This window comes from Leptinotarsa decemlineata, unplaced genomic scaffold (assembly GCF_025532065.1).
Source record: "Leptinotarsa decemlineata unplaced genomic scaffold, Ldec_3_MD MMD2_P_RNA_scaffold_2, whole genome shotgun sequence".
Taxonomy (NCBI): Eukaryota; Metazoa; Arthropoda; class Insecta; order Coleoptera; family Chrysomelidae; genus Leptinotarsa; species Leptinotarsa decemlineata.
Genome location: NW_027412529.1, coordinates 20,394,869 through 20,539,047, shown reverse-complemented (window position 1 = coordinate 20,539,047; position 144,179 = coordinate 20,394,869). Strand labels below are relative to the sequence as shown.

Here is a 144,179-nt window from a genome sequence, read left to right as displayed (position 1 = left end):
AGTGAAATAAAACTACATAAGTTTACGTATCAACTTCACTCTCAACATTTATTAATTTTTTTCATTTCAGGTATTTCAATAAACTCCTACCTATCGTCAGAAAGTATCAATTTTCAAAAGGGGGGCCAATAATAGCATTCCAAATAGAGAACGAATATGGATATACGGGTTATGGAAATTTTGCTCCTTCCAAGATATATCTGAGAGCCCTTCGTCAGTTATATTTGGATAATGATATTGTGGAACTCTTAGTTACTTCCGATAATGCAATCGCTAGGGGAGACTCTGGAACACTTCCTGGAGTATTATTTCAGACGGTTAATTTTGGAGATTCGCCAGAAAATTACTTGGGGAGATTGAACGAACTGCAACCCAATAAGTAAGTGTTTTACGCAGTAAACATATTTTGAAGAATTATTCATTAATTTCGTATCGAATGATGAAAGAAACTGCTAATATTTTAAAATTTTAAAAGTAACTTTTAGTGAAGAGAAATTTTAAAAATGAAATTAAGTATTGGTTAACAAGTTTAGTGATCCAATAATTTTTCTGAAGATAGGTTGGTTGGGAAACATGATCAATTTTTCTTAAAAAAACAATTGTTTCATTGCCAACGTTTCGAATTCAATTAAATTCTTTTTCAGGTCTCGAAAAGTAGTTTCTCCGTGTTGATAATATAACTATTTTGAAAACCATCAGACATATCGGATACAGAATAAAAAATAAAAAACATTGCAACAACCAAATTTTCGAGAAAACCAGACAAAAGTACATGTCGACATGAAGAAGAATTTAATTGAATTCGAAACGTCGGCAAGAAAACAATTGTTCACTTCAAAAAAATTGATTCTGTTACCCAACCAATCTTTTTCCCTGAGTATATTCATAAATGAAAAAGTTTCATTTTTATCGCTTGAACAAGGCGTTGATGTTTTGTGACTGATTTTGACACAAATTCGAAGATGAATTTATCAAAATTTAGATGATTGGGACATGTGGAGATTATATTTGGTTCTTATGGAGCTAATCCCTAACACTGTTCACAAAATGCCACCTCATATGTTCAGTAAACGAAACAAATCCTGCAAGCGAAATCAGTGAAATCTAAAATATTTTTGTTATTTTGAATAGGCCCCTAATGGTAATGGAATTTTGGATTGGATGGTTTGATCATTGGACAGATAATCATCAAACTAGAAGTACTTCTGATATGAGAGACGTTTACGAACGAATCCTCAAATATCCCGCATCAGTGAATATTTATATGTTTCACGGAGGATGTAACTTTGCTTTTGGTAATGGAGCCCATCTCAGTGAGTATTGAAAAACATATTTTTGTGTGGATATAAAATGTTGGATGGCGAAGAGATTGGTCTAGATTTAGAAGAAATATCAAATAAAATGAAGTAGAAATTTATTTATCGGATGGAAAATAAATGAAACAAAATATACACACAGTGTGTAAAAGCCAAATGGAATAAATTCATTATTTCGGTTACTGTACATATTTAAAAAAAATCCCGAAACACGTGAAATGAATATTATAATCTGACATTCTTCAACGTAATAATGCCACCCCTACCTTCAACCCATTTCGAATGACAGGTACAACCCTCAATATTTTTAATAGGAAGTATAGGTTTGTGATATATCGTTTGAAAGGTCTCTTCATTCTCTATTCGAAAATGTTATCGCTTCGAAGTGTATTGCAACAACTAAAATAAAATAAATTAAAATCATGTGGTTATCGAAATTCGATAAAATACACTCAAAAACTAAAATATAATGCAAAACGTAATGAAATGTAGAATACGAAAAAGAACTATGGTTGTTAACGAAGTAGATTTCCAAAATGTTCACCGCAAACGCTTAGCAACATTCTAATCTCAAATAAAACTCTCTTCTAACATTATTTAACATATTAGGAGTCACCCATCCAATCGCAGACGTTATTCGTTCTTTTGACTCATTCAAATCTGAAGGTTTAGTTTTGTACCCATTGCTCTTTACATATCCTCATAAAAAAATCCAATGATGAATGATCACGTGATCGCGTTAGCCATTCAATCGATCCTTGCCTTCCTATCCACCGATTGGGAAATGTATCGAGGTATTGCCGGACATTAACTTGGTAATGTGGTGGTGCTCCATCCTGCTGAAATCATATCGTATTCACTGGAATTTGAGGGTTTCCTGGATCAGGATATAAACTTGGAATGACACCATTTTCAAGTAGTGCCAAATAATTATCGCCATTCGTTGCCCTCAATGAAAAAGGGACCAATGATATGGTTTTCTACAATCCCTTTCCAAAAATTACCCTTTTGAGGATATTACGTGTGTTCTTCTTTCGTCCAGTGAGGATTTTCCGTTGAACAGTAGCGGCAATTTTGCCGATTAGCATGACCGTTAAGAGACAAAGTACCCTCATCAGAAAACATAACATCTTGTTTGAATTGAAAGGGTTATATTTTTAGGAGTGATTAATTGGATGATATTGTTATCCAACATGTCCATTATTTGCTCACAAATAAGTTAGATCGAATTGTCTTCCATAAGCTCCTGAGTACGTTTTATTTTAAAAAGATGCATTTTATTTTTTTTAATGTGTTTACTATCGATGTATGGCTAACGTTGAATGTAGTGGATTCCTGTCTACGCGATGTATATGGGTGTTCCTCAAACTCAAGCATCACATCTAATTTGAGTTCATCACTCATTGCATTGGCAGCTGCTTTTTTTATCTGCCCCACATGACCAGATATGGGCGGTAAATTAAGGAAATTTCTCATGAAATAGGCGAGCTACTTTACGTTATGTTCGGGTTTCATCTCCGTAACCAATCATTTGTAAAACTGTTATTTCATGCATTTCCGTTTATCGAACCATTTGTCAGACTTGAAGTCAAAACAATTAAAATACTGACAACTAATGTTGTAACATACAAAACAAGTTGACAAGGCGTTTTAAACTACAGTTTTTTAAAGGATACCATTTAAAAAGAACATTGCCATGGTTTTTGCTTACTTTCTTATTATCAATACCTCAACATTAAATAAGTTTTGAGTATATTGCAATAAGTTTTGGGTGTATTTTATCGCATTTCAGTAACCATATGATTTCAATTCAATTTATCTTATTTGTTGCAATCAATTCGAAAGCGATATCATTTTTGAATAGATATATATCGAACGATATATCACAAGCCTATGCTTTCCATTTAAAAAATTTGGGGTTATACCTGTCATTCGACAAGGATTAAAGGTAGGGATAGCATTTTTCTGTTGAAAAAATTATAAATCGAATATGACGTGTTTCGGGATTTTGTTAAAATATGCGTACCGTAACCGAAATAATGAATTTATTCCATTTGGCTTTTACACATTATTTACGAGAGTAATTAAACGAATCTGTCGAATAGTCATCGTTGATTACGGTTGGTTATCTCGAAGAAACAAGAAAAGTGAATCAAATATAGTATTTTCGGATCTGTGAAGATTATATAAAGTACAATGAAATCGAATTCACCTTCCAGAGTATTGGTTCCACGTGGGGTCCGCAGGTAATCCTTCAGATTGTTCCTCGCGTAGACTTTTGCCTTTACAGTTGATATTTCATCCATTGTGGTTTGATGGACCCATTTGGTTGATATTATTTCGACATGACTTAACAAAATCGAAAAGATTATTGTATGTCATTCACTTTGTTTTCAACCTCAAAAATCTCACCTCTGGAAGAGAAGGAAGTTTCTCGGAAAGTAAACTCCATAAAGCACTAATAGTGCTATCGAAGATACCTACTCATAAGCGGCTGGTTTGCTCAAACTCCACATCCCAAGCCAATGCACTCGCCAAAAAAACAGCATGCACAGTGGTTCAGGCAATGAAAGATGAACAAGGACAGCCAACCCGCCAGATTTAACCTTTCTCTTTTATTGGAGAGGAGTGGCGTGCATAACTAGTGGTATTCTAGGTTCCATTCGACCATGGCCTTCTAACTCGGAATTTGTTCTCTTCAATAACGGCTTAACGCATTGGATAGGAAAACCAATGGTGGGAAATAGTTATATTTTGTTATATTGCAGCAAATAAATGAAAAACCGAATTCAAGTTCATTGACCCACAACAATTGAAACTTCAGATTTCAAAAATTTTCAATTCTTTTTCAGATTGTGGAAGATGAAAAAACCCACAAAAAGTCGATGGAACCTTCATTTCTTCTACGAAAATATAACTTGGTTCATCATTAGTAATAATAATAATAATACATTATCAAAATTATTTTGATATTCCGGGCGGAGACAAATTCTATTTTTTTAGTCCATTACTTTTTTTTTTCAGATAACGACTTGTTAGACAACTCAGCCTTTTTACCTACAACTACTAGTTACGACTATGATGCACCCCTCAATGAAGCTGGTGACTATACAGAAAAGTATTATGCAGTTAAAGAACTCCTGGAAAAATACAACGTCGTGAAAACGTTCATACCCGATCCTCCAGAATTGATTCCGAGAATATCCTATTCATCTGTGGTAATAGATAAACAAATCAAATTATTCGAGATAATAAACAATTTCCCACCATATTTATTGAAAAGTAAGCAAGTAATTGCGATGGAAAACCTCAAAATCAACAATGGATCTGGCCAAAGTTACGGTTATATTGTTTACAGAAAAGAAAATATCGATCTGGAAGCTGGATCTATTCTGAAAATTGTAGGTCATGTTTGTGATACAGTCATGGTATTGGTAAATGGCGAACTAGTATCACCTTTTCTAGAAAACTCCAGTGACTTGAATAATTTTGGTTATTGGCGGATGAAGGATTCAACCCTGAAATTAAACGAGGTTAAGTTGTTTAATGCGACAGTTGATATCATTGTTGAAGAGTGGGGCAGGATGCACGGAGGGAATATATTGCAGTACAATCAAACGTTCAAAGGACTATGGCAAGGTGAGTGAAAAACTATTGATGTTTCTGATATAGAATGAAATCCTTGAAATCACTTCAATGTAGTTAATAGGCTCCAATTTCTCTCTTTCGAAATTCAGCCGGAAAGACAACCACCTGGAAATCCAGAGTTCCTGAATGGATACAAGAAAATTTTGAATTGAACAAACCGCAGTATAGGTTATTCGCAACAAGTCAATTCAACATAAACCGGGCTCAATCATCTGCTGAGGTGAAACATGTGTGAAATAACACACTCAACGTTATTCTCAACGCATAATCTACCAATTTCTGTGTTGAGAACAACAACAATTCGAGCACTTTGACCGTGATATCATGACTTTTGATCATGTCTTTTGCAGTAGTAGTCGAAACGTTAAGCATAGAAACACGCAGATCACGACCAAAAAATAGCTTTGGCACATCTTCGGCCATGAAAGTTTACACACATTCTTTATTGCTTCATAGACAACAGTGACAGCTGGTTAACGGAAAAACATATTTTGGTATATAGGGTGCTCGATAAAACCGGTCAAATTTTATTCATTTTCAAACAGTCATAATTCAACTTTTCCAAATGGAACACACTGTATTTTTTCATCTTATTGAAATGTTTCAACAATTCACCACATCTTTTATCAGGAGTATACTATACGAAAAACTGATATTTCACAAATTAAACCAAGTTTGGTAAGTGTTGTAACAAAAAAAAAATGTATTTTCTTACGTTCACTTACTCAAAGTTTTTCGAATATTCAAACTAATCGCCAGTACATTAGCATTTTTCAGACCATCTCGTGATAGTTATCAGGGGTTTCAACGATGAGAAATACGTAAAAAACCTAAAGAATATTTATACTGCTTTTTTTCTTTCAAAACCCAGTTATCCTTGACTGACATCAAAAAATTATTCTTGGAATTTGCCAATAACGCCATGTGTTGAAGTTTCTTTCGCGTGTAGTTTGAATCATTTCTATTATGAATTATGTATTGTAAGATATGGTGCAAACGGTCTATGCTTTAGAGAAAAGTGACGAAAACTGTCTCCTTGAATCTAGGATTCATAAAGAGAAGTTTCCCGAAAGAAGACAACCCGAGACCTGAGCAGGGAATTAGGATTTTCTCAAACCAGCGTGTCTCGAATGAAATGAGCAAGCAAATTTCCTTTTTTCCTTACCACATGCAATTGTTGCAAGAGTTGAGAGGAAGAGATTTTGAAAAACGTGTTCAATTTTGCCGATGAGGCTTAGAAAAGATCAATAATGAAAATGATTTTTTGATTTCGTGTTATTTTCTGATGAAGCGACTTTCCATAAAAATGGAAGTGTGAATCGGCATAACATGCATTATTATGAAAAGGAAAACCCCCATTTTGTTCGTTGCCTGAACCATCAAAAGCGTTGGTCACTTGATGTTTGGGTTGGAATTCTCGGAAGAAGAGTTATCGGTCCGTATCTTTTAGATGGGCATCTCACTGGAAGAAAATATGTAAGGTTTCTTCGGCATGAGTTTTCGAATTTATTGGACAAGTTTCCATATGGAACAACACCTAGAATGTTGTTACAACAAGGCGATGCAACACCACATTTTGAAACTGAGGTACGGAAATACCGCAACGATCATTCCAATCAAAAATGTATAGGCCTGTGGCCTATGGGCCTGTGGCTTATGGGCCTGTGGCGTGGGCACCCAGATCACCTGACCTGACCAAAATGGATTTTTTATGGGGGTATATCAAATGGATTGTCTACCAAATTCCTTCAACATCTAGAGAATACATGAAACGAAGAATCACTAGAGCTTTCAGGGAAATCCCAGAGGATATGCTGGAACGTGTAGAGGCAAAAAATGGTCGCCATTTTGAACATCTTTTGGATTTTTCTATCCAATAAAAAATTCAGGCGTTATTGTTCATATTGAAACAAATTTGAGTGAACGTAAATAAATGAATTTTTGTGGTTACAGTTTAATTTGTAAAATATCTGTTTTTCATATAGTATACCTCCGATAAAAAATATTGTGAAATGTTGAAACTTTTCAAACAAATGAAAAAATACAGGATGTTACATTTGAAAATGAATGAAACTTGAGCACCCTATATATTGTTTCCGAAAGTTAGGATTCCCGAAATTATCATAGTGATGTTGACTGACTGTTCCTGAAAAAATCCACTTGATTGCTATAGACATGCGGGTGGTGAATTAAACAAATAGGTTTTTCTGGAATAACTTGGCAATGCCGCAATGGAAATTCGAAAACTAAAATTCCTTAGATAGCTCTAAAAAAATTGGGGATCGAATGACGTATTCACATACTGGTTGTTCTGTTCAAAAAAATTACTTTGGTTGGCCACGCTCGGCTGAATCAACCAGTATGCGAGAAGATAATTTTGAAAGGTAGTATTTGTCGATATGACTGCAAAAAATGAACAGTTTGAAAAATTGTTTCCTCTGATAGCAATGGACCGAGGGAATCTTGTTGACTCATCCTGTATATTTTAGGTAATGGAAACTCCAACAACTTCATTATATTGCCGGGTTGTTTCTATGCAGGATGATTATTAAACACGCGGCAAAAATTCAAGGGACTATTCCTTGGACTATTCTAAGGATATTTCGTCTTCTGATGATTTTTGTTAGGGCGCTTTGTTTCGAAGATACGGGGCGAAAAAGTATTTCGGCAATAACAATTTTGTTAATTTAAAAATTATTAACGTAGTCGTAATAAAAGTATAGCATACTACACTGGATCTACCAAGTGATAAACAACAATTCCGTTGGTACTTATCAACTACATTCCGATTACAGTGGGAGATTCGAGAATCGTGTGATTGCTAGGTGTAACCTGGTGTTTTTGAAAGAGTCCTGGAGTCGATGAGGAGAAGATTAGATTATTGCATCTGAGCGGGGGTGGGAGTAGTCATTTTCAAAAGTTCTTGTAGGTTAGGAAACATTACATGTAATTTTGGGTAATAATTTGTTATTGTCGAAATTTCTTTCGTTCCGTATCTTCGAAACAAAGCGCCCTATCAAAAATCATCAAGGGACAAAATATCCTTAGAATAATCCAAGGAATAGTCCGTCAAATTTTTGGCGCTTGTTTAGTAAACACCCTGTATATTTATTCGGGATGTAAAACATTTAATTTCTCTTACAGATAAAGCAGTAACCCAAAATTGTCTCTCATATGTTGTTTAAATCGTCTTTGTTTTGGGTTGTTGGAACGAATTGATATTATATGTTGAAAGTTCACCCAACGGGAACCTTCAAATGTTGTATACACATGGTATATTGACATCAGAAAAATATGATGTTGAAGCTGAGTACATGCGGGGAAAGAGGTCAGGGTTCGCTTTCATCTCTAATGAAACTAAAAGCTTCCATTTTGACTTATGGTCTCAGAGTTATCAGAAATTTTGGGATAATTTTTTACCTGATGTTACTTTGGAAATGATTCATCACACATGATATATTGCCATTCAAAAAAGTTGAGAGAAGCTACGAATGGCAAGTGAGTGCTTTGAAAAACCTTCAAATATGAGTCTTGCGTTTCGGTCTCCTGAAGTTTTTCACGGTGTGAGTGTTTTTTAACATTACATAATGTCCTGATGAACGGCAGTCGGATTTTTTTTTCAACACCTCCTTCCGTTATATGATAACTACATGAGCAAATAGTTTATCCCATCTATTCTTATATTTTTGACTCTAGCACCTTCATATTGAAAAAAGGTCCATGTTACAGTTTATATTTTTCTACTCGACAAAGATAAAGTTTGATTATTTCAATTTCAAGTAGTCAGAATCATATTTTTTCTGGAAAATGAACAATCTTTTTATTCACAGAACAAGTTTACATCAACGATGTCGAAATTGCTGACTGGACAATCATTCCACTCGAATTCAAGAAGCAATGGATAAATTCTCTGGAGGTTCAGGATAAGCAATCTTCATACGATGGGCCTTGCATGTATCAAGCCACATTACTGATCCACGATGAACCGAAAGATTCCTATATAGATATGAGGAGATGGTCTAAAGGTTTGGTGATAGTGAATGGATTCCCGCTAGGCAAATACTTCAAACTTGGACCACAACAGGCACTTTATTTACCGGCTCCTTTGCTGAGACGAGGAAGTAATAGTATAATGGTTTTTGAGCATTTTAAAGCTTCAAACGAAATAAGTTTTGTAACTGACCAAATTTGGAGCAACCAATAATAGTATATTTTGTAATGATGGTTATTAATACACGAGCATTAACCGGGATACGAAACGAGCTGAAGTCGAGTTTCGTGTGGTTTATGCTGCAAGTGTAACAATAACATTTCTACACTCGATAAATAATGAAGAACTGTGAATATTATATTTATATGTGTGTTGAACACAATAACAGTAATTACTTATATTTCTTTAAAAAATTCTACAAAATTGTAATTGATAGTATTACTTCGTGTATTACTATGAATATAAAAAAACTATAAACATTCTATTTATATTTATATTGAACGAAATAATTGTGTTCAATCCGATTTCTCAAAAATATTAAGATTATTTAGTGTGCACTTTGAAATTTCATTCCAGGTCCGACTTATCTGAAAGTGGAAGGAATATTTACATTTTGAATTTCATTAGTTCGGACTTTCATTGTCTAATATTATATAAGATGATTTGAAATCCCTAAAAAAACCAATATAAATTGAAAATCAAAAAGAATAGCTGAAAGTAATAAAAAAACCCTGAAATGAAATTACGGTGAAATGAAATACAAGTAAAAAATATAACAAATAAACTTAGAGATTTCAAGCCAAGTTACTCTATGATGTTTCGATTGTTAGTACCCACAATCGTCGTCTGGTGATACCTGGACTAATTCCTTCGAGAAATAACTGACTATTTTTGAAGGAATCAGTCCAGTCATCACCCGAAGACGATTGTGAGTACTAACAATCGAAACTTCGTGAGGTAACTTGGCTTGACTTGGCTTGGAATTTTTGTTCAGTTGTTCTATTTTTTACTTGTATTTTATTTCACTATAATTTCATTTCAGGGTTTTTTGTGCTTAATATAATTTGTATTTTTAGCTATTGTTTTGAATCTTTGGTGCTGTCAGGGATTTCAAATCATTTTATGTAATATTGGTCAATGGAAGTCCGAACTGATAAAATTCATCATGAAACAAATATTTACATTTATTTCATTATTGCTAGTCTCAATAGGGTTAAAAATTGTATTGAAATGCTGATTTTACTCTGAACTGAATTTTCTGTGTAGCCTTTCACCACTGAATTGGATTTCCAGCCATCATGACGTTTCAATGCAGTTATATCACCACCGGCATCAACTAATACGATTGCAGATGTCCTTCGAAAACAATGGCCCAAGCATATATTTTCTACTAATTTCATAGTATTTGCCGGTAATTGTGAATGCTCGTTGTACTTTTGTTTTAGTTTCCATCACATTGAAAATTAAGATTCCACCCATATCTTACTAAGCAATCGAAATATTTTCGGATAATGTCGAAATATTATATATATTTTCACCTACTGCATTTTCTGCTTTTTCCGATATGTGAGGAGAAGTCGATGGTAATTCTTTTATTTCGCTGATATCAGATATTTTGATAATATATTTATCGAAGTTTACCTTCAATCCAGGACAAACGTCAAATGCACAGCATGCTTGTTCGAAAAATTATGGCTTTCTAGTGACTTCCAAACTCTTTCAAAAACACCAGGATGGTTTCTGATTGTGTTACACTCAGTAATAATCCAATTTCTCAAGTATTCCACATCTTCCACTGTAATCGAAATGTTAGATTTTTTATTACTTGGTTGGTCCAGTGTAATACGCTATACTTTCATTTCGACTACGTTAATAATTTTTAAATTACCAAAACTACTATTGTCGAAATCCTTTTTTGACTTTTGTCTTCTTAAGATATTCGAGAAAAAATTTTACGTTCGGCAACCGACTGGAAGTACAAACTCCAGAAAACTCTCGAAAAAATGCTACTGAGAAAGTAGTCATAGTCCGGGAAATACATACTTCCCAGAGTCTGCCGAGAAGAATCATATCATTGTTGCCATTGTTAATATGAAAATCTTGGTAGGTATGATTTTGATAAATGCAGTTGATCATTATCATAGTAGGGAAATTACGACTGACAGCTACTTGACATATAATTAGTTGACATTTAGATTTTTGTGATTTTGCATGGTTTTTGTTCAAAATCGCAATGAAGTATGGAAAGCAGCAGCGATACTGAGTTTCTTACGAAATTTCCAATGTTGCAGCTGTTGCTATAGTACAATTATTGCTTGGAAAATCAAAGTTCAGGTACGGAAACGTTAATAATTTGTTTTGGAAATGGATGAATATGAAGAAATGCAAAACTATTAAAACTGTCACATTATCTACCTTGTGGAGCGTGTACTCTTTGTTGAAAAGAACCATTCTAGTGGACGAAAATGTAAACCACTTTTTCGAAGGTTATCGCATTTCTTAAAGAGAAAAAACAGAATAGAGGATAGAGTATTCAGACGTCTTTAACAGCGAGCAGATCAACAAATTCATTAGAGAAGCAAATAATGAAACATATCTAATACTGAAGGTAATTTTAACAAAGGAAGACATGTTGCTTGTGAAAATACCAGATTTCAAACCAAATATTGAGATAACTTTTTTGTAATTGGGAGAGAAAACCTGCTGATGTATAGGCAATATTTATATTCTCAACGATCCCACACTCCTCATAACAGATTATTCGTGAATTACAAAAAAGCAAAATGTTTGATTCAACCTGTTGGTATCCCCAGTTTTGGGAATCTTGAGTCGAGAATCGCAGAATATAGAAATTTACCAATTTAAGAAATTGCACAGGCCATTAGCATTCAATGTTATTTGCTGATAATGGTGGAAACTTCACAAATTTGGCTGAAAGTCTACCAATGTCGCTGTGGGATATACTGACAATCATGTTACAAACAATATTATAATCGCGAAGATCATTCTGAAATCATCAGAAGAAGACATTCAATGAGAAACGGAAACTTTACCTTCTTGTTCTGACTCCAACGAAATAGTAGCCATTGCTTGAATTTTCATAAAAATATTGTTACCAATAAGAATTAGAATGTTTCTGTTAGTACCTTCTGTTCGAATTTCAAAATTTATTTCAAATTAAAATGTTCGAAATTTTGTTCCACAAATGAAAATAATGGAGAAATGCGTCTCATTGTTTTGTTATTCTACATGGTTGCCAAAAATAGTGTACGCAACACGTCCAAAAACAGTATTTTCCATAAATTTTCGTTTGACATTGATTATTTTTGTGTCTTTTTCCATTTGTCACTTTGCCTGTGCCTTTGTGGGTGCTTAAAAATGGTTCGATTGATTGGGGTTCGGTTTCCACTAATTTGTGGTGAGCTCCTTTTGGCACCCAGTGTTTGATTTATTTCAGTCCGTTCATAAATGAAAAATGTTATGAGAATTTGAAAAATGACTTCAATAGAAATAATATTAAAAATAATATTCAGTTGATTTTGCTGAAACTTTGGTTGACTCTGCCTGAATGGGTGATTATGAAAAGATTGTTTCGCCGAAACAAACTTCAGTGTGTATGAATCGAAAACATATTTGAGTTCATTGGCCCACGACAAATAAAACTTCAGTTGAAGAGGTTGAGTAAATTGAATTTGATGAACAAAAACAAGTCGTCCTTCAATAATATTGGTTTTGAAGTTTATTAGGTTTTTAATCGGCTTATGTCTGTTCACGAGTTACATACCTCTGTTGATAATTGTTCAAATAAACCTGTCTGTATTATCTGAATGATGACCGGAACTGTTCAGAAATTATCTTCGAGATAGTAGTCAGTGGAATCTTGTCATTTTTATGTAAATAATAAAATGCTGTGAATATCTCACGAGTTTATTTGTCGATAAGTATGTAAAATGTAATTAATTTCTTCAGTTCTCAATTGATAGGCAAATTTGGATCAGTAAGTCTTTCATATTTTTAAAGAACAATATAAAATTGACACTGATACATCATACCTCAAAAAATATGCTCAATGTTAAAATTTCAAGGGCTACGTACATTCGATTAACGATTTTTTTATACTGGTACACTAGTTTGAAAATATTTCACAATTTCAGCTCTTCAGCGCATGTTTAGTTTAGTTATAAATGTTTTGCATGTTTTGCGATTTTTTTCTATCGAATAAAATGCATAAAATAATTTGCATCAAATTTTGTGTTAAAATAGAATTGAGTGCTGCCCTGGACGCCCCACCACATCAACAACCAATGAAAATGTTGAGAAAGCTAAGACAATAATTGTTATGGAGAATCGTCGAATTACTATTGGAGAAGTTGGTGAGGGTATGTTGGCACATGCCATGCCATCTTTTCAGAAATTTTGGACATGAAGGGTGGGGCAGCAAAGTTCGTTTCAAAGGTGTTGAAAATAACGATTTGGTGTTGGGAAAAAACTCCAGTAATATTCATTACTACACCAAAGGTTCCAAACAGTGCATCATAAATGAGACACTTATTACAAAATCAAAATGACATCCTCTCTCTCTCTAAACCGACATGGGGGCTAGTACAAATCCAAATTGACTCACGATAGTATACTGGGTTCTGGGCTCCCTCTCTGGTACGGTGTCCGTGTGAAATACAACTACGTTGTAAGTGCCACCAAATGCTACACCACAATTAATTCATTGACCGCAATTTACCGTAATTCCACTATCGCAAAATCCCTTTTCGCAAAATCCCTTTCCGCAACTATCTGCCGCAACTGACTTTCGCGACCTTCTTTCGCAACTGTCCGATCGCCAACACGTCAATTAACCGACTTCCTCGTATTCTCAAGTCTGAAAAACTGTTCCTAATACTCCTCCCTTGTACCGTCCCCTGATTGGTCTGATTTTTATTTAATATTCCCGAATTTTTCCATAACCCTTCCTACTCAAGACCGATATCTTCTTTTCATCGAAATCATTGGTCAGTTTTTATTTTAAATAAATTTTCGTGCCCACCTATTCAGATATGGCCGAACTTCCTGTCCACGGAGCTGAAATGCAAACTCTTAGTTTGCATTTTTACGTTCCCAGTATTATAACTTATCAACAGGATACGTTTGTTTAGTCTAGCCGAAAGAAACATAATCTTCATGATGCCGATAAGGTTCAACAATTGTAAATTAAATTCAACGCTTACTCTGTTGGAAAAGTATTGATACCTAAAAACCAAGTGACTGACCCCGATCTTTACGAATGAAATTATATTTTTCGTTAACTATCACAATGGCAGTTATTACACTCATGAAAGGATAACTTTTTGTGGAGATATAAACCGAATCGCTGGGAGAGTTCAATGATATATCAAAAAGTATACAACCATTGCGTAATCGCAAACACACACAAACAAATACGCACACACGGATTTATATACACACTGTTCATGATTATCAATAACTTCAGATTTTTATTGAATAGACAGTTTCACAAAACAATTTAATAAAAAAAAAGTCATTTGCTACGTGTCAAAAGCTAAATTACGGTATTTTTTTCTTGGATCCTTTTGTAGGTTTCTGAGAGTTTCATCGAAACTTTTTCGGCTGCCACCCTTAAATAAATAGGTAAGTGTTTTTGAGTTTTCTGTACCAGTCTTTCTATTACAGAACTTTGTAACATTTTTTTGGACTTTCTTCTTTCTCTGGTGGTTACTTTTTTATCATCCAGGTGCAGTAAATGAGGGAACAAGGATATGCACAACAATCTGAAAAAAATCTTGAGTAAATTCAGAAATATGACCATGGACGGTGATGAAAAATAAAAAGCAGAATATCAGTCACAAATTATTCTGTGGAAAATAATCGATGACTTCGGAAAATTACACTTGGATTTTGGAATGTTGAAAAGCACGAAAGTAGACAGTTAAACTGCCCTCCACCACCCAAGGATCGACATCCGGCAGTTTCCCCTTTTCAAAACGATGATTATACGGGTTATATTGAAGAAATTGAGATATCTGTCGATTATATTTGAAATGACTGAAAGCAATCATTGTTAAAGATGTTAAGGTGTCTCAACAGGTCTGCCAAGATGTCCCCTGAACTGATTTGCATTCTGTTTTATTGATTCCATTGGAATCTGCGAACGTAATTTTTTAAAGTTTTTCAAAGATAATATTTTGGGAGATGTTGGTGGAGAAGGAAAGATTTTTTCTCGAATGTTTTGAAATAGACTGAAAGTATCGAATATAGTTAAAAAAACAACTTTGTGTATCTCAAAAAGTTATATAAAAATGTCATAACTATGATTGTACGAGAAAATTTGATAAAATTTCTACGCTTGTTATCTACTCAAAAACCGCGGAAAATATGAAAATGTTTGAGTATTTTTCAATTTGACAATGTGATCATAGTATTATTGGTTTTCGATTGTAGTTTGAAAATTAACAATTTTTGAAATATGTACCTTTTTCCATCAATTTTCGAAGTGGGCTTCTTGATTTTTTTCCCCAAGTGTAACAGCAGCATTTTCTTCAATTGCGTATTACTGGAGTTTTATTCCAACACCAAACCGTTATTTTAACACCTCGACACGTGTTTTGATCACCAAGTGATTATCTTCAAGAGGAAGATTAATATTTCAATCTTTCTTCAAGAGGAAGATTATTCCTTTAATCTTCCTCTCGACGATGATCACTTGGTGATCGAAACACGTATCGAGGTGTTTAAATAACGGTTTGGTGTTGGGATAAAACTCAAGTAATATTCATTACTATACCAAAGGTTCCAAACAGTGCATCACAAGTGCATATGAAGAGTCAAAGCGCCTAATACAACTAAAAACTCTTCATTTATTCGTTTCTAAATGAAATTCGATGGCAGTAGTATAAGAATGAGCTCAGTATGATTACACGAAAACAAAACAGTCATTTTCAGTAAAAGTATCAACAATTCAGAAAAACGTGAGGACCCCTCGATTTTTGATTGAACTAGGACATACTTTTCTGGTTGTTTCGATTCGTTACTTCCATCCCCAAGTGAAGGTAAAAATCACCACAATAATTTTAAGAGGTATGAGTGATCAAGTGAGATGTTGTCTTGAAGTGATTAAAATTCCTGTTAGAGCAATCTGTGAATTTTAAAGTTACACCCAATAGTTCGGAATTTGTTGAGATGGTTATTCGCACTTAGTTGATGGATGTTCAAACTGATGACCAGCTGTGTTTATATGATAATGAAGATTCTGTTCGAAATATTCACGTACATTTCGAAGCATTTCTAGAGTTTTTCAATATCACTCGTCGGCAATTTCTTAACGTAAATCTTCTGAAGTTTTACATACCTAATAAAATAAGGGGCTTGCAAATGTGGTAACCGTGAAAATGTTCGTCTTTGCAATGCCGAAAAATGAACGCTCAATGCAGAGAAACACTTTCCTGTTGTAATATCGAACGATTGATATGAATCGATATCTTCCACAGCATTACTTAATTACTTAGTATATTATACTAATTCCAAAAGAGTAGGCACTACATTCTCAGAAATGACTACGTTTTTGCCTTAATCTGTCTCTTGCAGTGGCTTACGGAAATTATACTAAAAAGATGAGAAAAAATGATGATAAAATATATAGAATCACAACCTTGACAACAATGTTTCGGTTTTGATGCGATAATATTTCTGAAAATTTAGTACTATTCTGGAATTGTACTATGAATGAAAACAGCAAGGGATTGAGAAAAGTATAGTGTGGCATACCGCAGCATTTATTTTGTTCACCACTGGAAAATGATCAAATCGAACCAGCTGTATTCGATTTATCAAATTATATACCTCACTGTCTTCTGTATGGAACCTATCCAGTGTTTTATTGTTGTGGTCATATTATTATTGTTGAAGTCGCATAAATAATATAACCTCCAAAGGACAATAGATACATATTATTTCTCATGAAAGCTGTTCTCAGAATGAGTTCTTACCTATATTCGCTATTGTCTTGGATACCGACATCGTTCAAGTTTGAAGAAGACATAGGATTCTGCATCAATGAGAGGTATTTCAAACTGGGACAAGACTCTTGCAATTTCAGTATCCATGGAAATATTTTTTCAATCTGAAATAATTACGTTTGATATTAATTGAAGCTTCAGTAAGTAATATTTTTATTTTATGAAACAATATTCCCATGAATACAAAATAGGGAAATACATGAGAACTTTTCACTACTAGCAAGCAAGCAACAATTGAAAATTAGAATGAAAATAATTCAGGCCAAGTTTCTTCATGACGTTTCGATTGCTAGTATCCACATTTGACTCCATCACGTGAAGACGTTTGTGTATGACTATCTGGCAAGCAGATGTCAACAGGTAAGTCAATATAAGTAACTTTTTTTAAGGACAAAACACAAGCCCAACAGGAAAATCTTTAAGGAGTTCTTAGAGCGATGTCTGGGCGAAAATAGTGATTCACATTGAATTTCAATCGATGGGGATCAAATAATACATTTGAAAAAACGTTCTCGGGAAGTTTATTCCACCTGAGCGCAGTTCTCCAAATGAAAGAGTTCTCAGACAGTGAAGTTCGAGGTGTACTGAGTTGAACTTCAAAACGATGAGCAGCCACAGTCCGTCGCGTATTTCTGATGTGTACCGCTCTTGGTGGAATCAAATGTCACTTGAACACTCCCCGTGAAAGTATCTATAGAAGAGAGACAAATCTCCATTCTTTCTTCGATGTTCCAGACTATCAAGGTTGCAAGTTCGCGTCTCCAATAACGCAATTGTCTCTCTTCTGGATGGAATCCAACAGCTTCAGGATATGTTTGGAGGCGGAGCACCATACATGTGAACAATACTTCAAAGAAGGTCTAATCTGAGCTTTACAAAGCATCAAATGTTGCTGAAGTGTGTACAGCTTTCTGGTTCGGAACAGTATTCCAAGCTTTCGAGAAGCAGCCTTTGCAATTCCAGCGACATGATTGTGCCAAGTAATATTGGTGGTCATTTTAACCCCTAACAAACTTATCGAAGCAGAAAGCATAACTGTTTGACCTAACAGTATTATATCTGGTTCGGAGACATTTATCGTTTTGGAGAAAACTGAATTGGCACTGAATTGACCTGGTAACCTTCACCCCAATTCGGAATGACTTTAGATTCTCATTAAGATATGCACCCTCCTGCTGCCGGTGAAGATGTGCATCCGCAACCGATGTCCTGGAATCCATGTAATGACGGGACAAATGTGCCGTCGTCAGAAACGCAATATATTGGATTTTTATTTTTTTCCAATAAGTCGTTGATATACAATAAAAAGAGGGTTGGAGACAATATAGATTTATGGGGAACACCAGCGTTGATGGTAAAAGAATTCGAGAGACATCCATCGACGGTCACTCGCAGGAAGCTGAAGAGCCTTACAGAAAAATGATCCGATAAGCCATAAGCCATAGCATCGAAGTTTGGTCAGCAAACTCTCATACTCGGTCAATAGCCTTAGAAATATCAAGCGCCACAGCTCGAGACTTAGTAAAATATTTTAATTACAAAATCAATCGTATGTGGTTGCCTGCAAACAAACGTACATGAAATATGAAGCTATGAAGCTATGAAGTTTTGGAATTGGTGCTATTTGATAGGCGCGAGAGAAAGTAGAGCATCCGAGATCCGTTAAATGTATCCTAGTGCGCATGCTTGTGTATCTACATGTGAGTGAGACAGACAGCATTTGTTTATACACTCGACAGTAATGTTGAACTCTAATTTATTATACTGATTTCGACTACATTTTTTGTATTATTTCTTATTATATATACTTACAGCTGTAAAATAATAAAAAATAAATGATTTAATTTATTGATAAAAAAATAATCCAAGAATGTTTTTAAATTCAGAAGCTGACTTATAAAATTTTAAAATTATATAAAAATCTGTATTCTCTATTCAAAATTGAATAAAGAATAATTTATTTATTATTTTTAATTGAATGAATGCCGTAAAGCGGGAAAATATAAGTATTACTTATGAATCGTCATCGGAATCATCGGACACTAAATAATGATGGGAAAGAAACTTTTTGGCTTTCTTCTACTCCATCTTGATAAAGAAATATGGGAATCTTTCAGAGAAAGGAAGGAAGCGATCAATTCCAAAAGAAGTAATTCTATACATAGATGCGTAGATCATGCAAAGGAGTAACTTTCAGACTCTCCCAAAAATTAATCACTCCTGAAAATATAACCCTTTCAATCTAAATAATAATCTTCGGATCATTCAATATCAAAGAACGTATTTTGAAATAACTTTCATCAGTCGATAAGGAAGAGAAGCCATCATAATCAGATGATTATCGGAAAGGATAAGAAGAACTAGTTCCAAATACAACATCAGAACCTGCTTCAGATCCGGAAAGACTATCCGTAGCAGGCTCACGAAAACCAGGCCACCAAACGCAGACTGCGATTCCAAGAATTGCATTTACCGGTTACCCTGTGAGTGCGAAAATCCTATATTGGTGAAATGTTCGTATTGCGGAGCACAAGAAACACACACAGCGAGGGGAAACCAGCAAATCAGGAATATCAGAGCATGTTAACATCGAGTGGTCCCAAGCTGAGATTATATACAGATAGGAACATCGGTTTAGGAGGAAATTCAAAGAAGCCGCATACATGTTGTCCGACAACGTATTCAGCCAAGTTGCGTAGAGATACGCAACAAATGGAAAGCCATCATCAAGTGAAAAATGGCCACCTCCCGCCAAACGGTCATCTCCCATTAAACCAGTGAAGCGTCAAATGGAAAGCGGGGATAAGTGAAAGTACTCAAAGACCCATAAATAGTCATCTCTCGGAGAAATCAGTTCAGTCATCACCCGAAGACGATTGTGGATACTAACAATTGAAACGTCGTGAAGTAACTTGGCTTGGAATCTCTTGAATTTTTTTTTGTTCAATTTTATTTTCACTTGTTTTTTTTCATTTCAGGTTTTTTTGCGTAATATAATTGTTATTTTCACGTATTCATGTTTAATTTTTTTTTTAGTTCTTTCAGGGATTTCAAATCATTTTATATAATATCAGACAATGGAAGTCCGAACTAATGATATTTATCGTGAAACATTGACAATCACTATTTGAATTGAAGGGGTTATATTTTTTAGGAGTGATTAATTTTTGGGAAAGAAAGTTTTTGGCTTTCTACTACTTCATCTTGATACAAAAAAAAGAAGGATGAGGGAGTCTTCCAAAGAAAGTAAGGAAGTATCAAGATGGAGTAGTAGAAAGCCAAAAACTTTCTTTCCCAAAAATTGTCAATCACCTTCAAACAAACATTTTAATTTCTTAATTATGATATCAATTTCTTGACTTACCTGTTCACATTTGCTTGGCATGCACAGAAATAAGTAGGCAAGCCTACTTAGGCATATTCTGTGTGTTAAATGCTATCAGTTGAGATTCGGTAATGTGAAGAATGAAGGTGATGATAGAAAATTGAATAAAATTAATTCAATTGAAAATAGCTATATGACCTTTTCGATAGGCAAATTATCATAGGCATTTTTTAAAAGAATTATATTTGAGAAAAAATATTATCATCTGATTGTGATTATCTGATGGATGAAGGTCGATCTTCCCCCGGATCTTAGATTCATTGTTTTTATATTTGAAAGCAGATGTAATTTATATCACTTACAAGAAAATCACATCTTTTCATCATGACTCAATTGGATAATCATCTCACCTTACAATGGTTCATCCAAAGTAACTCTAACTTAGGAAGATATGGAATATCAGTTCTAGTGGTTATCTCGTTGTGGTCGCAAATGAAATTGGTGAGTTGCGTAAACTCTTTTAAAAAATCCAATTTTCTGAAAATTAGTATGCATTATTTAATGACTGAAATTATATTGACATCATGAAATGTGACTCACTCGAATTCATTGTGACTGATATCCAAAATCTTCACATGTGATGACATTTCGTCCAAAAATATCTTGGGCATCGAATGGAGCCTTTCGTGTGCTAAGGATAGCCTTTGCAACGAGGAATCTTCATCGTCATCTGCATTGATCGATTCATCTAAAAAATTATTGTATTTAAGTAAAAAATCTTCTGGAAGGTATGTTGTCATGTAGATGACTGGAAAAAATATAAAATACAAAGTAACACAAATGATTGCATGCTTTCGAAATGGAAAGGAACAAAGAATCAGTTTTTCGAATGTGTAAAATACAGTCCGTTTCAGTCCGGAATTCAGAAAGCTTCTCCTAGATCAGCGTTCGTCAAAAGACACTGAGAGTGAGAGATGAAAGAGAGGAAGATTTCTCAAGTCTCTTCTTAGATTTGACAAGCTGTACTCAAATCGCCTTATTCCGAACATTCAAATGTTTAGACGATCAGAAAGAATTTTGGGAGATTGTGGTGCATTTGATAGAAATAAAACTAGAAAATGTGTTGTAACTGGATTTGTAAGGAACCAAACACATGTTTTGAATAAGCAAATATCACCTGATAAAAGCTGTTTTTGTTCAATTCTGGATTGGCCAGCTACACATCATTCTAATCAAGATAATTCTTTTCGAAAAATTGCCCACAATCATTAAAAATGATATTTTTAACGGTTGTCAAGAGTATTGAAAATGTTGTTTACAAAGTATCGTGTTGAAAGTATTTACAACACGATTTTTTTTTCTACCAAATAGTAATAAATAAAACATAATCATTCAATTTTCAAAGAAGTTTTATTATGAATAATAGATATAGATACAATAAAATTCTGTTACAAATCTATACATTAAACACCAGCAAGAACTTTAAATGTGACTTTAAATAAAACTTTTGAGCTGTAAACAATACTGTTTGTTGGGAACCAAGTGATTCGGCATCACCTGACACGGCCACTTCACAGCAAAGGCGAAAACATGAAAATAATTACCTGACAAGAAATGTCAAAATGTGTTTTTTATAGAAATATTAAATTTATCTATTTCATTATGAAAACAGGACAGTTATACAACAAACTTTGTATGATATTTGTTTTAAAAGTAAGTTTTATTTTGTTCGTGAAATTGCTCAATCGCTACGCTGGTTTCGCAAATTTTTTCACTCACAAACCTTACTTTTAACACTCGTGTCATGAATAACTATTGAAGAGAACAAACACAAATTATAGGTAGAATAATACAAACATATAATAGTAATAAGTATAGTATAATAATAATAATAATAGGCGCCCGAGACGCCCGAGACCCTAATGCACTTGCTATCAGCATGTCCAGCATATGCGGTCTCGGCCTATATCCATCGACATAACGCGGCTCTAAGAGTGCTATATTACCATATACGGCACTCTTACGGTATTGACGACACACCGGTGTTGCCCTACGCTCCGAGGGATATTGAATCCGTTGTGGGGAACGAGAAGTGCCGAATTTATTGGAACTATTCGTTCCCCACCCTGATGTAGTCCTTCACGACCACCAAACCAAAACGATATTTGTCGTAGAGTTTTCAGCTCTTGGCGAGACGAATATCGTCAGAAAAGAGGAGGAAAAACGGATAAAATATCGAGATTTTCTCTTCGAACTCCGCAGACTCTATCCAGATCACTCTGTCAAGATGGTCGTTCTGATTGTTGGAGTCCTTGGTGGAATGATGTCTTCTATACTCTCGAATCTCAAAATCATACCGGCTTGCCGCACTAAGGCAGAAATCTTAGCCGCACAGATGCAGAAGGCTGTCATTCTTGGCTCACTGCGTTTGCTCAGGGCACATGATTCTCGGACCCAATGATCACTTACCCCACGGTGTGGGGAGTGGTCATTGGTTGATTATGCTGGCGCGCCCTCCCGAATGTATCGGGGCTTCGGGGGATAAGGCCTGACCAGCGCACACTACGGTGAAAAAAAATAGTAATAGTAACATATAAGTAATAAGAAAGGTTCGGAATAAATGTTTGGTTGAGTATTTTAGGATTTAACATACTAGGTATGTCCTTTCACGATCAAAAATTCAACGGCGAATTGTATAAACATTTTTTATCCAATGAGTTGTGCGGCTACTTAGATAAATTGCCACTGAACATCTGTTGTGAATTACAATATTTCCAACAAAACGGTGCCCTTCCCATGAAACGGTAGGGGAACATTCAGATGCAATATTGCCAAAAAATGGATTGGAAACAATGGAGCAATTGCCTGGCCAGCTCGATCCCCAGACCTTATTCCTTCAGATATTTTGTACATAAAGGATAAAGTTTTTTGACAGATATCGACCATCTCAAACAAAAAATTAGAGATATATGTTGAAGCACAACACCCATCATGCTAGAAAATTGCCACAGAAATTATATGGACATACAATTCATGTGCATTCAACGAAAAGGCCGTTAATTGAAGCATCCAATGTAATTTGACATTTTGTATTGGTTTTGTTCTCCTCAAAAAACGTAATATGAAATAAATTGCTATTTTGTTTGATTGTCGTCACGCTGACACGCTTTGAAAATATTAAGTTTGATGTATCACTGAATTGTGATTTCATTGCTTAATCAATATTTGTAATGGAAGAGATAGGTCAGTATCTGACAAAATTGAGTTGATGGTGGCCGTGATGAAACGAAACTTTCATTCAACGATTTATTGTTACACCGTTATAGTACATTCAGAATACAATAAAACTTTCTATTTCATTTCTTTATATTTTCTGAAATAACAATTGTATTCTTGAAAATCCAAAAACAGCAATTTTAGGGTCGATATACGTACAAAGAGTGTCGAAAAAAGTTTATTTCGTTGGTAATATCGTATTCTTAATATTGCTGTATTATGAGGAGGGGCACAGTCTTGGTGAAATATTGTATTTCACGGCGGATGTTTAGTTGCAATTCATCTAAATAGCCATCAAACTCATTGGATAAAGCATGTACAATTCACCATTCAAATGTGCATCGTAAAAGAAAGGAACTAGTATGAATATTTTCAAAATTCCCAACCAACCATTCATTCCGAACCTTTTCAGGGAAATTCTTTTCTTCTTATACAGTAATTGTTCATTTGTATTATTCTACCTAGAAGAATGTTATTGTTAATCCAACCATTGTTGGTGAATATTGAATCGTTCATCTCTATTTCTACGTTTTAACCATTTGCAAATCGTAATTACTTTCTTTCCGTAATCCCTTTAATTAGGGTGATGAACTTTGCTTGTCATGTAGCATTTGTTTTGTCCTTCTTTAAAACCTTCCAGGTATATTTTACAGAAACCCCTAGTTTGTAGGTAATTTTTCGTAGAAAACAATCCTGAATTGAAAAAAAGGTATTTTTTTCATTTTGACAATCTTTATGCGGTAATATTCGCTTACCCGAAAGATTTATTTGGTTCCTCACATTTCCATTAACAAGGCTTTTTCTACATCTATTTTTGTCAAATTTCTTTCTAATCCTCTAGCATTCAAATAATGGGAAAACGATTATTCGGGTATAGCTCATGATACATGTTTCTTGCCAAAAGAAGATTTCTATTTGCATAGACGTTTGACAGTTCTCAACAAATATAAACAACTCTTTTCTTTTTCCGCCATAGAAACGAAGCAAAGCCTACGTGTTGAAAAATGGTAAATGAAGTGATATGTTATTTAATTGAACCAAATTGAACAACAATCATATTTTGATCAAAACCTAATATTTTCGTTACTCACAGAATTGAGAATAATAAAAATATTTCCCATAAAAATTGATTCAAGAGAAATCAGTCAGTCAAAAGTGAAGAATACGAATGTTGGTCAATAGTTTTAAAGAAATCGAAACAATTTACAAAAGAACTAATGACAGGGGACAGTAACTGAAAATTGTTTTCACTGATGTCACTCTATTTATTTTAAATGAAACGCTATAAAAATATCAACTGAGATATACCACTGAATTGTGATTTCATCGCTCTATCTATTCTTGTAATAAAAGAGACAGGATCGTATTAAAAAAAAATTTATGGTAGCCGAGTTGAGACTAATCGTTCAATCAAAGATAACTCGAGACTGATTATAGCCCTAAATATATATTTTTTTGCGCATTGTAATGTTTCATATCGTACTAGCTTTTCATCATCTGTCCTTAACAGCTTCGTAACTTCAATTATGAAATTTGTTTCAAGAGTGTGCTTTAGTTTCAACTGGCAACATTTTTGACGTTCAATCCTTCTCGTTCGTTGTAGTTTGGTGAATTTTCCAGACTGATTTATTCTAAGCGGTCAATTTAAGATAACTATCATTTATTTGTACTTCGGGAATTCTCGTTAATAATCATTTGAATGTTTACAGGATATTATAGAGTTACTGTAGGACTGAAAGATCTAAGCTCAACGAGGATGTCCATCTCTCCCCGAAATATATTTTATTGACTCCCAGATGAGATCCAAAAAGTATTCGCCTCTCAGCACAAGTTTTCATTGTAGAAAATTCCAAATATAATTACGCTGTTACATCCGTTTTTTCTTCGAGATAATACGTGGTGTCAGAGATGTGATATTCCTATCCTATTCTCGAGGTATCTATAGATCGTCATTTGAGAAGGTATTGAAAGATATTACAACATCCTCTTTGATAAACTTCAAGTGTTTAGTGGATAATTATATTCAAAATTCAAACGTAGTGACAATTCAGAACACATTCAGTTAAGTCCTAGTCTCACATATATCCAATAATTCAATTCCAAGCAAAAGCCTTATGGCGATTCGACATCTTACCGATGATAACCGAAATTCAAACCAGTGTGGGGTTTGAATATTGATGTCTTGCACATTAGAATATTAGACCACAATTCCATGCTAACTTTTTAGCAGGTCATTTGATACTGCTTGAAGATGAATTATATATGTCTTGACGGAAGAAAATCTTGAAAAATTGAAAAGAACCAAAGTGCAGGGTTATTTTGCTAGAATTTTTTGTATGGCTTCCTCTCCATAATAAATGGGAAACATAATGGAGAGGTCATCAGATATTGATTGAAAATACTTTGAAACGAATGAATATACTATGATCCTATGAATTTGACAAAAGATATTCTTTACGTTTTAGTGCATATTTATGCCGATTCAATGAATTTTTATCACAAATATAGGCCGTTTTTATAGCTGATTCCACTATTGCTATTTCGGAAACGGTTGTCAGATCGAGGATATCATTGTTTTTTTTGAAATATTCGCCAAAAACTAGAATTGTTGAATTTCGATTTTTGGCTCTCCCGCTCCCTTTTCGAATGATATAAAAAATATAGAGAAACTTTCAATACTGTTTCACATTCGTTATGATCTGATATTAACCTGTTTGCAATGCGACGTTTCGTTCATTTGATTTCATCATCAACTTTATTTTTTTATCAGACCTCTAGTTTTTTCATCGATTTTTGCCGCCACCGCAATAACAAATTCATTTATGTCTCGGAATACAGGCCCGTATTTGAAAAAAATATGTTGATGATGATTTCTAATGAACGAAATATCGCATTGCAAATTGGTTCATATCAGATAATGAAAATAATGAAGTTGTATTGAAATTCCCTCTTTTCTTCATTTCATTCGAAATGGAGGCGGCAGAGCCAAAAAACAAAATTCGACAATTCTAGTTTTTGGCGAATATTTTAAAAGCAACCACTGATATTCTCGACCTGGAAAGGAATTATTTCAGTTCTCCAATATAGGAAACTTCTGTCCAATTCAACTGGCCTTGTTGGTCTTACCGTTTTCGAGATAGCAATAATGGGGTTAGCTAAAATAAACAGCATATAAAGAAATCAAACGAAAGTTAATTCTCTTTTTTCTTGTTTTTTGATAACTGAAAATTATGAATTATTATTTAACATACAATTTGATGAAAAATAATTGATAACAATTACTATAGAAAGCGATGAAATGAAAAAGAAACTAAATGTCAAAATATTGTTTTATTATTGCTCGAATTTAGTAAATGGTAGGGAATCTGATACTAGAAAAGGTAAAAAATCTAAAATGTAATTATCAATGCAAAAATATGTTTGAAATTGCAACTACTATTAAAACTTCTTCAAAGTTGGTCTAAATTAAAAATGATCTCTGCCTGTTCGATGCAAAATTGCTTTATGATTGATAAGAAAGAAATATTTCTAGGTGTTCATAGTTCAGAAGCAATTTGTGAAATATCGAAAGCTATCAAAAAACCATGAATATTTCACCCTATTCATTACGAACGGATTTAGTGAAAGTGAACGTTCATATCAGCGCTTCTGAATTTCATCATTTTCTTCGATATATGGCAATATACATATGCATATTGTGGTAATGGTACTTACCTATATGTAAAAATCTTTCAAGAGAAGTCACATCCAGAGCGTTTATTTCATCTTCAACTGGGAAGTTTTTTCGTAAATTTGATATACTGACCACTTGTACAATATCATCATAACTATGTCTGCAATGAAAACCACATTCATGGAAGGTATAAATACGATACCACCCACCTTCAGAGAACACTTACGTTTTAAAGTAATCACCCATTTTGGTTTCGTCTACAACACATCGAGTACTGAATGGAATCGTTCGATGTTATTTATTTATGAATGCAGAGTTAACTTCTTATCGTCTGGGTTAATTGTTTTGTTAGGATATATTCGATAATCAGATTAAGAACTTCTTTATTCTGCAATTGGGATAAGAGGGAGAGAGTTATAAAATATTGAAATGAATCGATTCAAGACATCATAGGCGGACGTTTAGGTTTGAATTTTTGACTAGGGATGAATCAATACAATTAAATAACTACCCCGAAAATAAAAGTTATTCAGTAGATAATGTTGAAATAAAAAAAAGATTGCCATTTTGCATTAGCTGATCAATAAAGATATACAAATATTTATCTAAAATTTGAAAATCAGATCTGGAGAGCTATTTTTCCTTTGAAAGATATTTTTCGCGAAAAAGTCCGTGTTTCTTGCTGTTTATTCGGTATTTCAACTTATAAAAAACGAAAAAACAAGCTGAACCAATAAAGAATCTGCTGAAATGTAGTATAAGCCAAACTGAGAAGTTTACTCAACAAAGTTATTGTGTAATATAAATCACTGAAGGGTCAATAACTTGTATGACGAGAGGTTTGAAACGGAAATGTCAACCTCGACTGAATTTTCGGACAATTTTCAACGTATGGTTTCATCTGAAGTTCTTTTCATAAGTGGATTTTTGGTTTTCGAGAATGGAATAGAGTTACTTTCAGAAACGTTAGTCATTTTGAAAAAAGTGAGTAGTAGTAGATTGCAGCCGATTTAGGACCTCCCTCCATCACGCCACCTTGACCTTGAATGATGTCAACCGTGTACCTCGAGCTATGTTCGAGGACTAGTCGAATAGTTGATGAGTATTCGTGACGAGGTCAGCAGCGAGTATCCACTAATCCAAAAAGTGAACATCACTTGTCACGGAGGTGAATATATTTTATATCTTTTGAACCGTAGTTTCACTATATTTTGAGAAAATAGATAATTTGAAATTTGACATTGAAAATAATAATTTAGCTATAATTCAATAAAGTCAAGCTTCAGAGCAGTGACCTTATAACATTTTTGGTTATTAATGAATATTATAAAATTGAAAAAATGTTAATGCATTCCACACCATATGTTAAATTTATTCAACAAGTTTTATTGGACGAGAAAAATATTACTTGGTTTGAATCATAGCTCCCGAAATGTGTCGCAGATCAATTCACAGAAGACATAATTCGTGAAGTGGATTCATCCGAAGGCAAATTCATGATTACTTATGTGTGTCAAAGTTCACAGGATTATTCTGGTACCAGTACCCGTTGATTGGTCAAATTCAATGTGTTATATTGAATGTTTTAAGTATACCTCTAATCTTTTGTGGAAATATTATGGAAATATATAGAATATGTATCACCTCATTGGCTTCAAACATGTCAAATTATTTCAAGTGATAATTTTCCCACATCATTTCCAAACTAATGAATGCAATTTGTGTATTTTCAGAGTTCTTTCTCCTAGAAATATGTGGATGCATTGAGTTTTGATGTCATACATTCATCAAACTATGATACGAGTGTATATTTCGATGCTGAAAAGGTGCGGAAACTTTTAGAGCTCAATGAGAAGTATGAACTTGGTGTGGCACTATGTCATGAATATTCGTATGGAAGCAGACATTTAGATGAGTTCTGCGAGATTATGATTGATGCAGACTTGAACTTTTCCTTTTCAACATATACCCCTATCAACCGCCGAATACCAGAGAAAAATATTGATTGCAATCATGGAGTTCCAAATCTCAGGAATTAGAAGATGTGGATGAGGGCGTATGTGTAGCTTCAGATAATTGTTTTAGATTAATATTTTAAATATGTTGTATGAGTTATAATCGGAATCATGTTTCAATTCGTATCTGTGTATATTTAACAGTTTGGTGAATCAAAGAATGGAAAACAGAAAAAATTGTTGAGTATTTCATTTATGATTTTCGAATATTCCATGGTGAGTTACATATCACTCAATCAATCATAATTCATTCTGAACAGATCAATTGGTGGATAAGGGCATATAATTTGGTGTTTGCTAGAAGCTTCACCTTGGGTTGCTGAGAGCAGTCAATAATCGACTCACTCATAGCTTCATCATAATAGTTGTGTTTGAAATTTTCATAAGCATAGTAGGCTGATGAGTTCGACTCTCATATGGGTATACTTCAGAGTTTAGAGATAGTCGAATATCATTGATATTCGCATATACGAATTTCTTTACATCTCTTGATATATTTTCAGATAAGTTGGTTTTTCGGAAACCAGTGACGATGTATCAAAGTCTTTCGAGACTGTTGGTTTTCTTCATAACCCATTTATCTGGGGCTGTATCACGAAGGGTGAGTAATTCATAAAGGTCCCACATATGATAAGCCACCTTTATTGTGGCATTATTACCACTTTTATTGATGAGGTTCAATAGTTTCAGTTTCTAACGATTTTCTGGCACAGGATGTCTGATTCTGATTCAATGAATTAATTTTTGTATGGACGTGCTATAATCAGAATTAGCTCTTGCTTCAAATTCAATATTCTCGTATTTAAATCCTCAGCAAAACTCATGAAATATTTCAAGGGTGATTTACCGCTGAATACATTGGAGACGGAACCCAATATACCTTGTTTGTTCACATCAAGGCCCCATCCTATCGGTAGTAGTGAATTCGAATGTGTTTGTGCGAATAATATCACAATTTTCATTGTGGTGATTATACCGGGTTTCCAAACAACAGGTAGCTGCTCGTCACCCATTTCATAGCGAATGCCATCCAAGAAAAAGACGACGGCGGTATTGGATAGGTTGAAACGATATTGATTGAAATTTACCTGAAGCTAGCTCACAAGGATGGACCACGAAAGGGCAGGTGCATGCTTTCCCATTGTTGGGAATTCTTGAATCAGGCCAAGGAATAACATTTTCAATATCGTTGATATAATATAATTCAATACATTTGGGAATGTGTAAATGAGAAAATAAATCTTGAGTTCTGAATACTTCTATTCATACGTATGGGAAGGAGTATTCCTTATAGTGACTCAAATATATTCCAAAATTCACTTATATAGCAAGGAAAACTAATTATTCTCGAAGTTCCAGCCCGAGATATCATTAAGTGATCATCACATAGGCAAATCATTATGATTTGTAATCTTTTGGTAGACAAAGCGGAAAGTAAGTAAAAGTAGATTTTTTTTAAAGAAACATTTTCACTCCTCTGTTGAATTCTGATCCAGCGTCAGGCTTCGTGGAAGTTCCTCAGTTGATCTGTTCTTCTGCCAAATTTAAACAATATCTTCCATGTCGTATCGGTGAGTCAAGAATTTTTTTCCAATGCAAAAACAAACAGCCTGCTGTATACGAGATGGAGTCACTCTAACTTGTTCGATATTTCAAATCTGATGTGTAAGGTGAGATTTGCCTAAGATAATTGATGAGTATGTATAAAAGCGAATCCCTCCTATAAAAGACTAACAACCCGCACCGGCTCCGCATGGGTGCAATGCAATGCTGATACTGAATATAAATTCACCCACCGGAAATTTAAGGGCATGGAGAAACAGTGATGAAGAGATAATTTTGTTTCATGGACACACTAGTTGGAATACTCAAAAATCCTTTCTTACTGCATATCTCTAATATAAAAGGAACCTACATATAAAATCACAGCCTACGATAATATACCGGTATGGAGAACGCGACTTTTTCCTTTGTAGTTGTTCATTCATTCTTCAGATGAATCAGTTCAAGAATGTTCATATGATCACTCATATTCTGAAAATCGTTCACCTGTTATCATTTTGAAATTATACGGCAACAAAATCCCATCATTAATTGATTCGGGGACATAGTTGGGCCATTGTTCCACACCTAACTTGCACTGGCATAAGAGTGAATATGTTTACCGTATTAAATTGAGAAACTCGACAGAATTTTCCATAAAACCATACCCTATCCAGTTAGTACATCGAGGAAAAGTAGATAAAACTATACAGGATATGGAGTATATGAGGATATAAGTATTCATTTGTTTGAAGGTGATTGACAATGTTTCGTGATGAATTTCACTAGTTCGGACTTCCATTGTCTACTATATAAAATGATTTGAAATCCCTGAAACAAGTAAAAAAGAATAATTAAAAAAGAATAGTTGAAAATAAAAATTATATTAAGCAACAATAAACCTGAAATGAAATGATAGTGAAATAACCTACAAGTAAAATTATAATAAATGAATAAATAAAAATTAAAGGAATGAAAAAAGAAAATAATAAAAATAAAAAAGTGTAGAGATTCCAAGTCACGTTAGTTCACGACGTTTCGATTGTTGGTATCTACAATCGTCTTCGGGTGATGACTGGACTGATTCCTCCGAGAGATGACTATTTTATAGGTCGTTGAAATACTTTCACTTTCTCTACTTTCCATTTTCCGCTTCACTGATTCCGTGAGAGATGACCGTTTTGGCGGGAGTTGGTCATTTTTCGTTTGATGATGGGTTTCCATATGTTTCGTATATCTACGCTGGCCTGGCTGAATACGTTGTTGGACAACATGTATGCGGCTTCCTTAAATTTTCTCCTGAACCAATGTTCCTCTCTGTGCAAGATCTCAGCTTGGGACCACTCGATGTTGTGTTGATGGGTCCAAACATGGTCTGCTATTCCTGATTTGCTGGTTTCTTCTAGCTGTGTGTGCTTCTTGTGCTCGGCAATGCGAACATTCAATGGCTTCTTAGTTTCACCAATATAGGATTTTCCGCACTCACAGGGTATCCGGTAAATGCAATTCTTGGAATCGCAGTCCGCAGGCCCCCAGTCCGCAGGCCCCCAAACGCTTATATAGCAAGGAAAACTAATTATTCTCAAAGTTCCAGCCCGAGATATCATTAAGTGATCATCACATAGGCAAATTATTATGATTTGTAATCTTTTGGTAGACAAAGCGGAAAGTAAGTAAAAGTAGATTTTTTTTAAAGAAACATTTTCACTCCTCTGTTGAATTCTGATCCAGCGTCAGGCTTCGTGGAAGTTCCTCAGTTGATCTGTTCTTCTGCCAAATTTAAACAATATCTTCCATGTCGTATCGGTGAGTCAAGAATTTTTTTCCAATGCAAAAACAAACAGCCTGCTGTATACGAGATGGAGTCACTCTAACTTGTTCGATATTTCAAATCTGATGTGTAAGGTGAGATTTGCGTAAGATAATTGGTGAGTATGTATAAAAGCCAATCCCTCCTATAAAAGACTAACAACCCGCACCGGCTCCGCATGGGTGCAATGCAATGCTGATACTGAATATAAATTCACCCACCGGAAATTTAAGGGCATGGAGAAACAGTGATGAAGAGATAATTTTGTTTCATGGACACACTAGTTGGAATACTCAAAAATCCTTTCTTATTGCATATCTCTAATATAAAAGGAACCTACATATAAAATTACAGCCTACGATAATATACCGGTATGGAGAACGCGACTTTTTCCTTTGGGAAAGCAAGTTTTTGGCTCCATCTTGATACGAAAAAATGTGGGAATCTTACCTACAGAAAAAGGAAGAAAGCAATCAATTTTGAAAGAAGTAACTCTATACATAGATGTGTACATCATGCAGAGAAGTAACTTTCACACACAAACTGAAAGAAAAAGAAAAAGCCCTTCTGAATCGAATACGTGAATGAATGTCATTACGATGTCATCGATGACATAAGTAGATCAAACTTATTCTTTGACATGAAAAATTGTAATTTATCAATGAATTGTGTGGTTTTTCTTATAATATTATCTAAATTGGTACTGAAGAGCCCTAAGGCAAGTGTCTTATGGCGAAACATTGATGTCTACCAGTGAGGATTACAGTGTTTCATGTAAGTGAAATTTGTACATTTCATTCAGTATGCTGTGTAGAAATCCTGTGAATGATATCTGATTTAATTCCAAAACCTATGTTTGGAATACAAAGTGAGTAGAGAAATGTTTTTTTGTATAATTCAGTGTTCATATGAAAATATTTGTTCCTGAAGAATTTTTCTTTCGTGTGATTCAATTATATGAAAGTAACTGTTTCAGGAGGGCTTTTTCTTCCAGTTTGTGTCTGAAAGTTACTTCTTTGCATGATCTACACATCTTTATACAGAGTTACCTCTTTTAAAACTGATTGCTTTCCCATGTTTTTTTTTGGAAGATCTTTTTTGTATTAAGATGGGGTAGTGCCAAAAGCTTTCTTTCCTCGAAAATCCTGTCTTATTGCACATATACAACAAAAAATAAAAATGTTTGAAAGTGATAGCCGAGAAATAAAAGCAGCCTTCTGCAAAGAAAGCAAAATCACACTGACACACTATCAAGTCATCAGTAAGTTATTTATACAGGGTGGGGCACTCCATACGACACGGTCCCTGTAAACCAAACCATTACTTTTTTCGTGAATTTCTCTATTTTTTTATTTGTCTATTGATTGAGACTACAGAAGAAAATTATTTTAGAGTCAACAGGGGGACTCAAAAAAATGTGACATATCAAAGTTGTGTTTTTTGAATGATACACCCTGTATTTTGTTACACTTTTGAATGAGTCAGACAAAAATAATATGACATTGTGAAAGGTACTATGTACCTAACTATAATCATTTTCGAGTTATTGCTTTTTTATAAAAATGCTAGGTACGATTATTGGAAACTAAAAAACATATAGAAATCGTACCTTTGCATTTTGATCAAGCATAAAATAGGTTTAGGGCTATCAATTTCGTTGAAACCCGATTCTCAATATAATAATGATAATAATAAATTGTCTTTATTGGAACTGAATGGAAAACGGAACAAATATGTTTTACATTCATTTACATTTAATTGCTGACCTAAAAGGCAAAGTTCAGTAGCCCACTACGTATAACCTAGTAAGGTCCTGCTCTACCACTCAACCTTCTGCTCTACCACTTAACCTTCTCTACCACGTAACCTTCAAAAATCATTGTCAATTTTGTATGATTTCGGACATAGATAACTTTGTTATTTCAATTAGAACACCCTGTATATTTTTTGGTCTGAATAATATAAAATTCAATTATGCTTCATATCATTTTGGGGTCCGCTATATCTGACCTAAATAGTTTTTTAGATATTGGCTTTGTGTTGAAAATGAAGGTTTATTCCATTCAAGAGCGGATAGATATGATTTGAGCGATTGGTGGCGTCGAGGGTGTATGCCCAAAAATATCCAGACCGAAGTCATTCAAACAAGTTGGTTTTCAAACGATTGCTTCATGAATTTCGTAGGACTGGAAGTGTAGCGTATAAAGGCAAATAGATCAAAACCTATTATTGGAAATGAGAAAAATGAATTTCTTATTATGGGATCAATCATAAAACATCCTCATAAGAGTCAACGTAAGATTGAGAAAGATACAGGGTTTAGTGAAGATGAACATTTTTGGAATTCCATTTTATTTTCTGATGAATCTACTTTTCATAATAATTACTTAGTGAACAGACACGACTTCCATCATCATAGTGATATAAATCCTCATTTTTCCGCACTCTGGATCACCAGAATAGACGATCTGTTAACGCATGGGGAGATATTATAGGTACACGAGTTATAGGACCATACTTTTTTTATGGAAACATGAATGGTCAAAAAAAGCGAGTGTGCTTCAGGCCACACAACTGAAGTGAAACTCCTTCAGCTCCATCTATAGCCATTGTCTTAGCGACTGGAGTAAAATGGATTAACGTGGTCTCTAAGTGAAATCATCAAAATGAAAACTCTGCTCTACTATGCCAAGCTTTCGCTTCTAATGGGAAGCTTCTTCAGGGCAGTAAAAATGAATGGAAAACAATGAGTTGAAGATATGAATTGATGAAAGAAAGACACAAGTATTTAAGTATGAAAATTAGAAAGATATCTAAAGAAAAGGGCATCATTTGTTGTTCCATCTCTTGTGATAGGCTCATTTCGGTTATTATTCATTTGTAGTTCTAGTTTATCTTGTAGGAAGTTTATCACTAACTTATACCTACCTTTCAACTTCCATTCGCCTCACCCGATCACACTTTTCGTAACGCTCTCGTCACGCATTCACCGACTCACTCTCCAAGTCAAGCGCAGGTAGAGAAGTTTCACTTCAAAAATTTTCACGAGATGATCTGCCTAAGCTTCTGGAAAATATGCCGCTGAATATTAGACAACGGATGTGTTTACAGCTGGATGGAGCTCCGACACATTTCAAATACAGTGTTAGAGAGTTTTTGAATATGTGCTTTCCGAATTAATGGTATCGATCACAAAATTGGCGAGAGAGATCACCAGATTTGACTTGCTTCGATTTACCTCAGTTACTTTGGCAATAAAGTTCAGCAATATTTCGTATTTTCTATTCTCTTTCCCGAAACAGTGAAAAATGTATTTTGAAGGCATCATGAATATTTGAAATGACGGACACTATAGAAAATAGTGAAAACTGAACGAAAAATCCGAGCAGGGGGCGGTATACTTCTGTCAACATTTTAATCAGACACCCTGCCACCTTCATATTTTGTTATAGTGTTGACAAAAGGAAACGAAGAAATATAGCAGTGACGAAATCAAAAAACCGGCCGTCGGGGGCGGTACAGATCCAGCAATATTTTTATTAGAGACTCTGCCACTTTCATATTTTGGAATGGTGTTAAGAAATGGAAATAAAGATATATGGCCGAGGTGAAATAAAAAAAACCAGCCGTCAGGGGCGGTACAGATCCAGCAATATTTTTATTAGAGACTCTGCCACCTTCATATTTTGGTATAGTGTTAAGAAATGGAAATGAAGAAATATGTCAGGTGTGAAATCAAAAAACCGGCCGTCGGGGGCGGTACAGATCCAGCAATATTTTTATTAGAGAACCTGCCACCTTCATATTTTGGTATGGTTTTAAGAAATGGAAATAAAGATATATGGCCGAGGTGAAATCAAAAAACCGGCCGTCGGGGGCGGTACAGGTCCAGCAATATTTTTATTAGAGAACCTGCCACCTTCATATTTTGGTATGGTGTTAAGAAATGGAAATTAAGATATATGGCCGAGGTGAAATCAAAAAACCGGCCGTCGTGAGCGGTACAGATCCAGCAATATTTTCATTAGAGACCCTGCCACCTCCATATTTTGGTATAGTAGTCACAGCTGGACATAAAGAAATATGGCCGAGGTGAAATCAAAAACCGTTCGTCGGCGGTGGTACAGATCCAGCAATACTTTCGTTAGAGCCCCAATCACTTTCATATTTTGTTGTAGTTTATTGATTAAGTATAAAGAGAAATGGCAGATAGGAAATTAAAACCGGCACATGCTTTATAAATACAAAATTGTAAACAATGAATGGCAATGCAAACTGAAATATATTACTTATTAAAATCTCAAAAAAAAACAAAACGTAAATCATATCCTAAAAAATGCAATTATATCATAAATGAAAGTCAACGCAAACTAAATTTTACAACAAAACAATCTCAAAACACAAAATATCTCAAAAATCTATATCTAAAGCCATTTGACATACACATCAAAAAAAACATAATAAATCAATAACAATACAAACTGAACTCTATATCACAATATAATATCAAAAAATTAATATGAATAAAATTCAACTCGGGCGCCTATTGGTAAAATAATACAAATTTATAATGAATAGGAGACACTGCGTACTGAATTCTACAGTGCTTTTCCTTGATGTTTTTCCCTTTTATTTTTTGAATGAATCATTTATCACTATTTTCACCTACTACAAAATGGCGGCACATTCAATAATTACTTGAATACATCGATGTTCAACTTCATAAATTGACGAAATAAGCTGACTTCACTTGAGAAAATGTTCGAAACGGTTGTCTTGATCTTTTTGACATAAGTACAACCTAATCGATATTTCACGTCCAATTTTTTCTAAAACTGTAACATCCATATTTCTACAAATATTCATTATTCTCTGCCGTATATCTGATATCGAAGCAGATTTAGTTTCGTACAATTTTGCACTTGAAACAGCCCCATAAAAACTCCAAAGGTGTCAAATCTGGCGGTTTTTTGATTTCTCACCTGAGATATTTCTTCATTTCCATTTCTTAACACTATACCAAAATATGAAGGTGGCAGGGTCTCTAATAAAAATATTGCTGGATCTGTACCGCCCCTGACGGCCGGTTTTTTGATTTCACACCTGACATATTTCTTCATTTCCATTTCTTAGCACTATAGCAAAATATGAAGGTGGCAGGGTCTCTAATAAAAATATTGCTGGATTTGTACCGCTCCCGACAGCCGGTTTTTTGATTTCACCTCGACCATATATCTTCATTTCCATTTCTTAACACTATACCAAAATATGAAGGTGGCAGGGTCTCTAATAAAAATATTGCTGGATCTGTACCGCCCCCGACGGCCGGTTTTTTGATTTCACACCTGACATATATCTTCATTTCCATTTCTTAACACTGTACCAAAATATTAAGGTGGCAGAGTCTCTAATAAAAATATTGCTGGATCTGTACCGCCCCCGACGGCCGGTTTTCTTATTTCACCTTGGCCATATATCTTTATTTCCATTTCTTAACACCATACCAAAATATGAAGGTGGCAGGGTCTCTAATAAAAATATTTCTGGATCTGTACCGCCCCCGACAGCCGGTTTTTTGATTTCACACCTGACATATTTCTTCATTTCCATTTCTTAACACTATACCAGAATATGAAGGTGGCAGAATCTCTAATAAAAATATTGCTGGATCTGTACCGCCCCCGACGGCCGGTTTTTTGATTTCACCTCGGCCATATATCTTTATTTCCATTTCTTAACACTATACCAAAACATGAAGGTGGCAGGGTCTCTAATAAAAATATTGCTGGATCTGTACCGCTCCCGACAGCCGGTTTTTTGATTTCACCTCTAACATAGTTCTTTATTTCTATTTCTTAACATTGTACCAAAATATGAAGGTGGCAGAGTCTCTAATAAAAATATTGCTGGATCTGTACCGCCCCCGACGGCCGGTTTTTTCATTTCATTTCTGACATATTCTTTTATTTCCAGTTGTCACCACTATAACAAAATATGAAGGTGGCAGATTGTCTGATTAAAATCAGACAGACAGACAGATAGACAGTATACCGCCCCCTGCTCGGATTTTTCGTTTAGTTTTCACTATTTTCTATAGTTTCCGTCATTTCAAATATTCATGATGCCTTCAAAATACATTTTTCACTGTTTTGGGAAAGAGAATAGAAAATACGAAATATTGCTGAACTTTATTGCCAAAGTAACCGAGGTCTTCGATTTTATTCTAATTTCGAACACCTACTTTGAATCAAATACAAAAAATTCTTGATATTTTATTTTAAGATTATGTGATATCAGTATCAATCGTAATTTGTTTTTCTATAAATATTACTTGCACAAAATGATTTCGATGTTTCACATCTGCCAGGCGTCCCATGACGGCTCACAATTTTTTTAAAATTTTTTTAAATTCGATTTGTCATGAAGGTATTAGTGAACTGATTTTAGCATAATTTTTTAGTATATTTGGTAGACATGAGAAAATATTCAAACGAAGATCTCCTGAACTTGTTGGTTTTGCCACTTCAAGCAGAATACTCCGATCGATATTTTTCATATCGATCGATATTTTCGCAAGAATGTAAAATTTCATGACCGGAAACATTATCGAAACTGATAAGGCTATAAGAATCATTTCCTCAGACTTCTGTCGGCAGTAACAAAGGAAGATCGGAAACTTTGAGTCTTAAATCTATCAAACCGCTTTATATAACCTTCTACTCATAGTTGGTAGCAATTTCATTGACAATTGTGTGATGAAATGAGAAACGCTATAATCCATAAGAAAAGTAACAATATTAAACACCTTCACTTCGAGGCAATTATATCATTTCTCGCTCCAAGGAAGTAAAAGGTGAAAACACAATATTATGAAAACACTACCAAATAACTTTATTCATAACTTATATAATATATATTTGAGTCATAGCAGATATTCACGAAATAATTTCGGGAGTTTTCCTGTCCTTTTATTGTTATGTCTGGATATGGTTTGTGAACATTTATTTTCAGTAACACCCATAACTTATGCAGTTGATGTCCTGGGCATATTTTGAGCTTCTTTGAAGTTACTTATCTGTAACAGAAAATACAATTCTTTAAAATAATTAGAAGGTATATGTAACCATTGATATTTGAAGAAGTTCAAATGCAGTTAGAAGCATTTCTTAGTCGAACTCATTGAAATCATAGCTGGATTGATACAAATTAGCTTTTCTGTATAAAAAATGAATCTTGATGTCAACAGAAAATTTAAAAACATATATATCCTTATATATTTTTGCTGAATATTATTCTTATTGATCTTGGTGCGTTTAACAAACAATGGACAAAGTATTCCATCTGTTGTCCTAACTACTAATGTATATTTATAAAATAGGTTTATGATTGCCTGTCATTCCATTGAGTTCCTTTTTCAATGTTCATTTCATAGTATTCCTTTCCGTCTCTCCATTTTGGTTCAGCACATCTTCGCGCCTAATCAAAGGGCTGGTTCTCCAGGAGAACTGGAAAAATCAAATAATGCCCGTACAGTTTTCGAAATAGGAAATCCGTAGATTGGGCTGGGCTACTTGAGAGTGAGCATTACGAAGTAACAACTTTTCTCTGAATTCACTTTCTGTAGTTGTCATTCATTCTTCAGATGAATCAGTTCAAGAATGTCCATATGATCACTCATATTCTGGAAATCGTTCACCTGTTATCATTTTGAAATTATACGGCAACAAAATCCCATCATTAATTGATTCGGGGACATAGTTGGGCCATTGTTCCACACCTAACTTGCACTGGCATAAGAGTGAATATGTTTACCGTATTGAATTGAGAAACTCGACAGAATTTTCCATAAAACCAAACCCTATCCAGTTAGTACATCGAGGAAAAGTAGATAAAACTATACAGGATATGGAGTATATGAGGATATAAGTATTCATCATCGTTAATGACTACTTTCAAAAATAATAACTCGGTAAGAGTTTGTCTGGAGGCTCGAAGACTGAACAAGGTCATTGAATCAGACTATGAAATGTCAAAGTCAATCAGTGAAATCAACAAACTCGTGGCTGTTGAAAAAGTTATGAGCTCGTCGAATTTCACTCATGGGTACTGGCAAGTGCCCATACACGGAAATGACCAACAGTATCTGGGATTCAATATAGGAACTGAAAGGTATACGTTTTGTATTATTTCTTTTGGACTATAAATTGCTTCTAGCACGTTTACCCTTCGAATCAACTGGTAATGAGCAGAAGCACATCTTCAACACTTATACCTTGTGGTGCGGAGAATGAATGTCATATTTGGGCTACATTCTTGAACCTAACGGACAAATAATCCAAGCGCTAGTGGATTACTCAAAACCCAAAAATAAAAAAGAATTTTTCTGGGATTCTGCTAGTTGACAGGATTTTTGTGCTTCAGTTTTTTGATCTAGTAGACCCTTACTGTACTATTTTGAAAAAAAAAATACATTGGAAATGGGACGAAGCTCGATAAACCACTTTCCAACTAATGAAGAAAAGAGAATTGAAACTTTCTATGTTTTCACCACTTTTATATATAACTAACGTTACTACAGTTTCGTCCAATAAGGCCATTTTCGAACTTATATGTTGATGATTAATGTATAAGTTTCAATTCTCTTTTCTTCATTATGATTTTCTACCACGTAGTAATGGCTACATCGATCAATTTACTTTCCAACTAGTCGAGGATGAATGGCAGTTCCACTCTATCATCGCAAGTGGAAGTGTGAATGACATTTACAGTCGAATGATAGTGGCACTGAAATTGTAGGAGTCATACTCGTATTTCAAGTGGTGGACAATGATCGTCATCTTGTAGCACATGCCTCCAGGTTGTTTCTGGAACGAGAACGTAGGTACAGCAGTACTTAGCTTGAAGTACTAGCAGCTCTGTGGTGCATTCAGAAGTGGCGCCTATATTTGTTGGGCAACAAATTGATACTTCATACCAATTGTCGAGCTCTTGTGTATATCAACACTTGTATATTACTACCTCCATGAGTAACTCGGTGGGGCTGGCTCTTCAGGAGTTCTTCTTTGACATGCAGTTCGTACCAAGAAAAAAAAATAGGAGCTGATATCTCGATATGCGTGCAAACGACTTCCAGTGCCAAGCGACAAAACATTTCCGATTTTTTCGTTCACAATGTTCTTGGATTCATTGAACCCATCCAAAGAACCCTGAGATTTTGAATCTTTCTTTATGTTGGTTCAGCATAAATGTATAAATCAAGCAAGAGGTTCAAAAATTACACATACAATGAACAATGAACGGGTTCTTCAGAAAAGATCACCAAGTTGTGGTAAGATATTTTCTCATCATGAGATACAAGTCATCCGTATGTTTTTAGTGAAAATGGTTGAATCAGAGTATCTGTATCTGATTCTCCTTTACCTTCCGGAAGACTGGAATGGGAATGAAGACAGGAACGAAGACACCACCAATGGAATAAAAGCGGAGACCCAAACCAGTATCATAATATTTGCTTTGAGGACAACCGGAAGTAACAATTCAATCACTTCGACTTTGGAATAATTTCTTTATTTCTCATTTCATGGAAGTCAAAGATGGAAGCACACATAATGTGTCCTACTTTCCATGAATTCTCCCTCATATTTCTGTAGTTCATAATACAATTCCGAACATATTTGGTACGTTGGTGTTATATGTAAAATTCCTTCAAAAATGCCCAAGTGGAAATTATTATTCTCGTAGATGTACTGTGTGATAATAGGGTCTTTCATTAGAGAAAAGTGGAAATAAATCCAACTGTTTTCAAATTTGAATTGAGCATCTCCAAGAACTTCCTCGTATGAAATAATTTTGAAAGAACCCGTCATCTTTTTTCATACTATGGATGAAAATGTATCCGGCATGACAATGGAAAATTAAAATTAAACATGTTAAGTGATTTCCATTATAGTCATTGGTAGGAATCGGAGATTTCAACAAAAATATGTAATATGGATTTCATTGAAAAAATAGCCGATCTGAAAGTCATAAATACTGTCATTTGTGAAAGAAACAATTTTCAACAAAAATATTAACCGTTATTAACATACGGGACTTGATACCAGTATCACACATACAGTTCGCGACATATGGAAGATTTTTTAATATTAGATATAATGAAAATTTGACAACGTAGTTACTTTGTGCTTGAAAAATGAGTTGAAAACAGCCTCTCTTCTTTTGTCATATGCTACTCTGAGTTCATTGATTTTATAATTTTATAATTTTGATGAATACGAGACTTCGATGTCATTATTTGCCCAGAAAATACCCGCATTGGCATTTTCCAGGAAAAGAAATAAATACACCTCCAGAAATTCTTCTTTGTTGTTGCAAAGTTCATCTAGTTTTTTCATTTCATTCTTATCACACTCGTAGGTATTCCTTTTTTCGATAGATTTTTATCCAGTTTGATTATTTTTCTGACCAATAATTTAGTTATAAACTAACCCGAAATGTCATATTTCTCTGTAAAGTAAACATTGACCTACAGTTTCATAATTATTCAACTTTTGTTCTAGCGATTCAACTTTCGTTCTAGCGATTTATACTAAACATGATATACAATTTCGTGTTTTTAAACATTACAAAACTAATGCAACATGTTGGGAAGTGAAATAGTAGGTACTGATCAAATTGAAATAAAATTTTCCTTTAGTATGCTTTTGAAACAAGTATTCAATTTTGGTTAGGGGAAGGCGGGGTAATACCGCGCGGTGAGGTGATATCCTCAAGCCGAAAAACTAACAACCGGTCGCGTAGTACGAGGTGTAATCACATGTATAGTGTTAGAAAGACCTGGCAACAATGCAGACAAGGTCTGCTGTCCGCTCGAAGCACTCAGTTGCACGTGTTAGATGAAAGTGTTACGTTGTTAGTTTTCCTTATAATTTTTTGCCGTTTTAAAATAAGGAAGGTAAGTGGTAATTGTAGAACTAACTAAGATTCGTAACTACAGATTTTTGCTTCAATTCTTGAGTGATATTCGTCTATATTTGGTTTTTAATTTGAAATTTAATTATTGAAGTTATGGTTAGAAAACCAAATCAAAGTCGATAGGGGGTAATATTCCGCAAAAATGCGCGGTATTGCCCCTCACTTGTTTCAATGAAAACTTTTTGTCAACGTTTACTTTTCATTTCAGATGGTCAGAAACTAAAAAAGATAGACTTAACGACAATCCTGGTCAAATGACCAACTTAATAATGCTATTGCTGCAATTATTACAGGTGCTAAAATATGTACAGCAGCTAGAAATTTTAATATTCCGGAGTCAAAACTACGTGATCATTTGAAGTCAAGAGGTATTGAAAATCTAGCTCTGGCTGTGATTGACTGCATGGGAAGGAAACCAGTTTTCACAAAACAACATGAGGTAGAGTTAGCAGATCACGTAGTAAAATTGGGAAATTTGTTTTATGGAGTTATACCGTGGAAGTTGAGACGAATAGCTTTCGATTTTGCAGAAGGTAATCACTTGAAACACAAATTCAACACAGACAAGAAACTAGCCGGCAAAGATTGGCTAAGAGGATTTCTGAAGCTGTTGGAATTTTTTTTTTAAATCTTGATGACGTTATGAAAAAGTTCAAATTTAGAGGCGACAGGATCTTTAATGTGGACGAGTCCGGTATAACTACCGTTCAGAAAAAGTCAGGAAAAGTTTATGCTAAGAGAGGACAAAAACCAGTGGGTGTTGCCACTTGTGCCGAGCCTGAATTATTCTATCTCGTAATTCATGATACCATGTATTGTAAATATAAGTGTTATTTCTAATATAGTGGAAACAAACAATTGATGTGCCTCCCACTCTCATGTGTGTGAACCAGACGCTGACGCGGGGAAAAGGGAATACGTCTAGGGTACGATTGTGTCGGGGTCGATCAGTACCTGCCGATACGTTAAGAAGGGCAGTGTAATGCCGAAACACTATTATGTCAGTGCAACGAGTTATAATTAACAAGTTTTGTTAATTAATGGATGTGGATGGTGAAGAGTCTACAGATATTTCTAGTGGGTGAAAATTGCAAACAACACTTCTGTGAGAAGTTGTCCAAGGTAGGATCTTTACAATTACTTTATCCTCATTCGCATTGGTTGTGCTATTCGCCGAATGCAAGGGAAAAAGAGTGTGAACTGGTTATTTACTTCGAAACACCGGGCACAATTCCGGGAATTCTTCATTATCGCGCAGTGCGTAGCTGTAGACTTGAACTCCGCTCGGAATCGAACATTTTAGTTAAGATTAGGATTAGGGTGTTAATTTTTGTCATATTCATTGTTGCATTTTCCTAGTTATGGAAATGGCGTTTTCATTTAGGGTCATGACCTTTTGATTTTGCATGCTAATAGTTAGATTAAAGTTAAACCAACAAAGTAAGCCAACACTATTGTTTTTATTTGAATTACCAATCACCTACGAACCTTTAATTAATAAATTTTATACCCTGAGATTAAGAGGCTTGGTGTACACTTCAGCCGAACGTGGACAGACAAACACCATCTTATGTGCTGTTAGTGCATCTGGATCCTACATCCCTCCAATGATCATTTATCCTAGGAAACGATTATCCCCACAGTTAGAGAGGGATGGTCCAATAGGATATATAAATGCATGTTCAGACAACGGGTGGTCAAATGATTTGTTGTTCTTTAAATGGCTTAAGCATTTCCAGATCTATGTAAAGTCAACTGAGGCCGATCCAGTTTTGCTGGTATTAGATAACCATTCTAGTCATATATCATTAGAAATTTATAATTTTGCCAAAGAGAATTATATTGTTCTTCTCACAATACCACCACATACTTCAAACCATCTTCAGCCTTTGGATTTGGTATTTTTGGTCCTCTTAAAAAAGCTCTCTTTGCCGTTTATGATTCGCATATGGTTTCGACTGCTCATGAGAAGATCACGGTGTATGATCTAGCTTGCTTATTCAATCAAGCATATACAGGGCTTTTCATGATGAGCGTTAATTACCCGTTACTGGCAAACTATTCAACGGATCAATCTGAAAATTCCACAGTATGCAAAAGTCAATATTACCTACACGCCTAAAATATTTTAGAGGGAGCGGCGTTGTCGCTTCTACTATAAAGTAGCGGCTTCTTTGATTTTTCAAATGGAACACCCCGTATATAATATCATATTTTGATTCAGCATCACTTTGTCAACAAATTCATATACTATTTCCCTATACCTATCTATTACCGTTTAGAAGATATAAATTAATTTCGATATTTTTTTTACCAAACATGAACTTTTATAAATGCTGATAATCTTGAACTCTCCTGCACTAAAACGAACAAATTTGAAATGGAGTGGAGTGATACTATGAGGATCTTTACTCCGATTCATATTTTCATTTGCCTCATACAGGGTCTTCAAAAAATGCAGTGGAAAAATGAAAAAATGAGTGGAACTCAATTTTTTCGAATGAAACACCCTGTATATTTCAATATTTTTGAGCTCTAGATCCAATTTTAGATTAACTTAACGGAAGAAGACTTTGCACCAGCCGAACAGTTTAGAGAACTTGTTTTAGTTACGGAACAAGAAGAACATGAAAAGAACTTAAACATTACATCTCCTCAAGTATCGTCAACATGCATAGCCACAGAACCAATATTATCAACATCAAGAGCTACTGCGGAACAGACACCATCAACATCCACAACAGAACCTGAACCTTCACCTTCATGTTCAGGTTTCATTGAAGTATCAGATATAGCTCTTATTCCAAAGAAAGTATCCAAAAAGTCTACCAAAAAAACGACGGTAAGGAAACAACAATCAGAAATTTGGACTGCTACACCAGTGAAGGCTATTCTCCTGGAAAAACAAGCTGAGCGAGATGCAAAAACTGAGAATCAAGCTAAGAGAGAACAGAATTGTGATATAAAGAAAAAATGCAAACAAAAAGTTAATATTACTAACAAAAAACATCAGGATATTACAGCTCCGATGAAGAAACGCCGTATTGAGGAGCATACGTCGGAAGATGATTCAGAATCATCTCTAGAAATGAGTCTGTCAGAAGGTAGCGATTCAGATCTCAGTGAAATCGCACAATGTCACGCTCCTCCTGTAGCCAATGAAGTATACATCGTATGCGATGAATTTGCAAAAAACAAATAACTCTGGTATCGCTGTGTTGGATGTGCGGCATGGGATCATGCAGCTTATAGTGGTTGGGAGTCAGCAGAAGGTTTTCAATGCGATGAGTGCAAAAAAAATATCAAGAAAGTAGAAGTATCAAAACGACGTTTATTTCGATATAATATTTGAAAACGTATTGTATTGCTAATGTTTAAGTTTTTCAGTTTGCTTATTACAAGTTTCTTTGATAATTTTTATTTTTACCGAGGTAGGTAGGTAAGGTACCTACTTCATAAGCTCAAATAACATGCACGATATTGCCCTACTAGCAAAGCGATATTACCCCACTGGGTGGGGCAATACCGCGAAAAGCACGTGTTGCGTAGTTTCAAAATAATTTAATGACACACTTTTTCTTTTTCCAATATTTTTTATAACCTCTTATATCTAACATATTTGTGCAGAATTCACCAGTTTGTCAACTGTTTATTGTGTAAAATATAAATTTCTGGAATGTTTCCGCTTAGGTGCGCGAAATTACCCCGCCTCCTCTTAATGTTCAATTATTTTATTTAATGAATAGAGTTTCTTTGTATACAGATTTTCGTACATTTATAATTCACAAACAAGTTTTATGTACAATATTATCCACACAAAACAAAGTGGAAATCTGGTTGAAGCTGGAATGATTCTGCAACCGTGTTAGAACAAGTTTCTCAACTTCTGAGAGTTGTTCGTATGGGGGCGACAGCTGATTAACGGAAAACATATTTTAAAACATATTTTTTCTTTAATGTCATGAGAATGTGCCACATCAAGATGTTGCTTGTATTTTCAATCACCGACATCCAGGAAAACAAATTTACTTTAGTACCGTGTTAAGGATATTGAAAACATTTAAAGAAACTGGCTCTGTAGACAATCGTTTCAAGAAACCGCATAATTCAATAAAGTATACTGAAGAAGATCAACTCAATGTTTGAGCGATGTTGAAAACAGTAAAACCAATATTAGGAGTACTATTGAAGATACAGGGGTTGGCAGAGAAACTGTCAGAAAAATTTTTTACGAAAATAAATTCCATCCCTATAAGCTAAGATATAAGTTCATATACACTCTTGAAGAAAGAGTCTTGAAGAAAGAGATTTCGATATTCGAGAAGGATTTTCATTTTAGTTCCAAGGTGAGAGAGAAAATGATATTGCATTTCCCTACAGGATTTTATGGACCGACGAAGCAACTTCCACTTCGAATGGAATAGTTGGCTTCCAAAATTATCGCTGGTGATCCAACAATAATCCAAATTTTGTAATAGAATGCCGTGACGAATATTCATTCAATACAAAAGTGTGGTGTGGGTTATTACATAACCAAATAATTGGACCATATTTTTTTTAGAATACAGAAATTTGAATACAGACATGTACAGAAATTTCATTATGAATCAGTTGTCTGAAATTTTGGATAATCTGTCTCCAAGTGTCAGACGAAATTTGTGGTATCAGCTTGACGTGGCATCGATCCACCAAACGGTAGAAGAGAAACAGTGTGTCAGTCAGATGTTTAGGGGCAAAGTGATAGGACGAGATTTGGAAGATTATTGGCAACCAAGATCACTAGACTTATCTCAAATGGACTTTTTTCTATGGGGTTGTCTGAAATAAAAATTGTATAAGCACAGACCATTTGCAAACGAAGAACAAAATTTATGAATGCGGAAATGTATTAACTAAATGTTCATATCAGGCAGTAACTTTTTGGGGTGAACTTTTCAGTTTGCCTTTATTAAACTTTAGCAGATTCTATATTAATTCAGCTTTGTTTATTTTTCAGATTGTGAAAAGTTGAACAACCAAAATACAATAAGAAACATTGAGTCCTCAAAAAAAATATTTTGAAGATAATTTTCAAAAAATTCGGCTACTCACCCATTGGGCGATGATTGCAGAAAGTTGTCCCATTTTTGGCGGATTTCGTATTTGAAGTTGATTGGATCTAAATGGGCCCCATGCAGAAGGTAAGATATATTCAGGTTTCTCAAAATTATTAGACGCATTCAGTAATCCTGGATTTCTTTTTCCTATTCCACCATAGCAGGAGTGACCGAAACTTCTACATCCACCTATAATGAAATAAATAATGAGATCATCTACGAATTCAATTTGATGCAAAACCTCCTCATCCCCAGCACACCCTACTTCAGAATTTTCAATGGGACTACTATACTAATGATAAGTACATCATTTTGAACGGAATTCAATACCAAATACATGTTGTTGAAGTTGCAGTTTTAATGAAAACTAAATTTTATCAAAATATAAATTGATGGATGTTACTACGTGGTAAGAAATCATTATGGAGAAAAGTCAGAGGAATCGGGCAAATTCAGGATATGCAGTTGGTTAGTATCTCGTCCACTAGATGGAGTGACATTTTGTTGTTTCGCTCCAACTTAGAAAGAGGAATGGAATACTCTGAAAGAATTCCGATTTCCAATTATGGAATATCATTGACTTTAGGTCGATGATGGCCACAATCTTGCACTGATGAGTGGCTAATGAGCCCGAAACCGGTCTGCAAGTGTGCACGTTCCAAAATTGAAAGTCGACTCTTTCAGTTGTATTGCCAATTGTATATGCAGGAAATTTTCCGTGAAGATTCCTGCACTGACGCCTGTCGGATATAATCCAACGCCCTTCGTCGTATTAGCCAGGGGGGTAGTTGTTTTCTGATTGGCGTCAGTCCATTCAACCTACTGTGTAGGTATATCTGAGACTGGCTTGAACGTTTAAAGTTCATTTCTTTAGATTCAATGTATAAGTTTGAAAGTGTCCTCATAGGACAAAACTGCAGTGACGTTATTTACAAATAGAATTTTCTTTTATCAAGATATTTTTATTTTCCATCATCTTAAATGTTATCATCGTAAGAAAGGTTCACTGTAGGTACGCCATTGTTTTGGAAAATAATATGCTTTCAGGAATAATAGTTTAAAAGGTGAGACGTTATTATGAAAAAATAATTGTCGCCATGTGTTTCTGTATAAGCATATATTTGTTTATGCCTTGGTATATTGATGTATTCGATTCAATTCATTCAATAATTTGAAAACTTTCGAAAAACAAGAGAGAATATCCATTGTAGCTAGAGCTACGGTTGGAATTTTCAATTAAATTCATTTCGAAAAAATCATACCATATCAGTACGTGTTTCAATTGATGGATAAGTTCATGGAGTCGGGATTAGAGTATAAAAAACATGAACGATAAATGAAGGGGCCGTTGTTGCAGTTGTAGGATATGCAGGGATGGACAACATTCAATCTTTAAAACAACGTCAGCAAGAAATTCCAAAAATTCACGGCCATCAAACCCGAAGAACATTCACATTTTTTATCGACCTTTTTTTGGGTAATGGTTACCTTCCACAATCTGAAAAAATATAAAAATTATAATGGAGAACTTTATACAAGTGTAGAAGGGCAAACTTTTTAGTTTACCCCGATAAGTTACTGCGTAAAAATCAAAGTATTTTTCACAAAGAAAAATCTTCTATTTATCAGTAACTTGTCGTATTTCACAATTTTGCCTATCAAAAAAATGACTTTCGTTGAACATTCACATGTTTCGTCAATCTGAAAAAATTTTAGATCATCGGCATACATAAGTTTGAGTCAATCTTTCCATTATGACATCATTTACAGAAACGATAAATAACAAAGATTCCAAGTTTGATTTTCCAGTATTCAACATACTGTTTATTCTCAAATATTTACGACGTAAGTATTGTTGAAAGACACTTTTTTGTGTTTTTTTTGGGTATATAACCATTCATAATCTGAAAAATTAACAAATTTAAATCAATAGACAATCTACTGAGCACTATACCATGCTGAAGTAGCCTCCAGACTGAGACATGACATATGTATGTAGGGTAACTCGACTTCGATATCAAATGTATTCGTTGCGCAGAAGTATATTTTGAGAATGAATGCCAAAGCCTCAGAAAGGGCCTCTTGCAGAAGTTTATTTAGACAATTTAACATTTTAACTCTTTTCAGCATGTATATATTCGAGTTGTCAATTTTTATCTTTGAAAACAATTATAAGTTTATCACCAATGAAATCATACATAGTAGGAATACTCGTCAAAAATATAACTTCCACATTGTATTGTATTGTAAATATAAGGTTACTTCTAATTCACCTCATGTGATGGGCCCAAATATCTTCAATAAGTTACCAGAAGAAATTAAGGAGCTCAATAAAATTAACGAATTTACCCGAAATCTGAAAAAGTATTTGACTGATAGTTGTTTTTATAACCTAGACGAATTATTATATATATATATATATATATATATATATATATGTTAACTCGAAGATTCTCACGGATAAAGTATGATGAGCTGTTTTCTCGGGTTTCGCTCCGTGTTCTGTGTATTTTCTCCCCATAAGGATTATTTTCACAACGTTTCGGCAAAGTCTCATTTGCCATCTTCTGGTGATGTCTGGTTTTTTCAACTAGACTGATTAATTCGAACTCTGTGTCTCAATTTATAGGGATGGATGTTTCCCTTTACCTGCGTTGCTGCCACTACCTGTGTTTGCTCGACTACCTGTTTAGGGCTTATTACCTGAGCTGCCTCTCCTGTCTCTGTTATTGTACCTGTATTGTCATGTACCGAGTTTTGTCTCTGGAGTTGAGCAGTCTGATTGCTTGTGCGAAGTGATAAAACGGATCTCCATGTTGATGGTAATCTTTGCGCATCATCCCTCTTGTTCATATTATTAGGTCGTTTTTCAATTTCGATTGCCTCTCTGATTGTTCGTGAGTAAAAGTTTTCGTTGCTTGCTAGCATTTTTGTGTTGTCGAAATTGATGTTATGTCCTGTTTGAAGTACGTGTTGGAAGAGAGAAGACGTGGTGACTTTTCCCTTCACTGCTAGTTTGTGTTCATCTTTGCGAATGTTGATTCGTCTGTTGGTCTGGCCGATGTAAGTCCTGTCACAATCATGGCATGGTACTTCATACACTCCTTGTGATTCCAATGGTATCTGATCCTTGGGATTACGAAGCATGGACCTTATTGTTCGTTCTGGTACGAACGAAGTTGATATGTTATGTCGGTGAAGAATTCTGCTGATTTTATCTGTTGTTCCTGCAATATATGGTAGTGTGGTTGTTATGACCGGTGTATCTCGAGTTTTTTGTTGTTTTCGTGTGGTCTTGGCAGCCGCTTTTATACTTCTTTCTGAGTAGTTATTCATTTGTAGAGTTGTTTCGATGGTGTTCAACTCTTGTTGTCTGTGATCGTTGTCTGCCAGCCTCCTCGAACGTGTAATGAGTGTTTTTGCCACCGCGTGAATTTGTTTTGGGTGGTGGTGTGAATTTGCGTTTAGGTACCTGTTCGTGTGTGTTGGCTTTCGATATACCGTGTGACCTAATGTTCCGTCTGGCTTTTTCATAATCAGTACATCGAGAAATGCGAGCTGGTTGCCTTCTTCAACTTCTTTCGTAAATTTAATGCGTGGATGGATTTCATTCAAATGATTAAAAAACCTGGAAAGTTCCTGGTGACCATGAGACCAAATCACGAAGATGAGTTTAGGTTTCAAGGGTGACGTTGCTATTGCTTCGGTTTCGATTTCAAAAACTGCCATCAATAATTCTCCTATCGACGACGAAATCAAATGACATCTGATTCCAAGAGAGAAATCATCCAAGTGCCCTAAACTTTATGGACTCCCCAAAGTCCAAAGTCCACATGTGGCCTAAGTGCGTGGGCTTACACTCACCCTCCCTACTCTACAGATACAGATACAGATCACACAGTACCTTTTCAGTTTGCTCTTTACTACACTTCATCAGATTCTTTATTGATTCAACTTTATATATCTCAGATTATGAGGTTATATACTCAAAAAATCAGTAAGAAATATGGCTGGAACATCTTCACTAATTTTTCACAGAGGGAATAAAAACATGTCAATTTGTTCAAACTCAAAAATAAAAGTATATCACATCCACCTGACACCTTTCTTCAAATACTTCGGAAACATACTGGCATAGGCAAGAAATGTTTGTTATACAAGATTTCCTATCTAAAAAAGCATGGTGTCCATCAGATATCACGTTTTTGTTGAATTATAAATACATTCGTATGAAATAATCTCAAATATGCTTCTTGTGTCGCTTTCTTCAGAATAATATGAGTTATCTTCCAATCATTGGGAAATGTACTGTTTATTAGAATAAGGTTAAATGTATGTTTCAAAGGTTGAAGTAAAACAGAAATGCAATGCCCAATCAAAAAGCTGGGAATCTGATCAGACCTAAAAAACAGTTCATTTTTTGAGTCGGGAAAAGACACCTTCTAGTTTACACTTCTAGTTTGTTACAGGGCTCGGTATTTGATGTAATCTATACAAAAGCGAAATGAAAGCTGAAATCATTACCAATATCCTGCAGCTTTGTATAAGATACCTCCCCATTTTTATTTTTCATTCCACCCGGTATAATACTGTTACCATTTTAATTCCTGAGGAAGTTTCAGAAATGGAGATTTCTTGAGAACTATTATCTTCAGCGTCATTAACAAATTTATTGCGATCATTATTGATAACGCTTTTTATTTCTGTTCTTGATGTACAAAACTCGTTGAAATTAAATTGTGTATTGAATGATCTATTGTTTTCGAATGTCCGTTCCTTCTCACATATAGTTTTATAGTTTCACTACTGACGATTACTATCCACAGCTCAAAAGTGCTCCAAACGAAATTACTCCAGAAATTCATTGAGTGGGATATGAATTTTCTAAACAAACTTCATCATTTTCCGGATGTGAATGAGGAACATTTTGAACATTCATTGGAATGGACTAAAATAAGTTTTGAATACCGTTTTTTTGAAACTATGATATTTGTCTTTTGTTTGAAGAGCTTCAAAACGAATATAAAACTACTAACCACTCAACGGTTGACCCGACCCAAAAAAAATTATTATGAATAGAGAACTGAAATACCTATTGAACGAAGTATAACAAAACTCCCCTTCTTATTAAAAAAATGGTTGCGCACTCTCGAAGACGAGTGATGCGACACTACTGTCTTTCTCATCAAAACGTATTGAAAATGATACATATTTGGGTAAACTTATGTGAGACTCCAATATTTGGTCTTCTTCAGAAGGGGACAGGACTATTTCCTTCCGCTCTGTATTCAATGGTCTCACCAGTATTTTCCCCTGATGGAATTGGGAACTAGAGCAATATATGAAAAACGAATTTTGAAAGGAGTCTGGAAGAATATCGAATGCCTTTATTTCTATTTGATGCAAACCGTAGAATCATAATTGTAAAGGTTTTCCTGATACTCGTTTTGACTATACTTTCTTGGCATTATAAGCCCTCTTGTTACTTTCTATTATTTTCACAATTATAAACGACAAATTAGTTGAATATTCAATGTCTCAATTTATTTCCTCTCAGGTTGATTTGAATTTAATTTGGACATAATTCAATTGTGTTATTATTCCTTGGAGTAAACCGTTTCTCAAATATTTGTATTTGTTAGGGACAGTTTGAATCCACTCATCCATTGTGTCCTTCGTAGTTTTGGGTGATGACACTTATCTTTATATCCCCATCAGCACCATCTTGGATAAATAAACAAAACTTAGCACTCCTTGCTATCATAAAATTACGACTTCGCTTGTTACGTTGTCAGTTCGTTGAAATTTCCATTATATTCATACCGTTAGTTGATTCATTTCCAGCTATAGGAATTGTCTTCAGATTTGAAAGGGATTTTTTCAGAAGAGATTAGATTTTTCAGAAGAGCTTTCGGCTTTTCATTTCAACGTTATACTATAAACGTTAACTAACCTGAATGAATTTAATTCCAATAATGATAAAATAATAATGATTTACCAAAACATTGTGTGGAATTGGCTGCGGTGGTAGTGTGCCCGACTCACGATATATATATATATATATATATATATATATATATATATATATATATATATATATTATTAGTTATTATGATTATTATTTTTGTTGTTCTCAAAATGAAAATTTTGATTTGGCTAGACTCTTATGTTGAGTTCAAATCCTACAACTCAGTGTATAGAGATTTTTCTCAACACCTCAGGTTGATTCAGGCACAAACACAACGATTACTTACGCAAATTGACTTTAACTGTGAATGAATTTGAAAAAGACACAACTGAATTCAGAAAATGTAGAACAATTTCAATTAAGAAATGTAAAAATGTTGAATTCAAAATATATATATATAAATTATCAAAAGAGAAAATTAACTAATTCTAAAAATGTTCTAAACCTACACCGAACTGATTTAGTATGAATATCGGAACGCACTCTTTGTCTGTAAAATGTCAGTTAATAATTCAGGGTCACTGTAACTTATTTGGTTTGCAAACGAAATATCTGGATTCAAAATTTAATTCAATTGTCCGGATTTTTGTTCTTGGACAATTTCTTTCATATATGCATATATTTAACTTGAAGTTGAATAGGTAAATACCTGATTTTCCTCCAATGTTTTTGTGTGTGGTGTGAGTTTTCTAACCTTCGTAACTGGAACTTGGACTGGAACTTGCTTTATCAGGTTGGTTATCACTATATTTATTTTTAATTATTACTATACTATACAATACAATCCTATTCAATTTTTAACTTTTCTTTATAAAATTTTTCAATTTCTGGAGACAAAAATGTTCTTGGCATTCACCTTCGTCGCCTTGAGGAGAATCCCCTTGTTGATAAAAAAGTTGAAAATCTCTTACTTTCCTTAGTTACCACCTCTCATTACTTCAAAATTTCAACTTCAATATCACAAAAACTGTCTATTCTATGATTTTCATATTTGTTCCTAAATTTAAATATATCGTTACTTAACAATTATGTACAGAAATGGTAAACCTCACTTATGTCTGATTATAAATATTCTTCAAAAGCATTACTTGGTGTCCGTATCTAAGAAAATGGTTTACAACAATAATATTCGAATTTTTTATTATTCCTAAATTTAAGTACTTTTCTTGGTTTTTTACATTTTGTTTTCAATCGAGGACCGCCTGCCCGGTACTGACGATGCCCAATAGGCTGAAACAGCTGTCTACCGGTGGCTCTTAGACTGAAATCAATGTGAGAATGATCTGAATGGTACTTATTTATTTATCTTTTGATTTTCATGGAATTATTTTCCAGCAGCTTGACTGTATTAACCTTTCTCGATTTCATATCATTTCTAGAAACATGTGGATTCGTTTTTCGATGACATTTCAGATCAGCTTACGAAATGTCTGCCAACGCAGTTGTCGGTTGATTGATCAATTCACCAACACTGACATAAAAACTTGGCAAGTTGACTTGGGTGTCACACCAATAGGTGGTTCCATTTATGTCTCGCTTGCGTTCACGCAGTTATTTATATTAAGTACTTTTCTTGGTTTTTCACATTTTGTCCATTAGTCAGGCAAGCTATGGGTTATACTGTAGACGACCCCTCCCGATACAGAAGGTCCCGACACTCTGTCGAATGAGGCCCCTATATCTTCCGTTGAAAGATGAACAACGTTTTCATCCAATTCACCCCAGCCAGGCAGGGGTACACCGTGAAGGGCGGTACTGATGTCTGAGGACATTCATGCCGCCATACCATCAACACCCACCATCAGTCATGACCCGTTTGTCCTTCTGGCAAACATCAGTTCAAATGGTAAGTGAGCCAGGCTCCAACCTGTCTAAATTCAAGATGATTTTATACCACATTTTGTCTTCAATGGAGAATGTACTGACGATACTCAACATGCTGAAACAGCTGCCTGCCTATCGGTGGCTCTTAAATTGAAATCAATATGGAAATGATCAGAATAGTACTTATCTATCTTTAGTTTTTCATGGAATTATTTTCCAGCAGCTTGATTGCTTAATCTTTCTTGATTATTATATATAAAACTTGAAATGCACAGTTCTGGTGTAAGTGAGATCAGTGACATCTGCTGTAGCAAAATTTAAATTAGTTGTGTGGCAAGAAACTCAAGAAAAATATTAACGATGAATGGCATTAATCTGGAAGTAATACCCAATTAAAAAGGGGCAAAAATATTTTGTGAAGGATGGAAATTCAATTCAACAAATTTTGTACATCACACGGTTTTTGTTCAATCCCAAGCTGGCTCAAGTTACAAAAAGCATTATACATTTGAATTTTGTTTCTACGCCATGAAATAAGATTAAATAAAAAGTATTTCCATCAAACTCAATAGAGCATGATGAAGGTATCCAGATTGGTGAAAATATTTTTCAGTGAAGGGAATAAAAGGGAGAGTCGGACTTGGATTAACCCGTGAGGAATGAAATTGATTGATCCAATTTGACACCTGTGTAGTTTCCACAATCTCTGTCGTAAATGGTGTAGGCATCCTTTCAATACCTTTCGTTTTTTGGATGAATTACATTTTATCCATTAGGCATGGAGAAATAGCTGCAGGACACATGTCAACCACGTGTCCAGTAAATTCATTTTCTGAAATACATTTATGTAATTTTCATGTAATAAAGTCAATTAAAAGATGATGAAACAGAAATTCGATCCGTCCAGGAAATAATACATATCACCACTTGAAATATCAATTCATGTAGATATTTATCTAATTATTATTGTAAATGTTTACAGGAGAGAAAGATTAGTGATTTGTTTTGTCTGAATACAGTCGAGTTGTTTTTTTTTAAAGAAGAATTTGGACTTTCATAAGTACAATTGCAATTGAAAATAAAAATGGAGGGTTAGTAAGGATAGTTTTCCAAAGAGGCAACAGTTGTTACAAGGCTACATATACATGGCTATTCAAATTCATGTCTATGCATAGGGATCTCATATACAGTGAGAGTTTGTTGAATTATTTCAAAGTTACATACTTTCGGATAATAACAAATTATGTCGAAACATTGACTATTGCTATTTTGGTTCTGACCCCTTTCGAACGCTTCTTGGTTCAACAAATATTGCGGGGGAGCTGTCGCCTCCAAAAAACTCGCCTACTGGCAGTGGCGCAAAAATCCCAGTGCCGAAAATAGAACTAGGTTTGTTAATGCTCGCAACATCTGCAAAATTAGAACAAATGAAAGACAAGAGTTTCACAATCAGAGAATTAGGAATAAACTGCTTGCTAATCACAACGGGTCTAGATCCTTCTGGTCGATAGCTGAAGCTGTTAATCAGAACTTTACAAAATCCACAATTCTACCACTAACAATAGCGGATGGTTCAATTGCAACAACAGCCATAGAAAAAGCAAATCTGCTATCTGAACAATTTACGTCTCAATCCACAGTCGGTTTTCTGGAGAAGGCACCACCCACTATTCCCACAGTAGAATCTACAATGCCATAAATTACTTTTCGACAGCGTCTACTCAGACGAATTTTGAAACAGCTTGATATTAACAAGGCGTCTGGTCCTGATGAAGTGCCCGTGATCGTATTTGAGAAGCGAGAAGGAAGGGGTTTTTCCTTCTTTTTGGAGTATTGCTGGCGTTCAGCCTATTCCCGAAAAGGGAAAATGAGTCTTCCAAATAAGTATAGACCAGTCGTTTTGCTATAAGTGATATCAAAATTCATGGAGAGAGCCGTAAATCACCATATCCTTGAATATTCGGAAGGCTTCAACATCTTGAGCGATCATCAATATGGCTTTCGGAAACAAAGATCAACAGGCAATCTTCTATCGTATGTCACCCATAATTGGAATAACGCAATCGAGAAACAAGAGAGTAAAGAGATGTTGCGCTTGATATTTCTAAGGCCTTTGATCCTGTATGGCGTGAGGATTTGCTGACCGAACTTCGATGCTACGGATTTTCGGATCATTTTTATGTATGTCTCTCCAGCTTTCTGAAAGAACGTTTCCTGCAAGTGTCCATCGATGGATATCTCTCGAATACTTTTACCACCAACGATGGTGTTCCCAGGGGATCCATATTGTCTCCATCCAATACATTACTTGTCTCGTCATTCCATTCAGATTCCAGGACGTCGGCTACAGATGCACATCTTCACCGGGAGCAGGATGTTGCATATCTTGATGACGATCTAGAGGTGATTTCGAGTTGGGTTGAAAGTAAACAGGTTCAATTTGATGTCACAAAAACCCCGACATCGTTCTCCTCCAAAAAAGATGAATGTCTCCGAACCGGATATAATAATGTCAGGACATCATACGTTAAAAGGTAAGACCTCGTTAGTCCTTAGCTCGCACAAGATTCTCAACTTCTGAGAGTTGTCTTTTGTATGAGGGCGACAGCTGGTTAACGGAAAAACAGATTTTGAACAGATTTTTCAAACAGACAATTCTGCTGTCTGCAGTTGTTGGGGGTTAAAATGTGGTGGCACAATCATGTCGATGGAATTGCAAAGGCTGCTTTTCAAAAGCTTGGAATACTGTTCCGAACCATCAGAAAAGTGTACAAACCCCAGCACCTTTTGATGCTTTATAAAGCTCAGATCAGACCTTCTTTGGAGTATTGTTCACATGTATGGAGCTCCGCCCCTAAGCATACCCCGAAGCTGCTGGATTCCATCCAGAATAGATCCGCCTGATAGGGGACTCGAACACTTCTCGCAACTTCGAATAAAGGTTGGATATTTGTCTCTCTTCTATAGATACTTTCACGGGAGACGTTCGAGTGACTTGGCATATTTGTTCTCACCAAGAGCGGTGCATATCAGAAATACGTGACGGACTGTGACTGCTCATCGTTTTTAGGTTCAACTCGAACTTGCTCCAAAACTCTTTCATTTAGAGAACTGTGAATATGTGGAATAATCTTCTTGAGAACGTTTTTCCAAATGAATTCAATCTCCAGCGATTCAAATCCAACGTGAATCGCTACTTTCTCAAAGGCACCGCTTTTAGAGCGCCTTGAGGATTCTCCTGTAGTGCATAAACGCAAGTTACTACAACGAAATAGTTATAAAAATATATTATTTTTGCTGTAGGATGTATATATACATTATTCAGCCTTTCGTTACAGCTTCATTGATCACATGGGACAAATTATTGTTGACTAACGCCGAGTGTTATTTTCCAAATCGTATCTAGTAGAAAGTTTGACTATAACCACTCAACCATTCTTCCTCAATAATGATGAGATTCGAATCTGTTGTGGTGCTCGATAATTTCATCATCAAACTTCCAGTCTACAGCTTGTTTCATATGAGTTTCTGAGACTCTTCTCTCCAGAAATTCCTACTTTGAATCTAGTTAGTCATTGATGGAGGTATCATCATCTTCAACTTTATGAAAAAGATTGTAAAAACGTTCCTGTTCATATTAACTTCGAAATTTATAGACATCCGATCAGAGATGAAAAAGTACTCGCGCGGATGCTGTCTAAGCAAAAGTACTCAAAAACGGTATAACCATTTTCGCACAACTCATTGAATCACTGAAATATTCATAATTAAGATTGCTCGGTCTGTGAAACTCGGCGCGAGTAGTAAAAGGTTAACAAAGCTTATCGTCTTTTCAATTCAAAAAACCCTTCATGGAACTGAATTTCTTTTAATTTCATTTCCGATCTCTTCTCATTTATTCATTTATTTACGAGCAATCCCATTCAAAGTATAAATAACAATGAATTACTAATACAAATTCCAACTAAGAATAACTTGAAAGGGGTGAATTTAAAGCTTAAAAAGGGGTTAATTTTAGAGTATAAAAAAACAAGAAACAGTGTCCAATTTTGTCCAAATATGTTAACTGCTATATTGTGCTAACTTATTGTAAATATTGTTGAAATTATTATTATCATCTTTTCCATACTGTGAATAAAGTACAGAAAGGTTTCGGCTTCAACTTCTCCATCTCTTTACAAAAAATATGGGAATCTTCCAAAGAGATGTCAGTGAAACTGGGCGCGAGTAGTGGAAAGGTGTCACCTTTTCAATTGAAAAAACCCTTCATAAATCTGACTTTTTATTCTCGAATACTCATTTCTGATTTTTTTTTCATTTGAATTTTTCCTGAATATGGTAACTGTTAAATATACTCCTTTCAATTCGAACAGGATTCCTATGCATGAGATTTAATCAAAGGAGCGAATGAATATCATCGATGATATGAGTAGATCAAACCCATTCCATAACATAAAGTCGTAATTTTATGAATGATTTGATTGCTTCCTTCCATAATGTTTTCCAGATATAGTAGTGAAGAGCTGATAAGGAAAGTGTCTTACGTCGAAATATCGTATTTCCACCAGTGAGGATGACAGTGTTCCATGTAAGTGAAATTTTAATGCTTCATTTATTATATTGCCTAGGAATTCTGTGAATTATATCTGATTCGATTTCACACGAATATTTGGAATACAAACTGAATAGAGAAACGTGTCTTTCGTATAATTGAGCGTTCATATGAAAGTATTTTTTTTTGTGTAATTCAATGTTTATATGAAAATAGCTGTTTCGAAAAGGCTTTTTTTTTCAGTTTGTGTCTGAAAGTTACTTTTTTGCATGATTTACATATCTTTTTTTCGAATACATTTTTTAAATTAATTGGCTCCCTCCCTTTCTCTGGAAGATTCCCAATTTTTTTATATAGATAGAGAAGTAGAACGCCAAAAGCTATCTCTCTCAAAAAAAATCTCTTCTAAAAATATACCCCTTTCAAATCAAGTGAGGAAGTTGTTCACCCCCCAAATTAGTGAGTTATAATAGCAGAGTGAACAATTTCTTATCATTTAATCATAATGGGATCAGCAACGTAACAAAACTTCAAATATGTTATGTAACTGTTGATACTGAGAGACGGAATGATGATGAACGCTTGTTCATCCTTGTCCAGACTGCAGACTCAAGTTTTCAAAAGCCCTGCTCATGATATCCACAAAACTGTCTTTCACGGTACTCAAAACAACTCTCTTTATCAAAGAAAAGTTGGAATTATGTGAAAACTTTCATGAAGTGAGAGTTTTGATTTGGTTGGACGTTGGTTCGTTGTGTTCTTCGATGGGGTAGTCTAAGATACTCAATCTTCTTGTGTTACTGAATCTTTCTAGGGTTCTTGATCCTTTACTTCAGTGGTCTTCAGTGGTGGTGGTCTTTATGATTCCATATTGTTCAAAGAAGTGATTCCTATAACGATCAATTTTTTTAACTTTTTAGTCATTTGCACTGTTGATTTGCAATATTCGGGTAGCTTATTTGGAAAGCTAGGTTTCACGGATAGTATTTTGTTCATCGAGAACCTTTGAAAAAGATAATAATAATAATAATGATTGAATAGCGCTGAAATAATTTTACAGAAAGTGCATCTAGGAAATACAAATTAATATAAAACAAGCGCTTGTATGTGATAAAAAACTCATGCCTGATTATAAAATATAAAATACTAGTGGACCCGGCAAACGTCGTTTTTCCTGACAGTCAATGAATGAGCAGATTTAGGATTTTAAAATTGATACAAAATTATTAAGTGTAATAAAATAAATGGTATTGGTATTTATTAAAATAAATGGTTTGGTTGGATGGAAGAGCAAGGTCTGCTCATGTTGCGATTTCTCCGTAGCATGGTCAGAAATTGACCATTTGATAGGATTTTTGTTTATATATATATTTTTTTTTCTTTGTATTTTGTTCCTATCAATAAAATCTATTATTATTATTATTAATTGGTAGTAAGACTTTACTCTTCAGTGAGCTGTCAGATGCGTTTTATTATTATTATTTTTATATTGATGAAATATCACGTTTTGATATTTATTATTCTATTCCCGACGAAAACAAATTCAAAAACCCAAAAATAATGAAAATTCGTCCAGCCGTTCTTGGGTTTTTTTATTATTATTATTATTTTCATTGATGAAATATCATATTTCAATACTTATCTTTCTATTCCCGATGAAGACAAATCCAAAAACACAAAAATCATAAAAACTGATGAAATATTACATTATACTTATTATTTTATTCCCGAAGAAGACAAATCCTAAAACACAAAAATCATAAAATCTGGTCCAGCTGTTCTTGAGTTCTTCAATTACCTATTAACTTTATCATTTTTATTGATGGAATATCATTTTTGATACTTATTATTTCATTTTCGACGAAGACAAATCCAAAAACATAAAAAATTTTAAAAATTGGTACATCTGCTCTTGAGTTCTTTTATTATTATTATTATCATTATTTTTATTGATGATATATCATATTTCAATACTTATTATCCTATTCCCGATGAAGACAAATCCAAAAACACAAAAATCATAAGAATTGGTCCAGCTGTTCTTGAATTCCATTATTTTTATCATTATTTTTTTTTATATTTACCTTTCAAACCTTTCCTGGACTTTCCCGAATAATTCAAAACCAAAATTAGTCAAATCAGTCCCAGCCGCTCTCGAGTTTTAGCAAGATCCACGAACAGCAATTCATTTTTATTCAGCGTGAATCACGGTCGATGGTAGGTAAGACGTTTCTGGAAAACGCAAAGCATGATTTTTCTGAAAATTTCACCTCTCACATTTCCTCACCTATTCTATCGATCTAAAATATTTTCAGCATTGCGGCGTTGCCACTTCCATCAAAAAGTCCTAGCAACTTTATTTTTTTAAATGGAATACCCCGTATATTAATACATTTTTGGAATCGCTCTGGTATTTTGATACTTTTTTTTGATAATATCCTATAACTATCTCTATTTGTTTTCGAGATAAAAAATAAATTGTGCTAAATATGGTCCAAAACATAGCCTTAATTGAAATTAAGTACATCAGTACTCTCAATTCATGAAAAGTTGATATTTTGATGATAGTTTGGACAAACTCGAAATATTCAAATAACACCAAGAAATCGACTCCATATCATACAGGGCGTGCTAAAATTACTATTATTTCCATTGTGCATAAAAGTAGTCAAAAGTTCAATTTTTCAAATGAAACCCCCTGTATATTACTTGATAAATTGAGATGGTGAAAAATGCTTCAAGATGATATATCATATCCCTATACCTGAATCGTGAGGTTTTCTCAATAAACTCGCTTCTTCTAGAAACATTATTTTTTTTAGAATTTGGATCTAGGTAGCAGTGGAATTATCAAGCTTATAGCAGTTCGGTTACATTTATAAGTAATTTACAAAGAGTTATCGACGGTGTTTCGAATCATCTTCCAAAATGAATATCGATTATTCAAACGAAGTTCTTATGAAATTATTTATTATACACATGAACAAAGTGATCATTTTCAGAACGTGTAAAAAATTCAACCAAATGTATCCTGAAGTAACACCAATGAACGAGAGGAAGTTTGTTAGATAACAAAATAATTTCCTTAACTATGGCTCAAAGTCTCCAGGGAACAACTGTACCAAAAATCAGTCATTTCTAGGTAAAAAGTGAGATTTTGTGGGCTAAAACATGTGAAAGTACAGACAATAACAGAATAGGATGATTCAAAATAACAAAATTGTAAACAAAATATCACATTTTCACAATAAATGCTGAAAATGTTGTCCATTACATTCTAAACACTTCGAAATGTTTTTTTGTACGCGACTTGTGATTGCTTTTTCAATTTCCTGGGGATCCAGATCTTCAATACTCCGCACTATTCACCGTCGCAATTCTTCTTTGATAGGCACTGGAGTACTGTATACCCTTTATTTTAAAACACCCCATAAAAAAAGTCAAGTGGCGTGAGATCGGGTGATCTCGGTGGCCAATCCCACGGCCCTAAACGTCTAAACCAACGATCGTCGAAGAGTTCGTCAAGTTTCCTGGAATCTTCCTGGGTGGAATGAGCTGGCGTTCCGTCCAGTTGAAACTACGAATTTCTATATTCATCTTAAGGCAAATTTTCAAGAAAATCGGTTACAGTCGTCCTCAATATTTGGAGATATCTCTCTGCATTCATTGTGTCTTTAAAATATAAAAGTTAATTTTATTTTTCTTCAGAATACAGAAAACATTCAGGTCAATTTTTTCTTGAAAACCCATTTCTTTTGTAACATGAGGATTATGATCAACCCAAAAATGTTTATTCCTTCTATTGAAAATACCATTCCTCGTAAATTTTGATTCGTCGCTCCAAATTATTTTTGACAAAAATTCCCGATCTTCTTGTATATGAATCAAAAGGGATTCACATAAATGCATTCTACATTCGAAGTCTTCTGCTTTTAGAGCTTGAACTTTGGTAAATTTATACGGATGCATTCCGTGATTTTTCAAAATTTGTTGTACTGAAGCATGTGATACACCTAAATCTTTTTGGGAAAGAAAGTTTTTGGCTTTCTACTACTCCATCTGATACAAAAAAAAAAGGGATGAGAGAATCTTCCAAAGAAAGGAAGGAAGTAATCAATTTGAAACTCTATACATGAATGTGTAGATCATGCAAAGAAGTAACTTTCAGACACAAACTGAAAGAAAGTCCTCCTGAAACAGCTACTTTCATATAAACATTGAATTACACGAAAGAAAATAATTCTTTCGGAACGAATACTTCTATATGAACACTGAATTATACAGAAGATACTTTCCTCTACTCAGTGTGTATTTCAAACATTTGTTGTGGAATAAGAATCAGATATCATTCACACATAATGTTATCCAATTTGGTACTGAAGAGCCTTAGGGCAAGTGTCTTAAGGCGAAACATCGGTGTATACCAGTGAGGGTGACAGTGTTCTATGTGAGTACAATTTATTACCATTCATTCAAAGTAGAACTCATGTGAATGATATCTGATTCTGATTCCACATCAAATGTTTGAAATAAACACTGAGAAGAGAAAAGTATCTTCTGTATAATTCAGTGTTCATATAGAAGTATTTGTTTTGAAAGAATTATTTTCTTTCGTGTAATTCAATGTTTATATGAAAGTAGCTGTTTCAGGAGGACTTTCTTTCAGTTTGTGTCTGAAAGTTACTTCTCTGCATGATCTACACATTCATGTATAGAGTTTCAAATTGATTACTTCCTTCCTTTCTTTGGAAGATTCTCTCATCCCTTTTTTTTTGTATCACATGGAGTAGTAGAAAGCCAAAAACTTTCTTTCCCAAAAAAATTAATCAGTCCTAAAAATATAACCCCTTCAATTCACCTAAATCTTTTTCTGCACTGCGAATGGAAGCTTCTGGATATGCATAAAAATATGCCAAAACGTTAACAGTATTGTCCTCATTTGAAGTAATAGGTTTTGGTAATGTTGAAGGCGCTTTTAACATAGAGCCATAGTTAAGGAAATTATTTTGTAATCTTACAAACTTCCTCTCGTTCATTGGTGTTGATTCAGGACACATTTGGTTGAATTTTCTACAAGTTCTGGCAATAATTTGATCACACTGTCCGTGTATAATAAATAATTTCATAAGAACTTCGTTTGAATAATTAATATTTCCATTCATTTTTGGCGATTTTTTGAAACACCGTCAATAACCATTTATCAATCACTTATAAAAGTAACCGAACTACTATAAGCTTGATAATTCCACTGCTATGATCCAAATTCTAAAAAAAATAATGTTCCTAGAAGAAGCGACTTTATTGAGAAAATTTGACGATTTTGGTATAGGAATATGGTACATCATTTTGAAGCATTTTCACCATCTTTCAATTTACCAAGTAATATACAGGGGGTTTCATTTGAAAAAATGAACTTTTGACTACTTTTATGCACAATGGAAATAATAGTAATTTTAGCACGCCCTGTATGATATGGAGTCGATTTCTTGGTGTTATTTGAATATTTCGAGTTTGTCCAAACTATCATCAAAATATCAACTTTTCATGAATTGAGAGTACTGATGTACTTAATTTCAATTAAGGCTATGTTTTGGACCATATTTAGCACAATTTATTTTTTATCTCGAAAACAGATAGAGATAGGTATAGGACATTATCGAAAAAAAATATTAAAATACCAGAGCGATTCCAAAAATGTATTAATATACGGGGTGTTCTATTTAAAAAAATAAAGTTACTAGGACTTTTTGATGGAAGTGGCAACGCCGCAATGCTGAAAATATTTTAGATCGATTAAACAGGTGAGGAAATGTGAGAGGTGGAATTTTCAGAAAAATCATGCTTGGCGTTTTCTAGAAACGTCTAACTTACCATCGACCGTGAGTCACGCTGTATATTAGATGAAGTATATTCAACATCGGAAATATTAAATGAAATTTGTAAATCTAAAATATGAATAAATAAAATCTAATATTGAAAATGTGAATTATCCATTTGATATTTCAACATTGAGCATACTTCAATTATCAAAAATACAGGGCTATTCAAATTCGTTTCTGTACATGGGGATCTAGTAAACGTTAAGAGATAGAGAGTCCGTTGAATTGTGGCAAAGTTGCATATTTTAGAGACCTATTCAATGATGTAAAGAAATCGAATAAAGCTCTTTTGGTTCTAGATATATACAGGAAAAAACAAAAAATCCCAAATAATTTTTGTGTCTATATCTTCAATATTCGCTGACATATTGAAAATCTGTCCACATTTTGCTATTGCCACCCACATCTTTGAAATTTTAAATACAGACCTGTAATTTCACTTCATATTGATAAATTAAATTAAATTTTGTATTTCGGGATTTTTCGGTAATATTCGATTAAAATTGTGTGATTTATCCCTATTTGAATTACGGCCCTGGAAATTGGTTGACTGAGTTGAATAAAAACACAATAGCAACTTTCACGTCTCCCTATGTACCGTAGAGTTTTTAAAGAGCTTTTTTTTCATTTTTAGGTACCTATTCATATTTTTTCCATTGCTCTGAGCGTTTTCTACAATGAACTTCGAATAAGAAAACCTTTTATGATTATCTGAAACATATCTACTACAAAAATATATTATATGTGTTTTGATGAGCAGAAAAAAAAATGGTAGCAATAATAACATTCGAAACGAACACTATAATTATAATGAAAATTGAAATGAAGTAAGTAATTTATATACACAAAAAAATTAATTGTGCAATAAATGTTCGAATTGGAGTCCTTCCATTTCGAGACAAATAATGGTACAATAAGATGGTCTGCAAGATAACCAGATCTTACTATTTTGAACTATTTTCTATGGGGGACTTTGAAAAATAGGATTTACGCTGGCAGAGAGAAAATGTGGAAGACTCGAGATTGAGGATTTAGAATGATTTCGCAACAATGCAGCAAATAAGTGTATTAAGAGCAATAAATAATATGGAAAACCCAGTTTAAAAATGTCTCGAAATGGAAGGACTCCAATTCGAAAATTTATTGTACCAAAATTTTTTTTTGAGTACCTATATAAATTACTTCATTTCAATTTTCTTTACAAATATAGTGTTTGTTTCGGATGTTATTGTTGCTATCATTTCTTTTTCTGCTCATTAAAACACATATAATATATTTTTGATGTAGATATGTTTCAAATAATCATAAAAGGTTTTCTTATTCAAAGTTCATTGTAGAAAACGCTTAGAGCAATGGAAAAAATATGAATAGGTACCTAGAAATGGAAAAAAACTCTTAAAAAAACTCTACGGTACATAGGGAGACGTGAAAGTTACTATTGTGTTCTTATTCAACTCAGTCAACCAATTTCCAGGGCCGTAATTTAAAAGGGAATAATTCACACAATTATAATCAAATATTATCGGAAAATCCCGAAATATAATATTGAATTCAATTTCTCAGTATGAAGTGAACGTCTACGATCCAAAAACTTCAACAAAAAATACAGGTCCGTATTTAAAAATTCATAGATGGGGGTGGCCCAAGTCAGATGACACCCTGTATAAAAGATTCCTGTATATATTCTGATAGACCACATCAAGTGCCAATAGCAAAATGTGGACAGATTTTCAATATGTCTGCGAATGAAGAAGATATAGGCAAAAAAACAATTTGTGATTTTTTGGTTTTTCTTGTATATCTCCAGAACCAAAAGAGCTATTTTCGATTTCTTCACATCATTGAATAGGTCTCTGAAATACACAACTTTTCTACAATTTAACCGACACTCTATCTCTTTTCGTTTACGAGATCCCCATGTACAGAAACGAATTTGAACAGCCGTGTATAACAAGGTTACGTTTATAATATGAGTGTTTGGTAAATAGTTTGTCGAAAATTCTTCGGTGTGCATATTAATGAAATCAAGTAGATGAAATTAAACAATGCAATAGTTCTAATACGTAGTCGAATGTCCCAAAAATAGAGTACGAAATATTTTGCATTCTGCGTTGATTTTAGTCACGGACACACCACATGTCAAGGATAAAATAAATATACAATGAGCTTTTTTAAAATATAACCTTGTAGTGAAATGAATCTCATTATGTTACTCTGTATGTTCAAGAAGTACTTCAGCGACCACGATCAAAAACTGTATTCATTTTTTCTCGTGTTAGACTAAAAATAAAGTGTGCCAGGTCTTTTATCATGATTGGAAATGATTTACAGTTTTTTATGTTATACATTTAGGAGTTGTAGATAATCAGTTTTCCCCAGCTTTTCATACACTATCAATTTGGAATTATCCAAATTTTGAAGGGAGTGTATCGTCGTATCGCGTAGGGATATATAACGCTAGTTGTATACTGGACGGCCAGTATAAAATCGGCCGATATTTTATTGGTAGCGGGTGCTTGCACACTCACCGGAATTTTATCGGTCAAACAATCAGTTGCTTTGTTGTCGTAATTAGCACGCACTACCTAAACGAAGTTAATGTGTAGTAACTACAATTTCACCGAGCATTCGAGACTAGTATGGTCGATAAAAAACCGGTGAGTATGCAAGAGTGTATTTAGTCACGTACGCCACTACTTACCGGTACTGCCGGCGATACAGTGGCAGTGGACGGCTGCTCAGCGGTATTTTACCGGCGACGATCACCGGTCGGCGTGTGTGCCAGGTCCCGTTCCCACATGTGGTTCACTATTGGAATTTGGACGACCGGTACAAAGTCGGCCGTCCAAAATCGGTGTGTGTGCAACTAGCGTAACGAAGACATTAACTACAGCAAAGGATTAGAGACACTTTGTCATGACTTTTGCGAATGTCACTCACTCACTGACTAATAGTGAACATGGCATTTATACTACATGAGAAGTCTCGGGCATAACACATAACCTTTAAAAAAGCTTTTACGTATAGTCAGTGAGCATACTTGAAGACTGGCTATAAATCAAATCATCTAAAAGAACAATTCGTTCAGGCCAGTCTCAACACCCCACACAGTAGGTTAATGGACTGACACCTATCAGAAAACAACTACTCCCCTGGCTAATACCACGAAGGGCGTTGGATTATATCCGACAGGTGTCAGAGCAGGATTCTTCACTGAAGTTATTCCTGCATATGCTGTTGGCGATACAACTGCCGCAATAGATTTTCAATTATTGGAACACATTTGCAGACCGGTTTCGGGCTGTTTGGCCACTCGTCAGTGCAAGGTAGTGTATATCATCAACACAAAGTCGATGATTTCCGATAATTGAACATCGAATTCCGTCAGAGTATCATTCCTCGAACAGGTTTGCCGTCGCCCCATCTGCCTGTGAACGAGGTAACCAACTGCCTCAAAACAGTTTTTGTCATAAAACAAAACAGTTTACTCATTACAGAGAACCTATAGGACCAGCTGAACGACTAGCTGTAACACTTAGTAAGTAACTAACGAAATAATTATTTTCAAAACATAATTTTTATTTGTTGAACAAGTAAATAACGAAATAAGTATCTACCTAATTGAGTATTGCACATGTTTTAAATGTTGGACGGGAATTTCGTTAGTGAAGTTCCAAATCTTTCATACCAATCTACAGAAGATTCACTGTCGTGAAAATTGGATTCTGATGATCCCGGACTGTCCAGAGAAGAAGAATTTTCAGAAATATGCACCACAGGATTGGAGTAAGCCTCAGGTTGTGGAAAAACGTACGAGTTTGTAGACCTGCGTCGCTCTTCCTCATCCAGATGCTCCAATTCTTGCTCCATTAGTAGTTGTGATATTTTAAATTTAATGATAGCCTGTCTTCTTTTTGAAAATTTTTTTACAGTCTTAACATATCCTTTGAATATATCATCAATGTCATCACATGCACTTTCTGCAGTTTTCCTATCAAAATAAGAAATAACTTGCTCTACAGATGATGAAGATGATTGGTGTTTTGCTGGCTGATTTTGCCGTTGGCTTAACTGAGTTGCTGGTGCTTTGCTGAATTCATGTTGTTTGTTCTTTTTTGCTGTTGGCTGATTTGTACCAATTGGCTGACGGTTAGTATTTGTTTGCTGCATGTCAGAAAGTGATTGGGTACTTTCACTAGGTGTCTGTGATTCAACCGAAGGGTCATTTTTATCTGCTGTTTCCTGACATTGGACTTGATTGTGGCCTTCTTCAGTAAGTTCAGATGATGGTGGTTGTCGTACTGACATTACGTTTGAATGTGTTTTGGCAAATGCCAAGGAAGGTCGCAAAAATTCCATTTGTTGAGCCCAAGGCCAAGTTTTATAACGATCCAAGATCTTCGTTTCTTGTCCAGTGGTGGTTTTTTCGGTTCTTAAATATTTACTATAGGAATCGCGTAGGTTTTTCCATTTTTTCTTTATTTCTTCACCTGAAACAAGTTAACATTTTTTTTGATAACATTTTTATTGCTGATCTATTAAAATGCTTTAAGAAAATATTTATTTTTAGGATATCTTGCAACTGGAGATTCATGTAAAACTATTGGCCATAGTTTTAGAATGGGATTTCGAACAGTGAGCGCCATAGTTTTTGAGGTTTGTACTGAGCTTTGGAACGATATGCAACCCTTATACATGCCTGAACCAACTGAAGAAATATGGGAAAAAAGTATAAATGGTTTCTACGAAAAATGGCAATTTCCAAACTGTTTAGGAAGCATTGACGGAAAGCATATTACCATAAAATGTCCGGATAAAACTGGATCTAATTACTTTTGTTATTTGCAAAAGTTTTCTTTCGTTTTACTAGCTATCGTAGATTATGATTACAAACTTATCTGTTTGAATGTTGGAGGATATGGCAGAAATAGCGACGGTGGATTGTTCGAACAATCTATTATGGGGCAAAGACTTGATAACAAAACCTTTAATGTCCCAAAAGATAAACCTTTGCCATTTCAAGATGAGTGTACACCTTGTGTTCTTGTTGGTGATGAAGCTTTTCCACTAAAGGAATATTTAATGCGACCTTTTCCACATCGTCAATCAAAATCTGATCTAAGAAAGGAAGTCTTTAATAAAAGGTTGTGCCGAGCACGCCGTGTCGTGGAAAATGCATTTGGAATGTTATCCAATAAGTGGCGGTTTCTTCAGACCTATTGAAGTAAAAGTTGAAACAGCCATAATTATTGTTAAAACTGTTTGTGTATTACACAATTACTTGCTCATAAAACAGTGTGACTTGCCATCCAATTTATTAGAAAAAAATGAAGCGTACCCTGGAACCATTAAAAATAGAAATGATTACAGAAGATCAACAAATACTGCATTTCAAATTCGTCAAAGATTTGTTTCGTTTTTTAATGACAATAATTAATAATTAAAATAAATATTTTAAGGAAAATACATTACCTACTACAAATATGTTATTTTGTACTTACCAGTTACCCCTTCAAACGACTCGGCAATCTCGTCCCATATTTTGTCTTTTTTCTTGATATTTTTATACTCACTATTAGTGAGATCATACAAAATTGGTTTAACACGAACACTTTCGATAAGCTCCTCTGTGCTCAACATGTTTTGTCCTGCAGAAGATCGCGCGAATTGAGCGGGCAAATAGTGTAAGCAGCGTTCTACCGCCGAACGCCAAGCGAGACGCGGACAGTTCGCTGCAAAACAAGCGGGCGCGTGTGGTAGATCGCTTAGGTTTGCCCTCTTTAATTATTTTACACGCACAGCGTTTGAACGCATCGCCACCGCGTCCGCCACCGCGTTCGCGGCCGCTCCGGTTTGCGCGAGCCTTAAATCAATTCAAAATAAAATTGGGTGGAAGTTTTGAATAAAACTGATATTTATCTTGCGTTTCAGGCATTTTTGTCAACATTCTCGTATTATTTTGAGACAAATTTTATAAAATTACCTACTCGTTCAAAAAATCAGAATAAAAAAAATGTGTTAGGAATCACACGTTAAAAGGTAAGACCTTGTTAGTCCTTAGCTCGCACAAGTTTCTCGACTTCTGAGAGTTGTCGTTCGTATGGGGACGATAGCTGATTAACGGTAAAACAGATTTTAAACAGATCACACATGAAATGAAACAATCTAGTCAAAATTTAAAAGACCTTTTCAACCTACAACAATTTTGTCCCGAACTGAAAAACATCTATAAAGTCAGAAAAAAGAGTCACGATAATTTGATAACTAAAACAAAAAAGGAATATTTTGAAAACAAAATAAAGAATTCAGACAATCCTTCAAGATCTGCATGGCAACTAGTGTCAGAGCTATCTAATAAATCTAAGGCTATTAAATCAGACATAACTATAAACGATAATAACATTATTGTTGACGATCCGAAAGACGTTGCTGAACTTTTCAATAAATTCAAGAATGTTTGTAATGAGTTGTCATTCTAATCAAACGAATCGAGTCCATCGATCTCAACTAGTTCGGATCAAACAATTTTCTTAGTATTATGAATAGATAAAAATCTCAATTGGAAGGCTCACTCCCATTACCTAATCTCAAAATTGAATTCGATTGTCTTTCACTTTAGAAATTTGCGGCATGTACTCAATATTGATCAATTGATACAGTTCTACTATGCACAAGTTGAAAGTAGGCTACGATACGGTGTGATATTTTGGGGTTTATCTACTCTAGCAAAAGATATCTTCGTGGTACAAAAACGAATTTTACGATCAATGACGGGGTTTTCACAGACTGATTCATGCAAAGATATATTCAAGAGACTGAAAATATTAACATTACCATGCTAGTATTCGACAATAATGATGAAATTCATGTGAGGAATAAACAAAATCATAGTTTCAATATAAGACAAAAGAATGATTCGGAAAATTGAAAATAACTCACCAATCTCCCAGTCATATGACTCCTAAAATATACAGTGCTCTTCCTTCAAATGTGAGAAACTGCATGACAAAACAATCATTCAAATATAATTTGAAATCATTTTTGGTAGAACAGTGTTTATAAACTGGATGAATATTTGTCGTGGCAATTTGCGGTGAAATCAATTTTTTAGTATCAGTATTAGTATTATTGTATTTTAAATGTAAACAAGTGAGTTTTTCCATATGGTTTGTAACTGTATTAAGGAAATAAATGACTATTATTATTACTATTATTACAAGGAGGAAGCTCTGTTTAAAGTGTATGTCGCGCGACTACTATTGACCAAAAACCAGAAAGTCTGAGCAGTATTTGGCCATGCTTACACATAACAAACCGGAATTTTTGCATCGGTATGTGACAATGGTTGAAACATGGATCCATCATTTCACTTCGGAATCAAAACGATCATCTGAGTGGAAAGTAACTGGTGAACCTCGTCCAAAGCGCACGAAAGCACGACAATCGGCTAGAGAGGTTATGACCTCGGTATTTTGAGATGTGCGTGGTGTAATATTCATCGACTATCTTGAGAAGGGAGATACCATCGACAGTAAATACTTATTATATAGCGTTATCAAAGCGTTTGAAGGCCGAAATTGTGGAAAAACGACCTTATTTGAAGAAAAAGAAAGTGTTGCTTCATCAAGAAAATGCACAGTGTCACATATTGATGAAAACGATGACAAAATTGCATGAAATTGGCTTCGAATTGCTTCCGCATATATCATCTTCACCAGATTTGACTCTCAGCGACTACTACTGTTCGCAGACCTCAAAAAATGCTCACGGTAAAAAATTTTTGCTCAAATGAAGCGGCAGTTGCTGAAACTGAGGCCTATTTGGAAGCAAAATATGAATCGTTCTACAAAAGTGATATTGAAGTGGCAAGAGCGGCGCTGAAATGATATTGTGACTCTTAATGGAGATTACGTTGATGAATGAAGCCCATTTTGAACAAAAAAAAACGCGTTTTCTTTCTTAAACTCGGGGATTTTCCGCCTAGGATGTTCCTATGTTCAGACGGATGCGAAAAATATTCATACCCATATATGTCAATATCTCTCAATCAGCAAAAATGCTTTGTTAAATCTGGATTAGTTCTGTTAGGAATGATATTGAAGGATCTGTTAAAAAAATAATGCTGAAAACATTTAAAGCAAGGGTTTAAAGTAAAAAAATCAATACTAAAATTACCTTATCATACCTATTATAAAAAGCGAACAAACACTTCTTCTCTTTTACGTTTAAAATCAACACATGCTTTATCTACATGAAGTGGGGCTCACTTTGAAATAACGCACTGAGCGCCCGCTAGCCGCGCAAACTCACCTACTTTTTGCCGGCAGGACGTGGCATGCCGCCACCCGCCCCCGAGCCGCGAGCACGTCGCTAGCGTTTATACGCAATGAATCGGTTTCTGTTATGAAAAAGTATAACATTAAACGTCACTACGACACCAAACATGCAAATAAGTTTTATAAATACAAAGGCAATTTCGAAAGGACCAGGTCAACAACTTAAAAACAAAACTTTCAGCACAGCAACAACTATTTACAAGAGTGAATTTAGAGTCAACATGTGATGTAAAAGAGAGTTATGCAGTAGCTGCAATACTCGCAAAAAATCAAAGCCATGTTCAGTCGGTGAAATTGTTAAAGAGTGCTTGTAAAGTGTCGCGGAAATTAATAAAATGAAAGAACTAGCAGCATTGTATCCACTCAAGGATACCACAGAATCACGAGATTTATTAGAGGCTGTTCAATCAACCATAGACCGCTTTTCGTTACGATTGAACAACATGCCGGGTGTAACAACTGATAGTGCTCCAGCAATGGTTGGAAGACCTGAAGGTTTGGTAAAACTTATTGAAAATGAGGTCTGTAAAGTTGGCAATACGTCGATGCAAAATTTTCATTGTATTATTCATCAAGAGGATTTATGTGCCGAATCTCTCAAAATGGATCATGTTATGACGATAGTGAACTTTATGAAGTCGAAAGATTTCAACCACCGTCAGTTTCAAGAATTTCTTAATTCCTTGGACTCAGAATATGGTGATGTTTTGTTTTATGCAGAAGTAAGATGGCTGACCCATGCCAAAATGTTGAAAAGAGTTTTTGACTTGAGGCAAAAAATACAATCATATTTTGAAAGCAAATCCAGGAGTATTTTCGAGTTTCAAGACGACGAGTGGGTATCCAACTTTGCATTTCAGGTAGATATAACTAGCCACTTAAATGAACTCAATATTCGTTTACAAGGCAAATGTCAATTGATTAATAACATATATGATCTTATTTCTGAGTTTCAATTGAAACTTGTGCTTTGGGAACCGCAGCTACGTACTAAAAACTTCACTCATTTTCCTACACTTTCAGAGCGACCAGATATCACATCAGAGATAGCGGCTAAATATGCATCTCCAACATCTGATTTGAAAACCGAATTCGAAAGCCTATTCCTAGATTTTAATAAGCACCGACTGCTTTTTTTTTGCACTTGTAACACCATTTTCTACAGATGTAAGTTCCTTGCCGGGTCATTCACGAATGGAATGTCGCGAAATGCAATGTGATGCACAGCTAAAAGAGAAATTAAATCAGGTTCGCTTGGAAGAATTCTATAAAAATTATTTTGATGAAGAGAAATATCCTGCGTTTCACAAACATGCTCTGTTCATGATTTCATTATTTGGTAACATTTACATGTGTGAATAACTAGAATGAATCATATCAAATCTCAAATGAGAACACGGATTACTGATGCTCATCTTGAAAATTGTTTGCGGGTAGCAACGACATCAGTCGAAGTTGACATTGATCAGCTTAGCTCTGATAAACAAAGTCAGATATCCCATTAATTTACTATTTAGTTACCTAACAGAATTTTGCAGAATTAAAATGTGTAACTTAAAATATTTTGTTCGAGAATTATGCAGAAATGAAAATGTGTCACATTTTGTTCCTAAGAAACACTAAATATAGTGTTTTTTTTGTGCGCTGCTTAGTTAGAGTGCATGTCAGATAACTCTGCGCGTGACTGGGGTGTTTTCTTTGCTAGTTACAGTACATTTTTTGTTCTAAGCGCTAACTAAGTTCTAATAGGAAAAATTAGAATCTGATTTTGACTGTGTGCAGACTTGTCTGGCGCGCACTATACATAAAATTTGGTAATGCGGCCCAGGGTAAAATTCTACTTCCGAATTTTGGCCCAAGTGCCGAAAAAGTTGGCCACCCTTGATTTAAAGTGTTTTGTTTCATTTTAGATGGATTTCCTTGTATGAAGCGGCGAGAGACAAACATTAAGGATCTCACGACCCAAAGATCGACTGACCTTAGGTGGGCCACTTGTTGTTGCGAATTGAAATTTTTATTGATCACAAGTATTTTTATATCTCCTTTTAATGAATTGCAGGATGTAGCCGTTACTACGTGGTAGTAACGGCTACATCGTATTCGTTGTACAAGTGGCGAAAAAACATTTTATTTCTCATTTCTCATGATGTCTTCGTTTCCTTCAGATCTTACGAAAAAAGTGAAACATATTTGAAGAGGAGATGCAAACTACATTATTAAATATTATATAGTTCGAATTCAGATCAGTGAACTTCCATATTCGGATTCCATTTTCCACAATTCTTTGTTGTCTCATTCTACAGAAAGCTTCTGCCTAATTCATGTATTCGATAGTACTCGAGTATATTCCGGCCATTCTGTGTGAATATTCAAATTTATGTATTCCGTTTCAAGAGATATAGGTATAGACTCTTGAAAAGTCAGACAACCTAAACATGAATCTGCACTGGATTACGCTACGCTATAAAGAACAACTTGAATCCCTCGGAACCTATAAAAATGGGATATCTCCACATTAACATATTTTGAACAAACAGGAAACAATTTCCGGAAGACCCATATTAATGAAAAAGCAGGTTTTTGAGAAGGATGAATTGAAAAAATTATTTAGGATTTTACTCTCTTAATAATTATTCCTCGTTTCTTTTTATATATACGACGTTTATGGCAGCAACCTGGAGTATCTAGTTATATGAACAATTCTCTGAACTGTTTTCGTGAATTTGTTTTTTCAATTAGTGCTAATAAGTTGAAAATGAGACTTTTCATATGGAACCTGTAATGATACATCGCTACTCTTCCATTCATTACGTTCTGTATTCTCTTTGAATGATATTTTCTCATATTCCAAATATTTGGTATAGAAATTAGAAAACAATACCGAAATAATTATTGTATCATTACACAAGGCGAAACGCTCATCACACTGATTGGTGACAAAAATTCAGCTCTAGTACCATTTTTTTCAACCTATCTGTATACAATAGTTGGTCGATGAAATTTTGACACTTTATACAATTAGGAATGATTTTATCGATGAAGATGCAGACCTTTCTTTCGAAGTAGTAGTTTATGATGTGGTTTGCTTTGGTTCAGTAGAAGTGAGGTTTGATTTTTGCTGTTTGTATTAGTGTCCATGAGCAATGATACTGTTATTCCTCGACCACTCCTGATTCTTCGAGCCAGATCTGAAATCCTTCTATTTGGGCATTCATAAATGTGATAAAAAAATAAAACAAATTTTTAAATTTCCCAATGAAATTTAATATTAACACTATTTCACTTAAAAGTATTCAGCTGAACGAATTCACGTTTGATATTACACGAGAAACACTGAGAAACTTGCCTCTTTTCTGATAGAAATTTCTACTGAAGCTGATGAATTCGATAATCAATATTTTGTTAGATTTTTTTGATGTTTTCTCTGAATTCAACAACATCGAACTACCTGGTAATTTTGTAATTATCAGATTAGATGGTGCATCCCTTTTCAGAAATGTCTATTTAGATGCCTGTCTCAGATCTATTGACAAAAAATAAGAACATATTTGTCAATTTTGTGATATTCATGAAGACAAATTTTTCAAACTATTCACTTTCTCTTTCAACAATACATATTTATCTTTCAATAATGAAATATATGAACAAACTTTTGGTTGTATACGTTATGGATGACCTGCTAGATTTGGTCTTACAGATACTTCCCTTCAACTTTCTTTTCATAAAAAATATGTATAAGATATTATCATCTCCCACCCTAAATATGGAATATCTGAGATTGTTAATATTTTCAACAGTTGAAACCCCTACACACAGTTTATCATCGGAATAGAAAACGAGGAACAATGGGATTCTTTCATTGACACTAATTTCATCAGAACACCTGAGAATATCGTCCTCATTGATTTGTATCGTAAACCTGTCACTTCTGGTGAGTTCCTCAATTACTGATCACATCACAAATAGTTGACGTTGTTTTGTCAAACAAATGAAAAATCGCATTCTCCAGATTATCGATACTTCATCTCATTCAAAAAAACCTTAATATTTTATTACAATTACTCATCAATAACTCTACCATTGATGTTCAAGTTTGAATAATAACCAGTTGGATTGAAAAAGTCTAATAATAATACAAATGAGACTAAAGTACCTCCAGATTACATTTTGTTCTCTTCTTTACCTTACATTCGTTATGTGACACCTAAGTTATGCAGAATTTCAAAAATTCAGAGTGTCTTCAGAACCATTTAAACTAATAATGGATCATTTTCAAAACAAGATTAATCTTCTGTAAATTTCCAAATAGAATTACTTTACCCTTACCATTGGTAATTCTATCATATCTACCATTGGTAGAAATGAATATATTGGTCAAACATCAGGACTACCCAAAGATAGGATTACTTCTCTCAATTAAATTCGAAGAAAGTCATATAATGGACTACAATTTCACTAAAAATTTAACAATTGAAAAAATGAATCTGAAAGATTATTCCTGAAAATGTCATTACTATTACAACTGTCTTAATAGAAGGTCAGATATTAACCACCTCAGCGAAATCTGTGCCTTTCTGCTTAGCATTGATAAATACATACATAAATTCCAAAGTAGAAACACTTCTGAAATTTCACCAGAATGAATTATAACGTTAACTCTTTCACATATATCCAATAATAAATAAAATTATTTTACTCAAATCCAATTATCTCATCACTCAATATTTTTAAGTTTCTCTTCACATAACTGATAATTTCGTATTTCTATGAATAAAATTACATTTAAACTTTCATAAAATTGCACAGAGCTGAAAATACATTCAAGCAATTTCTTGAGGAAGAACTAAGTAATTCATTTTCTTACCGCTTTCTTCTACGAGTGGCCTGTAATGCTGAAAACACCTAGTACCTGATGTCTTCCACTTGAAACAGACTCTATGTGAAAAGTAAAAAAATCAGTTGAGTCACTTTAACCATTGATTTTTATTTTGAATGAGTTATTTACTGATTGAAATTATCACATATTCATTTAACGATTGTAGAGTAGGTAGTATAATAAAGGAACTCCTGAATATTCCCAGTCCTGGTGTGCCTATCGATTCACATGTAATTTAATTGTTGGTTGTTGTGGTATTTGTGACAAACAGGATTTCGTTAGATGTATGTTCACTCGGATACACTCACTGTATAATCTCTCGGATGAATCAGTGTTGCGTACCTTCAATGTGTCGTGTATTCAAGTGTTCTATAGCGTCAAAGCATTACACCCCTGGTGCTTGTATCTCCAACCTGAACTTCCGCTGGCGTTCATGAAGGTAAGGATTAGTGATTCATTGTTTGCTGATAGTGTCATGGAACAATTTCAGATTATTACTGTTCCATTATTCAAAAACTGAGGAATTACCACATCGGTATGGAATTTCTTAATGATTTATTTTCATAAATTAGACCTTGAGATTTGATCTCCACAAACTTCATTTCGAGAAATATATCACGACAGTGATTTGAATCCCACTCATCGTCCTTCTGACGAAAGACAGTTGAAAGGGTAAGGAAAAAAATTTCCAACCTGAAGAAAATGAAGATCACAAACAAGTGATTTGAATGCTACAAGTTGCTTCTTACGCTAATATTTGTATACTACAGGTAACTACAATTAAGACTGCCCCTCCATCAAATTACCTAAACCTCTACCATTTTTATATATCTTAGGTACCTCTTCAATTATGATTACCTGAAGTATAAATAATACTTCCTCGATTTTTCAAGAAAACAAGTTCAATAATGGTGATCAATTCAAATTCAGTTGGTCATTAATTAGAATGTTTGAATTTTGAAGTTTATTAATTTCCATTGCTTCCAAATGATTCAGTTTCAAACCTTCATTTTCTATGTGAAAAATTTCGAACTCTTCTTAAAGGATATGATTTTCTTCTGAAAGATGATTTGAATATGTTGAACTTGTTTTCTTATTTACCTAGCTCATATGATGTTCCTGGATTCGATACCCGAATGTTCTGCCAGTTTGACCAATATATACCTTAGGACACGTTCCACACTTTAATTTATATACTCCTGATTTCTAGAATTTGAATATTTTGCCTTTATTATTTTTAAATATCTTTACCAACGTATTACTTGTTCTATATGAACAAGATATGGAATTTTTCATGAAAAATCGTCGAATCGCTATTAGAAAATTTGATGAGGATGTCTGAATATCAGTTGACTCATGCCATTCAAATATTTTTGAGAAATTTGGACATGAAGCGTATGGCAGCGAAGTTTGTTCCAAAATTGCCAAATTTTGACAGAAAACCGTCGCATAAGCATCGCTTGGAAATAGTTGCATGACGTCAACAATGATCCAGATTTGCTTGAAAGGATCATAACCGGTGAAGTATTTTTCTTGCGTGAAATTAAATGTTTATATGAGAAAAGTTGTTTCCAGAGGACTTTTTCTTCCGGTTTATGTCTGATCTACACATCTTTGTGTATAGCGTTAATTTTTTTAAATTGATTCCGTCCTTTCTTTAGAAGATTCCCACATTATTTGAATCGAAATGGAGAAGTAGAAGGCTATAAACTTTCTTTCCCAAAAAATAATCTCTCCCAAAAATATACTTTTTCAATTCAAATAGGTACATGTTTATGATATCGATACCAATGTCCAATCATCCCCATAGGAGAGCCTAGGTCAAAAATAGCATGCCAACTTTGATCAGTGATTGAGGTTGTGCTCACCGTGACGTAGTTCATGAGGAGTTGTTGCCACATAGTCGTACGGTCAATAAGGATTACTATCTTGAAGTGATACGAGAAATAATACGAAGAAAACATCCGGTATTATGGAAAAAAAATTAATTGCTTTTGCATCACCATAATACTCACTCGTCATTGTTTGTTCGTAATTTTTTGGTCAAAAACAACACCGTAATTATGCCTCAGCCACCGTATTCACCAGATTTGGACCCCTGTGATTTTTTCCTGGTCCCAAAATTGAAGAGAACCAGTGAAGAACGACGTTTTGCGACGATTCAGGAGACAAACGAATCGCTGAGGGAGCTCAATGACATACCAAAAAGTGCATATCAGAATTACTTTGAGGAGTGGAAAAAACGTTAGCATAAGAGTATTATACCTGACGGCAACTACTTCAAAGGAAACAAAATGGAAATTGATGAATAAACGAATATTTTTGGGAAAAATTAAAATTCACTTCATGTTTTGAACAGACAGCATATGTGCAGAAAAAGCTGCACAAATATATTAAAAATGAGTTCAAATGTTCATTATATAGAAATTAAAAAAGACAAGAAATGATAGTGAGAAAAAGAAAATGGAAAAATCAAGCTCCTTCACGACTTAACGATTGTTATGATCCACAAGTGTGATCGGAAAATGACTGATACTTTGAGCTGATTCATATTTTCATAAGATATATTTTTGTCCATGATTTTCATGTTTTAGTGAGTTGCATTAATTTTTTTCGTATATCTATCCACTGCACAATTATTCAATATATAGACAGTTCCTATGAATTATCTTTCGATCAAGTGACTTTCAGTTGAAGTTGTTTTGGTGGGTGAAAGCAAGTTCTAAGTTTCCTGAGTAATTGGTTTCTTCTCGCTGAAGATTGTTGATACCGTTTTTCCACTACATTTTTTTCCACACACCAACTGCATTCATTTGGTAATAGGTAAATGTAAGCCGTTATTTTTGTCCACGTTTGTGGCCTTCATGAAGCTGCTACGGATTTGAAGCAAGTTTTAATTTTATAATCAGATCCATTTCTTTTTATTCTCTTCTGAAATAGGAGAGGAAAAGTACCAGTTGTAGCGATTTTCCTTCCGAACTGTTGTCACCTTTTCGCCAACACCAGTTTTTTGAAGTATCCATTTTGTTAAATATTCTTCTTGAAGAGGCTCAGTTTCAGATGGAACTTTCCTTCATGTTGCTGACTGAACGATCTTCATGGATCTGAAATATCACTTTTTTTTATAGATTGATGATTGTCGTATTCGTGATTCTGTGTAATGACTTACTTTTTTGAAATGTTTCCACTCATTATTGGCTCTATCCACCAACACATATAGTAACGAAAATACATTGGGGGTTCCTACTATATTACGACTTTCATCTCAAGCTCTCTCAAGCTGTTAAGGTGGTGCAGATATGCGTCCTGTTATGTTTCTCAATAGTTTCATATTATGAAGGTGTTGTAAACTTATCTGAAACTAGACTCGGGGCTTCTTGTAGACCTCTCCACCGGTTCAAGTCATTATGAATTTTCAATCTTTATTTTTTTTCTGGAATATAAATGAAATTATAATAACTGTACACAATATTTTGTTTTGCTAATATTATTATCAATTAATTCAGATTACAATAATTTATACTTTCGGCAACTGCCCGAGAAGTGGAGCTTTTTCTTTGAGGAAGTATAACTTTTCCGACCTAGTCCGGAAAGTACATACTTCCCCGACTAGTCCGGGAAGAATCACATCGTTGGTGTAAATATGAAAATCTTGGTAGGTATGGTTTTGATGAATGCAGTTGATGATTACCATGAAATGAAATTGATATGAAACTAGTTGAGGTTTCAATTTTTGGACGTCGCAATTATGGAAAGAAGCAGTCATGATGAGTTGAAAAATTTGCCTTGCGAAATTTGCAATGAAGCAATTATTACCTGAAAAGTCCGAATACGAAAACGTTTATGATGTGTTGTCGAAACGAATGGATATGAAAAAATGTAAAACTATCAGAGTGCATATAATTTTGGCTACATACAAATCAATTCAAAGAACTAAGATTATAAAAAAAATCACATCAAAGGTGCTGCTTCGTTCCCTCCTGTTCATAAAAGAGGACATATGTCTCATCGCTCACAAGTGACTTTGACGAAATTGGGAACACGTTTGAATCGTTGTATTCATGCCATGTGCCACTATATGGGTATTTGCAATATGTTGTGTAATGTCCGTTGTAAGTAGTCCCACTGTGATTTGAAAGTGCATATAGATTATAACGACAAGGAGCCACATTGTCTGCTGCATAACTGCTCATATCTAATCCATCTGAAGAAATGTCAATGGAAACATTCAATTTGCCTCTGAATCTTTCCGTTGGAGAGAATCTTTTCAAATGAATTACTTAAAAACGGAGAAACTTATAGATTGATAATGACTTTGTACATTTTCTCTTTTGCTTGCACCTCGAACACATTGGTTTTTCATCTCTATCCAGAGTTTCCTCTATTGTGAAAGAATCCAAGCAATATGACAAACCCAATTGGCCAGTTCTTTGTGGTATGGGAAGAGACAAATCCCAGAAAGGATCAAAGGTTGATGGGCAGAACCCATGAAACGAGGGACAAATCTTTGAATCTGATTTTTGAAGTAGACAATGTTGATTACTCTATTAGATGAATCTTCTGACCACAATTCCTTGATAACTTCGGCGAACGCTTTGATTAAAACACCTTTCATACTAGAAATACTAGTATTGATATCTTCCATGTATGTACCCTTTTTTAGGTATTCCAGCAACCATTTCGTGATTGATAAACATTGGATTATACTGTTCATGAAACAGGTGTTTCCAAGATTTTTTAACCCATTAAACCCAAGAGTTTTAACTGAAGAATGTATCACCGATTTTCTGTTGCAACTACGTTTGTCACTACTATCTTCTGAGTGAACACGAATACGATGATTCACCCCTTCATTGGACTGATAGAATAAGGAATTCGAAGTAAAACTGCTCAAAACTGAATTAGAGATTAGTTATTTTGGGGACTGTGAGGGCTCAGCCAGAGGACCAAACTCAGCCTCATTTAGAGTTCCCAGTTCCTTTTCTGTCAAAGCTTGACCGTTTTGCTGCGAGTCTTTCACCAAACTGCACCACTCCATTTCTTGCACTGTCTGTACATGCCGATATATTTTGTTCATGGGAAACATTGGTAATTCACTCAAGGTTTTTGATTGAGGAATTGTACCTAAAGATGAAGCTGCAATTCCTCTTTGAATCAGAATGCTAATTTTTTGAATCAAGAAAGAGGTAGCTCTTGGGTCATTTGTCTCTTTGGCTACCCTAATGCCGATTTCACTAATAAACTCCGATGCTTGGGGGCCTAAGGTACCAAATGTTCCGATTCCTATTGCATAAAAAATGAAATTATCTCCCAAATAAATGTATTTTCGTGTTTTTGACAATTCCGCTAATAAAGCTGCTGCACCGCTGGATACAGAAGTCGAAGGAACGTGACAAGGAGCCAAAGTATCGACGCATGTGAAATCCCAGATAACCGGTTTTCCTTTCTGCCAAGGAATGAGAGTCATTCCATCTGTTCGTTTCCCATCATCGCTGCAAGTGCCTGGGGGTTCTAAGATGGAAGGTATATTTGCCGAACCTAAGGCACGTTTGATGACATCATTTACAGCTTGATGATGGGCAAAGCGCCCGGCGCTATATCTACAACTCAATCCATTATATTGGCTTATTTTCCGCAAAAAATCTTGAATTGTGAAATCATCTATGTCGTGAAGTATATACTGTACTTAATGTTGAAAAGTTCTATTTTGGTAAGAAAACTGACCAATTCCTTGATTAAAATCAGTGACGAACGTAGTGAACAACACTACATTTTGAATTATTCACATGAAAGTTTACGAAACAATGATACATGTTTCACTACATAGTAGCTTCTTCAGCTATATTCAGTACCAATTCGACCTATACGCATAGTGCTCCTTGCAAATTTCGATCAAGGAGATCATTAATACTTTCACAAATCACGTATATCACGGCCGGCAGAAGTATCAAACTGATAGTTGAAATAATTGCCGTGAATGGGGCTCGCCAGACGCCTCTAACATGACTCCAATAAGAGAATTGATACCCCAGAAGAAGCAGATGTCCGATAACCATAATATCTTAACCATAATGAAGTTGATACTGAAAAAACTAACTGTCACCCATTATGAGATGGTTGGATATAATGTCGTGTGTGAGAGCTACTCAGATACGTGTCGTCTTCAGCGAGTAGAGTCTGACGGAAGCGTTTTCTGAGAATTCTGTCACAGAGTAGTTTCTGAGAAAACTGACGAACATCTGAGTTGGCGATTGCTGTTGTTGGCAAGCGCCTTTGGAGCCAGGAAAGCTCAGGTTCTTGTGGAGGAAAAGAAAATTTGCCTATTTGTTGTCGATCCAACTATTCCAGTCCGTTATTTCATCTTCGTTAAGTTCTCCGAATTCACGTAAAGTCAGTCATCGATCTGAGGTCCGTCTAGTAGAATCCGTCTCTCGCATTTCTTTCCGGAATTCAACTACAACACATGTGAATATTTTGATTATTTTTGAATATATGATGTTCGTACTTTGTCTGTACATAGTTATCAAGAATGCACCCGAGGTGTCTTTCTTACTGTCGAATACTTGTGAATCCTCATTATAATTGGCGTTAGTTGGTCTCAGAATAGATACAGAGAAGATTTCGATAGACAATTTACGCGGTGGATAGAATGAGTCACGATGACAAACTTGACCTTGATGCAAGAACGGTCAACTGTCACCAGTAATCAAGTGCAGGACCATTGAAAAGTCGCAGGGCGAGGTTTCAATAATTGATCATAATTTTCAAAACAAACTTATTCAATGGAGATGTGATTCTAGTATCCTCCTCAATCAAAATCTTCCTACTGAATATCAATTTTGTCATAAGAGATCAAATTCAGTAATTCAGAAGTTTCTCCAAATGTTTGAATATATTGATTCCTGAGCTTCCCATGAAATTTCGTTTTGAAGTTTCTTCATACAAGTGTAATACTTCGTAGTGATGAATAACTGCATGTTACTCTACCAAATCAGCATCGTTTTTGGCAGTATTTCATTTTATGAAAATCATCTCTTTTTGAAAATTAATCTCTGGAAGTGGAGCATCTAGTTTATAGAGTCTACTTAGTGACGGCGCAAGTCCTAAATTTAATGTGGACAAGGTACATATAAATCCTTCTTCTTGCACCTCTGATGGTGCAAGAAGAAGGATTTATAAAATAAGACAAACATTTGAAATTAAACAATTTTTCATTCATTATGAAACACTCACCAAAATGTTTCCTGAAGTACTTTTTTGGAACATCAAATAACAAAATTAATGATAATAATAATAATGATAAAAACTGGACACCTGGTCTTATCAAAGCGCCTGACTTTCGCTTTCCTCAGGTCGAGTGTGCTGAAGTCGCATACTGAGGGGTTCATCATCGCTTGCCAGGATGGTGTCTTCAACACCTAAGTATACCGAAGTCGCGTGATGGGTATGGAGGTTCCTGACACAAGGTGCAGGGCCTGCTGCGAGGCGCCCGAGATCCTAATGCACTTGCTATCGGCATGCCCAGCATATGCGGTTTTGGCCTATATCCACCGAATTAACGCGGCCCTAAGAGTGCTATATTACCATCTAAGGCATTCTTACGGTATTGACGAGACACCGGTGTTGCCCTACGCTCTGGGGGATATTAAATCCATTGTGGGGAACAAGAAGTGTCGGATTATTGGAACTATTCGTTCCCCACCCTCAGGCTCATACAAGGTAATAAGCCTGATGTAGTCCTTCTCGATCACCAGAGCAAGACGATATTTGTCGTTGGAGTTTTCAGCACCTGGCGAGACGAATATCGTACGAGGAGAGGAGGAAAAACGGATAAAACATCGAGATTTTCTCTTCGAACTCCGCAGACTCTAACCAGACCACTCTATTAAGATGATCGTTCTGATTATTGGAGTTCTTGGTGAAATGATATCTTCTCTACTCTCGAATCTCAGAATCATACCGGCCTGCCGCACTAAGGTAGAAATCTTAGCCGGACAGTTGCAGAAGGCTCATTGCGGTTGATCATGGCACATGATTCTCGGACTCAATGATCAGTTACGGTGATTCAAGCCCCAGGCTGAACGATCGATTTTCACTTGCTATCGTTCAACTCGTTCAACACGTTAAAATGTAAGATCTTGTTAGTCATTCTCTCGCACAAGTTTCGACTTTTAAGGGTTGTTTTTCGTAGGGGTTACCAAAAAAAAACAGATTTCAAATAGAACAGATTAGGTGAAATAGAATGACAACCAAGAGGCCAAGTTCAAAACTGCAGTGTAGAACACTACAGGTTTGTTCTACCACTTAACCCGACTCAAAAGTTATGAAAAAAAATCATGTTTAGGTCGTCAAAGTCAGTGATACTGCAGCTATTTACTCACTTCACTTCAATTGGAGAAAAAAAATCGTTTTCTTTTTGAAGAATCATACTCCCATTTTCTCCCTCTAACTCTATCTTGGTGCCTGAACCTGACGTGAGTTGTAGGTACTTGTTTCCTTCCTTAAGTATAATTAACTTATAAGAAGTGGACTAATTTGTTTGAATAGAAATTGGATAAATATAATAATATGACTTTGTATATTACTTACTTTAGTTTTTTACTAAGATAATATATATTAAATATAATATAATTCGCATAATGAAAAAAAAAGAAGGTAGATTCTCGCGCAACAAAACGAAGATTTGAAACGACTGTGTTTTGAAAATATGTTTAAAATTTGTTTTAAAATATGTTTTTTTCGTTAGCCAGCCATCGCACCCCTACGAAAGCCAACCTCCAGAAGTCGATACTTGTGCGAGCTAATGACTAACGAGGCCTTACCTTTCAACGTGTGATTCTAACACGGGTTGGACGGTGGCAAGTAAAAATCGAGCGTTCAGCCTGCTGCTTGAACCATCGACTCCCACATCGGCCGACTGACTGAGTGAACAAATCACCCACTTCGAACCGTTCGGCTACCGACCGACCGAAATTTTCAATCGTGTTGAGTTTTCTAGTGAAGAAAACTAAAATAGATATGAGTATAAGTATAATAAATACTTCTTACCTTATTCTTGATAAATGAAATAAACATAGGTGTTATTTTTCTTCAAGACACAATCTTAATTTCTAATTATTAAACACGTATAATCGTTTTAAAACTATGTAACTCTATCATTCATTCTTACATCAAATACTTTCAGGAGTTGTAATATGGAAACATGAAGCGAGGCTGCGTCTGTTTGCGATCCTTTGATTGGGTGTCTATTAAGGAAAAGTCCCGAGGTCTCTGACCGAGGATTCCCCGCGAAAGCAAACACCAAGTGATGTTGCCAGACTGAATAAAAACGAATTATTAAAAATGACAAAGATAATGACTTTTCAATTAAATTTTTTTATAATATATTATAGTTTATCAGGAAAGAAATATATTCACGTATTTTTCATTCATATGCTTCCGTGCGCAGAAGACGGAAATATCTTTATAAAAAATTTGAAATGAAACTTTCTATGTTTTTCTTTACCACTTGTAGGGCCAGCCCCTCCGAGTTACTCATGGAGGAAGTAATATGCAAGTGTTGATATACACAAGAGCTTGACAATCTCAACATCATCAAAAATGATCTTCAGCGGAATGGATACTCCAAAGCGATGGTAGAAAAGACTTTGTCTAAAAGACAGCAGGAGCCTCGCAAGGAAGAGAAGCCGTCACAACCAGTGCTTGCACTTCCCTACATCAGAGGATTATCGGAGAGGATAAGAAGAATTGGTTCCAAGTACAACATTAGAACCTATTTCAGATCCGGTAACACTATCCGTAGCAGCCTCACGAAAACCAGGCCCCCAAACGCGGACTTCGATTCCAAGAATTGCATTTACCGGATACCCTGTGAGTGCGGAAAATCCTATATTGGTGAAACTAAGAGGCCATTGAATGTTCGCCTTGCCGAGCACAAGAAGCACACACAGCGAGGAGAAACCAGCAAATCAGGAATAGCAGACCATGTTTGGACCCATCAACACAACATCGAGTGGTCCCAAGCTGAGATCTTGCACAGAGAGGAACATTGGTTCAGGAGAAAATTTAAGGAAGCCACATACATGTTGTCCAACAACGTTCAGCCAGGCCAGCGTAGATATACGAAACATATGGAAACCCATCATCAAACGAAAAATGACCAACTCCCGCCAAAACGGTCATCTCTCACGGAATCAGTGAAGCGGAAAATGGAAAGTAGAGAAAGTGAAAGTATTTCAACGACCTATAAAATAGTCATCTCTCGGAGGAATCACTCCAGTCATCACCCGAAGACGATTGTAGATACCAACAATCGAAACGTCGTGAACTAACGTGACTTGGAATCTCTACACTTTTTTATTTTTTTATTATTTTCTTTTTTCATTCCTTTAATTTTTATTTATTCAATTATTATATTTTTACTTGTAGGTTATTTCACTATCATTTCATTTCAGGTTTATTGTTGCTTAATATAATTGTTATTTTCAACTATTCTTTTTTACTTGTTTCAGGGATTTCAAATCATTTTATATAGTAGACAATGGAAGTCCGAACTAGTGAAATTCTTCACGAAACATTGTCAATCACCTTCAAAAAAAAGCTCGACAATCGGTATGAAGTATCAATTTGTTGCCCAACAAATATATGCGCCACTTCTGAATGCACCACAGAGCTGCTAGTACTTCAAGCTAAGTACTGATGTACCTACGTTCTCGTTCCAGAAACAACCTGAAGGCATATGCTACAAGATGACGATCATTGTTCACCACTTGAAATACGAGTATGACTCCTACAATTTCAGTGACACTATCATTCGACTGAAAATGCCATTCACACTTTCACTTGCGATGATAGAGTGGAACTGCCATTCATCCTCAACTAGCTGGAAAGTAAATTGGTGGATGTAGCCGTTACTGGTAGGAAATCATAATGAAGAAAAGAGAATTGAAACTTTCTATGTTTTTTACCACTTCTGTTTGTGACTAACGTTACTTAAGTTTCGTCGTATAAGGACATTTTCAAACTAATACAATAAACTGATGATCTCATACCACTTAGGCTACATCCATCAATTAATTGGAATATTTTTAGGTATTGATTACAAACAAAATTCATGGCGTGTACCTTTGGATTTCACATATTTTTTTAAAATTCATTTTTGGCTTTGCGGCGCGAGGCCCTTTGCACCGCGAGATCGAGGGTAGTGGCCCACACCGCCCACGCAATCCGCCGCCTCTGAGCACACTATAAAATGCTGATACTTGTAGTCGTATGTTGATATGAATGAAGTATAAAACATGCCTTAAGAAGTTCATGTTGAAATCTCGCAATATGTTACTTGATATGTCTTGTAAATCCGTGAATCACAAACTATCGGAATTAATTGACAGTTTTCAGGAAACCGATTTTTATAACCTTGTTGGTAAAACAAAGGAAACAATGTGAAAGTTATCAGCTCTGTAATATGAATTTTCTCAATTGTAGGTAGTTAAATGAATATCTTGTATGACTTCAGGGCTTCATTGACTTCTTTTGGATTGCCATAAACACATATCCAGGAGTGTGCATAGTATTTAAGGAACAAATCCTTCCTTTCTCTCAAATGTGTGCATTTGATGTAAATGTTTGAATCATTCAGGGCCATCCCTGCTTTAGTCCCATAGTAATATGTCGTACGTGATCACCATCGATTTTTCAAGTTTCTAAATATAACACTGTGATTACTCGGCTGAAAGTTTTCAAACCTATATGTTCATCCCAGTAGTTATTGCAGTGCTTATTCTTCGAATTGATTTATTGATATGAAAAATCATTCACAATTTCCAATATACGAGTTAATAAATTGAAAAGATGAAATTTTCAAGAGAAGTTTGATTTTGGGAATAAACCTTTTCGTCTTTTTTGTATACTAAAAGTCTGCAACGTTTTTTCTAAATATGAGGTAATAACCTATCTATCCATGGACATCAATATGTCTTGGACGCACTCATATCGATGGATTTGCGAAGACTACTTCCCGAAAGCTTGTATATACTGTTGCGAACCAGAAAATTGTAAACCTCAGCAACTTTTGATGCTTCATAAAGCTCAGATCAGATCTTCTTTGGAGTATCATTCTCATGTATGAAGCTCTACCCCTATGCATACCCTGAAGCTGCTGAATTCCGTCCAGAAACGAGTCATCTGCCTGATTGGAGACACGAACATCACTTGCAACCTTGATAATCTAGAACATCGAAGAAATGTTGGGGATTTGTTTCTCTTCCACCAACAGCCGTACGTATCAGAAATACGCGGCGGACTGTGGGTGTTCAGTGTTTTAAGGTTCAACTCAGTACACCTCGAACGTTACTGTTTAGGAACTCTTTCATTTGGATTACTTCGTTTATGTGGAATAAACTTCCGCTCTAAGAGCACCTCAAGGATTTTCTTGTAGTGCTTGTGTTTTGTACTTGAAAAAATGATAAACAATCAAATGAAGTTTTAAAGTGTTTCGACACATTCTTTGATAGTATTGGCTAATGTTCTGAGTAAACTTTATGATGCAAGGATGATAACGTCTGCATTTTTCTGTTAAGATTTATGATGTGGTAAGACACGAGAGTAGGAACGATATCATTACATCAAGGACCGCAATGATACAAGTAAAGCAACTCTTTTTCAAGGTATCTGGGAAGTGCCAGTGATTTTTGAAAGTGAATCTTGATATTCATTCCAAATTTTATTTTTCTTCAGAATGATTCAGAATTCAGTCAGAGGCAAAACTCCAAGACGAGTGTGATCTTACAATAATGGTGATGAACAACATCAAGCATCACTTAAGAATAATGACAGATGTTGATGTACTTCGTAAACCAATTGATTACCTGATCTTTAGCGTTTTCCAGCTATTGTTACCCATCAATCCAATAATATTTTTTGTTAATTATGGCTAATTATATTTCATGTGAAGTAAAAACCTATAATTTTTCTACCGTAGTATGTGCTGGTCAGGCCCTAACCACCAAAGCCCAAATACATTATGGAGAGCGTGCCAGCATTATCAAGCAACGACTACTCCTCACACCGTGGGGTAAGTGATCATTGGGTCCGAGTACCCTGAGCAAGCGCAGTGAGCCAAAAATGACAGTCTTCTGCATCTGCTAAGGTTTCTGCCTTAGTGCGGGAAACCGCACTTCAATAATCAGAACAACCATCTTGACAGAGTGGTCTGCATAGAGTATGAGGGGTTCGAAGAGAATATCTCGATATATAATCTCGTTTTTCCTCCTCTTTTCCGAAGATATTCATCCCGTCATGAGCTGAAAATTCCACGACAAATATCATCCTCCTCTGGTGGTAGAGAAGAACTACATTACGCCTAATAGCTTGCATGAGCCTGAGGGTGGGGAACGAATAGTTCCAATAAATTTGGCACTTCTCGTTTCCCACAACGGATTCAATATTATCCGAAGCGTAGGGCAACACCAGTGTCTGATAAATACCGTAAGAGTGTTTTAGATGCAGATAAAGAACTCTTGAGGCCTCGTCATGTCAATGGATATAGGCCGAGCCTGCATATATGATGTCGGACGCCTCGCGGCTGACCCTGCATCTTGTTTCAGGAACTTCTATACGCGACTGAGGTAGACTAAGCTGTTGAAGACACCATCCTGGGAAGTTGTGAAGAACCCCTCAGTTTCCGATTTCAGTCCACCCGACCTGAGGAAAGCGAAAGTCAGGCGCTTTGATAAGCCTTATTGTCCTGCAGAAGTGAGGTGATCTCTGCGGCTTTTATATGAGCCTTTTGCTGAATGGGTTCCAACTCGGTGACAGAGTTGTGATCACCTCGTTCAGTGTCGAAAACTAAACCGAGTTCGTCAGCTGTTCGGGCAGGTGCCCTGAATGAAAATGCTCTAATTTCTGGTTTCTTGTGGTCGCGGATCATGAAGAGAAGGGGATCCGAACTCAGACAACTTTACAGGCTACATCCAGTACCATTCTGTCATGTAGATACTCCAAACTCAAAAGTCCACGGCCTTTCTTTTGTCGGGGGAAGTACAAAAGTGGAACGAACGATTTGGGATGCAAACTCCTATAGAGTTGTATCATTTTTTTGGTCTTTATGTCGATTCGATGCAGCTCCTCCCGAGTCCACTCCATGATTACAAACGAGTAGAGTAAAATTGGAACAGCAAGCATATTTGTTCATTTCCGACAGTTCCAATTGCCAGATCTGTCGGAGTTGGTGCTGATACTTGCCACTGCTGTTAGTTCTTGTGAGTGGCGTTGTTCCACTCCGAGGTGAGTATATCTACGTCTCTCCAGCATCAAAATAGTGTAGGATGCTTCCATCTACGATCGGCACATCCTCTCCGTAGTCCCCGCATCGTCCTCTTTTGAGATGGACCATTGCACATTTGTATATCCCTAATTTCATACCGATAGCATGCGTGTACTCTTCCACCACACTCCTGGACTGATGGAGATACTTCTCTCCAGAGGCATAAAGTTTTAGATCATCCATATAAAACAAATGAGTGCCTCCGTTTTCCAGGGATGCCTCGAGTATTTCTGAGTGCAACTGATAATGACAATAGTGTGATGCGGAAGAGAGGGGGACTGAGGCAATTGCCCTGAAATACACCCTTTCTGAAACTGACCCACCCTGCTTGGACTCTGGCTTGATCAGATATTATGGTGAAGAAAATCCGGGAGAGTATTATCACTTGTTCGAAGCATCTCACTATTTTGTCGGGTACGGCAAGGCATCTGAGTAAATGCAAGATGAGATCAGGCGATTGTATCAAATGCCTTGCGGTAATCGATCCAGGCCATAGAGAAGTTTAGCTTATACTGTATCGAGTCCTGCGTTACACATCTATGGATGAGCGGGTTTTCTTCACATCCAGAGACTCCTGTCTTCGACCCTATCTGCTCATATATCCGTTCGAACACTCGGTCAACTGCGGTGAGTATTCGTGTGTATAAGATGCGTGTAAACAACTTATAACACGAATTTAGGCATGTTATCGGTCTGCAATTATTGGGAATAGACAAATCTCCACTTTTGGGGAAACAATTTTTTTGTTGGTTCGAGATATTTTTTTTACAGAAGTTACTATGCGTGTAATGTGATTCAGCAGAAATTTTTCAGTTCTTGGAAAGCAAGAACAAGCATAGTCCTTTGAGAATTATGCCTGCAAATTAAAATGAATCAATGAGATGATTGAATGGGTTAGACCAAAAGAAAGAGATACAAATGCATGAAGCCATCAGCAGAAGCCAGCCGCACATTTATTGTATGATTAATATATCTTGTGTTTACAAGAAAATATTAAAATCACCACGGAGGCATCTATAGCTACCTTCGTGACATCCGACCAGGAAATTATATAAATATGAAGTTTATTGAGTGTCTTGATATAAATAAAGAACTTGATAATTAGACATAGCACTTAATAAATTGGAAAACCATATACACGTGTTTCGGGCTTTTGACCCATCGTTAGTATGGTGCAGCCATAGTTATAGAGGTACCTGACACAAGGTGCAGGGCCTGCCGCAAGACGTCCAAGACAAGCAAGTTCAATTGCTATCAGAATGTCCAGCATATGCGGTCTCGGCTTATATTCATCGACATAATGTGACCCTGAGAGTGCTATATTACCATATACGACAGTCTTACGGTATTTACGAGACACCTGTGTTCTCCTACGCTTCGGGGGATATTGAATCCGTTGTGGGGAACGGAAGTGCCGAATTTATTGGACCTATTCGTTCTCAACCCTCAGGCTCATACAAGCTAATAAGCCTGATGTAGTCCTTCTCGACCACCAGAGCAAGACGAAATTTGTCGTGGAGTTTTGAGCTCCTGACGAGACGAATATCGTTCGAAAAGAGGATGAAAAATGGAAAAAAAAATCGAGATTTTCACTGGTTGTTCTGATTATTGGAGTACTTGGTGGAATGATGCCCTCTCTACTCTGGAATATTCATACTGGCTTGTCTCACTAAGGCAGAAATCCTAGCTGGACAGATGCAGAAGGCTGTCATTACTGACGCGGTGCGCTTGCTCAGGGCACATGATTCTCGAACCCAATGATCAGCTATCCCACGGTGTGGGGAGTTGTTCGTTGGTTGATAATGGTGGCGCACCTCCTCGAATGTATTAGGGCTTCGCATACTACCGTAAAAAATAATGATGATACTGAAGGTCTTTATATCCCATCATAATGAACTCAAATGAAATAAAATACAAAAAATATTCAACATGGTGGGAAAAGGTCGGAGATCAGATTAGCTGCTGGTAGCACCTGTTATTATTTTCAAGCCGAAACAAAAAAAAATCAAAGAATAATGATTACTACTCGAAGTTGCAGAGGACAGCTGAAAAAAGTATCAAATATATAAATGAATGTATAAAAATGATAAATATATAATAATGATAAACAAAAAACTATAAACCTGTGCTCATTTCAGTTGTTGGTGGAGAAATTTTTTTATAATATTTCTTGAAAGTATTGATATTCATTGATTTCAAACTTACTGGAATGGCGTTATATATTTTAGATATTTGATAGGAGAACGATTACTAGAATATTTCAATGCGATGAAGAGGTGGCGTTATAGTCCCATCAATATTATGAACGTCATCTCTGAATGATATTTTTTTCATCAAATCTATGTGGAACACATCGTCTGCGTCTCATTCATAGAATAAACCAAACATATGCGTTTTGTGTGATTTGTATTCGGTGTTGATATCCCTAGGTAATTTTGAAAGAACTAAAGATTCCCAAAGGAGTGATTTGTTTATTTTTGTCAAGATACTGCCTATTACTAAAAATCAGTTTCAAGTTCAAAGTTGCCCTTTTGACACTGTTGAGGTGAGTTGTGAATTTGAGGTCGCTATCGGAAAGCAGTTCTAAATTTTTTGCTAAATTTGACGGTCTAACTAGGCGTCCTACTTCCAAGTAAATTACCTTTTTTAAGTCCTCTCTTCAATCCACAGAACTGAAACCTAGTACAGACGTTTCACTCGCGTTGATTTGTAGATAATGTTGCCTTGATTTTTCCATGATTCTCCACATATCCGAATTGATTGCCGAGGTGTTATATTTGCAGGATCAAATGTTTGATACACCCGAGTGTCATCTGCATATATTCGTACTCTGCATTGTTTGATAGAATTTGGAAAATTTGCAGTGTACAGAGTTAAGAGAAGGGGACGTAATATTGACCCTTGCAAAATTCCACTGACAACGTGGAGTGGAGACGAGACGTTTTGACCCAATCTTACTCTTTGCCGTCTATTTAAGAGATAATTTTCGAAAAAAGAAACTGTTACTGCAGACATAACTATAAATTTCATTTTAGACAAAAGAAGTTTATATTTTATTGTGTCAAATGCCTCAGTATAATCTAATAACACCAGAATGCAGGCTTTCTTATCATCGATACCCCTCAAATCATCAGTGATATTCAGTGGTGCTTTCCAAAACCACACTGGGATTGTGGTTGAATATCATATTTATTTACAAAAGAACCCAACTGAGATTCCACCACTTCCTCTGACACCTTAGAGAGTGATTGTAGAATGAGCTAGTATTAGAGTGTCACCGAGATTTAGCGAAAACCTTGGTAGATAATAACCTTATCCTGAGGTATGTTAAAAGGCACGACAGGAATAAAGGTAATCGCATTGCCGACTCTTCAGTCAAGGAAGCGGCTGGACTAAGAATTTTAGGACACATTGGCACCTACGGCCTGATGACTTCGAAAATGGCGGAACTAGTGAAATGTTACACCCATGCTCAATACCTAAAGAAATGGGATGGAATGAAAGGGTGCAATCTTGCCAGGATCACCTTGGGCGACCCTAGGAAGCTGGCGCCGAAGAAATATCTGGCGATGACCAGGAAAAATCTACGCCTAATAGTAGGATTTATGACTCGCCACTGTCAACTAAGGAAACATCTCCATAATATGGGGCTAGTAGACACATCTTTATGCAGGATGTGCTAACTGGGCGTAAATCTTTGAAGTAGTCTACAGATTTTTTTCGGAATTAGGCTGACGTATGCCGCTTTCCATTGATTCGCCATCACTTTGATAGCGAAACATGTCGTGATATTTTTGGAATGGAGTTTGTGAAGATCAGATCGTATGGTGTAGTTTATGAAATTACTATGGATCTTCATCAAGTAACGGCCGAATCAGAAAAAAAAACAATGGATTTTAACTCGCATAAGATTTTTTGTACTTCAAAGTGTTAATTTTAAATTCTAAATTTCTAAGATTATTACTATTATAGAAGTTTATTAAATTATTATTTGCTGGTACTACAGGAGTTCTATTCGAATGATAACCATTCGAAATTCATTCAATTTCATTCTGAAATTCAGGTTTTCTAAATCCATCCAGATTCTGTTCGTGCCTTTAACGTTAAGTCTGAAAGTTTTATAATAGATATGATCGTTTTACTTGATGTATGTGTTTTGTTTCTGAGTTCATCATTTGTTTGATGTTACTTGTTATCCAAGGGACGGACTTTTTGGTTATACATATGCACTTCAACGGAGCATGTTTATTTGAAATGCCCATGATACTCTCACAGAGAAAAGCAACTGCATTATTGATGTTAGACATATTGTACATACTGGAAAACGGTATAATTTCGAGATCAGAGTAGAAATCTTCTCAATAAGAGATTTCGAAGCTACGAATTGGCTTTTGGAGAATTTTTGATTTGTTTTCTTCAATGTATAGTTCCACATATGATACTTTATGATCTGACATATATGAGACCGACACCACTTCCGTAGTTATAACAATATTATCATTATTGGTGGTAAGTATAAGATCAGTGAGAGTTGCAGAGTCAACCGGGTAGGACACTTAACAGTTTGTAACAAACCAAGTGCATTTAGCATCGACATTAGTTTTTTCTTTGAATTCGAGTCTCTTTTCGAGGATTCGTTATTTAAATCGCAGGCAGAAAACTTAATCATATTCAGGAATTAAACTCGAGAGGGTGGAGTCCAATTCCTCTAGAAATTCATGGATAGAAAAGTCAGTGGGTCTGTACTAAATCCCTACACATATTTTAATTTCATCACTTTCAAACTTACCCACAATTGTTCGATTTCATCAGAAGTAAGTATCAATGTGAAACGGATGGTTTTTTGTAAATAAAGAGCCATACCACCACTCCTTCGTTGGCGGTATTTCCTCACCACTCACTTGATATCACAGACTTCACTAATAACTTGTGAATTGGACCAGGATTCGCTTATTCCGAAAATTGTATACTTCATGCTCTCAACGTGATCTTTAATAAGATTAATTTTGGGTAGCAATGATCTAACATTCAAGTGTGCAAATTTCAATAACCCCGGCATTGGATTTGTCAGTAAAAGAGTATGACAAAACTATTATTCAAAATGAAAAATATAAGGAAATCGAGGCATGTTTCGAATTTCATTTCTGATGCAAATTATAAATTTTTCCTGAGTCTGAGGTTTCTTTTAACTGTAGATATGTTTGTCTCGGTCGATTCTCCTCCATCCCGTTTTTTGTTTTCCTCTTGCATGTCAGAGTTTTTCACTCCAGATACGAGTTTTTTGTATGAATTACGTCATTGACTACTGAAAACTTGCCTTTGATTTTCACATTGAATCTTTCAGCTCGAAGTTCTTTCTGTCTTGCTACCAGATGCTTCTTTATTTCGTAATCCTCAGGTATGTTATCTTGGGAAATGACCAGCTCCTACAGAAATTAATTCAATTAGAACGGGTCTCAGTCTAAGCTGGTTTTCCCGATTCTGTATATATGTATATAATGGCTTTATCCTCTCAAGTGATATTTAGGTTTCGACGAAAGATTTCTTGAACCTTAAGATATATATCCTCACTATTATCTACATGCAGTCCGTAGATAATAAGGTTGAATCTTTTAGCTCTACGTTATATAGCTTGGGTTTTTATTTTGAGGGACTTGCAATTTTCTTTCAGGTTCGACCACAACCTTGAAGCTTCCTAATTAATCTCTCAGATTACTGCCCTGTTAGGCAATGTAAATATTCTGTTGTTTAATTTCAGCAATATATTTGGTCAACTGTTGCAATAATATTAGAATTTCCTTAGACTGCATTATACACCCGTCCTAAATATAGAATATCAGCAAATGGTTTTTGCCCGGGAAAAAAACAAAAAAACTAGGTATATATTTCAAATCGCATTTTCCATAACAATTGGTTTATATGTTCACTTTATGTACATTTAAGTCAATTAATGCATCTGCAGTCATCGAACGAGTTTAAAAAATAATGCACACAGCTACACCAACATTTTATACCCAGATGAATGTGAAAAATGCCACAGAGGTCCAACGAGAATCTTAAAAAAAAGAAAATAAACGAAGAGCGACATCAAATATGTATTCACATTTTTTAAACTGATACCACTATTGCTCTCTCGAAAACGGTAGGTCCTAAAAGAACGGTTAAATGGAACAAAAGTTGCCTTTTCAGGGATGCAAGATATTTTTCTCAGATCGACAAAATCACCAACCGGGTCTGATATATTTGCAAATGTAGGTACTGAAAATGACAGATTTTGTTTTTTGCTCTACCGCCTACATGCTCAATAATATCGAAAAATGACGTAAAAACTTTTTGATTTATTTCATGTTTTTCATGATCTTATTCATTCTGTTTTCCAATGCGATGTTTCGTTCCTTGAAATCATATATATATATATATATATATATATATATATATATATATATATTGTTATGATAAGTTTTTTTATAAGATTATTGCAAAGTTAAAGATTTTCAAATTTTAATTAGGTAAAAGTTTACATTTATTTTAGTAGTTAAAAGTTAAAAGTTTGTATTTATTTTGATAGTTCGATGTTAAAAGTTTTTCATATTATTATTAATTTGATGTTAAAAGTTCACATATTTTGTTAGTTCAGTGTTGATAGTTTGTGAAAATCAAAGTTATTCTTAGATGTTTAATTTTATTAGAAAGCCAGATACTTTACCTTTATTCAAATTCTTATCTGTATAATTTGGAGTAATGTTCATGCCCAGATCAGGCAAAGTTGTGACTTATCAGTATTAGAGTATTTCAGATCATTTCCAAACAGCACAACTAACCAGAAACCATCAATCATAGGGATAAATACACTGAAAACAGTAAAGACATTAACACAACATAATAACATACAATAAAACAGATTTACACTACAAATTAATAACAAAAATTCAATTAACACTGACATTAGGAATTTTATCTGAAAAATGATAAGAACACTCAGTACATGATTTGGATGCAACTAAAGAGTAGCCAATCAGATTGATAAATTGAAAAGGAGGTGTTAACTTCTGAAAAATGATGAATTTTGGATTCAAAATTAGAAAAATTCAAAACAAAATGTGATGAAATGTAATCAAAATTAATCATTATTAGTATTAGTGAAAATTGGGAAACAGAAATCGTAAATATAATATGTGTGAACAGTGAAAAGTGTCAAAATTGAAGAAATTTCAAAATTATTGTGAGGAAGAGCAGTAGGCAGAAAAATTTTGTCTGGTTGCCAGGGGTGAATCAATAAGGAGGAGAGGGAAGCTTTTGAATTGTCCAGACGCGAATGTTTTTGAAGAGCTGTTAGAAATTAAAAAAGGGAAAAGAAAGAGAAAAGGCCGTTTTGCAGTTTCTTATCAATATAAATCCATCAATAGGAGCCAGAGTATAAATAATAATAACAAGAAAGGATACTTACTGGAGATTTTAGAGTGTCTGGAAGAATTCAAAATTCCAATCAAGGGAAAACCAATCCAGGGAAGCTGTACCAGTTTTGAGGTATTACAATATTATTTATAATTCCCAATCCATAAGAAGAATACATTTTTTTGAAAATTTTGAACAATTCATAACCTCCAAATCGAATCAAAAGTTTTCCAGTCACAAGGAACTTCCAGTGTGAAAATCACAACTTCTGAACTTTTATTTATCAACGAATTTCATCATTTTATTTACATGAACTATTATTGGATTTAATATTAGGAAAATTTGAAAAATTCACTGACATTTAGCACAGATATTTTTAGAATCGTTTCCCACGCACGAACCACAGACATCTTAACTTTACAAGTAACTAATTTGCCGTTACACGTGAATTTAACTGTACGGAACACAATTCTAAGAATATTTTTGTTTCAAATTCAACATTTACTGTAACAATTCTTAGCATAAGGTATTTTGGTGCAGTTTTAGGGTAATTTAAGTTTGGTTTGACAAAACATTTACAAAAATTTCACATTCATTATATTTTTTTAACTTTGAGACAAAGTTTTAATTTCAAAAAGACAAACTTACAAAATTTTATTTATAACACCTTTCCAAGAACTCTACTCTGAGAAAGAGAGCTGCATGAGCTTCGATTGAGCTGAGCAACCTTGAAGAATAGAGGTAAGATTTAGAGGTAAGGACAGGTATCTGCCGGAGCACTAAGAATTTTGAAATCACAGAAAATTTTCAAATTATTTGAACTAACAGAATAACAATCAAGAATCAAATTAATTAAATTATAAATACTCTTCTAATTTTATATATATTTATAACAATATATATATTTATAACAATATATATATATATATATATATATATATATATATATATATATATATATATATATATATATATATATATATATATTTCGAGGTAAACTATTTCAAACGGAAATTGACATGGTTTCCTTGTTCATCACTCATTTTTGTAAAACAGATTTCGTTTGATGTTTCTCAATTAGTCACAGATAATACCATGAAAAGATAATTAATAAAATACTCCTCAACCATCGAATGAAACTTCTCTTCAAACAATAGTTTTATTAACGCTGAAACATGAACTGAAAATAATAAACCCATAAATTAATTAGTTAATTTAATCGTCAGTGTATTTCAGAATATGTTCAATCACATCTCCACCTCTACTTGAACAAACATGTAATCTCTTCGAAAGATTGTCATGTGTAGCGCTTCTGATCAAGTCTGGAGTCAAACTATTGAAAGCAGTTGTAACTCTCGATTTCATATCTTCCATTGTTGTTATGGGAGTAGAGTAAACCATATTTTTAATGAAATCCCACACGAAATAATCTAATGGATTGCCATCTGATTTTCTACGAGGCCAACGAAAAGGTCCATTATTACCAATTCATCTGTCTTCGAAGATTTCGGTTAAAGCTTCGCTGACTGAATGATAATTATGGGGTGGAGCACCATCCATTTGGTACCATACACGTTCTCTTCCTGGTCTATTATTTAAAATCATTTGAATTCCATTCCTCAGTAAATCTTCATATTTTGATGCATTCAAATTATCATCATAAAACTCGATATAAAAAATAGACTCATTATTTATGGCACAAAATACATTGAATTGCCCCTTTGGCGGACAACATGGAGATTTTCTGGCGCCCGATAATGACTGTTGTGTCTATTGAAAACTCCATTTTTTGTGAACTTGGCCTCATCTGTCCATATGATATTTTCAAGGAAATGTTCATCCTCTTGAGTCTTGACAAGTAACCATTCAAAGAATTTCACTCTACGAGGTAAATCAGTCTCTTTCAAATGTTGGACACAATATAACTTATAGGGATGCCATTTATGCTTATTAAGATTTCGACAAATTGTCACGTAGGGTATACCTATCTCCCTTTCAGCCTCGTGCAGAGAAGCATTTGGAAATGCATGAAAGTATCCAAAAACTGTTATACCATTGTCATCATCATCCACTTTAGTCTTCTTACGAATGATTTTTGGACAGAAGGTTCCATTCAACCTACAGTTTTTTAGTAGTCGATTTATCACATTATTATTCGGCTTCGGAAGTTGTGGATATCTTTCATGAAATACTCGACATGTTCGACTTACAATTCTATTGCACTCACCATAAATTATTAATAAATTCAAGAAATCTTCATTACTGTAACCTAATCTTGACATTATTCTATTAGAATTGGTAACTATCACAATCAGTCAAAACCACCAACGAAAGTCTGACGTTAAATAATTGGTTTATTTATTTTTCCAAACCACACTATTGAAAAATAATAATGTGTACTGTTGTACGTTAGAGACCAATACCACAATGTATACAAATTGTAACTTTTTCTAAGGTAGGTACATACCAATTTCGAATTGACTTATCTGAGACAGTTAAAAAACTGGATCAAAAAGAAATATTACTAAGTATTAAAAAAAAGTTGAATATCCAAAATAAGTGATGAGTTCAAAGAAACGAGCAAGAAAACCACGTCAGTTTCCGTTTGAAACAGTTTATCTCGAAAACGGTTCAAAATAGAAATAGTATTATCTGAACAAAGTTAATCTAAAATTGGATGTATAGCTCAAAAATGTTGAAATATACAGGGTGTTCCATTTGAAAAAAATTGAGTTCCACTCATTTTTTCATGAGATCAAAGTATCTGCATTTTTTTGAAGACCCTGTCTGAGGCAAATGAAAATATGACTCGGAGTGAAGATCCTCATAGTATCACTCCACTCCATTTCGAATTGATCTTTTTAGTGCGAGAGAGTTCAAGATTATCAGTATTTATAAAAGTTCATGTTTGGTGAAAAAAATATCGAAATTAATTTATATCTTCTAAACGGTAATAGATAGGTATAGGGAAATAGTATATGAATTTGTTGACAAAGTGATAATGAATCATAATATGATATTATATACGGGGTGTTCCATTTGAAAAATCAAAGAAGCCGCTACTTTATAGTAGAAGCGACAACGCCGCTTCGTCTGAAATATTTTAGGCGTGTAGGTCATATTGACTTATGCATACTGTGTGATTTTCACGTTGATCCGTCGAATAGTTTGCCAGAAACGGCTAATTAACGCTCATCATGAAAAGCCCTGTATATATCGATGAAATCGAAAGTACAGAAAAGCAAGTGAATATGCCAAAAAAAATTAAATTGAACTATAATGCACAACCCCAAAATTATGTTTTTCTATCTCCATTAATAAAAAAGTTATACGGGTGAGCCATCGTAGTTCCAAGTGAACTTGAAATCTAATATGACTTCCAGATATTCGATCTACCACGACAGATTTATCACTTTATCTTGAAGTTTCAGAGGTTCTAGACCCTCTCTTTTGATCCTTTTGGTAAATATTACTATTGTCGATTTCGTTGTGATCATGTTCATCCGTTCTTCATCGATCTATTTAGTTATAATATTCAGGGCCTACTGCATACGTTTTTTCATTATATTATTTACATTTGCCCTGGACTAGGATGACTTAGCCATATGCATAGCCCAGTACTTTGTATGCATTATGGTCCAGATGTCAACGAGGTAATTTTCCCACAATCAGGTTCCACAAGAGTGGGGATTGAACTCCCCCTGAGTACAATCCTTCGCTACATGTACCACTTATGTATTTCCCATGATGCTTTTGTATATCAATTTTCTGCTAAGCTTGCAGTTATCCACCTCCAGCTGTGTGTCAATCTCTCTTCTTCTCTACGCCTGGATGATTAATTCTAGGGACATATCATCAAACGCGTCCTCTACATCCAAGAGAACAGCTCAACGTACCCGTTTCGGGTGCATATTGTTCTCTGGTAGCTAGCCAGTGCCTCGTCCTTAATATGCCTGTCAAGTGGTTTTTCCTAGGTCTCTGATGTAAAAAACATGGGTCTCAAGGTCTTCGCCGGATCGTGTGCTATTTTCTCAGAGCCAAATTTTTTAAGTGGAAATTTTGTTTCTTTTTGCAGCTTTGCTGAATCCCAGCCATCTTTTTGAAGTGCACCTCGAGAAGCTTTCTTATAGTCTATCTACCTGTTTTTGTGTACTCAATATTATTTGTTTCAAGATTGTTTTGGATCCATCCAGTCTAAACAAGTTCCTAGGCCTAGCTTATAGGCGTCTCTGCTTATTTTCCGGGGGTTTTGATGATATATAATCGAGGTATGAGACCCTTCGATTTCGAAGTTTATATGCCGATGATCTGAATAACTTTTCACATCACACACATTCCATTTCCCAACATAGATATTTATAACTATAGTACGAAATATATAGTCTATCACTACTTCAGGCCTCGTGTTTACGAAGGAAAGTTCATCGTCTACGTTTGAAATATCCAAATTGTTTGCTATAATAAACGGCAGTGAGTGCTCACCTCTTTCAATGGTGTCTGTGCTATCCCTGGTCTGATGATGTGTATTGGCATCACAGCCAATAAGAGTTGTGATCTGTCCTTGGCAGTCTTTCACTAACTCGTTCACGCTGATCCAATGATATTTTCTCAGATCCTTCCTCAACAACCTTCTTTAGTTTGACCGCCGTCAAGTTTCTCTTACTGAAGTTAGTCAACGGCAGTATATTCAATCTGTTTCGGATAAGCATGCATGCTCTTGGGGTTTTTGAGGATCTGTTGTAGAATAATTTTCTTCAGATCACTCCCAATACCGTGATATTTTTCCTGTAGGCCCAGGGTTCTTATATGAGAGCAATATCAAACATTTCCATTTCCCTCATGAAGACTTAAGTTGTAGGTTGGCTTGTACTTCTGTCATTGCAAGTCATAGGAGTCTCTGAGAATTATTTCTCCTCTTGTTGGTGACTGTTATTCATCAAATTACCTCGAGTCTGGGGAAAACTGTTGTCCACATCCATGGAGCCTCCTACATGAATGTAACGCTGAATTATCTGAGAGGTCGCCTGGTATCTCAGATGCACATTTGGTCATACCCAGTGAGCCCCATTTTTAGTTGCCTATTACGACAGACTAGAGTTATCGCAGGGGATTGCGGAAATCCCTTTGAAAATGATATTTGAGTCATGGTAGGGTATAATGCAAGTTGGTGAGTTGAGATGGATTATATTTTCACAATTATCCTTGAGAAAAGTCTTTTGAATATTTTTTTAGTATTTGCAATTATATAAATAGTTAACTCTTCAACATAATGCACAATACATAGTTATTTCATGAGAATATATCGGTGAATAAAATAGGTTACAGAAAGTATTATAGAGAAATATAAATGTCCTGAATCATCAAATTTTTTCAATGCTAATTCTGAAATCCCACAATACAAACTCTTTCAAATCAGTAGAGATTTTTTTATACAACTTTGCCGCATTTTGCTTGAAATCCCTGATCGGATGAAATGATGAAATTTTAATCGATTCTACCGTTAAGCATTTCCTTTCCTTCCAATTACATCGTAAAAATATTCATGAATATAATTTCGCAAAATACAGAACAAAAATTCAACATGGGTTAGATTGATATTTCTTTCAAGTTTCATAATAGGATGCCATTACGGCACATACGCTGTCTGTTCAAAAAATAGGATGAATTTTCATTTTTCTCAAACAATATTCATTCATGTATTAATTTCTATTTCGTCCCTTTTCTGCTGAATACGGTTTTAATCATTTTTCCTCATTTGTTCAGTATAATTTTCGGACGCCACTACAAAAGACAGATTAAGGCAAAAACATCAGTCATTTCTGAGAATTTAATGCCTACTATTTGGAAATAATAGTATAGTACACAAACTTAATCACTGAATATAAATCAACTAAACAAAAATGCCCGTTAGTTTTTATTGTACGAGGTCTGTTTTCAAAATGAGGTGAATTTTAATTTTTCTCGAGAAATATTTATTTATCTATCAATTTTTATTTGGTCCCCTTTAAAGTAGTCCTCCTCATATATAATACACCTGTGTTAGCGTTTTCCCATAAATCGAAACAGTTCTGATATGCACTTTTTGGTAAGTCCTTGAGCTTTCTCAGCGATTCAGTTTTTTATCTTCTCAATCATTGCAAAACGACATCCTTTCATGAGTCTCTTCAACCTAAGGAACAAGAAAAAGCCACAGGGGACCAAATATGGTGAATACGGTGGGTGAGTAATGATAACGGTGTTGTTTTTGGCGCATGAATTGTTTTGGTCATGAATTGTTTTTTCAAAATACTGAACGTTTTCTTTGTATTGATTTTTGCAAGCAGCGCATAACTTCAAGAAAATATTCATTATTGACCGTACGACCATGTGACAAGAACTTCCGATGCACAACATCAGTGGAGTGAAGCAATCTTCTTCTAAGCATGCAGTTTATCCACCTGCAGCTTGTGTCGTCAATCCCTCTCCTTCTCTGATGTTTCTGATGCAAAAAACATAAGGCTAGTGCTTTTCAGGGTCTTCGTCGAGTCCTGTCCGATTTTCCCAGAGCTGGACGTTTTCTTCGTATTACTTCTTGCAAGCAGCGCATTACTTCAAGATAATATACAGGGTGTTACTAAATGAGTGTAAAACATTTGAGAAGGTGATTCCTTATGGAAAAAAAGATAGGATCTTTCATATAAAGAAATTTCATTGGAGCATCCCTTGTTAAGATACAGTCCCTTAAAAGGGGTACATAAAATTTGTATAACAATTTTTTTCACAAGCACTAAAAAAGTTGCAATATTGAAATTAATCTGACGTTTTAAGACACTTAGCCAGAAATTTATTTAGTTTACCCCATGGTTGTGAGGGGTGGAAAACGCAACCCATAAAATGTAACTTTTCATCTTATTATTTGTTTACCATTTGAAAATTTATTCCCGATAGCCTGTTTAATTCTTAACAAAAAATGTCTTTGGGATATTTTGCCCAAAATAAACCAGTTCGCAGCAAAAATTTATTTTACGAACAACTACAGAGATACATCGTCATAATTGCGAAAATACGAAACTGATCTATCTAGAAGGTCAATATTAGCGATAGTGACAATTGAATTGGTATGACGCTGTCAGTTTGTGAATTTTCGAAATTGAATCAATACTGATTATGTGTTGTTGTTCTATTCCCAATTTGTTACTTTAATAATTCACTTCTTATTGAAATGGCATGCACAAATGAGCAAATGGCTGATATGCATTACGTTTACGGTCTGTCGCAGAAAAATGGGTTAGAAGCTTCTAGAAGATATGCTGAAGTGTATCCTCAACGGTACATAGAATATTTGCTCGACTTCATCAACGATTACAAGAATATGGTTCATTCGACAAAATAACGCAGGATTGTGGTCGCCATCGAGAAGTACGAACACCACAGCTTGAGGAAGCAGTACTTAATTTGATTGAAGAACAACCTACTACCAGTACTAGAAAGATTGCTTTCCATCAAAATATTGATCATATGATGGTATTTCGAATTTTGAAGGAACAACTCTTATACATTTACCACCTGCAACGAGTACAGGCACTGTTACCGTGAGACTTCCCGAACCGTTTCGAATTTTGCAATTGGATGCTGGAAATGATTAGAAGAAATTGTGATTTTCTGAAGACTACAGAATTCACAGACAGATGTAGTTTTTCTCGTGACAAGATTATCAATTTTCATAATTACCACATATTGATGAAAACCCTCACGGTATTGTCGAAACTAACCATCAAGAACAGTTTTCTCTTAACGTGTGGCTCAGAGTTATTGGAAATGATTTAATTGGGCTTGATTTTCTACCTCCTCGATTAAATGGTGAGGCATACCTTCAATTTTTAAGAGAAGTGCATCCAGTACTGCTGGAGAAAGTTCCTTTGGGCGTCAGAAGGGATATGTTTTCCATGGATGATGGGGCTCCCGCCCATTTTAGTCAAGTAGCACGTCAGCATTTAACTGAAACATATGCAAATCAGTGGATATGTCGAGGAAGACCACAGAACTGGCCTGCAATTGGTTTATCGTACTCCTGTTCGCGATGTAGAGGACTTGAGAAACCGCATCACCGATGCGTGCAGGGTAATCAGAGAGACTCCAGGAATATTTGAGCGAATACGTGGCTCAATGCGCCGACGTCTAGACGCATGCGTAATGTCTGAAAATAGACATATTGAACATTTACTATGATTTCTACATGTTGTTTGTTTTGTTATTAATAAATTAGTTTTGTTTATCGCCCTTTAATCGTTTAATGCAGGTATTAACTATAAAATAACAATAAATCCAGTTCGCATTTATGACGATGTATCTCTGTAGTTTTTCGTAAAATAATTTTCTGCTGCGAACTGGTTTATTTTGGGAAAAAAACCCAAAAGACATTTTTTTTTAGATTAAAACAGGCTATCGGAAATAAATTTTTAAATGGTAAACAAATGGTAAGACAAAAAGTACATTGGAAATAAATTTTAGGGGTTGCGTTTTCCACCCTTTACAATCATGGGGTGAACAAAATAAATTACTGGTAAGTGTCTTTTTGGTAGTACAAAACGTCAGGTTAATTTCAATATTGTAACTTTTTCAGTGCTTGTGCTATCTTTTTTTGATGAGGAATCACCTCCTCAAATGTTTTACACTCATTCAATTTTCACCCTATATATTATTGACCGTACGACCATGTATAAAGAACTTCCGGTGCACAATGCCACGGTAATCGAAAATAACAGTGAGCAAAACCTTGACATTGATCGAACTTGGCTTGCTTTCTTCTGTCTTGGTCTCTTCCATTGGGATGATTGGACTCTGTTTACAATGGCATAACCATAAACCATGATTAGTCACAAGTTATGACTGTTTTGAGTAAATTTTGATCGCCGTTCACGTCATTCAGCAATTCCTGAGCAGTGCTCATGCGACGGTTTTTTTGATTAAAATCCAGCAGCTTTGGAAGAAACTTCGCTGCCAGACCCTTCTTTCCCAAAATTCCAAAAAAATGACATGGCATGAGTCAATCGATATGCCATGTCATAAATAAACCTGAAATGAAATAATAGTGAAATAAACTAAAAGTAAAAATATAACAATTGAATAAATAAAAATAAAGGAATGAAAAAAGGAAATAATAAAAAGTTTAGAGATTCCAAGTCACGTTAGTTCACGACGTTTCGATTGTTAGTATCTACAATCGTCTTCGGGTGGACTGATTCCTCCGAGAGATGACTATTTATAGATCGTTGAAATACTTTTCATCCCAGCTTTCCATTTTCCGCTTCACTGGTTCCGTCGGAGATGACCGTTTTGGCGGGAGTTGGCCATTTTTCGCTTGATGATGGGTTTCCATATGTTGCGTATTTCTACGCTGGCCTGGCTGAATACGTTGTTGGACAACATGTATGCGGCTTCCTTGAATTTTCTCCTAAACCAATGTTCCTCTGTGTGCAAGATCTCAGCTTTCGACCACTCGATGTTGTGTTGATGGGTCCAAACATGGTCTGCTATTCCTGATTTGCTGGTTTCCCCTCGCTGTGTGTGCTTCTTGTGCTCGGCAATGCGAACATTCAATGGCCTCTTAGTTTCACCAATATAGGATTTTCCGCACTCACAGGGTATCCGGAACATGCAATTCTTGGAATCGCAGTCCGCGTTCGGGGGCCTGGTTTTGTTGAGGCTGCTACGGATAGTGTTACCGGATCTGAAACAGGTTCTGATGTTGTACTTGGAACCAATTCTTCTTATCCTCTCCGATAATCCTCTGATGTAGGAAAGTGCAAGCACTGGTTGTGACGGCTTCTCTTACTTGCGAGGCTCCTGCTGTCTTTTAGCTATAATCTTTTCTACTATCGCTTTGGAGTAGCCATTCCATTGAAGATCATTTTTGATGATGTTTAGTTCCTTCTCGAGACCTTCCTTTGTATTACAGAGCCCAAAATCACGGTCTAATAGAGTCTTGATGATTCCTCTTTTAGTCGATTGATGGTGGTTGGATTCGTGGTTCAGATACTGTCCCGTATGAGTGGGTTTTCGGTATACAGATGTTTCCCACTTAGTGTTGGTCCTCTTCACCAAAACATCTAAGAATGGCAATTCGTTGTGGATTTCCTTCTCCATTGTGAAAGCGATGGAAGGTCTCACGCTGTTGATGTGTTTCAGGAAGGCGTCCAGTTCAGTATTCCCATGGTTCCATATTATGAAGGTGTCGTCAACATATCTCAACCAGACTCGGGGTTTCTTGTGGGCTTCTTCAATGGCCAGAGTTTCAAACCACTCCATATATATGTTGGCTATGACTGGTGAAAGTGGCGATCTCATTGGCAGTCCCTCATCTTGTGTAAAGAATTCGTCCTTCAGTTGGAAATAACAGTTTCGTACACAGCATCCTAGTTATTCCATAATTACTTCTATAGGTAGATTCGTTCTCTCTTTCAGGTTTCCGTCTTCGGATAGCTTTCTCTCTAAGATTTGGAGTGCTTTTTCGACCGGAACGTTGGTGTAAAGGCTTTCCATGTCGAAACGAATTAGTTCATCTTCCTGTGTAACCTCAATTGACCCTAGTAGTTCGACAAAATGCCTTGAATTCTTCACAAAAGACGATTTTATATAGTAGACCGGTCGGTCGGTAGCCAAGCGGTTCGGTGTGGGTGATTTGTTCACTCACTCGAATTGACTGCCGTGTTGGTCGTTGGTTCAAGCCCTAGTCTAAACGATCGATCTTCACTTGCTATCGTCCAACCCGTGTTAGGAATCACACGTTAAAAGGTAAGACCTCGTTAATCATTAGCTCGCACAAGTTTCGACTTCTGAGGGTTGTCGTTGGTATGGGTGCGACAGCTGGTTAACGAAAAAACAGATTTTTTAAACAGACAATGGAAGTCCGGACCAGTGAAATTATTACAAACTCCATACTGAGAAATGGAGCAAATTATCTTGTAGATTTCATTTTTTATTGTATATTTCTTTCAATGGTGAGTGCTATTGAAAATATGAGTTATAGCTCTATATTATCGAGATAAACTTTTTTTAATGTGATGATATCGTCTTACTTCCATTAGATCCAGCATAGATAATACCATGAAAACATGAGTCACTTGTCGAAATCACATCACAACTAATTTTCCAATTTTTAAAACCTACGTTTTCCTCTGTCCCTCTCCCAAAAACACCTTTTCACAATAGATATATTATAGACTTCTTTTGATTCTTTATTTTCATGAAAAGTGAAATGTTTTCACAAGGTTTCATCAACGGTTCGATACTTATGCAATTGTACTATTTGCCCTGTCCTATTACGTTACGGAATGAGTGAATACGGCCAAAACTCGAAATGCTTCATGAATCGGACCGTGACTTCTCACAACTTGCATGGTGTTACGTTCAGAGGCCATTGGTTCATACGGATACGCGCTTGAACGAAACGAGTTATGTGAAAAAGCTTTTTGGCTGTCTACTGCTTCATCGTTATACACAAAATGTAAAAAACTTTCAAAGAAAAAAGGAAGTGAATAGCTTCGAAATTGAAATTTCACACAGAAGATTTTCTCAGGAATAAACTGGAGTAGAAAGTCCTTGAGAGTGGTTATTTTTAGAGGGCTTTTTCTTTTTCAAAAAATTAATGTCTCTTAAAAATATTCTTCCTCTTGGAGATAGTTGCCAAAATCTATGGATAATTGAAAAAACTGAAAAATTGGAAATATTATTCTTCAGCACTTTTCCGAATGATTTTTTCAACCAGTAACTCAAAAACGAAGAGGAATGTCAAAATTTTCAATAAAAGCAAATATACACACACCAACAGTTATATCAGAAAGTTCAATAAACATTTTTCATATTGATGAAATTATGCAAAATTTCGATATAAAAAAAATCACACCAATAGCCCATTCATTAAAGCGTCCTTTGAACATGATCAATTTTAATAATTTCAGAAAGAGACTATGAAAGATTGGGATCTGGAGAATACGTCAATCAGTTGTTTACATCAATGGGTATTCGGATTTTTTTTGTTTTTTATAAATTTTGAAATTAATAAAAAAAGAAACGAATATATCGAGATATTTTTCATAACCAAAAATATCGAAATTACCTCGGAATCTCATTATTTGATATCAATGAATGTGGTAAAAAAGATCATCAAAGTTGTTTTTTGTTTAACCAATAGTTCAGAGATTGTATAGGCCGACAACTGATTTCACAATCTGTATATCTAGAATTTTGAATTTCAGCAACTTCTCCGATTCAAAACAATCAGTGATGATTGAAATCATTTTGATATGACACGATGATTAGGTTTCCTATTGAACCATGCTCATGGCGGCTCAAAATTATGGAGAGTATGTTGAAAAAATGTGTAGATTATAAATATTTTCCAGTTGAAAACTAGAGAAAAATAACTATCCAAAACAACTAATTTCAAACATATGAACACTATTTCACACGAAAAGCACTTTTTCCTATCTGGTTTGTACTTCGAATTTTCGTAATGTATTCGAAACAGATATTAATAACAGCAACTCTACACAATGTGACATATGAAACACTTGTCTTGAATTCATAATCAGAATTTTTCTTTGATAACTTCAAAAGAAGACGCATTCAATCATTGCAAAATACTACGAAAGGGATACAGCCATAGATATATTTCTCACATACCTGAGCTATGTGAGGATATTTTCTTTAGAAATTTTGATTTTGAACGAAATCTGTATATAACATGACATTGAACAACGTGAAATAGGTTTTTCTATTTTATTGTTCCAATATTACAGAATATATTCAAGAATATTGGAACAACGAAACAAAAAAAAGTATTTAACATTGTTCAATGTCAAAAAGTTCTCATTCTACTGTTAAAGATTGCGTTCAAAATTAAAATTTCCTCACATGAATATATATATATATATATATATATATATATATATATATATATATATATATATATATATATATATATATATATATATATATATATATATCTTCCAAGTTGCCAACTTGCATTTCAGGTTAGCTTCCCAAATTTCTGCTACCGCAGTTGTCGGTTGATTGGTCAAACCACCAACACTGACATAAAAACTTGGCAAGTTGACTTGGGTGTCACACCAATAGGTGGTTCCACTTATGTTTTCGCTTGCGTTTACGCAGCTATTTTTATCAAGTACTTTCTTGGTTTTTTCTCATTTTGTCTTCAATCGAGGACCGCCTGCCCGGTACTGACGATGCCCAATAGGCTGAAACAGCTGTATACCGGTGGCTCTTAAATTGAAATCAATATGGGAATGATCAAGGAGTACTTACCTATTTATTTTTTGATTTTCATGGAATTATTTTCCAGCAGCTTGACTGCATTAACCTTTCTAGATTTCATATAATTTCTAGAAACATGTGGATTCGTTTTTCCGATGGCATTTCAGGTTAGCTTCCCAAATTTCTGCTACCGCAGTTGTCGGTTGATTGGTCAAACCACCAACACTGACATAAAAACTTGGCAAGTTGACTTGGGTGTCACACCAATAGGTGGTTCCACCTATTGTCGTTCGTACGGCAACCATGGCTGTGAATGAACACATGTACCGAGAGTTGAATCAACTGAATCAACTAAAGGAAAGTGATTTAATAGAAATTATAGTGACCAGAAATGTCCCAGATGGTGTCTAGGTTAGTGATAACGTGAAAACCTTCATAGAAAATGGGGACAACGTATTTTATGACAGCAACAGGGAACTAACAAACTGTAATGAAAAAGTAAGGTTGAGTGCATTGCAGTGTGAAATCAAATGTCTGAATACGGAACTAACATGTGCAAAACGTTTAAATAAGGAATTCGAAAGAACCATTAGCAATCAAGAGACAATTATCAATCTGTTGAAAACTAGAAATATAAACTGTTCTAACGGTACACATGAAGCCAATGTTGTCAGCTCTATTCAAACTGTGACGAAATCGGGGACAATTTCAGAGAGTACTGAAAATTCGTCTAACAAGGAGTGTATTACATTAGAACAAGGAAAAGTGGCTCTAAAAATGCTACTTTCACTGTTAGCTACAAACATGTTTCCAATGAAGATGCACGTCGAAGCAGCAGTGTGCCCAATGAAGAAGAATGGAAAGTTGTGGGAGCTAGAAAGAAGAGAGATACAGCCATAGTTGGTACCAAGAGTAATGCTGACTGTACCCTTAAAGTGGCTTCCAAAAAAACTCACTTGCATATATGTAAGCTAGATCCAAACATGACTGTTGATGATGTTATCGCCTTTTTAAAGCCAATTTTTCCTGAAGTTGTTGCTGAAAAAATAGTAGCAAACTACCCACACTATTATTCATCTTTTAAGGTGATAATAAATGATTCAAATGAGTCAAGTGCAATGAATCCTACTCTACCAAAAAACTCGTTGGAGGGCTCAAGAGACAAGACGAGTTCAGATGAACTAAACATGGGACAACATCCAGTTGTAAACTCGGATGCGCGGGCACTTCCAGGTGACGAAAAAGAAATTAATTTTTTTTATATTAACATACAATGTGTTAGAAATAAGGTAAACTTACTTGAACTACTTTTGAAGAAATATAATATTCATGTGTTGCTTCTTACAGAGGTTTGGTTGGGAGTGGATGACGTAGATACTATTATTTTCCCCGGTTACACGTTAGTTTCTAGTTTTATTCGCCGTAGTCATATTCTTGGCGGTATATGTGTATATGAAAAAACAAATTTAACGATGTGTGACATAAATGTAACTGATTTTTGTCTGGAAATAGATTCCGAGTTTTGTCTATTTGAAGTAAAAAGTCTTCAATTAAAAATATGTTGCACATATCGTTCTCCTAGTGGTAACAGTGCTATTTACTTGAATAATCTGGATGAAATGCTAACAGAGAAAACATGCTTGAATGATAATATAATAGTTATAGGAGACTTCAATTACAATTTTAAGCTGACTGATTACAATACCAGCACATGTAAAAATATTTTTCTGTCGCATAACATGCTTGAGAGGATTTTTGTTGACACTCGAGTGACAAAAACAACTGGAACCCGAGTTGATAATTTGTTTTCCAATTTTGATGGCCATAAACTAAGAGTTAATGTTATTGATCCATTTCTATCTGATCATCATGGAATTGTGTTCACAGTAGAGGTACCTTGCAAAAATGTAATAATAGTTTCGTATGCCGTCCTATGACGAAAAAGTCAATTTCTAATTTCACTACTGCAGTTAGTGTTATGAATTGGCAGAGATCCAATAATATTCCTAACGAATGGGGATGATTACGGGAAACTCATCCGGCAGAGTGCGCTGACTGTTTGTCACATTGGTCATTAACTGCCAAAGTTTCCACCGTTATTTATTGATTTATTTGAAAGTTTCTTAGTTGAATTGCTTGCAATTCAAGATGTATTCTACATGGCGTATCGCTCAGTTGAAGGAGGAGTTGCAGAGGAGGGGTGCAACCCTAGGAGGGAAGAAAGCTGATCTAGTGGAAAGTTTCATAATTTTGCATATTTGAACAACTCTCTCATTATAAAGACAGTTTTTTGCATCCAATTTGCTCCCAAGAAATATATTAATGAGAAAAAAAACACATATTTTGTGTTTGTTCACTAATAATCAATAAACATTATTGTAACCTCAAAAACATGCAAGTTTTAAGGTTCAATTTTGTTTTCAGATTAGAGGCTTATGAAAGACATTTTAATTTCGAGAATATCCCTCAAGAGAGTCCTGTATAATAAAGAACAGATGTTTTGTTCATTAGAAATTCATCATTGGAAAATAATCTGAATAAAGTTGGTGTTTATGTGGACTGGCTGATTAGGTGGCTTTCCTTATCAGGATTATCTTCCTCGGGGTGGAAAGTAACTTCTGAGGCAATTTCTTGTTGGAGGTCTAGATAATTTATATCTGAAAATCAAATGGAATATAGTGGTGGTTGAGCAGTCAATATAATAAATTTATTTATTGGATACTTACCATTGGGAGGAAGCTGGTTATCTTTATCTTGGAACGTTTCAGATGATTCACTACTAGCTGGCTTCAAATCACGTTTAGCATTCCTTTTTTCTAATCTCAACATCCGTTGAGACTGATAGAATTCGAAGTGCAGCGAAATATGGAAGGTATAGCTTTTTTTTTAACAATTTCTTTGGAGTGAAAATCCTATAAAATTTTATATAATTAATATCACATATAAGTGAGTAGAATGAATGCTACTTACCAGTTGTCTTTGAAGTAGTCTCAAAATCAGAATCTTTGTAATGTTCACCACATAACCTAGAATGATCAGTACATTTGAACTTTACTATCCTCAAAGATTTTTTCCATTTTCTTCACATAACAGTATCTTCAGGAAACTTATAAACTCACATTTCTTTGCACCCGAAAGAAGCACAACGACCCATTTCTCTGAATAAAAACGAAAAATCACAAATGTTCCCATATAACCAATGTATCTTTTGATGACAAACACTTAGCGCCATCTATGTACAACAAATTGACAGTTTGCTTCCCCATTGGCAACTTATATTGTCAATACTTTGTCTGACATGTTCAATCATCATTTTCCTGTGAAGCAAATTAATCCTAATACTACAGATTTTAGCAAGCATGTCGAAACATCTCCTGAAATTAAATATTTCGAAAACAAGCTAGATGCAATACAAATCATTGCAGAAGTAACAAGGACCTCGGATAATTTTGCACTTCTCAATAAACTAAAGAAGGAATATAGAATACTTATTAATAAAACAAAAATCTTCTTAAATGACAAAATAATATCGGATTCTGATAATAGACAGAGGGCTTCCTGGCAAATAATTAATAAACAGCGCGGTAAAAACAATAATGTCAACAAAAATAACATATTACCTGACGATTTTGCCAGCTTTTTTAATGACTATGTAGATAATTTGATGAAAACTATAACAAACTTCCATCACAGTCATCTTGAAATTTTAATTATGAAAATTCCTCTCAATACGTCAACCTTTTGGTTGCATCCCACTGATGATATGGAAATTCTGAGAATTGTCACCAACTTGAAAAATTCAAAAGCTGCTGACATTTATGGATTGCATGCCACTGCTATAAAACTAATAGTTAAGGACATCGCAGCACCTTTGGCTAACCTTTTCAATGAGTGTATGTGTCAGGGAATATTTCATGACGCTTTCAAAATATATAAGGTGACCCCTTTGCAAAAAAGGGTGATATTAACCTTCCTAATAATTATCGAACAATTTCTATCATTCCGCTAATTGGTAAAATATTTGAACTAATTCTTAAGGAAAGGTTACTCCAATTTTTCGAGTCAAATAGGCTACTGTGTAATGCGCAATTTGGCTATAGACCTAACCGGTCTACTGTATTGGCTCTATGTGAATTTTATGAAGTTGTTGTGGATGCCTTTGAGAGTCGTCAGTTCTGTGAGGCGAGGTTTTACGACCTGTCAAGGGCATTTGATACGATACGACATGATTTCTTGTTATTAAAATTGGAAAGATATGGGGTTAGAGGCGTGGCTTTGAAGCTTTTTTCGTCATAATTGGAGGAACGAAAGTATTTTGTGAGTGTCTCCGGTCGGAGATCTGCTGAGTACCCAGTTATGTTTGGTGTCCCACAGGGCTCCGTTTTAGGACCCATGCTATTTATTATATATTTCAATGATTTATGTATGAGTATTAAGTCTGATGTGTCTTCCATTTTTTATGCAGATGACTCCACACTCGTTGCGAAAAATTTAAATGAAAGCAGTGCTTTACAGACCCTTAATTGTTCAGAAAATAATGCTGAAATTTGGTTTCGATGTAATTTTATTTTCTTAAATGAAAGTAAAACGCAGCATCTCAGTTTGAACCATGCGGCTTCAATGCGTTGCGTCAATTGAAATATCAGCTGTCCTTTGATTATTTAAAAATAGCGTACTTTGCTATGTTCCACGGTATAATGACTTATGATTTGATTATTTGGGGAAGTGCGACTCATACCAATCAAATATTCATTGCACAAAAAAAAAGTCATTAGAATAATTTCTTCTAGTGAGTATGACGCTCATTGTAAGCCATTTTTGAAAAATTTAACATCATGCCGCTGCCTTGTTGTTATATATTGGAGTGCATCCTTTATGTTGGGAGCAAAATTTTGGCGAATGAGGTAACCTCAATCTGCCATGTACATAGTATAGGTACAGTACCAGAGGTGGTAGTGATCTGCGTCTTCCACTCTTCAGACTAACCAAATCTCATAATTCTTATTTGTATTTAGGTTTTTAAATGTTTAACGCCCTTCCAGAAACACATAAAAATTGCATTACTTTAAAAACATTTAAAAATCAAAGGCGCAAATATTTAGTTTACCATTCTGTGGAAGAATTTTTGCTTCATGGAAGTGCATGTGTATTGTGTGTGTGTATTGTGTATTGATTTTTTATTTATTTTTATTTACATATATTTTTTTTGTTTTTTTTTTATAGTATTTGTTTTGTTTTGTGTTTATTGACAAATGTAGACATGTTTTTATTGTATACACGAATAAATATATCTATCTATATCTATCTATCTATCTATGGGGGCGGCAGCTGATTAACGGAAAAACAGATTTTTTAAACAGAAACAGAAAGAGAAACAAGAAAAAGTTACAAAAAAATGTGATGCAATACAATACATAATACTAATAAAATCGTTATATGGTTCGTTATATATATATCTGTCTGTCTGTCTGTTTTTCCGTTAACCAGCTGTCGCATCCCTACGAACGACAACTCTCAGAAGTAGAAACTTGTGCGAGCTAAGGATTAACGAGGTCTTACCTTTTAACGTGTGATTCCTAACACGGGTTGGACGGTAGCAAGTGAAGATCGATCGTTCAGACTAGGGCATGAACCACCGACCAACACGGCAGTCAATTCGAGTGAGTGAACAAAGCACCCACGCCGAACCGCATTGGCTACCGACTGATATATATATATATATATATATATATATAGATATATATATATATATATATATATATATATATATATATATATATATATATATATGATTCTTTATGGAGAGTATATTCTCAAAATCACTTTTCATTCAAATAAATCTATTCATTATATGAAGAATACTGAAAAAATATGTTTCGACTAAAGTCTCTCAAATAACCCCATCCTTCAAATTTATGAACTTTTTGTGTATTCGTAAGTCAAATTTGGAGTATTTCGTCTACATGATTCAAAAATGTCATTCTTTATTGCAAGTTGTAATTCTAAAAATCAACCTTGAGGATGAGTGGGAGAGGCAAAAATATGATATTTCAGGGAACGTCATCCTCCAGATTTCAAGAACGTATGTGCTTCACCTTCAACATTTTCTGTTCACACGATTCAACGAATGTTTTATTGATCAGAAGTTGATATTGTGAATTTTTTTCTTGAGAGTGTGGGTAGTCGGGGTTGGCGAGAGGTCTGGAGAGTATGGTGGGCAGAACTTCGACGGTCAATTGTTCTGAAGATGACTAGTTTTACTTTTGTCAATATTTGATACTGAAATTTCATCTGAAAAGAATTTGAAAAATAGGTTTTCAAAAAGTGAAATGGCCTGTCTCATATGAAATACGAAAAAAAATGAAAGCTTCAATTCTGAAGACTGAATAAATGATTTGAAAGTTATCCAGATTCTCCAAAATGAAAAACATATGCTTTGTGTATGGTATTCATAATCTCACATAGAGTTGGTATTTCATTACATAGATGAATGAAATTCGAATTCTGAGAATTATAGATGAATGAGCAAGTCTTAGTTCAGAATCAGAAGCTGTAATTATTATAAAAGTTACTCCATCAAAAACATAACTAAGGTGGTTCATACCCATTTGGAACACCTTGTGTGACTGAAAATGATCTGTACCTATTATACTCAACAAGTAATATATCGTCTTAAATGTGAGATGGATGTGAGAATATAACAGTTTGATAAAAAACAACACCAAGATAACTAATGTCTATCAACTAACAGTTTAGTTATTTATGTAAAACTGAGGAAATATTCTACGAATGTTCAATGAATGTTCAATGATTTCATTCATCAACCGAAAAAAATTAAAATTTTCACTACTCACGTTTTCCTTCCACTTCAGCACCACTGCAAACCAGCATCAAAGTAATGACAAACAGTTGAATTACGGTGTAGTAACTCATAACCAGCCCAACTCCTTCTTCAGTAGCAACAAAAAATGCCAAATTGAACAGATAATGAATTCGAAACACGCGAATCCGTTGGAGACCTGATTGAGTGTACTGCCAACTATGATACCAAAATTCAGAATGAATGACAGGCTTTTAGTGCGCTCGCTTTTCATCAAAGAAGTTGTCTTGCGTGTTACAACTGGGAGTTCATGTACTCGAGTTTATCACTTCATTTGGCCTCACCTCATCATTTGCGACGATGGACGATATTTATTGGTGTTGTCTGATTTGGTATATATATCCGATTAATGAATCATCTGAGAAAATATTCAAAGTTTTGCAGAATGTTATGAAAATTATTTGAATAGCATCGATCATTCTGAAAATGTCAAAATTTTTGAAGTGAAATTCTTGCAAAAAAACCAAGGAAGTTGCCTGTTGAATTATATGGAAATCTTGAACTTCATAAGTGTTGTAAAACTTTCAATTTTCATCAAGAAAATGATGGACAACATCATCATTTAAAATAGGTTATATTGGGGGCAAATTACCAAATTACCCGACGTTATAAAAACGTTCAGTTTAAATGTGATGGAAATTTTGGATATTGTTGACAGCATCTTCATTCTTCATAGTCAACTTTTAATTATAAACGTAAAAATATCCAATACATGTTTCCATAATAAGGTTAACCAATTTATAACCTTGCAATTTGAGTACTTAGCCGATGGACATACGAAAAATATATACAGGGTGTTTTCTAAATATGCGGCAAAAAATTGAGGGACCGATTACTACAAACGGCTGCATACATTCAATTCGAATGGTATGTCTAGTAAGTGAACCTGGTGTTTTTGAAAGAGTTCGGGAGTCGATGAGGAGAAGATTGGATTCTTGCATTCGAGCGGGGGTTAGTTATTTTCAACAGTTCTTATAGATTAAGAAACATGTAATTTTTTGTAATGAACTGTTATTGTCGAAATTCTTTTTTGCTCCGTATCTTCGAATATCCTTAGAATAATCCAAGAAATATTCTGTTGAATTTTTTCCGCATGTTTAATAAACTGTATATCCTATTGAAACCCTGTGTTACAGAAAAACCAACAATGTGTTGATGAGATACCAACCTCCCATATACAAAAAGTATCTGAAATATTTACTGTTGTAATACTTGAAACGTTTTCTTCTCACACATGGTTGAGTACAGTGAAAGGTTTATGTATGGAAGTGCTCATAGTATGGGATAATGAATATAGTTTGGGAAACTAAGAAACACGCTTTTGAAAAAGTTAAAAATATTTTTTTTTAATGAGCTTAAAACAATATCGAACAAAAAAACTCTAGTATTATTGTGAAAAAAAGTGACGGGCGCCTGATATATAAAAAATATGGCACAAAGCGCCCACGCTTTTTTCACAAAAATACTAGTATTTTTCGTTCGTTATTGTTTTGAGTTCATTTGAAAAAAATATTTTCAACTTTTAGTTCAATGTTCTTCAAAAGCGTGTTTTAGTTTCTTAAACTACATTACTTTTTCATTTTTTAGTTTCGTATGCTATAAAAGCGTGTTTTTTAGTCCGTTTGAACTATATTTATTCAATCTAAACTTCGAGATCAATCACCCGTATATCGTTTAGAAAAATGACCATTGATATTTTCCGATTCCGGAGAGGGAGCCTGAAAATCAGCTACCAAGCCCAAGGCAGCAGGCGCGCAAAGGAGGGTTACAAATAAAGCAGCAGGCGCGCGTGTTAATAAAAAAATACTTTTTTCAACTGAAAAATTACATGTGAAGTGAGTTCGAATTATATCTAGGGGGTTATGCACAGTGCCATCTGCCCGCGAATACATCAAGCAATAATGTCGATATATCAAGGAGGTTATAAACAGTGCCATCTGCCCGCGAATAGATCAAGCTACAAAAAAAAACAAAAAAACAAACATACAAACAGTTGAAGCTAATAAAAAGCATGATGAAGAAAAGGCGTTGAATGATTGATATTATTGGCATACTAGACCTATAACACATGAAGAGGGTACAATTGAACTGAAAATATTATTTGAATTGCATCAAATGGTGTAATATAAAAATAAAATATGACATATTTCAATGAGTATTCAGAAACTATCCGAAAAACAGTTTTTGCGAAAAAGTCGATATCTCTCAATATTTTTTAGGTACATAACCCTCCACAATCTGAAAATTGAACAGATCCGAATCGATAGTGAATCTGGCAGAGTGTAATAAAAGGCAAAAGTTCACCACGACTCACTAGGTAATATGAATAGCTGAAGAGTCCAATCAGTCAATAATGTGTCGTGTTCATGAATTTCGCCTACAAATGAAATAACCAGTGGAAACCCCGAAGACAGTTCTTCACTGCTGTTACCTCTCTGTAGTCCCCGTATTGTCCTCTTTTGAGATGGGCCATTGCACATTTATCTATCCCGAATTTCATACCGATACCATGCGTGTACTCTTCCACCACCCTCAAGGATTGATGGAGATCCTGTTTCTTTTGTATCTTGAATCTGACACCTGAGGTTGGTTGATTTTCCTTCTGCAGAAGGTACCTTCAAATTTATGCTGTTATCATTTCTCTTCAATTGAATCTCATGATCGAAGAGTCTTGTTTTCACAAAAGCGATGTGTAGGGTATCTTCTATGAGGGTTTCAAAAGCTGTTATGACTCCATCGTATGAAGAGGGAAGAGTCAGCAAAAGATGAGACACCTTACCCATTTCATCTAATTCAGCTCCAGCGAAAACAAGTTCGGTAAATATTTCATCGAAATTAATAAAATGTTGTGATAAAGACACATCTTCTTGAAGTTTTGAATTCAATAATTATTTTCTCAATGCCAGTTGAGTTGCAAGACTCATTCGTTCATAAATAACATCAAGGCTTCGTAGAATATCTTTGGCAAAATGTTCTTTTCTTGTGAAGCTCAAAAATGAATCACTCAAGTATTCGATTATTGTGCTTTTTGCGATCAGATTTGATTTTTCTTTGTCAATTTGTTATCTTGGTTTTCAACATCCTGGTCTATAAACTCCAAAACTTGTAGTTCAGCAAGTAGTGATTCCACAAGGAACTTCCAGAAGCTATAACGTTCTCCATTCTCCGTTTATAATTAAATGGTTCATTATTTGGTTTATTATTTTTGATATCCATTTTATTTACATAGATAAGATTCACAAGAACGTGAGTTCACTTTTGTTTTTGTTTTACGTACACTGGGCCCATAACCTGTTATAGCAAAGGAGCCCACGATGCAAAATGGGGATTTACTCGAGCGTCATTGAGACACATTAGGTTGTGAAGCTTAGATGATAAGAAGAAAAAAATGTTATATAATATATACCTTTTTATCGGTGGGGGAAGCGGCTATAGATTATAAATAGGTGAAAAAGTACTGTTGCATGGACATACTCGAGCGCGTCAGATATTAAAACGTGGTAGGAAATCATAATGAAGAAAAGAGAAATTAAACTTTCTATGTTTTTTACCACTTTTATTTGTAACTAACGTTACTGCAGTTTCGTCCTATAAGGACATTTTCAAAATTATACAATATATAAGGATATTTTCAAACTTATACGATATATAAGTTTGAAAATGTCCTAATAGGACGAAACTGCAGTAACGTTAGTAACAAACAAAAGTGGTAGAAAGTTTCATTTCTCTTTTCTTATTAAATAATCAATTGATTATGAAAAATTGAAATTTTTTGAGAATTTTTTAAAAATTATCTTCTCATTAATACAATTATTAAACTTGAAAACATACACTTATTTATTTACATGCTATCTCCTGAGCTTTTCAATTAATTGAGTTTAATGAATTGGAAAAAAAATTGTTTTTGTCAGATTAAGCGAATCCTTCTAGATAATCGTCAGATTATGAGACATCACGTCTAAAACATAAAGATGAACTATATATATATATATATATATATATATATATATATATATATATATATATATATATATATATATATATATATATATCTGACGCGCGTGAGCATTTCAAAATTGCGAATTTTTTTGTACATTATAATAATGGCCGCGAGTTTGCCTCAGATCGAAATCGTCAGATTATCAACTGAGAGCTTTTTTTTGTTGCACTTAACACTCCCTTAGAATCTTAATCTGACGCGCTTGAGTATTTCAAAATTGCTAATGGCCGCGAGTTTGCGTCAGATCGAAATCGTCAGATTATCAACTGAGAGCTTTTTTTTGTTGGACTTAACACCCCCTTAGAAAATCTGACCCTCTATGAGCGGATTTGTATATGTGATAATACTCTAGCTTTTGCTTTTGTTCTTTCAAAGGTTCTATGTCAGTCAAAAAATTTGTACAGTGCAATAATTGGAGTGAGGAATTTTTAAAGTATTTTGTATAGTTACGGAAAATATTTCCAAAAGTGAAAATCAATATTGGTGTCATACAAGATTAAGTTTTCGTTAACACTCATGTTTGTTGGATTTATTACTGGATTATAGGCTACGGTTATATTTTTTGTCAATTCATCTGTAACTGAAGAATAGTACTCATTTGATGTATCCGGAGATTTAACTCCAAATATACTTTCTTTTTGGAATTCTTTCCTGAAAGATCATTTACTATCTTCCAACTCTCCTTTGATTTGTTGGAAGCACCATCTATGCGATTTTTATAATAATTTTCCTCTCCCAGTTTTTTAATCTTTCTATATACTGATCTGTTCTTATTGTAGTAGTTATGAAAAAAATCCGCATTTGTATATTTTTTGATATAATGCAGAGATCCCATATTTCTGGTGGAATTTTTCAATCCCTTTGTAAGCCATTGCTTACAAATTGCTTCATATGTCAACATGACACATAATTGTCATGATTCTTTATGGAGAGTCTATTCTCAAAATCAGTTTTCATTCAAATAAATCTATTCATTATATGAAGACTAAAGTCGACTAAAGTCTCTCAAATAACCCCATCCTTCAAATTTATGAACTTTTTGTGTATTCGTAAGTCAAATTTGGAGTATTTCGTCTACATGATTCAAAAATGTCATTCTTTATTGCAAGTTGTAATTCTAAAAATCAACCTTGAGGATGAGTGGGAGAGGCAAAAATATGATATTTCAGGGAACGTCATCCTCCAGATTTCAAGAACGTATGTGCTTCACCTTCAACATTTTCTGTTCACACGATTCAACGAATGTTTTATTGATCAGAAGTTGATATTGTGAATTTTTTTCTTGAGAGTCTGGGTAGTCGGGGTTGGCGAGAGGTCTGGAGAGTATGGTGGGCAGAACTTCGACGGTCAATTGTTCTGAAGATGACTAGTTTTACTTTTGTCAATATTTGATACTGAAATTTCATCTGAAAAGAATTTGAAAAATAGGTTTTCAAAAAGTGAAATGGCCTGTCTCATATGAAATACGAAAAAAAATGAAAGCTTCAATTCTGAAGACTGAATAAATGATTTGAAAGTTATCCAGATTCTCCAAAATGAAAAACATATGCTTTGTGTATGGTATTCATAATCTCACATAGAGTTGGTATTTCATTACATAGATGAATGAAATTCGAATTCTGAGAATTATAGATGAATGAGCAAGTCTTAGTTCAGAATCAGAAGCTGTAATTATTATAAAAGTTACTCCATCAAAAACATAACTAAGGTGGTTCATACCCATTTGGAACACCTTGTGTGACTGAAAATGATCTGTACCTATTATACTCAACAAGTAATATATCGTCTTAAATGTGAGATGGATGTGAGAATATAACAGTTTGATAAAAAACAACACCAAGATAACTAATGTCTATCAACTAACAGTTTAGTTATTTATGTAAAACTGAGGAAATATTCTACGAATGTTCAATGAATGTTCAATGATTTCATTCATCAACCGAAAAAAATTAAAATTTTCACTACTCACGTTTTCCTTCCACTTCAGCACCACTGCAAACCAGCATCAAAGTAATGACAAACAGTTGAATTACGGTGTAGTAACTCATAACCAGCCCAACTCCTTCTTCAGTAGCAACAAAAAATGCCAAATTGAACAGATAATGAATTCGAAACACGCGAATCCGTTGGAGACCTGATTGAGTGTACTGCCAACTATGATACCAAAATTCAGAATGAATGACAGGCTTTTAGTGCGCTCGCTTTTCATCAAAGAAGTTGTCTTGCGTGTTACAACTGGGAGTTCATGTAGGTACTCGAGTTTATCACTTCATTTGGCCTCACCTCATCATTTGCGACGAGGGACGATATTTATTGGTGTTGTCTGATTTGGAATATATATCCGATTAATGAATCATCTGGGAAAATATTCAAAGTTCTGCAGAATGTTATGAAAATTATTTGAATAGCATCGATCATTCTGAAAATGTCTAAATTTTTGAAGTGAAATTCTTGCAAAAAAACCAAGGAAGTTGCCTGTTGAATTATATGGAAATCTTGAACTTCATAAGTGTTGTAAAACTTTCAATTTTCATCAAACTTCGAGATCAATCACCCGTATATCGTTTAGAAAAATGACCATTGATATTTTCCGATTCCGGAGAGGGAGCCTGAAAATCAGCTACCAAGCCCAAGGCAGCAGGCGCGCAAAGGAGGGTTACAAATAAAGCAGCAGGCGCGCGTGTTAATAAAAAAATACTTTTTTCAACTGAAAAATTACATGTGAAGTGAGTTCGAATTATATCTAGGGGGTTATGCACAGTGCCATCTGCCCGCGAATACATCAAGCAATAATGTCGATATATCAAGGAGGTTATAAACAGTGCCATCTGCCCGCGAATAGATCAAGCTACAAAAAAAACAAAAAAACAAACATACAAACAGTTGAAGCTAATAAAAAGCATGATGAAGAAAAGGCGTTGAATGATTGATATTATTGGCATACTAGACCTATAACACATGAAGAGGGTACAATTGAACTGAAAATATTATTTGAATTGCATCAAATGGTGTAATATAAAAATAAAATATGACATATTTCAATGAGTATTCAGAAACTATCCGAAAAACAGTTTTTGCGAAAAAGTCGATATCTCTCAATATTTTTTAGGTACATAACCCTCCACAATCTGAAAATTGAACAGATCCGAATCGATAGTGAATCTGGCAGAGTGTAATAAAAGGCAAAAGTTCACCACGACTCACTAGGTAATATGAATAGCTGAAGAGTCCAATCAGTCAATAATGTGTCGTGTTCATGAATTTCGCCTACAAATGAAATAACCAGTGGAAACCCCGAAGACAGTTCTTCACTGCTGTTACCTCTCTGTAGTCCCCGTATTGTCCTCTTTTGAGATGGGCCATTGCACATTTATCTATCCCGAATTTCATACCGATACCATGCGTGTACTCTTCCACCACCCTCAAGGATTGATGGAGATCCTGTTTCTTTTGTATCTTGAATCTGACACCTGAGGTTGGTTGATTTTCCTTCTGCAGAAGGTACCTTCAAATTTATGCTGTTATCATTTCTCTTCAATTGAATCTCATGATCGAAGAGTCTTGTTTTCACAAAAGCGATGTGTAGGGTATCTTCTATGAGGGTTTCAAAAGCTGTTATGACTCCATCGTATGAAGAGGGAAGAGTCAGCAAAAGATGAGACACCTTACCCATTTCATCTAATTCAGCTCCAGCGAAAACAAGTTCGGTAAATATTTCATCGAAATTAATAAAATGTTGTGATAAAGACACATCTTCTTGAAGTTTTGAATTCAATAATTATTTTCTCAATGCCAGTTGAGTTGCAAGACTCATTCGTTCATAAATAACATCAAGGCTTCGTAGAATATCTTTGGCAAAATGTTCTTTTCTTGTGAAGCTCAAAAATGAATCACTCAAGTATTCGATTATTGTGCTTTTTGCGATCAGATTTGATTTTTCTTTGTCAATTTGTTATCTTGGTTTTCAACATCCTGGTCTATAAACTCCAAAACTTGTAGTTCAGCAAGTAGTGATTCCACAAGGAACTTCCAGAAGCTATAACGTTCTCCATTCTCCGTTTATAATTAAATGGTTCATTATTTGGTTTATTATTTTTGATATCCATTTTATTTACATAGATAAGATTCACAAGAACGTGAGTTCACTTTTGTTTTTGTTTTACGTACACTGGGCCCATAACCTGTTATAGCAAAGGAGCCCACGATGCAAAATGGGGATTTACTCGAGCGTCATTGAGACACATTAGGTTGTGAAGCTTAGATGATAAGAAGAAAAAAATGTTATATAATATATACCTTTTTATCGGTGGGGGAAGCGGCTATAGATTATAAATAGGTGAAAAAGTACTGTTGCATGGACATACTCGAGCGCGTCAGATATTAAAACGTGGTAGGAAATCATAATGAAGAAAAGAGAAATTAAACTTTCTATGTTTTTTACCACTTTTATTTGTAACTAACGTTACTGCAGTTTCGTCCTATAAGGACATTTTCAAAATTATACAATATATAAGGATATTTTCAAACTTATACGATATATAAGTTTGAAAATGTCCTAATAGGACGAAACTGCAGTAACGTTAGTAACAAACAAAAGTGGTAGAAAGTTTCATTTCTCTTTTCTTATTAAATAATCAATTGATTATGAAAAATTGAAATTTTTTGAGAATTTTTTAAAAATTATCTTCTCATTAATACAATTATTAAACTTGAAAACATACACTTATTTATTTACATGCTATCTCCTGAGCTTTTCAATTAATTGAGTTTAATGAATTGGAAAAAAAATTGTTTTTGTCAGATTAAGCGAATCCTTCTAGATAATCGTCAGATTATGAGACATCACGTCTAAAACATAAAGATGAACTATATATATATATATATATATATATATATATATATATATATATATATATATATATATATATATCTGACGCGCGTGAGCATTTCAAAATTGCGAATTTTTTTGTACATTATAATAATGGCCGCGAGTTTGCCTCAGATCGAAATCGTCAGATTATCAACTGAGAGCTTTTTTTTGTTGCACTTAACACTCCCTTAGAATCTTAATCTGACGCGCTTGAGTATTTCAAAATTGCTAATGGCCGCGAGTTTGCGTCAGATCGAAATCGTCAGATTATCAACTGAGAGCTTTTTTTTGTTGGACTTAACACCCCCTTAGAAAATCTGACCCTCTATGAGCGGATTTGTATATGTGATAATACTCTAGCTTTTGCTTTTGTTCTTTCAAAGGTTCTATGTCAGTCAAAAAATTTGTACAGTGCAATAATTGGAGTGAGGAATTTTTAAAGTATTTTGTATAGTTACGGAAAATATTTCCAAAAGTGAAAATCAATATTGGTGTCATACAAGATTAAGTTTTCGTTAACACTCATGTTTGTTGGATTTATTACTGGATTATAGGCTACGGTTATATTTTTTGTCAATTCATCTGTAACTGAAGAATAGTACTCATTTGATGTATCCGGAGATTTAACTCCAAATATACTTTCTTTTTGGAATTCTTTCCTGAAAGATCATTTACTATCTTCCAACTCTCCTTTGATTTGTTGGAAGCACCATCTATGCGATTTTTATAATAATTTTCCTCTCCCAGTTTTTTAATCTTTCTATATACTGATCTGTTCTTATTGTAGTAGTTATGAAAAAAATCCGCATTTGTATATTTTTTGATATAATGCAGAGATCCCATATTTCTGGTGGAATTTTTCAATCCCTTTGTAAGCCATTGCTTACAAATTGCTTCATATGTCAACTGATCAAGATAAATCAGATATTTCTCATTTACCTTTGGATGATATTCGACCCATTCACCTAAAAAATTCAAGGAACTTTTTGCGTGTATCTATGTGCAAACAGATGTCACTGGTGATTTATGTGTCCATACGTTCGTACGAGTATTACAAGATGAAGGCAAACCATATTCTCAGAAGAAGAACAGCCACTACTTCAAGAAGTTTCAGTTTTTCCAAAAAGGTCACGGTGACGAAAAACATCGGAAATTTTTATGGACGCCATTATTTCTCAGAATATGATTCAACTGAAAGTTAGAAACTTACTGAATAAGTTATCTCAACTACCCAGATTCTTGGAGTGCTTGTTATCACATGCAACCATGCCCGTGATCGAGAACAGAAATGAAAATAAAGATGCCGAAAAAAAAGATATTGAATACACTATAATCAATGGATCTCTCAACGTGAAACTGCAAGATATAGCAGACGTCGACATGTCGCAGCATGAGTGTTCCCAGAAAACTGTAGGAAACTATTCGGGACCTGACCCCTTGGAAAAATTCATCACGAATGTCATTCGTGATTGTACCCAAACTCGATTGAAGTATAGAGTGACGTCGTGTAGATCAGGACAAGTTTGTTTAGAAGGAGCTAGTAACGCCATCAAAAAACTTCTGATGGTGTATCAAATGAAGACTGGGAAAAAAATAACTTGAGTAGGTGTTTTCAACTTTTAACGTAGTAATTAAAAATTTCATGACTGTAACATTTAAATCATTCAAATCAAATTAGTGAAAAAATTTAGTGAATTCACCAACACTTGTTTGTCCAGGTCACATGCCTCTACTTGTTGGTAGAAATAAGTCCTACCTTTCGCTACTTCGTTGTACTATTTCACCAAAATCCGGATCAATGTTGTTCAGGAAAATTCTGACAGAACAAAGATAAATTTCACTGTGTGAATCCATCACACAAAATGGAAACATATTGAAATCGAACAAGTACTCAATAGCATCGCATGGAATTTTTCCATGAACAGCAACTTTGTATAATTCATTGTGAAAGAGTGAAAATATCTCTCCCAGATTGATAGTTTCTTTCCTGTCAAAGCGTTAAGTTCAAATCTTAGGAAGTGTCTTATCTCGTGATTCGATAACAACATAAAAATCAATAGGAATGTGTTTTCCTTGATGACATTTTTGTCAGATATAGAAGGAAATAACAATGCTTCTGCCGATTTAAAAAAGTTACGATATATTTATGACTGAAATATTATTAAGATAATTGAATCATCTCTGCTGATAACAGAGAAAATGCTTGTTGGAAAGTTATCAATTTCGAAGTGGTCGGTGAAATGAAAGTATATTTTTTCCTGATACGTTCAATGATTTTTTGTGATTTTGGAGATGATGTCTTTCAATTGTCTAGAGTTCTGATTCATTATAATAAAGCAATTTTCCATTTCTTTGTAGGTACTTCGTTTTTTTTTAATCCACTCAATGTAAACAATGTTCTCTGTGCGGTAAATTTATCATTCTAAATCTAAATGTCTTGCCTATGGATTTAATGATACAATAATACTGACATCAACACAAGTAATATCATTTTACAACCAGTCAAACAAATTATTGATGGCATTTTTAGTATCGGTATTGTCTTGGAAGATTATTAACTTTCAAAATAATACCTTTTTTTTAAAAGAAAGCTGACAGCTCATTAGTGGATACCTTCCACTCTATTGCTATAGTCAACATTTTTGCAGACTTATAATACTAAAGACAAATCTGAATTCATATTCAAAATGGAAAACATTTTTTCAGTATATCACACTTTGGATGTCGACAAAATTATTCAATGCTTGATGCTAACGAGATCGTGTGCTCTGAGATAAAAAATCATACCAAACATATTATACTACTTCCCGAAGCCGTTCGATTTGTCTCTGATGACTTATCCATAGAAAAATTATATTATTGTGGCATACGCGAAATATCTTTGAACATTTTTTTTATTTTCCAAATAATAACGTTAAATAACATCGATAGCACCTATCCCACATTGTTCTGTAAATAGAGTTTTGAGAAACAACTGTGATCCGGTAACAAAAAAGGATGAATGAGTATGAGGGGATAATAAAAATACTGCGAGATCACTACAAGAAAAGGATAAGCGTTCATTAATAACCAATTCTACAAATCAGCACCATCGATTAATACTGGTCATAGTTTTTAGCAATTTTTGCAATTACTTGCTAATTTGCAATTGAATCAGTGCTTGTTTTCTAATGCGGAAATGTGCGACTACTTTACATGCCAAATCAATGAATTGGTAAATTTTTTCCATAATGTTCACATTTCATTTAGTTTCTATCTAAATTCAGGTAATTTGTTTCCCTATTCATTTGTATATCTTTTACATATGATAATAACGATGGCAGTTATAGGGTTATATTGAATTGTTATTCACTATCCCATATCTATCTCTATACATTTTTGTTAAGGAATGAACAAGAATTTAATCTACATCACCATGTATTAGGTTTTGTTTTATTGATAAAAAAAAAGTAGTTGATAGAGTTGTCACTGACAAGTTAGTTGAATTAATTTTTTCTGAGATTTGTATATTTATTTTCATTAAAGTTGTTTACTGATGAATAATCCTGTGTTCGACCTAAAACTCAACAGGTTATGGACCCAGGTGCGCATTAGTCAAGAATTAAGTTGGAAAAGTAAACTTAAAAGTTTTAATGGAAATGGAAATCTCAAAAGTTGTGATTGATAAGTTAGAAGGTCAATCAAATTGGGTCGACTGGAAGTTCCAGTTGAAGATTCAACTATATATGTGTGAAGCAATACAAGCTGTGGAAGGTACGCTTCAAAAACCTGAAGAATTGGCTTCAGGGGCATCAGGGAACCAGAAAACTGCTTATAGTAACAGTTAGCAGTTTATAATAAGCTAGAGTATATGCCCAATATATAATAGTCTCTAGTTTGAACTCTCAAACAAGACAGTTGGTTAATATGTTTAATTCCGCTCAAGAGATGTGGAATAAGTTACATAGTGTTTTCGAACAACGAACAGAGCAGAGACAGGATCGACTGTTTAATGAATGTTTTGGCGTGGAAGTGAAAGATCCTTCATATAGTGTAGCAAAGCATATGGCAAAATTAGAAAAACTTTGGGTAGAATTACAAGATGAAACTTGGAAGAAAGATAGAGTAAAATTACCTGAATCACTTTTCATGAATAGAGTTTTGAATACCATGCCTCCTGATCACTTCGAATTCATGAATACCTGGGAATCTGTTCCTAAATTCCAAAGAAACTCCACTCTTCTCCGAGAAATACTTTGAACTGTTGAACTCCGCTTGCAGGACAGAAGTAGTATACAACAATACCCCTGCAAACAGCAAACAAAGGTCAACACAAATGACCAGAAATCCTACACTCAAAAAAATAGGACACAGTGTGTTATCTACAACTAACAACTAACTTGACAGTGACAACAGAGTTGTCACAACAGAGTGACAACAGAGTTGTCACTGTCAAGTTAGTTGAATTCATTTTTTCTAAGATTTGTATATTTATTTTAATTGAAGTTGTTTACTGTTGAATAATCCTGGGTTCGATCTGAAAATCAAAAAATTTGATTAATGAATTCACTGAATTTGAGAATATAGGAATGATGAGGAGTGTGGTGAACATCGTTTCTTGTCAGCCGAATCAGTCGAGAAATTCGGTATTGAAGACAATGAATGATGTGATTGATTTTTTGAATTTATTGAAATCGCAAATGTTAAGCTAGAATACAGGGTCATTTTTATCTAGTGTTTTTATTGATTGACCCAATGAATACATCTTTGTGTGCAACTATTAATAAATGCTGGTAGGTGTATAGATGGATTGGTAACCAATCTTCTTTGTTTTGTTTGTTGATTGAAGTATGAATTTGTTCCTGTACACCCAAGTTAAACATTGGTGGAAATAGAGGTCGTTTTCAGTAATGACGATTCCTAATAGGTGCAGACATTCGGTAGAGTGCAGTACTTCAGAATATTCCTTAAATCATAGAAATTTGCAGAACTTTTGAGCCGATTCACAACATATCATCCTATATCTCATACCAATTCACAATAACTCCCAGATACTTAATTATATTTGCCCTTTCTATTACAGCGCAATTGCAGATTGTTGTATCAGTACAGTTATGGATGTGGATTATGTTATTTTCCGCTTGATTGTTCTGCAATGGGGTGAATGTGATGAATTGACTTTCTTTTACATTCAGAATATAATGACAAAGTCTTGATTGAGCTATAGCTGCATATCTCTGTTCTCTTTCTGATTTTGCAAATGCCCTTTTCCACTTAATATCTGCGCATACGAGTAATAATATGGTACCTAAAACTGTTCCTTGTGGTACTTCTGTACAAATTATCATCATCCCACTCAATATATTATCGAATTTGACTTTTCGTATCCAGTATGATAGGATAGTCTTCTAAAATATTGTATGTTGGGCTATGTATACCATATCCATGTAATGTTTTGAATAGCATGCCGTGATCAAAGGTGTCGAATGCCTCAGCTTGGTCTTACCCAGCTGGGCTAGGTGTTACCTTCGCAAAAGTTTTGCCAACATCAAAAACACTCAGTCTTCGTGTCATGGTTTCAAATAATTTGAGTTTCAGTTGCTTGTGGTCACTACCAAACGGATTTAGCCTTCTTAGTACATGAAAATTTCAGCGATTTTAGAGAACAATTCGTCAAATTGGATAAAAAGCACATATGTGTTCATTCTCATTACATCACAGGTACCCTAGTATCAGACTATAGGAGTCGTTAGGACTACCTGTCTATCCATAATTCTTATTGCTGTATGTAAACCGAATATTTCTTCAAATTATAAAACGAGTATAGAAATCTTGTATATTTTCTTTATCACAAATCATGATTGAGTATTTCCTTCTGAATAATCCCGAATTCATTTAAAAATCAATGTTATATCTAAGTAATTTGGAAAGCGCCCGTTAGTTAGCAACCTGATTAGAAATAAAAACAAAATAGAACAATCCAATTTTATTGGCAATATGAGAAAATCATCTACCTGAAATGTATCTACCTAAATGTTGTCTTATTACCTGGATAGGTATTTAAAGAACCCCACTGACACATATGGAATCATAAATAGTTTGTCAATTGATACGTTCCAGCAAGAAAAACAAAATGAAAACAAATACTTCCAAAATTCAGACAAGAACACCAAAAAAAAGAGTCACTGTATCTAAAAATGTTATAATAAGAACAAGGAAAGAAACTGTTTCTAGAAACCTGAAACTATTAATGAAGTTATCTCGAATACCTAGATATTTGAATGTTTTGCTGTTACAGGCCAACACCACTGTGAACAAATCATTCAAAACTAGAGAAGGCAAGATAAAAGAAGTAGAAAGCCTGTTGTTGAATCGAGCAGTCAATGCGGTGCTGAAGGATTTAGTACATACCCAGAAGAATGAGACAGAATCATCGGAAACTGATGTATTGGGGCAATTTATCACGAACACAATTCGTGGATGTGTGCAAACTCGACTGAGGTGTCGAGTTATGTCCATGGAACCAGTTCAGGAATATACGGAGGGAATCAATAAAGCAATAAGTAAATTAGTGAAAATTCACGAAACGATAACGAAGGAGAACACTTCGAACTGAGGTATTTCAGCTTATATGTGAACCGAATGTTATTAAATCACTTATATTTTTTCAAGTTTATAATTTTTCCATATTTAAGTACCTAACTCCTATTATGCCTATTTAGGTCATTCTACAGATTATCGTATCCTTTGTGATTTTATGTTTCCTATTCATTATGTCCATCATGATTTATTAATTTGTCCGACGTGCTTAATATTTCATATTGTCATAATGTTGCCAATAAATATACACTTCGATTATTTTAGCTTTACTGATGCGTCATCAATTTATGATTATAAAAATCACACACCCTCTATGTAACATCTCTTTCTATTAAGCGCTATGAACAGATGACAATTCGTTAACATTTGTCTTCTAATCGAAGACTTATGTTATAGTGATGATCAATTAATACTCATAACAGTGGAAAGAGATAGACAGCCGACAGTGTTTTACAATTTGCATTGTTTTATGTTATTGGGTATTGTTGTCGTCAGTTTTACAATGTCTCTGTATCCATGCACGGTTGATTTAATGGAAACTCGTTTGTTAATATTAATGTCTGCAAATGTTTTCGAAACATTGCAATGCCACCTTTTTCGTTAACTGTCACATCTACATAAAAACTAACTTTTGAGGTTGTTTGGATCCGACATTTCCATAAATTTGAAAATGTTAATATTGTCATTACCTACACGTTATAATTTTTATCGGGATATTAGTCACTTCGTCTTACATTTGACCACAATTTCGCGATTTATTTCAAATGTACATCAACGATGACGTATCGATGGATTTAAAATAATCGAAGTGTATTTCATTAATGTATGTTTGGTGATCAGAGAAATGTTACGAGTTCAATACAATACGTAAAACTACTAAATATTCTGGATAACTTTATTGGGATCACTTATGCCTCTATATTTTTGTCAATCTAAAAACTGTTTTATCTTCCTCTTGAAGATGATCACTTGGTGATCGAAACACGTGTCGAGGTGTAAAAATAACGATTTGGTGTTGGGAAAAAACTCCAGTAATATTCATTAATCTGTTGAAGTAACAATTAGGGATGACATGATCAGTCTGGGTTGGTTTTCTGTAAACGGAAAAATATATTTTTTTTTATAGTAAGATCTAAATAGTTTAATTTATTATCTTTTTCTATACCAAGAGTGAATGAAACTTTTTTGGATGTAAGTTATTTAGGGAATCAAGAATGTCATGTGCAAAATTAGAGTTGCCATCTATGAAAACCAGGCAGTCATCATCATATCTGTACCAGCTGAGATATGTTGATGACTGCAATAATTTTATAATTATACACTTCCATACAAAAATCTCTTCGATTCATTTTGTGGTAATTATTTTATTTCAACAGTCGCCACTTGGAATGTTTTGAGAAGGTACTCATGATTATGGCCCTAGTGGTCGACCCTTCTCGAATATATTTATGTCCCTGACCATATTGTCAGTGAATATTATTTCGATAATGACTTGAGAAACATTTTTAGCAGAGGCATTCATTCTGTTCTGGGATTTCGGCCGGGCTAATCCTAATTTTCATTCTCCTCGCCACGTGGTTACACTTTTTTTTGTTTGTCGTTTTTTTGATTGTCTTCAAGGAATGAGAGACATTCCATCAGGACGTTTTCCATCATCTCGGCTAATTCCAAGAAGTTCAATCACAGAAGGGATATTGGCTGTTGACAATGCACGTTTAATTATGTCATTTACTGCATAATATCGGGAGAAGAGACCTGCATTAAATTTACCACTGAAGCCATAAGTACCATTTTCATCAACAACGAAACCGCACCGACATTCGTGATTAACACAAATTAAACATCCTAAACGAATACCTATTAAATTCTGAAGCCTTCGTTTCAGAATTTGATATGAGAGGCCACATCAAATTTAGGGAAGTTGTTTTTTGTCTTAAACATTCAGCCAAAGATTCTTCTGAAAGTGGTGCACCAAGTATAGTCAATTCGTGCCTATTTATTGTTCTTATTCCCGGAATTGAACTGTTGAGGTTTTCTATTATTAATACATTTTGTGAATTTAAAAAAATATTTCGCATTTTTCAAAATCCAATTTCAACCCAATTTCTTCAGAGGATGATAATTTATCTTTGAAATGACTGAAAACTATGTCCAGGTGACCACCTCTAGACCCATCATCCGAGTACCAACAGTTAAAATCAGTTTCAATTGATTTCATCAGACGATCAATGGATAAGCAGAAAAGTGCAGAACCTAGAGGATCTCCTTGTTGAACTCCTCTTCCGACATGATGACATTGTCTCCCAAATTCAAAAAAGTTGGCTTTTGATAACACTGGCTGATGAAGTGGAAAAATGAGGTGTCAAATCCATGATTCTTTTTGAAAATACTCGTCTGTGAATCATATTGAATGCATTTCGAAAATCTAGTTTTGGAAAAATAGTTGGAGATTAGTTCGAATGCTGATTTATGAAACGGCGTGCTGCGTAAGCAACTACTTAACATCCTCCAGAAGTTCCAAATCCAAATTGTAAGGGACGAAATAAGTCCCTGAATATATTTTTAATGATAAAACAAAAAAATTTGGCTACCAAGCGTTGGAAAAATGTGCCAACGGCAATAGATCTTATACCACCACATTTCTTCTTCAGAGCTTGTAATAAATCACCATAAAGAATTGGAAGTACTTCCGAATCAACTCTGCCAGCAAGTAAAAAATTACATAGTGATGTCAAAGGAGATACGAGTTTTTCACCTTTGAATCCGGATCTTTTTGATGAAAGATCTTGAAAGTGTGAAGGTCTTAGAGAATCCAGCCCATCAGATGATCCTGTGCGAAAAGATCTAACAGCACGTAAAACATCAATGAAACTTTATTACATTCAAGAGCGGATAGATATGATTTTAGGGATTGGTTGGTGAGTATTTAGAGAATTGCCTTGCGCCGAGGTGTATGCCCAAAAATATCCAGACAAGTTGGTTGTCAAACGATTGCTACATGAATTTCGTAGGACTGGAAGTGAAGCTTATGAAAAGGCAAATAGACCAAAACCTATCATTGGAAATGATTATGCGATCAATCATAGAAAACTCTCATTCGAGAAGAAATGCGGATCTGTTTGTGTTGCAATTTGACTATTGTAAGCGATCAGAAGATTGTTGGTATATCGGATAAGCTTGCAGCACAGAACAAATATATGTGTTCAATATGGAGGCGGTGCCCATAAATGCGTTAAACTTAACATAGAGATGTTGGGACGTTACAGTCCACAAACTAAGGAGTTTTCAAAAGTGAGAGCATTCAATAATTCCAATCAAGTTGTCGATGAATCTAATGATTTGAATGTGGTATGTAACACTTTTATTGGTGGTTTAACTGCCCAAGCAATCAACTGATCAAGATAAATCAGTGAACAAACATTTTCGAAGCTCTAAGAGTATTTAGATGCGACTAAATGTCTTCACTACACGTTCTTTGAGTATCAATTAGTAGAATATCTGATATAACAGTTCAATTTTTTTTTTTAATTTTATGTAGATAGATAGACAGTTTATTTGACTATATCATATACATATGCATATTCATAGCAAGTCATTTGGTCTCAAAAGATATTGAATAAACTATTTAGTGATACACTAATTCACTTTCAAAACTAATCACAAAATATCACAGCACATTAACATACAAAAATATAAGAAACAGTTAAACAAACAGTACATAAACGATAAGTGTGTTCTCAGAGGCTGAAGGTCACACCTTGAATACCTTCCAAGTACTCATTGGTTGAGTAAAAACTGTCTTTTAGCAAATACGATTTGATGGTTCGTTTGAACTTATTCACACTCATCGTTTTGATTTGATGAGGCACTGCATTGTAGAAACTAAAATCTAAAGAATTTTTTTGTGAAATAGAAAGCTTATATCTAGGAAGTCTGATATTGTCAGAGTTTCTAGTGTTTTATGGTTAGCATGTGTGAGGTTGGACGATGTTTTGTGTATTTCAAGGAGTAAATTGTAAATGTTTAGGGACGAAAGAGTCATGATTCTGAATTTGATGAATGAAGGTCTACACGTACATCTATACCCTAGATGACCTAATATTCTTATTGCCTTTTTATGTTGAATGAAAGTAACATTAGCACACGAGGATTTTCTCCACAGTAAAATGAGGCTGAAACAGTGAGAAATAAACTGTTCTCAAAGTTTCGTAGTTTGAAATATACCTGAGCTGTCGCAGAAGAAATTATATGCTCGACAGTTTATGTTTTAATTGATCTATCTGAGCATTCCAATTCAGTTTGGAGTCTAAAGTAACACCAAGTAGCTTCAAATCTAAAGCAAATGGAACTTCAAACGTTCAAGCCAGTCTCTATATACCTACACAGTAGGTTTAATGGACTGACGCCTATCAGAAAACAACTACTCCCCTGGCTAATACCACGAAGGGCGTTGGATTATATCAGACAGGCGTCAGTGCAGGAATCTTCACAGAAAATGCAATTGGCAATACAACTGAAAGAGTCGACCTTCAATTATGGAACGGGCACACTTGCAGACCGGTTTCGGGCTTATTAGCCACTCATCAGTGCAAGATAGTGACCATCATCGACCTAAAGTCAATGATATTCCACAATTGAAAATCGGAATTCTTTCAGAGTATTTCATTCCTCTTCCGAAGTTGGAGCGAACATCAAAAATGTCACTCCATCTAGTGGACGAGGAACTAACCAACTGCACATCCGTAATTTGCCCGATTCCTCTAAATAAGGAATAAAAACTTTCTTATTAGTCAATGGGCTATGCTTGAAGACTGGCAATAAACAAATCTAAAGCAAATGGAACTTCAAACGTTCAAGCCAGTCTCTATATACCTACACAGTAGGTTTAATGGACTGACGCCTATCAGAAAACAACTACTCCCCTGGCTAATACCACGAAGGGCGTTGGATTATATCAGACAGGCGTCAGTGCAGGAATCTTCACAGAAAATGTCCTGCATATGCAATTGGCAATACAACTGAAAGAGTCGACCTTCAATTATGGAACGGGCACACTTGCAGACCGGTTTCGGGCTTATTAGCCACTCATCAGTGCAAGATAGTGACCATCATCGACCTAAAGTCAATGATATTCTACAATTGAAAATCGGAATTCTTTCAGAGTATTTCATTCCTCTTCCGAAGTTGGAGCGAAGTAGGAGATTTGAGCCGATTCTAAGCCTCCCCCCACCACTATGACGTATTAATTGCTTTTTTATTGGTTGTTGTTTGGTGAAGTCAATGTGATGTGACCTTGAAGGGTGTGGTGTATGGATCGTTCAGAAATTTTTTCCCGGTTCTAATACTCCCCCCACCAATATGACGTGTTATTTGCTTTTTTTTGTTGTGCAGTGAAGTCAAGGCGTTGTGACCTTGAAGTGTCTGGTGCATGGATCGTTCAGATTTTTTTTTCATATGAGATTTTGTGTGTGTATGTGTGTGTGTGTGTGTTAGAGAATGCACGGTACAGGGTTTCATCATGTGCTTGTTTGTCTATGTACAAACATACGTCTGCATACTTCGAAGATCCTCCAAGTAATGAATGCTCCATCGGTGTGAGGGCACCAAGTTAGTAGTGGAGTGACGTCACAGCAATAACCGTTCAACGGCTAGAGAGCGACATGTTCACTCCACGACGTGTGGCAGAGTAATGCGTATTCATCAGTCTGCTCTCACCTCCCTCGATGTAGTGAAGGATGTGACGTAACGCCCCAGACTCGCCATCAATGGTGACACGCAGGCGGGCGAGGACTGTGCTAACGTCTGTCCTCTCCGAGAGCGCAACGACAATTGCTTGTTCGGCTATCGCTCTCGAAGCAGTGAATGATGTGACGTAACGCATCACCCTACCCTCGCTATTGATGGTGACACGCAGGCGGGCGAGGACTGTGCAAACGTCTGCCCTCTCCGAGAGCGCAACGATCACTGCTTGCTCGTGCCGGCAACTCGCATCAAATTGGGAGATGGGCTTGGCTGTGACGTCAGGCATCTCTAGTGGATGCATCGATGTGTCCTTACCTACCCTCACTCTCTACGGTGATGCGCAGGCGACGTGGATTATGGTATTTAAGAAGCGGGCGAGTGTTGGTTATGTCAGTTTCCATCGAGTGAGTTAGTGAGAACATATCATAGAAAATGTATTCTTGTGAATGTGGTAAATCTTTTACCCGTAGTGACAACCTTCGTCGTCATCAGCTCCAGAGTTGCCAAGGAGGGCCATCAGTGAAACGAGTGAGATTAGATGACGCTGCAGCACCTATGTACACATGTAATTGTTGTAATGTGATGATTCCATTGACTCAAGTGAATTCTCACAATAGAACTCTACAACATAAGAATAATACATGTGTTCAATTCAGTGATGGTGTTCAAATTATAAAGAGCGCCTTCAAACGTCGGATTGCGACATACAGGGTGCAGAGTTCCATTGTTTCCACCGATTACATGTTATTCTTTAATGAAATCAGGCAGAAAGTTATAGAATTATTGGAATCGGCCATCAGGGTTCACAAAATCATCAAAGTGAATATGGAAGTATTTGGGAGTTATATTCTACAAACACAAGACCTGAAGGAAACCAAATCATTTAATTCACAGAATAGAACAGTTGATCAATCTACTGATTTGAATTCCTTATTTGATGGATTTCGAAATGGGATTATCGCTCAAACTACAGAATTCCAGGAACGTGATTCAGGTAAACATTTCTAC

At 34.9% G+C, this 144,179-nt stretch overlaps 5 protein-coding genes and 1 long non-coding RNA gene across 8 annotated transcripts in view; 2 read left to right on the top strand and 4 right to left on the bottom strand.

Annotated features, from left to right (window-relative positions):
* The window catches only part of LOC111513077 (beta-galactosidase-1-like protein 3), a 28,814-nt gene extending 19,365 nt beyond the window's left edge, over positions 1-9,449 (top strand). The window contains exons 2-5 of the mRNA XM_074185330.1: positions 71-379; positions 1,132-1,313; positions 4,341-4,955; positions 8,795-9,449. Of these exons, the coding sequence (XP_074041431.1) occupies positions 71-379; positions 1,132-1,313; positions 4,341-4,955; positions 8,795-9,168 (1,480 nt within the window). The 3' untranslated portion in view covers positions 9,169-9,449. The remainder of the gene's footprint in view (positions 1-70; positions 380-1,131; positions 1,314-4,340; positions 4,956-8,794) is intronic.
* A 4,974-nt stretch (positions 9,450-14,423) lies between these two features.
* On the bottom strand, positions 14,424-27,641 carry LOC111513079 (leucine-rich melanocyte differentiation-associated protein). The gene is made up of 6 exons (XM_023169237.2): positions 27,483-27,641; positions 27,298-27,416; positions 20,908-21,055; positions 20,718-20,844; positions 16,953-17,086; positions 14,424-14,738 (listed from the first exon to the last, which is right to left on the bottom strand). Exons 1-6 carry the CDS (start codon positions 27,500-27,502, stop codon positions 14,510-14,512), a joined length of 777 nt encoding a protein of 258 aa, XP_023025005.2. The 5' UTR covers positions 27,503-27,641; the 3' UTR covers positions 14,424-14,509.
* LOC141486787 (uncharacterized) lies at positions 21,699-24,571 on the bottom strand. Its single transcript, XR_012468049.1, has 2 exons — positions 24,339-24,571; positions 21,699-24,276 (listed from the first exon to the last, which is right to left on the bottom strand). It is a non-coding gene; the product is annotated as an uncharacterized lncRNA (long non-coding RNA).
* An 11,849-nt stretch (positions 27,642-39,490) lies between the features above and the next one.
* On the bottom strand, positions 39,491-122,166 carry LOC111513078 (neuropeptide CCHamide-2-like). 2 transcript variants are annotated; one of them, XM_074185281.1, is made up of 3 exons: positions 121,955-122,162; positions 48,689-48,882; positions 39,491-39,698 (listed from the first exon to the last, which is right to left on the bottom strand). In XM_074185281.1, the coding sequence occupies exons 1-3, from the start codon at positions 122,031-122,033 to the stop codon at positions 39,648-39,650; spliced, it is 324 nt and encodes a 107-aa protein (XP_074041382.1). In that variant the 5' UTR covers positions 122,034-122,162; the 3' UTR covers positions 39,491-39,647. The 2 variants fall into 2 exon arrangements, with proteins under 2 accessions (XP_074041382.1, XP_074041377.1); XM_074185276.1 differs by lacking the exon at positions 39,491-39,698 and adding an exon at positions 39,852-40,128 and having other exon boundaries at positions 121,955-122,166.
* LOC141486770 (uncharacterized) lies at positions 55,166-137,496 on the top strand. Of its 2 annotated transcripts, none has more exons than XR_012468027.1 (2): positions 55,166-55,394; positions 137,128-137,496. XR_012468027.1 is itself a non-coding variant. In XM_074185293.1 (2 exons), exons 1-2 carry the CDS (start codon positions 61,059-61,061, stop codon positions 137,443-137,445), a joined length of 333 nt encoding a protein of 110 aa, XP_074041394.1. In that variant the 5' UTR covers positions 60,984-61,058; the 3' UTR covers positions 137,446-137,496. The 2 variants fall into 2 exon arrangements, 1 of the variants encoding a protein (XP_074041394.1); XM_074185293.1 differs by lacking the exon at positions 55,166-55,394 and adding an exon at positions 60,984-61,073.
* Positions 70,552-72,779, bottom strand: LOC141486756 (uncharacterized). The gene is made up of 2 exons (XM_074185271.1): positions 72,418-72,779; positions 70,552-71,406 (listed from the first exon to the last, which is right to left on the bottom strand). Exons 1-2 carry the CDS (start codon positions 72,554-72,556, stop codon positions 70,556-70,558), a joined length of 990 nt encoding a protein of 329 aa, XP_074041372.1. The 5' UTR covers positions 72,557-72,779; the 3' UTR covers positions 70,552-70,555.
* Positions 137,497-144,179: the final 6,683 nt, after the last annotated feature.

What these genes read in the sequence shown, in the direction of transcription:
- LOC141486756 (XM_074185271.1), bottom strand. Translation starts at nt 72,556, where the DNA reads ATGTTGAGCACAGAGGAGCTTATCGAAAGTGTTCGTGTTAAACCAATT. An exon ending in GTCGTTTGAAGGGGTAACTG is followed by an intron (nt 71,407 to 72,417) that starts GTAAGTACAAAA and finishes AACTTGTTTCAG; the next exon opens with GTGAAGAAATAAAGAAAAAA.
- LOC111513079 (XM_023169237.2), bottom strand. Translation starts at nt 27,502, where the DNA reads ATGGGTGATTACTTTAAAAC. An exon ending in ATCAGTCACAATGAATTCGA is followed by an intron (nt 20,845 to 20,907) that starts GTGAGTCACATT and finishes ACTAATTTTCAG; the next exon opens with AAAATTGGATTTTTTAAAAG. An exon ending in TTTGGATGAACCATTGTAAG is followed by an intron (nt 17,087 to 20,717) that starts GTGAGATGATTA and finishes TAATTATTTCAG; the next exon opens with ATTGAAAAAATATTTCCATG.
- LOC111513078 (XM_074185276.1), bottom strand. Translation starts at nt 122,033, where the DNA reads ATGAGTTACTACACCGTAATTCAACTGTTTGTCATTACTTTGATGCTG. An exon ending in TGCTGAAGTGGAAGGAAAAC is followed by an intron (nt 48,883 to 121,954) that starts GTGAGTAGTGAA and finishes ATTTCATTATAG; the next exon opens with GTGGATGTAGAAGTTTCGGT. An exon ending in CTGCAATCATCGCCCAATGG is followed by an intron (nt 40,129 to 48,688) that starts GTGAGTAGCCGA and finishes TGATTTTTCCAG; the next exon opens with TTCTCCTGGAGAACCAGCCC.